This window comes from Heteronotia binoei, chromosome 2 (assembly GCF_032191835.1).
Source record: "Heteronotia binoei isolate CCM8104 ecotype False Entrance Well chromosome 2, APGP_CSIRO_Hbin_v1, whole genome shotgun sequence".
NCBI lineage: Eukaryota > Metazoa > Chordata > Lepidosauria > Squamata > Gekkonidae > Heteronotia > Heteronotia binoei.
Window position 1 is genome coordinate 147,634,398 of NC_083224.1, and position 144,179 is coordinate 147,778,576.

At 42.5% G+C, this 144,179-nt stretch overlaps 1 protein-coding gene across 1 annotated transcript; it reads right to left on the reverse strand.

Annotated features, from left to right (window-relative positions):
- Nucleotides 1-22,415: 22,415 nt before the first annotated feature.
- SNX7 (sorting nexin 7) lies at nucleotides 22,416-80,098 on the reverse strand. Its single transcript, XM_060232209.1, has 9 exons — nucleotides 79,876-80,098; nucleotides 62,023-62,205; nucleotides 60,411-60,521; nucleotides 59,550-59,714; nucleotides 58,581-58,785; nucleotides 55,289-55,488; nucleotides 48,337-48,423; nucleotides 38,758-38,910; nucleotides 22,416-22,816 (listed from the first exon to the last, which is right to left on the reverse strand). Exons 1-9 carry the CDS (start codon nucleotides 80,089-80,091, stop codon nucleotides 22,736-22,738), a joined length of 1,401 nt encoding a protein of 466 aa, XP_060088192.1. The 5' UTR covers nucleotides 80,092-80,098; the 3' UTR covers nucleotides 22,416-22,735.
- Between the last annotated feature and the right edge of the window lie 64,081 nt (nucleotides 80,099-144,179).

Below are 144,179 nucleotides of genomic sequence, written 5' to 3' on the forward strand. Positions count from 1 at the left end.
CTGTTGCCTGCCAACCAAGCTGATTCTGTCTGGAAATGGCAACCAACCTTGGTTCTGGCAGTTTCTGGCTCTCCCTACTCTCCCATTGGCTAAGCCGCCTGTCACACTGCTTAGTAGAGGACAGAAATAAAGTCTTCCCTCAATTGGCTGAGGGAGGAGGAGGGAAAAAGCCAGAGAGATAGCTCCTTTCTATCCTCCTCTGGAAAGGAAACAACCAGAGACAGAGAAAAAATGCCACCATGTATCAGCAGACGGAATAAAGAGAGAAAGATAAGGAGGGAAAGTGAGAGACAGAGTGAGACTGAAGTCCTGTGCTTAATGCTAACAACCTTATCAGAGTGTTGGTCTGAAAGCTATCACTAAAGGCCTCTGAGGGAGAACTCATTGCAATTAGTCCTGACTAGGTCTGCCAGTTTCAGGTTAGTGGGAAATTCCTGGAGATTTTGTTGTGGACTTTGAGGAGTGCATATGAGTTAGGGCTTCAGAATGGGGTCAGACCCAGGTTCTTGCTGTGAAAGCTGACTGGGTTATTTCGGACCAGCCAGCCTGCCTTATAAAGTTGTTGTTCAGATCAAAGGTCGGGGGGGGGGAGAGAAGAATGACATAAAATACTTTGGTCCCCCCCACTGTGGAGAAAGACTTTCCTTTTCCTATGTAGATGCTGCAGGGAGGGGGGAGGTGATGGAAAGCTGAAGTTAGAGGGACAGATAAAGGGAAGGAGATGGGATTGCCAACACCAGGTTAGAAAATTCCTGGAGATTTAAAGGGTGGAGCCTGGAGAGGGTGGGGTTTGAGGAGAGGTGGGACCTTGGACAAGTACAATGACATACACTGAACCCTCCAAACCAGCCATTTCCTCCTGGGGAACCATTGTTGCCAATCTCTAAGTGAGGGCTAGAAATCATGCAGAATTACATCTGCTCTCCAGATGGCCTAAATCAGCTCCCCTTGAGGTGAGGGGGGAGTGAATGCCTTCACTTGGGTGGGTGGGAAGACAGCAAGTTTGGGGGGCACTCGCCCAGAGCCTATTTCTAGAGCCCATTGTATTTTTCTCCACAACAAGCCTTATTCCTAGAATATAATAACTCCTGTATGGTGGTGGCCAAATGGAGTGCTCCCACTGGCTGATGGGTGCACTCAACAAACCATTGGCCCATCATGCATCAGTCACCACCTCTGGGTTCCCATTGGCTGACTCCCCTGTCTCCTGCCTACTGCAGGCTTCCACTTACTGCAGGCCCCAAAACACTGATCAAACTGCCAAAACTACCTCTGAAACAAACACATCTCCAATGATTCTCTGTGTCCTCTCCATCAACCAGTGTCAGAAAGGGCTGCCACTCTACTACCGCTCACGAAGTGTTTCCTCAGAGGTCATGGCCCACTGGGAAAGCTGCTACTCAGAGGCTGTTGCTAGGCAACAAAACAGTTATTTTCTTCAGGGGGACAGAGATCTATTGTCTGGAGTTCATTTGTGAACCCAGGAGATCTTCAGGCTCCACTTGGAGTTTGGCTACCCTAGGCCTGGCAGCACTCTCTGGGTAACTTGATGCCACCTGACTGGCATGACTTAACTAGCTCTGGCTGCTTCCTCCTGTTTAGCAGAAGCCCCCCTATGACAGCCAGAGTGACTTAGCAGTTGCCAACTCCAGGTTGGGAAATCCCTGGAGATTTGAGGGGTGGAGCCTGGAGAGGATGGGTTTGAGGAAGGGTGGGACTTCAGACAAGTACAATGCCATAGACTCCACCCTCCAAATCAGCCATTTCCTCCTGGGCAACCATTGTTGCCAATCTCTAGATAAAGACTGGAGATCACTCAGAATTACAATTGCCCTCCAGATAGCAGAGATCAACTTCCCTGGAGGGGGGGGGGAGTGAATGCCTTGACTTGGGTGGGTGGGAAGACAACAAGGGTGGGGGGCGCTCATCCAGAGCCTTTTTCTAGAGCCAGTTATATTTTTCTTCACAACAGGCCTTATTTCTAGTAATTAATAATTTCCCCCCATCAAGTTGCAACCGACTTATGGCAATCCCAGGAACAAGTCATAATGTATACATATCTGGAGCATGAAACTTAAATAACATTTGTGGAATATGACAACTAGTTTCCTGCATTTGAAGCATGCATAGAGCTCCTGCATAAGGCTTGTTGCAGTATGCTTAGAACTATACATGGTCAGCCAAGAGCTAGCAAGGGACATGGAGTTAAATGACTTTATTGAGTTCTATGTTACTACCTTCCAAGCAGGAGTAGATATGGGCTTAATAAATATATATGATGGCAGCCATTGCCCCCCCAGGCGGAATAACGAGGCAGACACAAGGTTGGGTTAAAGGGCCACTTTATTAACTCAACGGCAAGGGCAAAATATGGGGACAGGTCAAGCCAGGGGTCAACCGGACCACCTCCATGACCTGAAACTGGGCGAGCCCCCAAAGCCCCGGGTGTGAGCCAACTCAACGGCTCAGACCCGGCCGGCCCGGCACCTTGATCACCGCTCACCTGAGCTCCGCCATCCCCACAGACAGCAGCCTGGGATGCGGACGCTCACACGTGCCGGGATCATCGGACTCCCTGGAGCCAACCTTGGGCCGTACAGCTTGCGGTTCCCCAGGACAGTCAGCGCCAAATGGCGCGATGCTACGGGAGCTCACCAATCCCCAAAACATAATGCCAACCACAAACTGCCAGTGACCAACCTAAATAACGGCACCGCCTAACCAATTGCCAACACCACATATCAGCAGTGCAGGGTAGGCAAAAACACCCCCGGAAATGGCCAATCCTCCGAGGGCGAAAAATTCCTACCCGGCCCCAAAATTAGGCGACCAGCCTCTGCCTGTACTGCATAAAGGGCGGGCGGGCGGGCCGAGAGCTATTTTCCACTGCGTTTGAGGGGGCGGGAGCAGCCTTTTAAGGCTGCTCCTCACCCCCTCCCATCCAGAATATCCCATTGCCTCTCATCCGCGCGGGGAAGCAATGGGCGGCCCCCAGCCTCAGCAGTCTATGGACTGCCCGGCTGGGAAGGGGCCGAATTGCCCCCCCAGGCGGAATAACGAGGCAGACACAAGGTTGGGTTAAAGGGCCACTTTATTAACTCAACGGCAAGGGCAAAACATGGGGACAGGTCAAGCCAGGGGTCAACCGGACCACCTCCATGACCTGAAACTGGGCGAGCCCCCAAAGCCCCGGGTGTGAGCCAACTCAACGGCTCAGACCCGGCCGGCCCGGCACCTTGATCACCGCTCACCTGAGCTCCGCCATCCCCACAGACAGCAGCCTGGGATGCGGACGCTCACACGTGCCGGGATCATCGGACTCCCTGGAGCCAACCTTGGGCCGTACAGCTTGCGGTTCCCCAGGACAGTCAGCGCCAAATGGCGCGATGCTACGGGAGCTCACCAATCCCCAAAACATAATGCCAACCACAAACTGCCAAGGACAGCGCCAAGCCTCTGCTTAGGCCGCTGAACCCCACACTATAAAACGCGCAGCAGCCCTTGCCGTAAGTCAGACAAGAACAACTCATTGCCCTTTTCTGACAAGTGTACCCCGTCACTCCGATATAGTTCTGGCAGACTGGATAGAATCAAAGGATGGGGGACATACTCCCCAAGCCCGCCGAGCAGGGCCTTGCGCACCGCCCGGTTGGCTTTTATTCTGGCGCGCTCCAAACCTTCCGGGTCCCACGCCGTCCGCCAAACGCGGCGCGGCAACATGGCAGACCACAAGAGCAGAACGCCCGGCCACCGCCTCCTTATCAATGCCAAATCCGCCTGGGCCTGAATGGAAAGGGCCTTGCCCTTAATCAGACCCAAGTCGTTCTCCCCCAGATGGATTACAATAATTTGCGGAGGAGGGCCAACCCGCTCCTTGAATAGCAGAGGCAGGAGCCCAGGCCACCTCATTCCCCGGCGGCCAAGCCAGGTGATTACCGCTCTGTCACTAAGGCCCAGCTGTGAGCCGATCGACGTCCGACGGGCCTGGTGTGCCGCCCAAAAGACAATGCTGTGGCCGCATATAAGGATCCTCCTCCTCTCATCGCCAGCCACAGCCCCTAGAAGAGAAAAACTATTAGAACTGAAAACCAAACAACCCTTAACATTTCTTAGCCCAAGTTAAACAATATTGAGGGGGAAGCCAAAGAAAACCGGCCCTATGGCCTCAAAGGCCTGACATAAGTTCGATAGGCTCCTGACTTCCACCGCCCGACCCGACGGATATCGTCCCCCCCGTATCCCAGCGCTGCGGCTGTAGAAGCCGCACCGATTCTAAAAGAATGGGTACCAAATTTTTGGCCACCAAGGCCCAGACGTTGCAATGCACGGCTGGTGACGGCCCAAAATTGGTACTTGGTCAAGGGAGCCCCGTCGGCATGGCGAAAAAGAGGGCCATCCGATCTGCCGCGCAACTCAAGGTAAAGCTTCATTGCCGCGACCGGGCATAACTCCCCTTCCGAACAAGACCCAATCTTAACCGTGCAGCCATGCTGCTTCTGGTCAGTCTTGGAACGGCGGACTCTAAACTCCACCCGGTCACTGGATAACGAAACATCCCTGAACTGCAGGGCCCTTGCAGAACCATCGTTACGTGAAAGGGTGACCAACTCGGATACCCTGAAGGCCCCGAAAAAGGCAGTCAATGAGGCGCCATGAAAGAGTGCCTCCTCGTAAGCAGACCCGCAAACCAGAGCCCAGGAAGCACGAAGCCCCCGCAGGATGGATGGCGAAATGGGCTGCCTCCCATCAGCCCTAGGGCCGGCTTCCCGGGACCAACCTTCAAACACCTTCTGGATGCGAAAGTCCTTGGTGACATCGCGGTGCCCCCTGGCCTTACTGATAAAAGCAAGGGCTGCCATCTGGCCTCGAATGGACCTAACTGACAAACCTCGTTGTTTCTGATGCACACAGAATTGCAACAGCTGGTCGACAGGAATCGGCCACACTTCCTGTAATCCTGCCCCCCTTCTAAACGACAAAAACTGGCTAGCCGCCCGGTCATACGACCTTTTAGTGCTGGGCGCTATGGCCAGCTGTATCGCCCGGCTCACTTCTTTCCTCCAATCTGCCATAACTCTGCCGGGATGCGCTCGGGCAAAAGGTCGGCCTCCGGGGCTAATTGACGGAAACGGTCCATCTGTTGGCGAGACAGAGCGTCCGCCACCCCGTTACAAATGCCAGGAACGTGCTTAGCCAAAAACAGTATATTTAACTTTAAACAACGCAAGGTAAATACTCTAACAAGGCGCATCACCGCCGGAGACTTAGAGGTTAATCTATTGACAACATGGACAACGGCCATGTTGTCACACCAGAAGTGAACCGTGCAATTGGCCAGGGTGTCGCCCCAAAGAAACACGGCAACAACAATAGGAAAAAACTCCAGGAAGGTAAGGTTCCGACACAACTCGGTGCCCAACCAGTCCTGTGGCCAATGCTCGGCACACCAGTGCCCCCTAAAATAAACTCCAAAGCCAATGGAACCGGCAGCGTCAGAAACTATCTGCAACTCAGCTTCGAGCTGCATGTCCCTGCGCCAAAAGGAAATGCCATTAAAATCCTGCAAGAATGTCTCCCATACTACCAGGTCCTCACGCATCTCTCTAGTGACTCGGGTAAAATGATGGGGCAAGCGCAGCTCAACCATACCGTCACAAAAGTGCCGTAAGAAGGCCCTGCCTGGAGCCACCACTTTACAGGCAAAATTCAAGTGGCCAACAAGCTGCTGTAACTCCAATAAGGTGACCTTGCACTTGACCAAGACGGCTCGAATCCGGACTAAGAGACTAAGGCGCTTATCCTCGGGCAGCCTGGAGAACTGGCGCACCGTGTCAAGCTCGATGCCCAGGAAAGTCAAAACCGTGGCCGGACCCTCAGTCTTCTCAGGAGCCAACGGTACCCCTAGCTCCTTGGCCAAATCCTCAAAAGCCGCTAACAAGAACAAACATTGGCCCGCCCCCGCGGGGCCCACAAAAAGAAAATCGTCCAAATAATGAACGGTATCCCGGATTCCAGTCCTAAACTGTAAGGCCCATTCCAAAAAGGAACTAAAACACTCAAACGCCGAACAAGAAACTGAACACCCCATGGGAAGGGCCCTATCAACATAATAACTTCCTTCAAAGGCAAAGCCCAGTAAATCAAAGTCGCCAGGGTGAACTGGGAGGAGGCGAAAGGCCGATTTTATATCACACTTAGCCAGTTCCGCACCGGGCCCACACCGCCGTACTATCTGAACCGCCCGGTCAAATGAAGTATATTTAACAGAGCACAATTCCGGTGGGATGGCATCATTCACAGATCGCCCCCTGGGGTAAGAAAGATGGTGAATCAACTGGTATTCACCTGCTGCTTTCTTGGGTACAACTCCCAGGGGGGACACGCGCAAATTCGGCAAGGGAGGGGACTTAAACGGGCCTAACACGCGGCCCTCTGCACATTCCTTACTAATCTTTTTCCGGACAATACTCTCCAAACCCTTAACTGAACGCAAATTGGAGGAAAAAACTGGAGTACGAGGGCCCTCGTATGGGATTCTAAATCCCACCGAGAACCCCTCAGCAAGGTAACGTGCGTCCTCCCTACGAGGGTAACATTCCAACAACTGCCTAAGAGCCCTCAGACGAATGGGGCTGGGGCCCTTTTGGAGGGTGTTGCCCGGCCCCGCCGCCTGTCCGCTTGATGGGCCAGCGCTGCTTAGATCTGGTGCAAGCCGTGAAGGCGTGAGGGCCCGCACAAACCGGGCACTCATGTTTGTATTTACAGGCCTTTCTGGAGCACGAACCTTGGGAGGTGAACTCCCAGCAAAGCAGCCGTGGTTGAACCGACTGCCCCGCGGTTGCGCGGGCACCAGAAAAGGATGTTACTGACGACTTCTGCACCAAATGACCACTGTCGGATCGCTCACCCACGTTTGGTTTAGCAGGCGCCATGAGTTGCAGCCAAAGCTGCTGATTAATTTGATTCCATTGAAGGAAAGGATTAACAGCCGCGCGCATGCGGAACTGCTCATCATACTGGAGCCACGCCCCGCCAGCAAAGTCGTTATAAGCACGATATATAATATCGCAATACTGAAACAAAGGGGCTGCTCTCCAAGGCTGGGCCCTAGCAATGACGCCCGCATAAATAAGAAAACCGGGCAACCAATTTGCCCACGTTCTGTCAACCTTACGACGCTTGAGCTTCTCTTTATCCTTCTCGTCAAGCTCATCCTTCGATTTTTTCTCAAGTTCTCTGTACAACAGGCTGAATACATCTACGTATTCGCCTTTCAAGATTTTTTCCCTGGTCGCAGCGGTGAGGTGGTCACCCAAAGGCATAGCCGGGTCACCAAAAGGCACAGCATGAAAATCCAGCGAACCGTAAGGGATAGGAGGGTGAGGAGGAAACCCCCAAATGGCGCCCTGTTGCCCGGGCCACGGTAAAGACGTGGACTGGGCTTGTTGCCATCCCCAAGGTGGCACACATGCTGCCGGCCCATGGCCGCCTAAGCCAAGACTGCCTCCAAAACCTTCACTTCCTGGCGCCGCCCCCCATATAAGGCCTGAACTAACAGGCGTGGGCACTGCTGAAGCAGCACCCACCTGAGGCAGTGAGCTGGGAACCAATTGACCCCCAACAGGTGGCACAGCCCCCAAATAAGTAGCCGCTGCACCTTGGGCTCCTCCCAATGGCCTGGAAACTGAAGCTACATTGGTACCCAACGGGCCCCACGGCCATGCCGTTCCCTGCTGTGGCATGGGAAACTTACCTTCCCCAACAGGAGGCATCACCACCACAGCGTCAGGCTCCTCGCTCTGCTCCTCTTCGTGCAGGACTCCCTCCTTGGACACGCCACTGGTTCCTTCGGCTTCCTGCAACACAGAAAGGCGAGCCAGCACCTCCTTCTGAAAGGAGATGGTGGCCGCTCTACCGGATCCTAATAATCCTGAGACCCTACGAGAAGGGCCCGCCACGCCCCTTGCTTCCTCCAAGGCTGCTAGCTGGGACATGATGGCTTGCCTTGTTTGCGCCTCCTCACCCTCTTCCAGCGGGGGCGCCTCGGGGGTGGGCCTCTTGGCCGGTCGCTTGGCGGGCTGTTTGCCCTTTTTATTGCCCTGTCCCTTCCTAGGGGCCATAGTTATGAAACTCTTCTACTTAAGTTATAGCTTTCCCACACAGAAGCCCACTGGCCAAGCCCGTCCAATGGCACCAGGCCTCCAGAAAATTATGGTCAGTAGGGAAGGAACCTGGACCAAACGCACTGGCAGAGCTGCCAGCAAGAGACCAACTAAGGCCTCAGACACAAACCACCCACCACAAAGACCACTGGCCCACAAGCCCCTTCTGTGGCAAACAGAATGAGAGAGGAGAGGAGGGGGGGGGGCGCAAACGCCCCAAACAAACCAGGGTGGAGGGAGATTAACTAGGCCACCCGCGGCTCCGCCCGCGCACCCCCAAATCCTCAAAGGGCTGGGCAAAAAGGAACGCTGTCGCCGCTAACGCCCTTCGCCCCAACCAAGTAGAACCCGACGCGGCCGCCGCCAAAGCCCACGGCCCGGCGGACGGCACCCGGCCTCACAAGGCCTAACAGCGGCGCGGGAGGGGAGGGAGGGGTGAAACCCCCGAACGAACGCGCCGCTCGCAGCCTCACGCCGCCGAAAGCACCCGAACACGGCCGCAACGACGCCTCGACGAACGGCTGCGTCACGCAGACGCTCCAGCCGCACCGACTCGGCCTCCACTCCGGCCGCAACGCTCTCACAAGGCCCGCGACGAAAACAGCCACGTAAGTGCCTGCCCGGGCCGAGAGCTATTTTCCACTGCGTTTGAGGGGGCGGGAGCAGCCTTTTAAGGCTGCTCCTCACCCCCTCCCATCCAGAATATCCCATTGCCTCTCATCCGCGCGGGGAAGCAATGGGCGGCCCCCAGCCTCAGCAGTCTATGGACTGCCCGGCTGGGAAGGGGCCGAATTGTAAGAGAGGTAAGACAAGCACTTTAAATATTTAATAATTTTGGTACAAAAAGATTAAACACTATTAACTTGAAATTATTTTGTTGCTGTACTTGGAAAGTGAATATTTCATTCTGGACCTACTAAGACCTTTGCTTATAACGTTGTAAATTATATAGTTTGAGACAGATTTTTGCAACATCTCAAAGGGATACTAAGAGTTTAATAATGCACTGATTTGTTTTAAGCCAGTCAGCCTGTTACATGGCAGGTAGTTAAAGATACACAAGGGGTCACCCAACTAGAGATGCCATGATCTATACATAGGAGTTTGTGGGATAATGTGTATCAGATATCTACTTTTTGAAATTTTAGTGTGAATAAATGAAATACGGGGGAAGTTGAATTCATGAACCCTGGGGCTGTGACTGAAGAACCATTTCAGCAAACATGTATAATGCAGTTACAACAATGTCACTAAATTGTTTAGTGCATGATGCTGATGCAAAATAACCAACATCATTTAATTACCTTTTTTGTTTCATCTGAATAATATACCATAGTACAAAACTGATTTGTTGTGTAGCCACTTCAGATATGATGGGTCTTCTAGGCAGAAAATGCATACTGTAAACAAACTTCCTAAATACACAGAATGAAATTTCAGTTCCTTTGAAGTACAAATCCATTACAAATCTTGGCAATTCCCAAGAGGGTTCTTTTAGTGACCTTTCTGAATACGACTCTAACACAAAGCAACTTCTGAGCAAGCAAATTGGAGGGTGACAGGATGCAGTAAGTGGGTCTACTCATATAAGGAAGAGATAACAGGTGGAACAGAATGGCTCTGTAACATACCAGTGCTCAAAGTGACTACTCCACTCTTCTGGGAGATTATGGTGCAGCTGAATTACCCTTTAAATGAAAAGCAAATGTTTAAAAGCCAGTATAGCAGTATGCAAACAGCTCCAAGGGACATGGTCTACTGGCATTTTTTTTTTTTGGCAACCCCCCCCCCCCCCCCACTGGCATTTAAAATCATTTAGACAGATGGGACAGAAGTGTCTAATAAAATGTGACATTTCATTTTATTATCTGTATTTGTTAAATGAATTCTTATGATCCATCATATTGCCATCAGTACTGTGAAACATTCCAATGCTGACAGGCAGCTGTTAATATCAGGCCAAGATAATTTCCACAGGTCAAAATAAGGAACAGAGTGCAGATAATTATTAATTACAAACCGTGTAACTAGGTTCTCTGTGTGCAGGCAGAGAACATGCCTTGAAAATGTGCCAAAAAGTCCCAGCATTTAGGATGACTCCATTCTTGTAAATAGCAAACTCCTTATTTAACCAGACTACTATTTAAAACTAATCCATAATACTGCTGATACATATATAAATATAGCAATTGAAGTTACAATGCCATCCAATTACTAAACATTGAAATGGTTGTTTGAAAAGTTTTAACTCCATAAAGCACAAGGTTATTAGCGTTTTCATAGCCAAAAGAAAAAAGAGAAACAACACTAGACTTCTTGTAGCCTGCTAAAAAAGGCAAAGCTAAGCCTATGAAAGAGCTGAAAAGATTTCACAGCTCCTATAAAAATAATCACATTATCACTGATTCTTCTTGCATGACTCTCCACAATACAAAATGAGAGAGCCAGTGTGATGCAGGTCACATTTGACTTGAACCAGGAAGATTGTGGTTCAAAATCTTTCTTAGCTGTGGGTTCATTGGATATTCTTGATCAAGTCTCTCAGGATAACAGAATTGTCGGGAGGGGAAAAATGCCATCTTAGCCATTTTCCAACTCCTTGAAAGAAGAGTGGAATATACAAATATGAGAAGTTTGAAAAAGGAATGTGGGAAAAAGAAAATAAGAGTAAAAAGAAAGGCTGGGGTACTAAGGAGTGCAAGTAGTGTTGTGCTGAAGGAAGGCAGCTTCCTTACCTCCCCCTCTCCCTGTACACTTTTATGACCCCCCCCCCCCCCCAAACTGTGCTCCTCTCAGTTGGTGGACTCCCAGGAACAGTGGGAGTCAATAGTGGGAAGGGAAAATTGGCAGAAATCATCCTCTCCTTCTCTGTAAATGAAAATGCCAGTGTCTTAGAGAAACTGTGCTGTTTCATTGATGGAATGTCACCTCCAAGCTTTTGTAGGGTCTCATAACTTTGTGGATTTGTATGACAAGCATAATCACCCTGGAGATCTGGACTAAGGAGATTTCTGGGCCTAAGCAGATTTATGGAGGGAAATTGCTTGCTGGATTGAAAATCAAAAGCATGTTCAGATGTGCACCCAACTATACCTCTGAGTGAGAGTCCACAAGTCCTATGACAAAAGATATGTTTAGCCTGGATAAAGCTGGGTATGTCTAGCTTGGAGGTGACCATCTTCAAGTAATTGAAGGGCTGTCATACAGAGGATGGTATGAAGCTGTTTTCTGTTGTCCCAGAAGGTTGGACCAGAACCAATAAGTTGAAATTAAATCTAAAGAGTTTTCAGCTAAACATTAGGAAGGACTTCCTGACAGGGACATTCCTCAGTGGAACTCTAAAAACTTCAGTTCCCCAAATAATCCTATGAAAAATAAGGTCCAATGGAATCTGCTATTGTGCAGACCAATAGGTTGCCAAATCCCTCTGCCACTTTTGTGGGGGACTGTTTTCTTGTGCATGCAAAGTGTGCACAGTGCAATGATGTCAGTGACATCATTGCACCAGGGACATTGCACCAGATGTAAGCCGAATTGCTCTCAAGAGAGGTTTGGGGAATTAGTTTGGTGGGCAATTAAGGTTTCAGTGAGATCCAGGACCTGTGTATACAGGAGATGTCTCCCAGGAAAATCACCCAGTAATGAGGAGATGTTGACTAAAGCTTATGATATTTATTGTAAAATAAAGGCAAGCATACAAGGAAATGAAATCATTCAGCATACATACAAACCTAAGAAAATAGCATGAAATAGACAGAGGTAACACATGGTTAGACAAACAGGGCGATACAATTACCTATCATAGTCTTCAAGGAAGGCTTCAATGGTGACTAAAAAGGAATGGGGGAAGGAGAATTGGCCAGCGAATCTCCTGATGAGGACCTTAAACTGATCAGGTTTTGGGGGTGTATCTAAACAGCAAGGTAGGGGTACTGTCAGATGCACACCTGAGGACCATTGGGTTAGACCTCTCCCAAGATTTTTCTAGTTGGTGACAAGGGTCCTTCCCTTTCACTTGTGTGAGCTTATTCTTCGTAACTTTTAACTCTGCTGAGACTAAAATGCAATTGAATTTTGAGAAAGCTATTCTACTGTAGGCTCCATGGCTTTCTAGGGGGGAATTAATACTCCAATGTTGTGACTTGCACATCAGGGTGACCTACTACAGATGGGCATATGGGCACCCCATTCCTGAATTACTCAGAGTTTCCCAAGGCATTGTTCCAAGTCAGCACACTGTCTTAACAGGAAAGACTTAAATACAATCATAAGAGCAGGCTTGATATGGATTTTGGAAGGCTTCTGAGAAATCAATCCATTGTCTTACTCTAAGAGTACTTGTCCCCCCCATCCCCATCCCACATAAGAGGACATGCTTGCCTGCAACCTTTCTCTCTGTGAAGTGTGAAATTCCAGTGGACTATAAAACTCTTTTATGCTTTTTTTCTAAAGTAGTGCTTCCTTGGAAGATGTAGCTTACTGCCATCTATGGCCATTCTCTTGATCTATCACCTTGGTTGCCAAGGGAACATTGGTCTGTGATATCAGGCACCAATTTGGTCAAAACCCCCAGGATGGGCCCTAGTGTAACACCAATCACATTTTTGTAAGGTCTGAGAAACCTCACAATTCCTATGATCAGCCCATAGACCCTTCCAACAAAGGGTATAAAAATGGATCTTCTCCCATTGGGTGGCTCCAAATAACCCACTGTCACTGAGTCAGGCATGCAGGCTGTTCTGATTCAACCTGAGGAATTTTCTACTTCTGAACAGTAATTACGACTCTATAAAATACTTTAAAAGGAGCCCCGTGGCACAGAGTGATAAAGCTGCAGTACTGCAGTCTGAACTCTCTGCTCACAACCTGAGTTCGATCCTGGCAGAAGCTGGGTTCAGGTAGCTGTCTCAAGGTTCACTTAGCCTTCCATTCTTCCGCGGTTGGCAAAATGAGTACCCAGCTTGCTGCGGGGGGGGTGGGGGGGAGTGTAGATGACTGGGAAAGGCAATGTAAAAAAGTCTGCCGTGAAAACGTCATGATGCAACATCACCCCAGAGTTGGAAATGACTGGTGCTTGCACAGGGGACTACCTTTACCTTTTAAAATACTTTAAATGTTTCTGAATTCACCTCTTTTCTGTAGCCTTGATTGACTGTGATATTTTATTACTGTGGTGTGTGTATTTTCTTATCATTCAAATAAAACAAATATTTTTACTTTAGTTGGCCTCAGTTATTGAGAGTTCTTCTCTTGAAATTTACCTTGTTATACAGTTTTCCAGGATCCCTCTTTACCCTTTTGCCAGCCTGGTTTCTTATTAATTCCCCATCCCAATAAGACAGGTAGGGCAATGAAAAAAAAATGGGGATCTTTTACCATATAAGGAACAAAAGTTTGTCACAGACTAAGAACATAAGAGAAGCCATGTTGGATCAGGCCAATGGCCCATCCATTCCAACACTCTGTGTCACACAGAGGCCAAAACCCCCCAAAAACCAAGGTGCTATCAGGAGGTCTATCAGTGGGGCCAGGACACTAGAAGCCCACTAGAAGACTACAGTTTAATCACCTATTATCTCATTATGGCAAAATCTGATTTTAAAAAAAATAATGTCACAACTCTAACCCAAGAAAGTAAAAACTTGATCAGGATGTTCTGAACACTTAATTGCAAGCTGTGGTCAGGCTATACTTTCCTACATAAAGCTAGCTGTTAAGTGCTTCATCCTTGAATCAGTCATGGTTGGATTAGGTAGCAATCATACCATTTACCAGTTATTTAAGAGCTAAATTTAGAACAAGGAGCAGCATATTATTAGACTTTTAATAAGAAACTAAATTGAAATCAGCCTATCCAGTGGCTGAATATAGGCAAAGATGCTTTCTGATGGAAGGATGGATGAGTGAAACTGAGGAGAACCATAAGGTACTACTTAATTTGCACCCAAATATAATAAGTTGATACATCATCTTTGGTGACACCAGTTTTACCAGTTCCAAACATGTTCTTTTTTTGCTTAAAAAGGGAAACAGGCCAAGATATGCAGAAAACAGGAAATTAGAGATGAAATGAATTTAATATCCAAAACATTCCCCTTGACTATTTTGATGTCAACTATTTCCCAGACCGTCTTCTGCAAAAGTAAGCCCTTTTCTGACTTTACATCCACAAGTACTGGGAGTTTCCCAGCTACACATAGATCCAGGCAGTATACATGGTCACCATGTTGTCTGAACAGTGGTAACATTCATATTTTCAAGCATGTTTGGTGTATATGAATTGACCATAGGAGTTTTCAGGATTCTGTACTGCACATACTGGAACTGTATTTGTATGCAAAACGCACGTACTCCCCAGTTCATGCAACATGACATCATGGGTAGCATAAATCAGGACATATAATCTGAAATGTGCTTTTGGTTTCAAATCTTTTCTAAATATGAGGCAACGGTGTTATCGTAAGAGCTCCTGTGCCGGTGAACTTCTAGATGGCCCAGCAAACAGTCAGTCCTGGAACCTAACACCAGCATTGCCACTTTGCCACTGCATATTACCGTGTTCAACTGAGCAGTATGTAGCAAGAGCCAGTGAATGAGGCCTAGCTTCATTCCTTTGCAGCTCTGTCCTCACTATGCTCCATCAAGCTAACAGCAGAATAACATGTCAAATGAATTCCTGAGACAGCTGTGCTGTCTGCAGAAGCCAGAACAGTCACTCATCAGCAATCAGAAGGAAAATTCCATGGAGCGAACCTCAGCACCATCTGAGTTAGGGCTGGCTATGAGCAGGGCAAGTCAATAATTCGCACAGAAATGTCATTTTCATTCCTCATCGCCAGCATTTTAGATGTCACAGTTTAATCACCCTGCTTTTCTTTCTGACATGCTTCAAAATTGTTCACATTTTCTTTTTCCAGCAGGAGGTTGGAATTGAAACTACTTGTTCCCCTTCCCCTTCTTGGTTTGACTTAGAAGGGGGAAAGCGAGACAGTCTTCCTAATTATAGGAATTTTGCTTTCTTTGTAAACTGGGATTACAAGATCACAATTCAAAATGTCACCCCCCCAAAAAACAAAAAACAACCCCAAACCCTACAACAATACTGTGAACTGATTATATCTTTCTGGGGGAACATCTTGCCATGATGGAACCTTCGTTTGTAACTGCTGAACTGCCCTATAATTAAGACTGTTGCTTCCTTTTCTTCACATGTTACTATGAGATGCAGAACAACTGAGATACTCATTTTTATGATTTTTTTTAAAAAACTCTTTTGCACAGGCATCACCAAGCTAGAAAATGAAACTGACATTATTGTCCAGCAATTTAAAACAAAACAAAGTTTGATGCAGCACTCTGGGCCTCAGGTTGCCAACTCTGTCTTGGGAAATTCCTGCAGATTTGGGGGCAGAGCCTGGGAAGGGCAGAGTTTGAGGAGGAAGCTTGGTCCATCAGAGGTAAAAGCAGTTATGTGCCTCAGTTGGCAGGTTATGGAGATGCAGGCATCAGCTTAACCTGCTGCTTCAGTCAGATCTTGGTATCAGTAGTAATTCTGAATGTTGGGGTTGTGGTGAGATATCTGCACCCCTATCCCTTTGAGCATCCCTCCCTCCCAATGTGACAATGATTTCCATATGCAAAACAGAAGGACTGGCTTTCAGAGCTCCAGAAACAGGAAAATAATTGTTCAGCTCTAGAAAATTTAGCTTGGAGGAATTCTTTGGTATCCTTGTCCTGAAGGAGCTCATTATGATACTACAGACAAGAACTAATTGCCTGCACTGTTCAGATGCATGCTGCTACAGACATGCCCCCAAACCAAATGCTCGTGCTCTTAAAATGTATATGTATGCAAGCAAATCTACTACTGATGAATACTAGATCAATATTGGAAATGACATATTTGAAGAGCTGGAGTTATAAAAATAAGAGATTGTGTGTTTCTCGTAGTTTCAGCACACATGAGAAGGTCATAGTACTAGTCTGGATGTACAAACCAATCATTTTCATTGTCCATGCCGACTACAAACAATGGTTCTCAGAAGAATGAACTGGAGAATTCCCATAGCAACCCTTGCACCAAAAGACAAAAATGCAACCTGATACCCAGTTTCCATTCATGAAACAATTTCTACAAAATGGGGGTTGTGATTCTTGCGATTAAGGGGCAACAACCCTGAAAACATACATTCAACCTGAAGGTAAATATTGCTTCAAATGTTATTTTTCTTTCTTTCTTTCTTGAACTACTGCATTGTAATGTAATTTCTTCCAAAACAGTGAAGCCAATTTTGTATATTGAGAAACTCTTGTGGGTTTTTTTAGTGTTAAGATTTCTGGCTCTGCCTGAATATTTAGGCAAACGGAGCCAAATGCAGTAGGTGGTTTGGATTCTTAAAGACCTGTTAGCCCTTTGGCCCAACATATGCAATCATACCCTCAAACAGGCCTCGGATTCAGTGGGAGCTCACAAGAGCACAGCTCCTGAACCTTTCTGAGAGTTCCACCTCCTTGTCCATTGAATAGTATGTGCAGCTGCATAACAATCTCTGGATGAGCTCCATGACCTATTTTTCTACAAAATGACCCCTGCCCTCAAACTACAAAAAATGAGTATCAGCATGGAAATGAGGAGTCCACCCCAAATCCCTTTTCATAGTATTTCTCAAGTGTAACTAACAAGCAGAGCTTTTTTTGAGCAGGAACGCACAGGAATGCAGTTCCGGCTGACTTGGTGTTAGGGAATGTGGCCTAATATGCAAATGAGTTCCTGCTGGGCTTTTTCTACAAAAAAAGGCCTGTTAACAAGCATGAACAAATGGTTTGACTGAAGGAACCAATTTGGCACCAAGCCCAGAGAGGGATAAATCACTGGAAAAGGAAGGCCATAGGCTCATGAAGGTCTGTAATGTAGGTGTTGGAATCAGCAAGGCCAATGAACTACTACGCATTTTTATAGTTTTCCATGGAGAAGCTGTCCAAGACATATTTCACCATTGGTGGAGGGGGACTCCCTTATTGTTAAATAGCAGTAGAGAAGAGTAGAAGTCCAGTAGCACCTTAAACTAACAGAATTTGTGGAAGTGTATGAGCTTTCATGAGTCACTGCTCACTTCTTCAGATACAACTAGAATGAGGCGGTTCATTGTACACATTATTATTTAAAGGAGTATCTGGTCTGGCAGCTTCCTATGCTATTGGTTATGCATATAAATGGAAAACTAAAGGTGCAGGGGATAGTCATAGCAGGTACTCTTTAACCTTGCTTCTATATTAAACAATATATACTGTCGTTCAGGGGTGGCCAACGGTAGCTCTCCAGATGTTTTTTGCCTACAACTCCCATCAGCCTCAGCCAGCATGGCCAATGGCTGGGGCTGATGGGAGTTGTAGGCAAAAAACATCTGGAAAGCTACTGTTGGCCACCCCTGCTATTGTTGAACACAGTGAGTTGGATCCAGCAGCTTGTGAGCTGAGCTCTGATTACAGAATAAAGCTCTCCTCTTCTCACTTTAACCCACTGTGTGCCCCAAAAGCAGAGCCTGAATTTCAAGGAAATCACAGGAACAGCACTGGTTGTGAAATACTAGATCTTGGGAGCATCCAATGAAGTTGATGGGCAATAAGGTTTAGGATGGACAAAAGCGCTTGTTCGCTCAACAATCAATTAAATTATGGAATTCACCATCAGTAGACATTCTGATGGCCATTAACATAAATGTCTTTAAAACCCTGGTTGAGTTTCCCACCACAGTTGCACTTTCGGTGCCAAACTGTCACCTAAGTTACCACTTACAGTTAGCTTTCTGTAAACAAGCAAACAAAAGCACAAAACAAATCCAGAAATCTATGCATTTTGCCACTGAGATACTTTTTACCCCAGTTCCACTAAACATTTAAAAATACCCCATGAGTTCATTAGGAATTAAAATACTTGGATTGGTCCTTGCCAAGTGATAACAGCACACATTGGTAATGAGACAGGAAAACTAGGTTTCAGTTCAGTCCTGGCGGATGCATTGTCTTGAGATTCATTATCAACTGCAATTCAGTAGTCTAATCTCCCTTTGAAATTCTTTTGTAAGAACACTGTGACTCTGAGGTCAGCAACTGAATGTTGTGGTTTCTAATGTCAGACTTATGTCCATTTATTCTTTGCATCCTCCTGAACTGAATTGTGGATAGAACTGCATCCTCCTGGACTGAATCCGAGATGGAATTGAGACCTAGGTGTCCAGTCTCATTACCAACGCTGGTATTCCATACTTACTACCCCTCTGCATATCACACCTAATCCAATCAAGCCCACTATTCACCAGCTATTGTCATTCAGCAACTAAAATCATCTTTATAACGTTTGTATCTCCAGTGTCTCATGTTACATTTTATGGCATGCATAAAATGACATTTATGTCAGATCCAGCCCTTGTAACAAATGAGTGTTATAGAAATGGAAAGCTGATGACCATTATATAGTAAACTGTATACAGCTGTTCACTTCATATATACATTTACTTTTTTGATTAATTTTTGGAATTGCCACAGTAAAATCCACTTGATTTTTTTTTTTGTAATTTTGTAACCAAAAATGTAAATCTTAAAAAGTATGTGGAAGTGGAACCCCCATAGCAAAACATTCATGCGTCTCAGCTTGTTTTATACTGAAGTGCTGCTGGCCATTACAGAGGCTTGAGCATAATAAGAAGGTAAAAATGTCTTCTTTTCATACCCTTCTAGCTAACAGGAGCTGCTTGATATCTATTAATTCCAGCTTTCAATGTGCACTTGAAATATCAACATGAGCAAGTGTGTCTCATCCATCTCTGAACTGATATATTCACCTTTATGGCAAATACTACTGCTGAAAACAGATGAAATGATGGGGAAAGCATCATCATCATCATGGAAGGCCGTGATAACTGTGAAATATCTATTTGCAGAAAACAGTAGCTCTAGGAGGCGGAAATGCATATAGGAAAAGCACTTCCTTTCTGCAACACAACAGCCTCAGTCTGACTCACTTCTCCCTGCAGTTACTATTATATTACTACTATTACCTAGTACTACTACTATTATTATTTGGACTTGTTTAATTGCCCATCCCAGCCAAGGCCAGACTCTGGGCGATCTACAATAGAATAAAACAATAAAAAAATCAATAAAACTCCAATTAAGGCATTTCAAAAAGTTAAGCCAATAAACCTCTAAAAGCCCATGATGGCATTCCACTCGTTAAATTCTCCTTCTGAACTGTCAGAGCTTTGGGACAGAGTAAAATTTCTGAAGGGGATGGACAAAAAAGAAGGGAGTCTGTCCTTAATCAAAGGCCTCTTGGCTTAAAACAAACAAAGTCCTTGGCAACATCTATGCATGCAGTAAGTTGTGAAGCACCTAAATCCCCTATGCATGCATGAAAAAGCTTAGTGCATCTGGAAAGATGGAGGAGTACACACTATAGCTTGAGGTCTCCTGGATTACTCAGTGGGGATGGCCCAATCTGTATTGTGAGGACTGGGGAAAAATCAAGAAGATTCTTCCAAACAAAAAAGTGTGGCATATTAGAGAGCCTCCTTCCCTCCTACAATGGTAAGTAAATCCACTGGGTTTAATCTGTTCAGGTACTGGAAAATCTACAGAACCAGATGGATTCAGAAGTAGAATTACTCAGTGAAGTATTTGCCAGCAGCCTCACATTTGTAGAGCACTACAAGGTCAATGAAGCCAGAAACTCACAAACCTGCTGATCAGCAGGATCTGGATACCATTCAGTTAAGAGTCAGATAATCCCTTAGCCACAATCAAGCAACAAACGGCCACCCAGTTAGAGAAGGAGACAAGGACCCCTTTATAAGGCCAAACCTAGGGCAGGTGCAAGCAGATAGATGCAGGAACTGATGGTGGCAATCAGGGATTTTTTAAAAGCAGGAACACTGTTCCGGCTGGCTTGGTGTCAGGGGGTATGGCATAATATGCAAATGAGTTCCTGCTGGGCTTTTTCTAAAAAAAAGCCTTGCTTTTACTGCTTTGGGAGTAAATACAGTTGTTCACTGTTATAGAAGAAAACAAAACATGACAGATGCAGAGAATGTCATGATGAAGGCTTTGGTAGGGTGCAGTGCCTTTTCTTTTGTGAGATATGCTTGGAGAGCGGACTTTGTGTAGTAGGACTTTTCTGCTTCTTCCTCCCAACACAGTGATCCCCCCCACAACACTGTTCTTGGGAAGGTCAGCAGATTATCATGAACAGCACAGAAGGCGAAGTTGGGATCTTCAGTGGGAGAGAGGAGGGAATTGGCAGAAATCATTGCTCCCACTTCTGAAGACTGGAAGAGCCCTTCTGTCATTGTAATACAAAGGCTGGATGCAAGCCAAGACATCTCTGTACCTTTCTTGTATGGTTCAAGGCTTGCCATCTTTTCTCTTTGAGCTCTACATACAAATGCACACAGCACTTCATCCCCAGTCTCAGGGGCTTCAGTATTCAGGCTTGACTCATACAGACACTGTGCTTGTTTTTAAAATAAGAATGATAAAAGGAGAAGCTATATTGTTCAAGCACATACATGCTACAATATTATAACAAACTGTGGGAGATTGTGCAGTACAAGTGGCAAGCAGATACACAATAACCACCTGGAATAATCTCACATCTGTCTTAGAATCACTGTTTCTCTCTTCCTTTCATACATGAACACTTTAAAATGCTGGCCTACAGTTATCTAAACAAACAGGTAGACCTTAATGACATGCCTATAATGGCTACACTGTTAAGAAGGCACTTGAAATGTGTGAGTTGAGGCCAAAGGAAAAGCAAATATTGACACCTAAAACAGTTTAAATGTATATCTAGGCAAAGTAGGTAACAAATTGTCACAAAGACAATTCATAAAGTACATACATCACATCATATAGAGAAAGGTTAGTGGCAGTTTGATGACAAAAAACCTTCACTCCACCTTACAATAACACTATAAATCAATCAGGAAAACAAGAATGAGCTGTATAATTTATGCATGAATATTAGGAGGAGGAAATTACAGAACAAGTAATAAAGGGATGCGAAAGAGCTTCACGTTTGTGGTTACTAATGAGATGCTGCCTCCCATAATTTACAGCTTTGTTAAATAATGAAAGCAGAGATGTGAATTTAAAAAGATATAAAACAAGGCACACAAGTTTCAAATAAAGATTTGGTCTGAGCCAGTGTCTTTCTTGAAGTAATGAATATAAAGGATACTTACCTTCTGATACAAGTACCCACTGACAACAATATGCTGCACAGGAGGTTGGGAATGGCACTTTGGTTACCTTGCAATAGAGCTGGAATGGCAATGTACTCAATCTACATGATAGATCCAAATGGGCAGCTGTGTTAGTCTGAAGTAGTAGAACAAAATAGGAGCCAAGCTGCAGCTTTAAGACCAACTTTGTTTTATTCAAAACGTAAGCCTTCTTACGTTTATCTGATGAAGTGTGCTTAGAGCACACAAAAGTTTACGTTCTGAATACAACTAAGTTGGTCTTAAAAGTGTGACTTGACTCCTATTTTGTTCAATCTACATGAATTCAATTAATATCAAGTAGCCTCCAGCCTATGCCAGAGGGCTGCATCCTGTGTTTTTAGGACAGCTGTAAACAGATCCAACCATTTTAATAGATTAATGAAGACACAGTTGACCAACTGATATCAAATTATTGAAGTTCTACATAAACTCTGTTTTGAAATGCTGAATGATGCTTAAGGTAATTTAGAATTCAATCTGCAAAAGGAGCTACTGGGAATTTTTCATATTTTCTTTTTGATCCTTCAGTTGCTTAACACACCAGGACCAAAACAGCTGGCCAAAATTAAACCACTGTTCTCTTAAGCTCACAGTACACCAATTAAAATTTTTCATCATTATTAATCAAAGTGCTGATTAATCTAATGAAATAAATTAAAGCTTCCAGCACCAGTCTTTTACGATTAATACAGAATAGGATCCTTCAGAAAGCAAGCACTTATCAAAAGGACAGCTCTGCATGTATGGTGTGTATACACATAGCTATGTCTTCTTGAATAAAGACTGAGAGTGAACTTGTGTACTGGTTTCAGACTAGTTCATGTGGAATCAGCAGTTACCAACATCCAGATTCTATCTGGCTTCACTGTTATGCATCCACTTGTACAGAAATTTTCACTTGAATTTTGGCAGAAAGTTTTATAAATCCTCAAGGACTGCTAAATGCATCAATCAAAATAAGGTACACAAATTCCTATTTAACATTTTAATATTAAAACTGAGCTATTTTCACATATTTAAAATATTTTTATATCCAAATTACATAGTATTTCAGAACACAAATATAAGCAGAATACTGTTGAAAATCAAACCAGATCTCGATCTCTCTGTTTACCGTGATTCAAAATATGGTCTGGAACAGTGGAATACCTGAGATTTAAATATCTTTGTTTCCATATATTGCTAAAACTTAGTACTTATATGGAATAAATGCATTTGACTTCCTGTTCAGGAAATTTCTTTGGTTGGCAAAAACAACATTTCAGAAGATGTCATTCTTCTTTGAGTAAGTCAAGGCTGTTCTTCAGGGTTTCCTTCCAAACAAATGTCTGTTGTTTGAGATGTCAAAAAGGATTCCCAGGTAGCAAGGCACTTAAAAGAAAAGGGATACATAGGTTAAAGGTTTATAAACTTAAAGGCTATTTTAAGACAGCCATTTTGAAGCTTTTTGGTCTCTTCTTAGCTGTGAGTTAAGACATTTCACATACGTTCCATTCTGAAGTTCTTTCTGAGGACTTTACCAATTGTTTTTGAAAACTTCCTTGTTCCAAAGTTTTTCCCTGAGGTGACATAACACACACACTGCCTACCATTTAAAAATTTGTCACTCTTAAACTCCTGCCCTCTTTCTGCATTCCCTATGCAGAGCTCCTCTCCAGCAATAAATTAACTACAGAGGCTGCTGGGAGTTCTGGAGTGCATTTCTTTTAAGAGCAGACTCTCCCTTTCCCGCTTTCAAGTTTTAAACATGCTAGAAATGTTTATTCTCACCTTGTTTCAGCAATGAGGCAGCAATAAAGAAAAGACAAAGAGGGTTATGTTAGCAGTGTGAAAGTGCCCACAGAGAAGCTTCAATGTGCAAGTAATAATTTATGTAGGATAGTGAGATTTCACTAACACTTATAAAAGCAGAACTTTATGTCTGTTAACTCACAGGGGTGACTAGGAGCCACCAGATTTCTTTACAAAAGCAAATGCATCCTGTTGCCTAGTTTATAATCTAATAAAGCTGAAAAGGTAGGATAGTGGTTACCACAGTGGTTACACTCCAGGTTAACACAGTTTTTGGCAAGTGTGCCAGAAAACCAAGCATGAAGTAGTGTCACTCCAGTATGTACTTCAAGACATAGGATCAACCTCCACTTGGGATAATTTTGTTCCTTCAACTGTAATTAACTCACAAATATGTCAATGAAATTCTCAACACAAGCATTTTAGGTCCCTTTTATACCGGCTCTTCAAACTCACTTTGGCTTCTGAAGGCCATTTTTTTAAAGTTTCACATACCTAAGAACAAAGTACAGCAACAACAAGGAACAGATCAAAACAGATTTCGGAAAACCCAGATTAAAGTTTCATGAACTGTGGGTGGACAGAATTTCTCATTAAGGTGCATGAAACCATGCAAAAAATCTATTAACCTTCAGAAGCCAAAGTAGGATAAAAACCCTGTATGAAAGGGTACCCTGAAACACAACCTGCATGCTATTTTTCCGAAGAGAACATGGGTCCAATTCAAATTAACTAGTTGCTATGTCCTCTCCCCCCCTTATTGTGTATTCAAAATCTAACTATATATGCCGACTGCTTATTGAAGTTACCTCTAGAAATACTGTATTTATTTATTTATAGGCTGTTTCTCACTGAGACTTTACACTGAAAAACCCATGTTAACTAGTACCATGATGACCAGTGTCAATAAAGTACAATGAAAGGTGCATACTCTTAGAAAGGAATTCTGAAATCCAGGACACCTTTCCCTGGAAAAGGCATTGAATGCTTGCCCCTTCATTACCCCACCTGATTTATCCAAAGGTGAAATCTCGGGGGAATAGAATATTTGGCACTTCACCAACAATCCTGCACCACCTCTCCCCACCCTAAATTCTACTGCTTTGAAATTTAAGAAACACAGTTCCTGGCCATTTACACCCTGATTTGTTCAAGTAAACTGCCTACTTTGCTTCATATAATGTTGGTCTCATGACAGCTCACAAGCCAGTAAAGCAAACCCCAACATCAGTACAAGAAAATTCACTGAAACAGCAGCAAAGATGAGGCTCACAGCACTGCACAGATTAAAGAGACTGAGGTTCTTACAGTGCAAAAGAGTAGGCAACAAACACATGTATGCAGAGAAGACATTCCACAGAAGAGGTGTCCATATCAAGGTCCACAGAAGAGGTGTCCATATCAAGCACACACTGCTTCTGCTGGATAGAGGCCCTGCCTCCATTGTGGGAAAAGAGAGTTTTAGATCCTTAGTTATGCAGAACGGCATAAATCTTTTCAGCTCTTACATGCCAGATGCCTGGAATTTATCCAGACCTGCCTAGAATAACTTATTTGGCCTCTTTCAAAAACAATTCACACAGTACAATTGTAGGTGTACACCCAAGTTTTAAGAACACACGTGAAAAAATAAAGTGTGAATGCAAGAAATGTCATCCAAGTCTTGTTCAGTTCCCTGAATGGGATCTCTGACTGGCTGTGCCTCCCTTTGGAGAGTACATTTGGTGGCAAGCCCAGATCTGCTGCAATGTAATAACTACAGGCCCTCATTCTTCTATGCCAAGGTAAGCAATCTTGTGCCTTCTGGCAAAGAAACCGTGAGTACTAAATTGATGCAGAGTAAAGGGAGCAAAGCCATTTCACAACGGTCATATTAAGTTTACTTTATTTCCTCTCCTGGTTGCCTGTTCCAGAGAAAGGTTACTTTAGAAGAGAGAAAATAGGAAGTGCTAAATAAAGAGGAGCTCCAGAAGGAGCATAAAATGAGTCGTGAGCTACAGTTGCTGCCAACTGATCTCAGGGCAACATAAAGTGAGAATGGAATGACTGCAATCAGTGTTGCATGCCCTGAGTCATTAGAAACCTCCCCTGCCCCCTGAGGCAATGAACTAGAGCCTGAGATTGTGGGAAGAGATAAACGCAGCTGCACAAGGTGATGTTTCAAGCCACCAGTGTGAATCCTGGGGCTTCTTTTTTGCAAAAGAAAGTGAACTAACCCAGAAGTTCCAGTTTGGCAACAACATGGCCCACTGAAGTTTAGCTTTGTTGCCCTGCCCCCTGCATGACAAGGCTCGCGTCCCCCCTCCCGCTGCCACCTTCCCTCTCTCCCCGGTGCTGCAATGTAGCATGGTACTACCATCATCATCGTTGTCATCATCCTCACTCCCTCAGATCGTGCAGAAACTGGACCTTACCAGCTTTGATGCGGACGCGCCATCCAACACTTTGAAATTCACGCGAGAGAAGTGAGGGGGGGGAAGTCTTCTCTAGCTTGAACTTCAAAGTGTTAGATGGTGCGGCTGCAGCGAAGCTGGTAAGGCCCAGTTTTTGTGCTGATTGGCGCGATCTGAGGGATGGAGGACGACATGACAGAGTGCTCCATTGCAGCGCCATGGAGAGAGGGAAGGCGGCAGCAGTGGGGTGACAGAGCTAAACTCCATTGCAGTGGCGGGGGGGGGGTGCTGCAGAGGGCCACCAGGCTTCGCGGCCCGGTTGTGGACAGGCCATGGCCCAATAGTGGTCCGTGGGGTTGGGTTCCCTGGTCTAGAATAACAGAAATTACAAAGGTATGGATGGCATTGCAGACGTAGTGCATGTAAATTGGCTTGTATTCTACCATTCCACTCTGTCAAGTTTGAAGCTTTCCTTTGGTCAAAGGAGCCTCCCCCTAGTAAAGGAGACTTTACCTCTGGCAGAATGGACTGTTTCATTAAAGGAGAGCTCCTTGGGCCAGAGAAAGGCTTCAGACAGGTACACAAGCCCCTGTCACCATCCAGCTATGGCTTGAACTGGAAGCTCCTTTGCTCTTTGTGCATTGAGGAACATGGAAAACACTGGAAAATGTACCTTATCCATCCATCCATCCATCCATCCAGCAGTTATGCCTGCTTGCTTCTGATGCTATTGGTCATCTCTAGATGATGGTGCAACATTTTAATGGGACCAAATCCAACATGCATAGCTTGAGTTTGCTTTGTCAATCTCACATATAAAATATGGGAATATGCAATTTATGAACAGTAGCAATGAGGCAGTATAGGCATTACAGGTGGCAAGGTACATTCTCGTCTCTTCACTATTCCCCATCTTACATAGGGCTGAATTTCATCCAGTCTAGTTCTCTGGTAATAAGGGTTGCAATTCTGTCTTGTACCTGCATGGTTTATTGGCCTCACCTCAACAGAAGGGGCACAAAATTCACCACAGTGGTTTAAAAACTTCATGATCTTAAATGTTTCATGGGGTTTGCTAGTGATTCTAACTTGATTATGGTGCCATTATCATATTTGCTAATTAACTGTACATGCAGCTGTTTTCCAGGGTCTATCTTTCTCCTTCTCATGAAACTGATGTTGTATTTGAGATGTGTAATTCACAGCAATATTTCAAAGTAATGTGTAGTTTCAGGTCAGCTCTTGCGATTTCATTTGTGAGCAGATATCTTTTCCCTGTGACCCATAACAGTTTTATGAGTAATTAGATTACAAATTACAAATTCAATCCTATATATGTAAATTAAATCTCCTTTGAACATATTTGTCTTTCTCTGGATAGCTTGTACTAATGATCCTTTATTTGGAATCAATCCCTTTTTTGTTTCCTTGCTAAGAGACCAGAATGAAATAATTTCAGAGCAGCTCAAATGCTTGCCTCAAAAGTAATGTCGCTTCTGCAGCTGATGTTTTGCAGAAGAAAGACCCAGAGCCTGAGGCACAGAGACCTACTTTTGTATTGGTGTAGTTAATTATATATCTTGCCAGCTGAAGCAGTGCTCTGATCTCTGACAACAAAATAAGCCACAGAAACATCTGAATTTTGGAACACACATTTGGTTACATAAAATAAGAATAAGCTTTAAAAACTGAATAACTTGTGTAAATAAATGAGGGTTTAAGCCTTCACTTTGAAAGGCTTCTGTGCACTGTTGCTTCAGAGATGAGACACTCACTGTGGTTTTAATTTGAAAATCTCCCTCATGTCAATGATAAACAAGAGCATTTTAATGTTGTCATTTCAACCAGGGCTGTATCATATTTTGCTCACATATCTGCAGTGCTCATACTAGGAGTTGCTTGCTCTCACAAAGCATATTTGATCATTACATTCTGTCCTGGGGCCCCCAAGCCACAGTGGTTATCCTCCTGCCCACCTGGGAGTCTGGATCTAAATGTGCTACCTTGATTAACTTATTTACTCAGCATTACTGACTTCCAGTGTTAGTGCTGGCAGTAGTACAGTGGTGAAAGTAGACAAAATGGGACAGGTATTGAGTACCAGAAAACAAGAAGGAGCTGCAGCAGAATGTTCAACTCACATTTATCTCCAAGTACTGGAATAACATTATGGGAATGGTATGATGGGGTTCTAGTTTCATAATGTGTCTGAAAAGTTATAAATAGGGCTTTTTTTGTAGAAAAAGCCCAGCAGGAACTCATTTGTATATTAGGCCACACACCCTGATGTCACCATTGTTCCACACAAGGCTTTTTGATAGAAAAGGCCCAGCAGGAACTCATTTGCATTTTAAACCACACTATTTTAGATGATCTCTCCTGTAAGTCAGGTTGCATACCTAAACATGCTGGGCACATTGTGTGGTCAGGCCATGTCTGAAAGGTTCATTATTCAAACTGTGAAACATGAAAGAGCTAATGATTTGTATGGCATCTGTCTTTTACAGATCAACTAACCAAACACATTTATCTTAAGGCGAAGTCCTCACACCTAATTATCCATAACACAGGATGCCTAAGAGGGTTCCTATTCTGACCTGCTTCTCTTCATAGCTGTAGATCTAAGACTACCTTTTAAACAAACAGCAGGCATTCCCTATTGCTGCTTGTGATGCCCACAGTAAATCAAGATACTTTTCTTTTGCATATCTATGGGGATTAGGTTTCACCTGCAGTGATTATTTAGTTTGTATTTGGCATAACCTAGGGATTCAGTAACTCCTGAAATCTTGGAGCCTTTCTACAGGATCACTTTTGCATGTTTGCAGTAAATTTCTATCATGCCCAGACCCTCCACACCTTCCTACTTCAGGCTGCATTTAGGCTATAGGGTATCACATTGCCCAGAGTTTCAAAGCACTACATTTTGTTCCTAGGAAGCATGATTATTACTTTTGCTGCTATTCTAAGGTGGGTATTTTCTGTACTGTAACGCTGTCAGTATCTTTGAACATTGTGGTGCAGTGTTTAGAATGTTGGACCTGGACCAAGAAGACCTCTCACTTCAAGCCCTTACTTAGACATAACGATCTGTAGGGGAACTTGAAATCATTGCCTCTCAGCTGAACACTTCTCACACAGGTTGCTATGAAACAAAGTGGATAATCCCATGCAGAACAACTTGAAGCTCTTGGTAAAGGACAGGACAAAATTAACAAATTATTTATTTTAAGGGTTTTTCCTGGTGGTTGGTAAAGCAATCTTTATGCTGGGAGACTCATCTCCCTGCCAAATCAGCAATGTAAACAGATAAGTGCTTTTAAGTACTGGAGATTTCAGCTGGATTTCAATTGCTTTATTTGTGCACTTTTTCAAGCAGGACATGATTACTAATGAAGCTATCCACTGAAATGATGAATTAAACATTATAGAAATGAAGCACTATGGAAAACAGAATAAAACTCATCTGTTCTTCTTGTAAGAGAGGCCCTGCTGATACATGATAGTACTGACACAATTGTGCCAGTTACCTGCTGGTTGTGAACAGCATGCTTGGGGTTTTTTGGCTGTCAAACAGAATGTATTTGTGTGTCCATGTTTTTATAATTCCGACAATGATTTCTGACCAAAAGAGGAACCTGCTTTAAAGTTTCTGTGGGATGGTTCACAATGCAGGCCTGTCAATTTCTGGTCATCTCATTATTCAAGAACTGGCAGCTGTGTATTAAATCTGATTCTGTAGGAAAAGACTGTGTTTTGGAGTAGGGTGAAACTTCTGTGGGTGGGATTTCAGCTGGGATGAGTCATTTGCACAGACAGGCTGCCGCTTGTGAGCTCCTCAGGGCAGGAACTGGCCTCCTTTGCTCATGTTATCCTGTCATGTGCCAGGCATGCTGATGGCAGAAAGTAAATCATACTCAGTGCTGCAGTCAACAAGTAGTCAATATGCATTTGTGCATTGGCCCAACATTCAAACATAACTCTTAATGGCAACGATGACCTCCATACTCTTGGTTTTCCCATTTTAAAAGCAGTATATTCCTTTTAGGTGCTTGGAATCCTCTGTAATGTTTCTACACATCTGACCATCAAACTACCACTGCAAGATTTTTTAACTATTTGACAGTATGTTAAATCCAATAGCCTTTTTTTTTGAGGCTTCAAAACCCTAGTGGAGAGCCAGTTTGGTGTAGTGGTTAAGTGTGAGGACTCTTATCTGGGAGAACCGGGTTTGATTCCCCACTCCTCCACTTGCACCTGCTAGCATGGCCTTGGGTCAGCCATAGCTCTGGCAGAGATTGTCCTTGAAAGGGCAGCTGCTGTGAGAGCCCTCTCCAGCCCCACCCACCTCAGAGGGTGTTTGTTGTGGGGGAGGAAGGTAAAGGAGATTGTGAGCTGCTCTGAGACTCTACGGAGTGGAGGGCGGGATATAAATCCAATATCTTCTTCTTTTTCCTATTATTCCTTCTGTGCATACAGCCTCTGGATTGGGGTATTTTATGCTTGGGACTATATCAGGAATGCCCAGTTTAAGTCTTAGAGTATCTTAAGTGACATACTGTTCTTGATTTAGTGAGAACTATGAATTTCCCCTGCAAATTCACAGGCAGTCTCTCACTGGCAACGTGCAGCAGTTAAGAACTTTATAATTATGGACTAGCTATACTGAAAAACTGAGGCGTTACAAGCACATTGCAAGAACAATAAAACACTGTGTTTAATATTTTGGAAATCAGTGTTTGTTTTGTTCTGAGCAAACCTGAGGGAAACTTTTTACCACTATTAGTTGTATTTATTATATTCACATCTTGCTTTTAGATGGGGTCTCCAGAAATTTCCACCTAAAGGAACAATCAGGACCAAAGCACCAATTTCACAGTACCAGAGAGTTCTAGAAAAGTGGTCCCCAACCTTCTTGGTACCGGGGACCGGCACCAGGACTGACCCATCCACCATGGCCCCAGGGTCAGCAGGGTGGGCGCTCCGAATTCAGATCCCCCACTCCTGTGGTGCTGCGCAGCCTCACGGCCCCCCATGCCATGCAGCCTCGCTGCCCGCCTCCTCCGCAGCAGCAGGTGACCCACTGAAGAAGCAGCCCACTGGAGTTCAGCTCCACCCTCCTGTGCGAGAAGGCTCAGGTCCCACCTCCCGCCGTCACCTTCCCTCTCTCCCTGGCGCTGCAATGCAGCATGGTGCTCCATCATCATCATCGTCACCCTCCCTCCCTCAGATCGCACAGAAACTGGGCCGTACCAGCTTTGCTGCGGCCAAACCTCCAACACTTTGAAATTCACGCGAGAGAAGACTTCTCCCCCCCTCCTTCCTGGAACCAGAAGTGAGGGGGAGAAGTCTTTTTTCGCTTGAACTTCAAAGTGTTAGATGGTGCATCTGCAGTGAAGCTAGTAAGGCCCAGTTTCTGCACTGCTCGGCATGATCTGAGGGACGGAGGGAAGGAGAACGGTGACGACGGAGCACTGCGCTGCATTGCAGCATCAGGGAGAGAGGGAAGGTGGCAGCAGTGGGGCAACAGAGCTAAACTCCGTTGCAGTGGCCGGGAGCTGTGGGAGGGGGGCCACCAGGCTTCACGGCCCAGTTGTGGACAGGCCACAGCTCAGTAGTGGTCCGCAGCCCGGGGGTTAGGGACTCCTGTTCTAGAGCATTCAAGGATCTCAAAAGAATTGGTAGGGCCAATAAGGGACACCTAAAATTTAATTACCCTGGTCTGGATAGCCCAGGCTAGCCTGATCTTGTCAGAGCACAGAAGCTAAGCAGGGTTGACCCTGGTCAGTATTTGGATGGGAGACCACCAAAGACTACTAGGGTCACTATGCAGAGACAGGTAATGGCAAACCACTCCTGAATGCCTCTTGCTTTGAATCCCCATTGGGGTTGCCATAAACCGGATGCGACTTGATGGGGAGGGAGAGGAACTTGCATTGGGTAGATCTGAGCTGCAGACCACCAGTTGTCTACTGTGGGACAATATACTGGTGGAACATGAATCAGACCTACCCAATTATTTTTTTAATGGTGACAGGGAAGCCATAGTTATCTTTGTCCTTTATATTGTTGATTCACATATGTCAAGGGTGGCCAACGGTAGCTCTCCAGATGTTTTTGCCTACAACTCCCATCAGCCCCAGCCACATGGCCAATGGCTGGGGCTGATGGGAGTTGTAGGCAAAAAAAATCTAGAGAGCTACCATTGGCCACCCCTGACATATGTGATTGAGGCTAATCTGCAATTCAATTAATGATATACCTCTCTTTAGAAATGCACATAAAATATAAATAATTTCAACCTTTTTTGTTTTGAGAGATGACTACGTCCTTAAGAATGCAATTTTAGAATTGTGCAGAAAAATAATGGACTTAGCTGGAATTGCTCAGTGAGATGCAAACAGGATCACTTTGACATATGAGAAGGGCTTGACTGAGTGTGATATATTAAAACAAGGGCTCAGTCATGCAGAAGGGGGGGAGTCTATTCTTCAAACAATGCCAAATATAATGAAATATCACTTGTCACCCTGCATTATGGGGAAAAGTCCTATTTTACTTAATGCAGCCCTCAGCAAATATAATGCAAGCCCCATTGGCTTAGCTGTGCCTTAGGCTTGGGCTCTTTCATGATGACTTGTATGTGGCGGAGGGTGGAGTACTTGGAGTCATTTTTTTATCCTTTAAGAAAATCCATGAAAAGCAAGATAAGGAAACTGATTTATGATCCAACCATTTATTTTGCTTTTGCAAAATGCAGCAAGGATGGTAACAAGCACATTCAAAAGATGCAAATCCACAGAGCACTTTTATGGTAGGCTTGCCATTGTGAACACACTGCCCAGTGAGGAGCTTCCATGCATTATTATTATCATACACTTGTGCACTATTTTTATTTATGTATTTTATTTAATTTTTGGCCTGCTCTTCCCATGGAACATATAGGGCTTTAAAGGTAAGCACCTTTAACCGGATCTGGTACTCAATAAGTAGGCAGTGCAATTCATGCAGCACAGGATGGATCCGTCTCCATACAGGTGATGATGTCAACATCCATGCAGCAGTGTTCTACACGAGCTGGAGTTTCCGGAGCAGGGTCAAGGGCAGCCCCACATAGAGAGAGTTACAATAATCTATCTTGGAAGTGACCATCACATGGGTCACTGTGGCCAGGTTGTGGGGGACAAGATACGGGACCAAATATCTGACCCATCTCAGATGGAAAAAAGCCAATCTGGCAGTGATGGTAACCTGTGCCTCCATAGTCAGAGAGGCATCCAGGAGTACCCCCAAGCTCTTTACCCCTGATGTGGGCACCAATGGAGCCTCATCAAAGGATGGGAGCCTGATCTCTGATCCCAGACCCCTGTAACCTAGGCACAGGACCTCTGTTTTTGATGGATTCAATTTCAGCCGGCTCTGTTGCAACCACCCACCCACAGTTTGCAATGCCCTACCCAGTTCCTCCGGGGCCGAATCCGGGTGGCCTTCCATAGAAGATAGAGCTGGGTGTCATCTGCATATTGATGACCTCCAGCCCATATCTCTAGATAATCTGGGTGAGGGGGTGTATATGGATGTTAAATAACATTGGGGAAAGTTTTGCTTCCTGTGGCACACCACATTGTAATGCATGCCACTGAGATAAGTTTATCCCCGAGTGCCACCCTCTGTCCCTGACCTTGGAGAAAGGAGACAAGCCATTGTAAGGCCAGCCCCTGTATCCCTCTGTCAGCGAGGCGGTGGGCCAACATATCATGGTTGACCGTATTGAATGCTGCTGACGGATCAAGAAGGATCAGCAGTGCCAAACTGCTTTGATCCAGATGCCTCCAGAGATCATCCACCAAGGTGCCCAACACTGTCTCTGTCCCATGAGCAGGGCAGAAGCCGGACTGGATCCAGGATGTCAGCATCTTCCAAGAAAGCCTGGAGCTGCATCACCACTGCCCTCTCCACTACCTGCTATGTTTTAATATTTTTAACTGTGTAAAATGCTTAATTTTATATTTTAATGTTAGATCTTATGTGCTGTGAGCCGCCCTGAGCCACCTTGGTGGGAAGGGTGGGATATAAATCATAAATAAACTAAACTAAAACTAAACTACCTTGCCCAGGAATGGCAAGTTCGAGCCTGGGCGGTAGTTTGCTAGGACTGTAGGGTCCAAAGATGGTTTCTTCAAGAGAAGATGGACCACTGCCTCCTTCAAGGCCCCCAGGAATGCCCCTGTTAAGAGGGACAAGTTGATGATATCCCTCAGGGGAGTCCATGTGCCATCACCGCAGGCTTTAACCAGCCATGACGGACAAGGATCGAGGGGGCGAATGGTGGGTTTCACAGCAGCTAGGGTCTTATCAACCATCCTGGGATAGCAGGCTGAAATGATCCAAAACTGGACCTGAAGATGAGCAAGGGGCTTCCAGTTCCATTATTGTATCAATTGTGGCCTGAATGGAGGGAGAAATTGGGCATGCTATCAATGCAAATGTAGAACATTCATATGCTTCTGATGCACTGTTCTGATCCCATCACAGCACAGTGCTGGCAAATGAGCCACATGTTATCCATTTTACAAATTTCCACTTCTTTCACTCCCAAGTTATGTCATTTCAAAGTTGTTGCATGGAGGATTTGCACAGCCATTTCCAGACCTTGTGGCTGGACATACCAGTGTCCCACCAGCTGTATGGACAGTAGTCCTTGAAAAGACATGTGTTCTGCGTTAGAGACCCCTTGTGCAGAGTTGTATGAGATGCTACTGACATTCTGCTACAATATGTGTACAACCCATACACTGAAATCCCAAGTGCATCTAGCTGCCTTGAGTGAAGATGCATAGCCAGTCCCCAACAGAACAAACACCCCCCCCCCCAAAACACACACACACACACATACACACACGTTGATTTAACAAAAGAATTAAGGCATTTCAACATTCAGTTTACTAAAAACGGCATGGAAATTGAAAGGCACATCTCACATATAAGTAACTATTCTGAATGTCTATTATGCTCACTTAGGACCAGTCTGCTATAATGGTTAGTGTCAGACCAGGAACTGGAAGATACAGGCTTGAATTCCTACTCTACCATGGAAGCTTGCTGGGTAATCTTGAACCAGTCACACGTTCTCAGTCTAACATACCTCAGAGAGTTACTGTGAGAATAAAATGATGTGAGCTTATTTAGATCCCCACTGGGGATGAAGGCATGATATAAATGAAGTAAGTAAGTAAATAAATAAGCAAGCAAGCAAACTTTGCATTGGTCATTCAGCTCTGGATGTATCTAGATAGAATTTCTACAGATGCAATTTTTTTTTGCTGCATATACTTTAATACATTTTTGTCTGATGAATCACAATGTCACCCTCCTCTACAACAACCACCTTCCTCTAGAGCACATACATAAAACTGCTCAGGCAACTGGTAGCCTATCCCATGACTTGGCCACAGTGATTCATGCAGTGGTTACCTCCATGTTGGTCTACCGCAACTCGCCCTGACCTGGAATTGCACTGGCTCCCAACTGAGTACTAGATCAGGTTCAAGGTAATGGCACTAACCTTTAAAGCCCTATGTGATCAGGGACCAACATATCTGCAGAACTGCCTCTCTCAATATGTCCCCTGGAGAGCTCATCACAACATTTCCTGGCAATCCCTGCCCCCCAAGACATCTGCTTACTCTCAACCAGGTTCAGAGCCTTTTCGGCTCTGGCCTGGTGGAACATGCTCTCTTTTGAGATCAGGACTCTGCAAAACTTATTACAGTTCCTCAGAACCTGTAAAACTGAGCTGTTCTTCCAGGCCTTTGGGTGAGGTGACAGGTGCCTATGATGCAGTGATAGCATAAATGGTATCATGTGCAGTCATAGGCAGGTGGGAGCAGGGGAGGCCAAAAGAAATTAGGCACCCATCGCCTCAACCAAAGGCCTGGAAGAACAGCTTCCAGATCACTCAAGGCCTTGAAGGTTAGAACCAAAACCTTGAAAAACTGGCCAGGTCTAATCTGAGTGGTAGTTTCATCAGGAAAACCTGTACACTTTTTTCAATATCTCAAAAAGGCATTGGTAGTGGGTAAAATGTAAAAATACTTATTTTTAATAGATGAAAAACACAAATTCCTTATTTGGTTGATACCTCCAATTGTCACACATTTAATACGGATTTTTTCCCCTCATCAAGTTCAGTGGTATGTGGATGGCGCTGTCTTTTGTCTTCCCTCACACAAATTTCAGGGCATTACTCATCTCAAGCAGCACTTGAAGCTTTTGCTACCAGTCCTAGCTACACACAGCAACACAGAATACTGAAAGGCTCATTTAAAACCATTCTACACTTAGCTAAGATCAATTCACAGGTAAACTCTGAAGACATAATTCATATAGTGACAACATTAATCTGGTTTAAGGAGAATAAGACACGTTCTTATATACCAGCTAAATGGGGCTTGACAGACTGACAGCAAAAATCCTCCAGCAAAAGTACCTTAGAAAGAATATTGACTCCTCTAAGATCACATCTTTACCCTGATTTTAACAATGGAGCAAATTACGTTTTAGAAATCCTTGTATGTCTTGATACAGAGATTGTTCTAGTCTATCATCTTGGATTACAAATGAAGCAGTATACCTAGAAATGTACCAGTACACCTGGAAATGTACCAAAACAAAAAATCCAAATTCCATTTCCACACCCAGAATATATTATGTGATTTTGGTTATCTAAATGTAGTTGTTAAAAGAATGTACTGAGCGAGGAAATGGAAAGTTTGTTTACATATTGTGAATTCCCCTTCTCAGTGGTTCTAGGGTGAAGAAATATCCACTAATATGACAAAGCTACCCTTTTTTTTTTTGATGACTTGGTGCTTTTCCTCAATCTCAGGTACAGAAACATTTGCCCCCCCCCCCCTTTACCTTTACCTTCTACCAACAGCCATTAAAACACAGAAATGGAACTTGGAAAAGACAAGAACAAATAAAGAGAGACTTACAAATGTTCCGGTACCAGAGGGGGTCTAGCTGGCCCCTCAGAGGTCATTTCAAGGTTCTCCCTCCAGAACTCCCAAGAACAGCAAGTAAGATTGCCCCACCCTGGGACCACTGAAAAGGGGAATTCACAGTAAGTGAATAAACTTCCCATTTTCCAGTAGACTAGGGTGTGCCAGTCTGCACTAACAGTGCATTTTAAAAAGCAGTTAATCCCTGGGTAGGCAAACTGCCTTTTCATCCTGTCAGAACCTGCTGAAGGACTCTTCTACCAAATATGTGCCAGCCAATGCCATTCTAACAGCACAATGATGTTCCACTGATCAAACTGCTACCTACTGAATGAATCTGCCATGACATTGGTTGTCCCTGCCACACATGCTTCCTGATGGATACCAGATGGATCTCTGTCCAGGAGACAAACAGGACCACATCAGCAAGAAGATACTTTGATTTCATCTCCCCTGATAGTTGATATAGGATTTCATGGTCATGTTATCTGTGTGTATTAAAACATCTTTTCCTTGCAAGAGATCTTGAAAGGTAAGGAGACAAAGGCAGATTGCCCTGAGTTCCAGACAGCTGTTCATGGGAATGTGCTCCCCAGTCTCTGCAAACTGGCATCCATTGTAACTAGTCTCCTGGTGGTTCCTTCCTATCTGAAGTCTGCCTCTGGATAGCAATCCCACTGATGGCAACTATAGAGGGGAGTAAGGAGATACTGGCAGCTTGTTTTTCTTGTCCTGATATGGGAGAAGGGCACCTTCAAGGAGCCTTCTGTGGAATCTTGCACAAATAATCGCATATTGGAAGGACACCAACATATCCAGGAGCCTTACCAGAAACTCCTGCAGGGTCTATGAAAAAGTCACAAGAACCTTTGGTTAAAGTTGTCATTTGGCATCTGAAATCCACTTTCCAATATAGAGGACAGATGGACTTACATTCTAGGTATATCTGAAAAAGTGAGCACTGACTTACAACAGCTCACACCCTGCCACAAATTTTGTCAGTCTTAAAGGTGCTACCAGACTCTTGCTCATTTATAATACTTAATAAGGGAAGTGGGTGGCACATGGAGGTTTTCAGTGGATCAGGCTCTTGATGATTTTAGATTTTACAGCAAGCAAAAATCAGCTTGATTAAAATAATATTTTGTGTAAAAGTCATTTCTGAACTGTCCTTTCCATTTTTTCTACCTTAATGTACTTGTCCAAAATTAATCAATTAAATTTCAATGTTTAAATGCAGTAGCCTTTCCAGGATACTAATGAAAGGGTGGGATAATTCACAGTTTAATAAACAACAGCTACCATTCGTCATTAGATAAAAAGATTAATACTTTTGTTTTTACTCCTTATTACAATAATGCACGGAAATGACAATTGCCTTTTAAAAAAAGTGTGCCCTTCAATTAAAGTTGTCAGTCTGTCTGTCTTTCTTTCATGGTCCTTCCCCTACACTTTTAACAGCAACCAGACACAAAATTAGCAGATGACATGCAGATTAATAATGATTTGCTTAATTGTTATATGTCACACAACAGCAGAGCCACTATGAAAAAAACAGGCAACCGTACTATTAATCTTCACTTTACTTTCAATCTCGGGCTCCACAATCAAAATCTGCCTCTATCAATGAAAATTCTCCCTACTGATCAGTTAAAGCCTTAGGCAATGAATCTGCTGATCATCCCCAACACTCCTTTCCCACAGAGCCATAGAAAATAAAGATTCCCTTTCTTCAAAGGCCTGCAACTCCCTTAAAACAGGGGTGGCCAACAGTAGCTCTTCAGACGTTTTTTGCCTACAAGTCCCATCAGCCCCAGCCATTGGCCATGCTGGCTGGGGCTGATGGCAGTTGTAGACAAAAACATCTGGAGAGCTACTGTTGGCCACCCCTGCCTTAGAACATCTCTTTCCCATCTCCAATGTCCATATCCTTGTGTTTTGTAAAACAAGGCTGCCCTCTACTGACAGTAAACTCATAAGCAGCTGAACTGTGTGCTAGATAATGCAAAAGACCTGTTTGGGAAAATAAGGTAGCATTTGCACTTTTCTACACATTCAAAATAGTAATAGGGATTATCAATTTAAAAGTAAAACCAGAAATGATTTATTTTAATCTGTGCCTCACCTGTTCATAATACCGGATATTATTTTCAGCCACATCGCTGAATGCCATCTTCACATCAAGACACATGCTTTCTTTCCATCTATCCCAGTCAGCCTGCAGTGCATTATTAGCACACTCCACTTTGTCTTCAAGTTTCCCAATCTCTTCCGAGAGCTAAACAAAAACCAGACTTGTGTGAGAAATCAGGGGTGGAGAAACCACTGTTGATGACTCAGCTGTTGATCTTTGCTAGCATTAAAACAATGGCATTTTCTAAAATGGGGGGGGGGGGATATTTTCTGAATCAGTTCTCCGCCTATCTTCCATGAAAGTCTTATGTCACTTGGAAGTCTTATGTCACTGAGATCTCAAGGAGACCTCTGAGAAGTTCACCAGTTGTGAAGAAGCTTCCCTGAAAGATAGTTTATCTGTTCTTACCCACCAGACTTGCCACTGGTTCCTGATTTATTACAGAACTGCTCATGAAAAAAAAGAAACACCATAAATACAAAAAGGAGCTTTGCATTTAAATGTAGCCTTGCCAACTAGACTGAAGAAAAATGTCCTGTACCTTTAACAGAGGCTAAATGGGATGTTGTTTACCAGGATTGTTATTCACATGGCACAAAAACCTTTACCTGTTCATCTCCACACATTAAGCCTCTATTAAAGAGACAGGACATTTTTCTCCAGGCTAGCTGACACCCTGATTACAGCACTACTGTATACTAACAAAGTAATGGTAACGTTCCAACACACACAAGCTACCATTTTCTTATGGTCTCATATTTTGCTGGCCCTCCCATACAAAGTGCAGCTGCACACTAGTGGTGTCTTCTAGATACTCTGAGGGTACTCTGATGTCATGAAAAGGTGAGACTCTACCTTTTTTTCTGGCAGGGCCCTGAGTCTACATGACAGCCTGAACTGCAGTAAGTGAGGCTTCTCCTGCCATGACAATGAAGCAATAGGAAAAGTGAAACAACAGTAAGAGCCTCATTTGATCCATTTCTGCCTTTTGCATAGCCTTAAAAAGTTCAAGCACCTTGACACATGCACACACATAACACACAAAATATGATAACCAGTTGCCATAGTAATTTCCCTTTGATTCCTTACTTCCTTGGGGGAAAAGAAGGGGGTTTCTGTTTGGATTCTTGTTTACAGCCATGTAAATCAATCAGATATAACAAAGTACAAGGTCCTTGTCCATTTGATAGAAGGAATTCTGGCAGGTGAAGCTTACCATGCCATAGAACTACACAGATTAGACCAATGGCACATGCCAATGTCCTACTTTCACACAGCTGCCAAAAATACAGAAATTGTACCTGGCTATCCTATCAAAATGTCAGATACACGTCTATCTCTTGATATGCCAAATGTGTGAACAAAAATTAGACCAGGTCTGCACAGTTCTGTGACCTGTCTTCTGGTTTGGCAACCAAAAAGAGGTTTATCAAGTCTTTGATGTGGCCATTGTGCGTAGTTTTGGGATGTGCTTGGCTTGGTGGGTCAGTTATTTTTCTTATTTCAGGTCTTATGCTGACTGAAAACATACTCTCATTCTTTCTCTTCTCATACTGCATTAAGAGTCACAGCTGAACTCTATGCAGGAACCAACTGAGGTTCCATTGAAGGACCACATACTGTAGCCTTTAATTAGTACTAATGACATGTTTGCCAATCCATCTTTCTGGAAAGAATGGTTTTCATAATGAATTCAAGTTTCTGTCACTCACTGACAGCATAATTTTTGCTTATCAGCTCTTAAAACGAAGTTCAACTGGGCAGTTCACATGCAGCTCATTAAGACTCATGAAACGGCTGCTCAAGGGGAAAAATGCAGGACAAAGCCAGGTTCTGTTCTGCACCACAACAATGAGAGCTGTGTCTTGAGCTTCATATCTGTTCTACAAAATCTGTATCTCAAAAAAGCCATTCCTCTTTATGGCAAGAGATCAGGAAATCCTAGGCTTCAATCTTGCTTTTGTTACAAACACATTAGGTAGCCTTAGGTAAGCAACATGGTGGGGTGGTGGACACAACATTAGGGCCAATTTGCACATTACAGAAGTCCTAGGGTTTGTTGAGCATGAGGAATTTGAATCAGATGTTCATGGGGAGTTTTGTGTGTCCTGGAGTCCACACATGCCCTTTTCTCTTCAGAATAAGGGTGTATAGGCAGATGCAGCGGCTGTCTTCCTCTCTGTGCCACTTCTCCTCCACAGCATCCTATGGATCTGCTATTGACACCACTTGCAAAATCATGGGGCTGCATGTTTCAAGAGGAGAAGACAGTGTGGAGAGGAAGGCTGTATCTGCCAGGTCTGGTTTCAAGTTTGTGGGGGATTCTCAGGCAATGAGTGTCTGCTCTCCTACCACTAGGCATTCCAGTTGACTCCCTCCCTCAATTCCTGGCAGCCCATGTACCCATCCATCAACATCCACCTGTGCCACTTCCCATTATCTTCCTTGCAAACCCTCACAAGGTCCACATACCTTTCCCTTACTGGCACTAGGCAATGCATGAAACCAAGAGCATATTTGCCACAGCTGCTGAGACTGTCACCATGCATCACCTGCACATCTTTCCTCAGAGGTGCGAGGCAGTTTGTGTAGATGGGAACAGAGATGGTAGGAAGCGTCACAGGCGAGCAGATAATGGGAGGGTGAGCAATAGAGCAGGTCAATGGAAGTAGCCAGGGCTTTTTTTTTGTATAAAAAGCCCAGCAATAACTCATTTGCATATTAGGCCACATCTCTGATGCTAAGCCAGCTGGAACTGTGTTCCTGTGTATACCTGCTTTGTATACCCTGGAAGTGGCTGTAGAAGCTCAAGAGTTCAGCACTCTGCTCACTTTCAGGTGGGCTGATGCAGGTCCACAGCTACTATTCATGAGCAGAAAAAAGCTTGCAAGAGTATAAGACATACAGAAATCCACTGATTTAAGGTCCTCATGATGTCACCCAACACACACAAGAACTTTGTAATGGTGTAAACTGGCTCTCAGTGTCCTATTTTACAGGGCTGTTTTAGATATTACAAAACAGCCCTGTAAAATGATAATGACACTCTCTAAAGTGTTATTTAAATATTAAATATGTATTATCATACAGAATCTAGAGCGACATTCATTTTTTTAGAATTAGACAAAGGTCCTGACATTTTTAAAGAGTTGTGTGACAGGGCATCTGTCAACATGTGACACTTGTATTGGCACAAGAATTAAATGAAGGGCAAAACCTTGAGTGTCATTCAGTATCTCATCACTCAACAATCCCATGCAGAGTATATGAAACTGCCTGGAAAATACTGGAAAGTATTATGGTTGAGGTGACAAGACAATTTCATCTGTCAGTCTATCTATCGAGTACATTTTTATCCCACCCTTCCACTAAAGAGCTCAGAGCAGCTTACTTGATTCTCCCTTCCCTGTTTTATCCTCACAAACAACACTGTAAGGCAAATTAGGCTGAGAGAGTATGGCTGGCACAAGGTTATCCAATGAGCTTCATGGAAAAATGAGGATCAGAAACCTTCCAGATTCTAGAGCAACATTCCCAGATCCTAGACCACTACCCCACCTGGACTCAGATCACAATTATATCACTGTAGCATCTGCAGCATTGCAGCTGCAGTATGAGTGTCATCTGAAGAAGTCCACCTTGTGAGAAAATGTCAGAATGTTGCATCAATATATTTATTAGAATATACTGGATTTGTGATGTACTGAGTTAAAGCTGTCTTTTACAGTTACAAAGCCTCTACTTTTGTCCATGAATATTTCTGAAATGAATAACTATAAAGAACGGTTCCTTGAAAAAGCCTAAAGTGCATTCTTGCCAGGCAATTCACAGAAGTCACTTCCCAATCCCGGCTCCGTTTATGGTCATCCACCTTGATCTGAAGGGCAGCATCATGTAGCTTTATACATCCAGCTGAGTTCAGTACAATCAGAAAGACAGATGTATTAAGACTCTGTGCTTCTTTCAATCAATCAGATATTGTTTTTGCTGATAACTTCAAAATCAAAACTGAACAGTTCTAAAATCAGGGAGACTAGAACTAAACAGAAAACCTAATATTTGTTGTGACGTTAGCCCCAAAGGAAAGTTTGCCAAACATTACAAAAAAAAAGTTTAGTTAGAACCTCACCAATTAAAAATTGACCTCCATAGTTTTAAAATTAACAAGTTGCACATGACTCACAAACTGAAAGCAGAACTTCTAAATGTGTGATTAGAAAAGTTCACTTTTTACATTGGCTTGCTTTTCCAAATCAAAACAGATTTTAACGATGCTCTTAGCCCTCACACACTCCTCGTCGCACTTTGGAATTAGTTTCTTTAAAAAACATTTTGAAAGCCTACACTGCCTGTGCAGTAATACAAATAGGGGAAAAAAAATGTTTCTGTTTTGTTAGGGGGGGGGAGTATGCACAAAAACTTCATCCATAGGACGATGAAAACAAACAAACTCCAAAAGAGATATATATGCTTTGGCAGAATTTCTAATAATGATTTTAAATTTATTTTTATTGTCTATTCTTTATCTGCATCTACCAAGTACATGAATGATCTTGTACAACTTGTAAGTAACTTTTAAAAACAAAACTGACTTGGAATATTCTTAATATAAGGCACAAGACAATAATCAGAGACAAGGAAACCCATATTGAGATGAAACAAATCACTGAGAGTCAGGTAAATTCATGTCTTATACCTTCTTACAAAATCCTTAATGGTGTTAGAACCACAAACCTGCAAGACTGCCTCTCCTGCTATGTTCTGCTTACCAGAGCAGAGGTAAAATCACAGCTGCCTGTTCATGCACATTCATTGTGGTGAATTCCACACATTTGGAGCAGTCTGCCTCAAACTATTAGGAAGGCACCATGCTTCTATCATTTTGCAAAATTTGCAAAGCTCAACTGTTCAGGAGGGCAATCTTGTAAAGTAAGTATAGCTATGATGTAACGGATCAACTCACAAAATTACCTCTATTAGGGACAATAGCGATGGAAGTATGACAAACCCATAGGAATTTTAAGACAAGAGGTGGTTTGCCATTGCCTTTTTCTGCACACCAACCCCTGACTTTGTTGATGATCTCTCATTCAAGTCATAGTCAGTGCAGCTTAGCTTCTGAGATTTCACAGGCAAACCTGGACTATCCAGGTTAGGGACAGTGTTTTCTTTCCTCTTCCAGTTCTACCCCTGTCCCATTGCATTATGTTGTGCTACTAGAAATCTTTGCTTTAGACTCAAATGGTATATTTTATAATCAGCTGACTGACTGGACAATTCTACCATAATTATTCATAATTTGTCTTCAGTCCCATGAGAAAGGTGGACTGTGAATGAAAACAAAACAGATATGTTTTCAACCTAACTCTATCACTATTACATTTGAAGGTCTTTTGGCTAGGACATATTTCTTCTAACAGTGAGTGACAGTGTGTGTCTGTCTATTCACTTGTAAGTTTTTACACTTTCTTCAATACCCCCCACCCCATAGGGCATCCATATGTATGTGTCCATAATGTACAGTAAAAAAGAAAAAAGATTAATAAATGGATGTATCACTTAAAAGCAGATGATTCATCAGCCAAAGGACACTGAGCTGGTGCAGAGCCTAAAGGCAAGCATATCCCTGCAATCTAACCAATGACTCATAAATGTATGAGGCTGTCACACAAGAAAATTTATTTCTGAACAGAAGCCTTTTGTAAGAGAAATGAAAAATAGTGAAGTCATAACCAAACACCAGTTTTGAGCAAGGGTTTCTTTAGTTTACAATTACAACAGGTCTTCCTTGCTGTGGAGCTGTTGAGCATAAATGCTGCAAAACATGAAAATAAAAGGTCACCCATTTTACATCAGCAGCTACACTGATGCACTCAAATTCTAAACAAATTAAGATCTCCAGGCTTGCAGAAACAGCAGTAGACCAATTTACATAACCATTAAAATATCCTTTTGAAGTCTTCTCTCTTAATTTGCATTCAATCATAGTTCTTAAAATACAACTGAAGTTGCAATTCAAGTTTGGATTGGAATGTTTTGATTTTGTCCATTACAAGCAAATAAAATGGCAAAGTGGGCATTACGTGCTAAATACCAATGGGTTCGGTTTTGGTTTTTGGTTCAGTTCAGGGTGTACCTGAACCAAACCCCATATTGAAAAATGGAGGGGGAAATGCCCGAACCAAACCAGCCTGCTCAGGCCTATTAGGGTCGCCATTCTCCCTGCTGCAGCAAGTTGCAACCAGGAGAAAGCAGGGGGCGATCGCCTGGGAAGGGTTTAATGGCTTGGAGTCATTTAAACCTAGCAGCTGATTGGTGAACATGCCCAGCTATTAAGTTTAAATAACTGTGAGTCATTAAACCCATCTGTTTTGCTCCCCCCGCCACCCTGGGAAGCAGGGGAAGAGTGAAAGGGATTGCTGATATGGCTTTCATCCAGTTCATGAAATTCCAACAACCACTATGAGTAGACAAAATAACTTATATTAATGTCACTATAATAAATCAAATATAATCCATTCTATAAGTTTCGTGTTGTTATTTCACAAACATTAGAAAGAACTTCCTGACAGTTAGTATGGTTCCTCAGAGGAACAGGCTTCCTCAGGAGGTGGTGGGCTCTCCTTCCTTGGAGGTTTTAAAGCAGAGGCTAGACAGCCATCTGACAGCAATGCTGATTCTGTGAATTAGGCAGATCATAAGAAGGAGGATAGAAAGGGTTGAATCTGTGGTTAGTTCTTACATGACCAGGGAAATGCTGATAGACACTTTGAGGACAGTCAGCAATTTCTCCAGGTCAGTTTGGCAAGGAATCCTGGAGGTTTTTCTGGGCATGGAACAGGGGTCACTGGGGATGTATGTGTGTGGAGGAGGTATTTGTGAATTTCCTGCATTGTGCAGGAGGTTGGACTAGATAACCCTGGAGGTCCCTTCCAATGCTATGATTCTATGAATTCTATACAATGCATACATTCATACAAAACTATGAAATCATTAAAGTCCTGTATTGCTTGCTAAAAAAGCTTAGCACTTTTCACAGGTTCACAGTCCAACTGAATAGAAGGCTCTTCTGAGGATGATATTGGTGTCTGAAAAAGGACGTCACTTTGGGAGCCATTAAGTCTGACTCTTGGGAAGAGGACAGTTCTCTTGAGGTTGATTAGAACCCCTATGTGTGAGAGGGCCATAGCTGGTGTTCAGTCTGAGGAAGCCTAAGGGAAACTAGCCTGTTCCTAAGGAAAGGCTCTGCGAGATAACTGGCTGAATAAACATCATTCAGAGGTACTTTATTGCTGAAAGTTATCTGTGATTCTAATAAGTTTACATACACTTCAAACCTTACGGAAACTGTAATTAGAGCATAAGCAAATAAATGCCTCAGCCAGGCTGTTCCTTGTTGGTGTTTGAAAGCCAATGGCTGAGCAAACAACTCTCATACGTTAAATAAACCATTTTTGTTATTTTCTTTTACTCTTGCCTCAGAGGTCGTGAGTCCTGCTATAACTCAAATAAAATTACCTCACAACAGCAAATCTTGCATTATAAAGCCACCCCAATTTAGGCTTTTAAACATCCTACCACATTTCAATTTGGGGAAAGTTCCTTGCAATGAGCCTAATTTGCCCTCCCCGTTATAGTGGGCTCTCCCAAACATCTGTCAGACTTTCCTCTGGAAAATTTGGTAGGAGTGTGCATTTTGCATAAACCAAGCCAGAAAAATAAACCAGAAAAAATACCAGTAAGGTATTTTGGGGGTATTATTTCAGCTGAATACAAATCAGAGAATCTGATTGGCTACCAGTATAGCTGAGCCCAATTAAAAACAGATTTTTTTCTGCCTTTTATTTGGGTATATTCAGCCATACTGAATAGCAGGTAGGCTCTCAGCTCCTGCCACCCCAGCTGATTCTCTGTTGCAGCTCTGTGCTGCAGGAAAAGCCAAGCCAGCCCCAGGGTTGGGTTGGCTTTTTTTTTTAATTGCTATTTTTCTTCTTGATTCTACTGGACCCAAAAGAATTTTGGATTTCTGAAAAAATCTGAATACTATACTGATATGGTACCTAAATTTTGACCTGAATAAAAAAATACCGGGGGGGGGGGGTTGCATACCCCTAAAATTTGCTCTAATTTCAGAGTTTCTTCTGCCTGTTGAAGAGCCACTTAAACTGGAGGAAGGCTTCCAGCTCTGCTAAGCAGAGACCAGTATGATACATACCATAATGTTTTGCAAGTGAGGTGCTGAATCAATTAATGCTTAGACATCATTCATATTCAACAACACTGGGGTATACCACAGTGATGCAGAACACAAATTATGCCACAGTGCTAATTGATTCAGTGCATGATTTGCATCCTCTTAAAGGCAAATCATAGGTTACAGTAGAGTCCCAGGTTACAATGCCTTGACTGCCCCACATCCCCTGCAGGTAAAAGCCCCTCACATGGGATGCTGCCCTTTGTCCTTGCAATGCAGCCAGCAGAAGGCAATCAGCACTGGAAGACAGAATGCTTAGCCCATCCCCTTTCTTTCCTCCTTTTCCTGCCTTGTTTCAAGGGCAGTGTGCAAGGGAGAAGGGGGTCCTGGGATCTCATTATGCATAACAACATTGTCATATGTAGTCTTCTGACTTAGGAATGCCATTTGTATTTTAAACTCCCTCATTCCTACCCATCTGATTTCCTACTGAGCACAACAAAAAGCTGCCCACTATTTCATAATACCATAGTATTTCATAATTAAGCAAAAGTCACCCTGGTTGCAACTATCCATTTCAAAAAGGACTTTTAAAAATTGATGTTTGTGGCCACGAAACATAGGAAGATGTCTGCATGCTTGAATAATTACCTTCAACAAAAATTCCTGTTGAAAGCAAATGTTAAGTGCACAAGTTCTAGTTCCTAACCTGCCTGTTTTCTAAGTGCGAGGAATTCTGTAGATGGAGAATGTTCAAACATGAAACCGTCCCTCCTATCTTCTAAAGTAGTACAATGTCAGGAAGGCCATGCCACCTTTTTCCTGAATGTGACGATCAGTCAAGTCTGCATTAACACTTGTCAAAGCAACAAAGAAAAAAACAATGGTGTGTTGGGAATTTTTAAAATTCAGCATCACTCAAAGATCCCTATGTGTTTCACATGTTGCTTCACCAAGGGAGCTGTAAGGCAACAAACTTACATCATCATCATCATCATCATCATCATCATCATCTTTAAAATTTCCCACTGCACCATCTTTTTTTCTTTTCTACTTTGACTCTGCATTGGTGAAGAGTCAAAGCAGCACTTCTGCATTAATTCTTGGATGTCTTTTGCAGATGTCAGACAACTTCCAGGAATGTTTTCCTCCTTAATGTTTTACATATGGATGGAATAATTAATCTTCCTTGTTTGTATATACTAAAAAATATGCAACTCTTGGATAGAAAACCACCAAGTTAGACTAGGGTTGCTATGCAGAAGAAAGTAATGGCAACCTACCTCTGCTCATCTCTTACCTTGAAAACCCCACAAGGGGTTGCCATAAGTTGGTTGCAGCTTGACATCACTTCATTATTAATATTACACACTTACCAGATCACTTTCGGCCTTTTTATTATATAAAGCTTCAACTTTGGAGTCGAGCTCTGCTTGGATGAGATCTCTTCTTTTCAAGACACCCTGGAATTGTAAAGCAATACACAGATTTAGAGCGGACAGCTCTATGCAGAAAGTTATTTGAAAAAAAACTATCAGATGCAAAAGTGTACAAGTGCTTCCAAATGTATGCCAAAGTAGAAATTTTTATTTCTCTCATTCCCTCTTATCACTAGAACACATTACTGAAATGGACAGTCAGGAACACAAAGTACTTTGGATGGATTCCATTATTAAGACGAACTCTGTTGCCATGTGATAACAGTCAATGGTTAAGGTGGCTTTTTAAAAAAGGGACATTGGACAGATTCAAACCTACTCAGGTAGGCCTATCAACAACAATAAGCCACAATAGCTACACAGAATCTCCAGGCTCAGAGGCAGCATGATGAAGATAGAGGCAAAGTTCAGGGGAGAGATGCTGTCATCAAGCCTTGTTTGTGGGCTTCCTAGAAGGATGATGTCAGCCTCAGTTTGAAACAGGATGCTGGACTAGATGGCCATTAGATCCAATCCAGCAAAGCTAAGATTGGTTGGCTACAAGCAACTGATTTCCATTCCCCCTCCTTTTCCTGTAACTGAGACTTTATTTTTATATTCCAATGTTTTTTCTTGCTTGACATGAAAAACTAAGATCCCCTGTGGTGTGCTGGTGAGTCTGTGAGTTAAACAGCTGAGGCCCATATTATATGAATGCAGCCCCCCCCCCCCCTCCCAAGAGTACACAGCCAGATGGGAGTCACGACAGTTGAGGGACCAGAATGGAAAGAATATCTCAGATGTTGCATTAAAGCAAGGACCAACTACTATCCTCCAGATATTACATGTAGCCTAGTGATAAGATACAGTTAGGGAGAAGGAACAGGTCACTTCCCTCTATTAAAAACTATGGGCAACATGCACTCTTTTTTTCTGCTTTGGTCAATACATCATGAGGGGATTTTTCTCTTCAGTTTTTTGATGGTGACCCCTGTGGGGAAAAATATCATCTACTACTTCAAGCCCAATACTTCAATTTCTTCAGACCTACTACTTTCTCAAGCTACTCGCCTACAACTTGCCACTCTCCTACGACTTCATTCTATATAGCTCAAATAATAATGAAACTACATGGGAGGGATGGGATCATGAGGAAAATGTCTGCCTCCTATGGGCTTTGACATGCCCATATTATCCAGTCAACATTAGATCGAGCTATGGAGAAGCAATAAAGCACATCATTTCAGCAAACAGACATGAAACATCATGTCTTTACATCTTTCAAACACAGAAAATACCAGTTATCACCACATGAGGGAGTCTTTACAAGCATTCACATGTTATTGCTGTAGTAAAATTATCTTGGTGACAGCTTTACTGTTTCCCTCAATCCCCCCCCCCCAAAAAAAAGCAGGCTCCAATTATTTCAATATTGCAAGAACTGAGCACCTAATACTGAAAGAAGTCTTTGTTTGAAACGCAGATGCTCTCAAATGTTATATAAGTGAGAAAGACAGGCTCACAAGGCCCTCACATTCATAAATTCATGCAGTCATGTCAAATCAGCAACCAGACAAGACAATGGTTTGTAGGAATGATTATGTGGGCTAATGATTGGGTATATTGAGGCAATGCACGTGGACTTACGGATGTTTAGGCTCTATCTGAGTATGACTTTAACATACAAATATCAGGCAGGACAGGGAAGCAGTATCCCAATTCCCCCCCCCCCCAAAAAAAATATGTCAGCAACAAATGCCTTCTTTCTTTTTTAAAAAAGAAGTATACATATTGGCAAAATGAAAGCAGAAAAAGTTGATTTTGAATATCTCTTTATGCCCTCGTGAACTCTTTCTTTTCTATTCTTTCCATCACATTCTTTGTACATAAACTTTTTGTGACAATATTTGGAGGAACAACTAAATTTTAAACGGTTTCCAAACACTGCCACTAAAAGAAATTCTATACAAAATGTAAAAGTGTGTGGGGGGCATTTACAATATAGAACCTCACATTAGGGCCAAGTAACAACCTTTCCCCCCTTCCAAAGGCGATTCATGAGTCTCTAATAGTGCAAATAGCTGGAACTAGGGATGGGCATGAACAGGGAAAATGGAGGAAAACCAGTTCATGATTCATCCTGTTTGGGAGTTCGGCCCATCCCCACTGTGCTCTGAAGGCATTTAAAGGCCCTTATATGGGCAGTCTAAGAAGGATTACAGTATTTGAAAAGTCAACTATACAAAAGTCAACATATATACTGTAATAAAACACTAAATAAAATACAGTGTACTTAAAGCAAATAGTGAATAATTATTAATGAATAAACTGTGTTTTTCAAGTACAATACAATATATTACCGAGATGTTCAGTCCAATATAACATCAAAGAATCCAACAAACACACACAAAACAGAGTAACTAAATTACAAAAGTTCATCACTTCTTCAGGAAACAAGTACCGGTAAGTGAAAAATTTTTCAAGAAGAATCACTATTTCTTAAAAGACACGACGGGTGATTACAGACCAGAATGTTGGGCCAGCTCAGAGACACCTTAGAAATCAACCACAAAAATCCTTCCACACACAAACATCTGCCTCCTGTCCTCCGACTTCCACAGTGTGGCTCAAAAAGCTACCACTTTTAACGCGGTAGCAAATTTTTGAGCAGAACACCAGTTGCCTCCTCGCCGTCTGGAAACGGAAGGGCGCAAGTGAGGAACATTGGCAGTGTGAAACCGCCAAGCTGCCCCAAGCTGCATCCGGCTTTAAAAAAAAAACTGTTCAGAGTGCATGAGTGTGCATGCATGAGCATTAGCGCATGCATGTGCATAACCACTAAAATGTATGAGGAAAAAACCCAAACCTAGTGATGGAGATGGTGTGTAACAGCCATCTGATTGCACCTGTGTTGCCCCATGGACAGGATGGGGACAGCTTCCAGGGGAGTGTGTGGAGGCCTTGGGGTGGCACTTTTTGGGCTGACCTGATTTGGGATGCTTCTCATCTGGCCCCAAATGCCCGACTGTTATCAGCCAAAGAATCAGAAGAATCCCAGGTAATGACTGTCTTGTTTCGCTCACTTTCTTCAGTGAACTAACTGGAATAATTGTATACAGAAAGACAAGGTATTCTCAGTGCAAGGCAATATGCAGCAGAGCCAAATTCCAAGGATCCAAGCGGAAATTTCTTATTCATGGGCACCATTCAACTTTATAAAACACAAATCACTAAAAAAATTTTTCAGTAGGTGGTATAGCCTCAAGGCATTTATGCCTTCCGAACCCACACAAACCCTCCCTGAACCTCATGAGGTTCAAGGAGGGTTTGTGGGAGGCATGTTCTCCTAAACTCCTGATTCAGGAACCATGAACCAGCCTGGTTCTTGGTCAAACCGAGGTTCATGGTTCAGTTCATGCTCCCTTTGTTACAACAGCAGCACTGCACAGTTTTAAAACAAATTCTTTTTTACAGGTCCACATTAGCTAGCTTGTATACAGATGTAGTATTTCCAGAGCAATGTCCCCTCTACACCCATGATGGCTCTACTTCCAGTTTTGCTTTGGTAGCTGCAAAACCAGTTTGACCTTAGTCAAATTATCTCTCCCAAATAGACACACCTTATTACAGGCAGCAATGGTGCTATTAAATTACTACCTGTGCTCTGGACACATTATACCAGTACGCAGCTATAAACTGGAAACACTAAACTGTGATGAAAACATATGAAGAGAAAGTAAAAGTCCACAAAGTTCTTTTGACACTAACAGAATTTCAGATGTATCATGATTTACATGAATGGCACCCACTGACTCTGTCAGACACACTTCTTCCAGAATTGTTTGCTTTTGTGCTTCACAAAAAAAACCCTTCAGCAGTTATGCTAACATTAATATTTAAAACTTTGAGATAAAGAATAATTGAATGATGGGTGAAATGAATATCACCTACACATGGAAACAGAAGACTACTTCACAGAACAGGTTAATGTACACACCACTGAATGTGATGCAGATGCACAAGTGTTTTCATGAAGTGCCCTAGTGGTAGGGAGATGTGAGTGATTCTGGACCATACAGGCTATGACCAGTATGCCCCATGGTGAAAGAAGCACATACCATTCCTTCAGATGTGATGGTGTACACTGAAACTTGTAATATATGAAGTGACTTAGACTGACAGGTTTTCCTTTGGGTGGTGCCAAATTCCTGCAGCAAAGCCTTAGCGTTACTAAATTTACAAAGCACAGACTGTAGACAATATAAATTCGGCAAGTTACTGAGAGAGATGAACCATACACAGGGCATTTCTGTACAGAATTTTTTCTGCAGTTTGGCTATCCCCGCCCCCCAGCCTTATACATAGTGTTGTTGCCCTGCAGATCATTTCACAGCTTCTCCCCATGTCTCCAATGTGTGATAATCTCTCATTAGCCAAAGTCGTATTAGTCCACTACACTCTTGATCATAAACTACATGCATCAACATTCCAGAATTGCTCCTCACAATTTCCTGGAGCCCCTTGAATCAAATAGTCCCCTGCAATAAGCACCCAAAATATGATTTCCACAATCCTTTAGGGCAGAGGTGTTGAACTCATTTGTTACAAGAGATGGATCTGACATGAATGTCACTTTGTTGGGCCAGGCCATGTGTACCATAAAATATAATGCCAGCCACTGGAAATATGAACTTTATAAAGGACAGCAGCTAATAAGCTCCAAGTTGGTGTATCTTCACTGCTAGGCCCTGCCCGGAGGGGGGGCAAACCCTTCCTTAGCCCACTCCTGCCACCAGTGCAGTGAGCCCAGAACCCAGGGTTAAAAGCAGCTGGATGCTGCAAACCGCTGGATGTTGCAAGCTCCCTCCTGCCCCTGAGTTATCATGGAAGGCGACTGGGTAAACAAGCTGAGCTAACCCCCCTGTCTGCGGCAGCCCAGGTCAAAGGTCATGTGCATGATGGGATCCAGGCCAAGTAAAGCCCAATATGCTGAAGGTGTCTGTGTGGCAGCAGCTGCCTCTGGCCAAGGCCACTAGATAATCCATGGCAGGGTGATGCTGGGGGTTCGAGCCAGAGATTGTCAGCAAGTTGTGCCATTCCCATGAAGCCACAGCCACCCCAGGTCAAAGGCTGCCAGATCATCTGATGAGGGAGAAGGCACCACATGCTCAAGACCATATGTGTAGAAGAGGGCCCAGGCAAGCCAATATAATGGGAGATCAGGGGCAACACTCCCCTATGAGGTGGCTGCCACCTACCGCTGAAGGCTGCCAGATAGCCTGTGGGGGAGGAAGGCCCGGCCACCGAGTTGTGTGCTTGGTGGCAGGACTAGGCCCCCAATGTGTGGAAGAAACTGCCAAAGAATCCCATGAGCCAAAGCACAATCACCACATGGTTTTTTTGTTTTTGTTTTTTGCAAATATGATGGCATCAATGGCCACCAGCAGGCCCCAGCAAGGAATCATCTGTGCCTCCCCATGTGATCCCTGCAATCATCTGGACAGCATACCTGGGACTGCAGGCTGAGCGGAGAGCAGTATGATCTGATCTTGGAACCCTGAGCCAGCATGAATGTGGCTGCAGAGGCTCCCAATTCAGGGCTGTCCCTGAAGTGAAGGAGTCTGCTTGACTGCTGCAGACAAGGTTGTTCTGCCCTGCTGAAGCCACAATTGGAACAGCTGTGCCCACTAACCCACCCCCCACCAGAAGAGACTCCTGTTCCCTCCCTCTCTCTAGTTGCACACGGGATGGATAAGAGCCCTGGACAGGCCAATCTATTCCCTGGGCCTTATGTATGACACCCCTGCTTTAGGGCCTTTCCACCATTTTTTGCCTAACAGAAGCTAATATGATCCAGATGGGCAGCCTGAACAATGTGTTGGTCTGAAGAAGTAGAACAAAGAACAAAGTAGTCCAGCGGCACCTTTAAGACCAGCAAAGTGTTATTCAAGGTATAAGCGTTTGTGTGCAAGCACACTTCAGATACAATGGAATAAAAAACAGAAATAACAGCAAGAAACTAGTATGGCTGAGCGAGATGAGTTATCCTCTGCAAGCAAGATGGGATGTTGGCTCTAAGGCTGATGGGAGTTCTATTTACAGACCATCACATATTTTTCAGAGACATTCTGTTATGGTTGTGCTGGAAGGAGGGAAAAGTTAGGGTTCAATTCAAGTTGCTGGGTATTACCTACGAAGCCAATCATCTCCTGGGACCTCACACATCTGCAGAACCACCTCTCCAATATACTCCAGTGCAGCAACTTGGCTCCTTGGAGCAAAGCCTTCTGCAGGTGCCCCTCCCTGGCAAATGGGTAAGACTGACAGCTGCCAGGTCTGCGTGGGTACCACTGGGTGGAATGGCCAGCCTGATGAGGTCAGGAGGGCTCCCACGCTACTATCATGTTACAGAATGTAAAGTGGAACTGTTCAGAAAGGCTTTCTTATAAAGGAAATAGGGATATAGTAAAACTGAATTGATCAGGAGGGCACTTTTTAATAAAGGGAACTGGATTGTAGCTTAACTGCCTGTGAAGACAATTTTATGCCATTCCCCCCCTCTTTCTTGCTCCCCCTTCTATTGCATTGTTAATTGGATGTATCACACTGCTTTCATTTAATTCTTTCTGTAACTGTGTGATCCCGTTTTACTGCATTGCTTAATTTATGTATTGTGTTGGTCTTTATCACACTGTTTGATAACTCTGTAATTTGACCTTGAGCCTCAACAAGAACGGTGGACAACAACTGAAGGAAAACAATCAAACCATCCCCTAAGCACCACACCACCCACACAACTGAGACAGGATGCTGACTGCAGTCCTTCAAAGGATGTGGCCATGAAACCTGTGCCTTTAAAATGGGGTGCTGTAATAACTGCATCTGTGCCATGACATTTATGCCAACTCACCATTAATATTTCACTGTATAGCACGTATTCATGCAGAGTAGGAAACAAGGATTCAGAAAGTGCCACCATTCGCCTCTCCATAGCCTTGGAGCACTTGTCAATGCAGCTGGCAACGCCTTTCAGGGTGTCTCCTAGGTCCTCTTCGGAAGCAGACCAAAGTGTATGGATTGGGCCAAATTCCTTCATCTCATAAAAATAGTCTTAAAATTAAAAAAAAAAACCCTTTATTAATGATTTGCATTCTAAACAACAAATCCATGCAGGACAAGAAATTAAACTGGATTTTTAGAACACAGCCAAAGGAGGAATGTGTTCTGCTCCTTTTCCCACCCCTCCGTGAATGAAAACTTTAAGAATGTAATCTATCAATATACAGTGCTTCATGTCAGCTGGATATGGAAAGCACATTAAATATACAGATTACATAAATTAAATATATACACACTAAGTACAGACCTGCAAAGAAGGGTATTATCTTCACATCCAGCTGATGCATTTACTCTTATATTCTGCTCAATCTTTCCTCCCTGTATTTTTGCTCACTTATAACAAGTGGAGATGGGGTTGCTCGACTGGCATCTCCAGCTGCAGTACAGCCATAAGGGGAATATTTATCAACTGAAACTCCTGTACATGGCTTAAGAACCTGGAATAAAACTTCCCGCTCATTCCACCTCTCACATTTTAAACCAGAAGCAGTTCATGTTCCACCAACCCCAAGCAGCCACAACCAACCCCAACTAGTGGGGGAAACTGGTCACAATCACCTGACACATTTAATGAGAAATACACTGTGGCAACTTGAAAATACAACAACAAAACCACATCTGAGTTACTACAGAACAGGAATTCTTATTTGACCCTGAGGTAAGAAGAGTTGGTCAAAGACCTTGTCATAGATGAACAATGAACACTTCCATTTCACTGGTGAGGAACAGAGGCTCACACATGTGATTAGCCCAAGACCAGTAATGAATCCACAGGAGATTAATAAAACAACTTGTTTTGAAGAACAGCAATTTATGTCAGTGCTCTTAAATACAAAGCAATGTTTTATAGCTAGGGAACTGACTGTCTCAGACACATGCAAGGATTAGGCTGAAATGTTATACTTGGGCTTCACAAGGCAGTTGCTAAAAGCAACTTTACATCAGAGATTATTCTGAGGAATAAGTACACATTACTGGAAACAGAAGAGCATCATTTGGGGGCCAGGCAACATTCACAGCAAGTTTCAAAGACCTGTTCTTGAACATGGTCATTTAAATTGTAAAAAAGCAATACATTTAAAGAGTATTTGTTGTTACTTTTTATACTTTCTAATTATTAATTAAAAATACAGATGCTTCCAAGTATAACACATGTGGCCTTTTAACATACAGAATCTGAAACAAACAGTAATGATGATGATGATAATTAAAAATAACCCATCACCAGTACACACATCCCCATACACCCTAATTCTATATGCCCACCAGTCATGCAAATATCTCCCCCTGTACAGAAATCAACTCCCAGACTTACTTGTCATATCACCAGTTCACACATTGCAATTACATGATACGCACATGGCCCTCATAAGGACACTGGATCAGATGTCAGCCTGGAGTACCAGGCTGGAAACTCAGTTTCCGGGTGTACAAATGTCTGATTTGGATTGGGATCCTGGCACACAAGAAGAGCTTTAAGCCCCACCTTGCACCATTTTCTGAACTGAAATGGCACTAGGAACCTGCTATTTGCCCCTTTGGCAAAACTTATGTCTATCAGTATATGCAAGCTTCCCCAGTTGGGTAAATGGTAGTCCTCAGGGTCATTTCATGTAGGGATAATTGCATTTGACTGAAGCCCCTTCTCCCCATATATCACAGTCATAATCCAGATTGGGCCACACATGCCTGGGACTTACTGCCCAGCTGGGAATTCCAAAAACACAACTCTATGAAGTCCTCAGTAACATATGACTTTGTCAGTACTTGTTAAGACTTCTGTTTGAACAGCAGGCAAATTCTCACAGTACAGTCTCAATGGCAGCAGGGCTGCATAGCCCCCAAAGTCCAGCAGTGACCATTCTCCAGTCCAACAACAGGTACATTTTATGCTGGTGAGAACTGGCAGAACTGGTGTTAGAGAACAAACTGCAGCTCAGAAGACTGTCAATTCAAATCTCATCTCAGTCACAGACTCACCTTAGGCAAGCCACTCTCTCTCAGTCTCAGACCTGCAATATGGGGATAAGAATTCTCACCTACCTTACTGGGCTGTTGAAGGATTGTTACAATAATGTATGAAAAGCACTATATAAACGCCAAGTTCTTCGTTGACACTTCCACCAGCTGCTCTATGGGATGCTGCCATCAGCTACCTCCTCCACAAGGCTGGCCAAATAGCGGGGAGTCAGGCAAGCCAGCAGCAGCTGGCTGGAAGTGTGCCGTTCCACCACAGTGCCAGCCACCTTTCCCTTCCAACAGTGCAGCTCCTCTTCCCTCAGCACAGCAGGCTTTATTTTACACAGTGCCTTTTTTTGAGGATGGAGGGGGCTTGTGTGTCCTAGTGCTAAACTGATCACAGCCCATCATTCTGCTTTGAGTTCTGCATTTCTTGCTGCCACCAGTAAATAGCCCAGGACTCACAGCAGAAGGACAACTGCTAGGAAAGAAGACCCAATGCCTCCTTCTCTCCTTTAAGCCTTTTACAGTGCAATCCAAAGCATGCTTTCCTGGTAGTAAGCCTCAACCAGCAGACTTCGGAATGGTTCTGAGCAGACCTACTTAGTATCACATTGTAAAGGCTGTCCTAGAATAAGTTAGAACTCGGCCATTGTCTGCACAGGGAAAGTTCGCTGCTGCTGCTACGAACAGACACATTAAAAAAAGCAAAAAGGCCAGTGGCTCAGTGGTAGAGCATCTGCTTGGCATTCCAGAGGTCCCAAGTTCAAACACGGGCTCTTCAGTCAAAAGGATCAGGTAGGAGGTAATGTGAAAGACCTCAGCCTGAAACCCTAGAGAGTCACTGTCAGTCTGAATAGGCAATAATGGCCTTGATGAACACCAATGGTCTGATATGGTATAGAAGGCAATTTCATGAGACTTGATATGATATTCTCTAGTAGTAGCAATGTCTACTCTTTTCCCTCTGCAAGAGTTTTGGATAATAGGGAAGCAGTGAATAGAGACCTGCTGGTTTCCACCTTCTTTTCACACAGCTATTTGGAATCTCAAAGAAGGTGGAAAGCAACTGAGAGTTAGCCAGTGATCAACCCGTGGACGTGCTTGGCTTTCATCCTACCAACCTCTTTCTTCCTTATAAACTCTATGAGAGATTTTGTTCAAGAGGCCAATTTTCTGGTTAAAGACATCCACATAGTTGTTCATTTCAGTGAACGCATCAGGACGGTTTTTCAGAGTTCCTCCTCGCATCGAGGATGCAACCGCTTTGACTGTTTGTCCCATTCTGCTCAACAGGCCAGGCCCCTGTTTCTTGTGAGAGGAAAGTTCCTGAAAATTAAGGGAGGGAAGCAAATGTTTATATAGGCAAATGTTTCTTTGTCCATGCCAAATTTGTCCAAATTAAAATAAAATCAATTAAACCGGTCCCCACATCACAGTTTTCCTCTTGCTTTTATGCAGTGATGTACAAAATGTGGGGGCCCCTGGTGGCCATCATAGCTGCCACATTGTGGCCACCTGTGCATCATCACCCCATCCTTTGGACTCTTTGAGGACTTCCATATATTGCCCATCATGGCTTCATCCATAATCCCAGTAAGAATCTCCCAGCAAGAGAATGGGCTTCCTTGGGGATTCACAACATACAGTCAATGGGGTTTTTGAAGTGTAAATGATTTTTCTAGAAGCTTTCTCAAAAAATTCTGTAGCTTTTGGTTCTGTAGAAAACAAGATATTTGCCTTAACACAGTAGTCAAACACAGTAGTCATCACTCCACTAGACTGTATCAAGAAGAGTCCAGACCTTGTGAATGAGCAAACTGGGAGATCCTACATTTATAACAAACACAAGACTTCCTTGCACATGCTGCTTTATTTCAGTTATTCCTCAGTGAAGTATAAAGAGATGAGAAGGAAGCACACAAGCTTAATGCCAAGTTCCTCCCCAAATAAAAGTCTGAGCAGAAGGGGAATATCTTGAATAGGGCCATACTTACAAAAGTCATTCTAAACTTGTTCAGTACCTATTCTGGACACTTGTGGCAAATCATGCATTCTAATTACAACAATAATAGTAATAAAGGTTTATTTACCCAGGCTTGTGCAGTAAGAAAAATTTTTAGATCGTCATTAAAAGTTAAAGTGGGATGATCAGCCACCCGGTTTAAAAATTTATGCAGTGCTTTCCTTCGAGTCTCAATGAAATCATCATTAAATCGTTCCATAACTCCTTTCATTATGAATTTTTCAGGCAACGGCTAAGGAAAAAAAGGGAGGGGGACATGAGCTGCATAATTGTATGCATATCTAGAAATATAACTTTAACAGAGGTAATGAAATATACACTCTGTACGCAAAACAGTGCCTTAAATTCAAATGGCTGGTGTCAGTATTGTTATTGGAAGAAATACAAGTATGAGACCAATAAAAGATAACAAGGGAGAAGGAAATCCCATTCTTCTGCCCCTTAACTTCTTGGTCCCTCCCTTGCTGCTTGTTGTCATATTCTTCCTCTCCTTCTGGTCACATTCTCTCCCACACCCTAGTCCAGTTCCTCACCCCACCATCACCCCCTCACAGCTTCTGGGTCAACCCGAAAACACCACCTAACCTGCAGCAATTTAGGGGTGGGGATTACATCTTGAGGGAGGGTATCCCAAAATGGGGGCAGGGTGACAATAATGAACTTTCCCACAAACTTGAGAGATCTTTTGATTTTGCAGAACCCACATTGGTAACTACGGCTAGCACCGTTGTATGGTTTCTGCCATTTGTTTGGGGACTAGTACTACAAATTAAATACAGTAGCAAAGGAGATTTGAGCACAGACTAAAGAACTGCAGCTGCAAAACCAATGCTGTTCTTAGTTTTCCCCACATGTGCTTTATTTCCGCAGTGGATCACAGTCTTTTACTCAAGTAGACAAGCTAGTATAAATAAGAGTCTAGACCTACAGGAATTATCAGTGTCGGATGTGCTTCTTCAAGTTTTCCCTTTAACCAAAGGAAATCCTGATACCTTCGTCTAACTTCATACTCGCTGGAGTCAAATTCACCACGGGTTGTCTGCAAATCATTTTTAAAAAGCACAAATTATTAACATACTTAAACATGCTTCAGAAATGCATGGGGTACAGTTGCTACTTAGAGACGTGTATGGGAAACAAACTGTGAGATAAGTCAGACTGAGAGATAAATTAGGCTGAGATTGTGTGGTTGGCTCATGGGCACTCAGGAAACTTCTATGGCAGTGCGATAATTTGAACCTGGGTGTCTTAGATCCTAGTCTGACGCTCTGACTGCTGCACCAAGCTTATTCCACTAAGACTCAAAGCAGTTTACACAACCACCCAGGCACACAAAAACCAGACTCTCTAGAGTAAAAGGAAATAAAAAAGGAAATGGAAATCCGGTGTTCTGACTATTTCTATTGTTTCTTTTAATCCAACACAAGAAATAGGTTAAATGAGACCCAGGGATAATAATAACTAGCCAGACTGAGACCAACCTTTTAAATCAACATCCTGAATTCTAACCTTGAATATACTTCCAAATAGGCATGGATCAGATCATCTTTGTAATTTTATCCTGCATTTACAAACAAGGAATCTAATTTGAGCAGCTACTCATATAAAATCAGCAGTTAGCAAGGATATTTTATTGTTGGCCAGTTATATGTAGCCTTTTTATTAAACAAACTGTCAAAAATATATATTCTCTAGGATTAAAAATACTTTTTGGGCCATCAAGTCAAGTTGACTTCTGGTAACCTGTAGTGGGACTTGAAGACAAGGGATGTTCAGAGGTGGCTTGCCATCGCCTGTCTCTGTGTCACGACCTTCGTATTCCCTGGAGGTAGCTTCTGAGATCTGGCAAGAACAGGCTTGCTGGGTTATCCAGGTTGGGGTTAAAAATACCTTTTTAAACTGTCTTATGATTGCCATTTAAGTGTGTGTACACAGGGGAAAAGAGTTCCTTGCAGGGCTAACTGGCACCTTTACAATAACATTACTGTAACCCACCCTTAGGATAATGGCAAAGTATCTTGCAACTATCGCATTCTGACAAACAGCATTAACAACCACCTGTCATTTAGGAGGTGCAGTTACCAGAAGTAAGAGCCCTTTTGAAAGGCTCATCTACCTGGTACATTCTGAATTAAGCCTTGCTGCAAAAAAGAGAACCCTTCCAATCCACTTCCATGTCATTGAGCCATGCTGTTAATGCTCAGGACCAAGATTCAAAGATCTACTTGAGCACTGACTCAGAGCTGGAGCATGTCCAGTGAGATGTCTGTTTTTTAGTTAAATGGCAAGCCATATGACAGAACATGCTGTCAGTAGAGAAACACAAGCCCCTGTGGGTCAGAAGAACTAGCTGAATCCATGCTTATGTCACCAGACCACACTGTACCACTAACGTTCTTGCACTTCTATAAAGGACTCACAATTATTTAGCAATTTTTAAAACTTTCCTTTACAACATCAGTTCCCACCTGCAAATGCACATGTAGCACAGGCTTCCAGCTGCACTTGAAAGTCACACAGTATATTAGCAGAAAGCTCACCTTTGTAACAACTCTGTAGGTGATGAATGTCTCAATGGCAGTGATGTGGCTTTCTGGATCATCAACTGTAATGAAAATATCCTTTAACTCTGGTTCATCTTCAAATTTGTACTGGTTTATCATAGAAGAAGGAGATGTTGGTATCAAAGGACTGAATGAGTTTACCTCCAACAATGACGTATTCTGTGAATAAACAAGACATTTGAAAGATGTTTCACTCCCACCCTGAAGATACACCTCACTGCCATTTGGACAGTAGTAATTGTTAGAAAAGGGGTGGCTAAACTTGCTTAATGTAAGAGCCACATTAAGCATCAGATGTTTGAGGGAGGGAAGGAAGGAAGGAAGGAAGGAAAATAGATGGAGGAGGGAGGGAGAAGTGAAAAGAAAACAATTTTAAATGCATTCTCCAAGCTGCCGGCTGGCTTGGCAAAGTGATTTAAAGAGAGAAATGCCTTATCCAAGCCAGCAGATGGGGCGATGAGGGCTTCAAGAACCACACAATATGTGTGAAAGAGCCACATGTGGCTCCCAAGTCACAGTTTGGCCACCCCTGTGTTAGAGTATCTGATTGCATATAATTTGTGCATTCAACACACTGAAGTGTTACATGTGGCCTTCATATTGTGAGCCACAAACACACACATTATATTTAAGAAACTATGAAACATCCATGTTTCTAGCCCTCAAGGTTGTGGGGACAGACAAGTCATTTTAACATTTCTAAAATGCTGGATACGCAGTATAGTGGGCTGAAGAAAAATTACTGCATTAAATAACAGCTTAGTTTTCACTTGGAGACAAAGCACACTATCAGAAGCCCCAATTATGTATCATTTTTGTACTGCTGATAATATAGTTTGGCAGCTTAGCTCTTTACAGGATCCTATAACACATGAAAGAAAAATCAAGTTATTGACTCATTGCTCTCCAATTAACTGTTGGTTCTATAAAAAGAAAAATTTTATTCTCAAACCCTTTCAAGATGCTTTCCCCAGCAGTTCCGCCCCCCTGCTGACATCTCAACCAGCTGCTCCTTTATTGTCAGGCAACAGCCAGCTTTACAATGGCCATCTCCCGAAAAACTGGCCACTCGGTTATCAATGAAGCAGCAAGGGGAAAAGGGAGTATCAATCAACCCACATGCCACAAAAGCCCTTTAAAAATAGCCTTGGAGACTAGAACTGTGGCGTCACTTTCCCTGACCCACAAAGGTCACACACAGCCTGACTCTTCCCTTCTTTTCAGGCAACCAGAGATACTTTGGAAATAAGCAGGCAGACCCTGTACTGGAAAATGCATTTTTACAGAGCTTTAAAGGACAAATCCAATGTACGTTTTCTGATAGATCACTACATGAAGAGGTCAAGTGAGCCAAAAGGAAACTCCCTGAGCAGCTGCAGTGTTGTGAGAAGAAATGTAAAAACAAGCATTCTACAACCTCTATAATTACAGCAAGCTTAGTGGCTAAGACAGCAAGGTGGAAAGTCCCCCCCCTTTGAAACAAATTTATTAGGTTTACTTTAGGAAAACTGAGCCATCTCTCATCTCATCTGAAATATGGCAATAACATAACTTATGTAACAGAGTTATTACCAGGATTTGTATACCTTTTATTAGCCATATAAATGCTAAGCATTACTATTTGTTTATGTGCCTATATATTTTTATTGAATGATTTTATATGTTACTTTCAGTGCTGCTTTAATGTTTGCCACTTGGGGACCCTATCTGGGTAGAAATGCAGTTTTAAAATGTTTTTAATAATAATAAACAAGTAATTTAAAGATTATTTTAGAAGAAGTAGGGACCCTCAAAAAATCTGTGGCAGCAGCTATCCCACTTCCTCCCTTTCCTTATTTTCCTCTCTCACCACCCCTTCTCTCAGTCTCTCTCACTTTTTCTGTCCTCCAACTACTTCTCTTTTTTTATACCTCTGTTACATATGTTTCTCTCTCTTCTCTCTCCATCATGCCTACTAACTCTCTCTTTTTCTTTCTTCCTCCCCCACCCCTATAACTTTCTCTCTCCCTCACCCATTGTTCTGGTTTTCTTTCCCCCCCCCCCCCCATCACTTGGATCCTGCCTACTGGCAACCCAACTGCTCTCCTCCTCATCTTTTCCCTCCAGATGCCCCCCCCCACCAGCTGAGCCAGGAGGCTGGCTGAAGTCTCACCAGGACTCCTGCCTCTCTCCACCCTCTATCTAGCCTCCTTGAGTGATCATTGAAGGGTTTATGTATCTGGGGAAGTTCTCATGTCTTTGGGGAAGTTCTGAGGGCACACCCTCTCCAGCACTGTTGTTGGGTCCTCCTGTTGTAGGACCCCAGACAACAGGTAATAATAATAATAATAATAATAATAATAATAATAATAATAATAATAATAATATTTTATTTATACCCCGCCCTCCCCGCCAAGGCAGGCTCAGGTAAGGACCCTGCATGGCTTTCTCCCCACTTGCTCTCAGTCTTTGCCACATCCCATCTCTCCCATGCACTCCCAGCCTCCCTGGCTTCCTCTATCACAGGAGTGGCAAGACCTGGCACAACTCCTCACAACACAGCCGAGCCCAGTGTACCCCAGCACAGCTGGGCCTGGCATGGTTTCTTTCAGTGTGACTTCCCCTAGCCTTGGCTGGCTCCCTGGGCACCTGCCTCAGTGCCTCCCCACCTGCCCCTAGCCTCAGCAATGCTAGTGATGGGGGAAGCTGCTTCGAACTTGACTATGCTGAGGGAAGCCGTGCCAGACCCAGCCGTGTTGGGGGAAGCTGCTCTGGGCCTGGCAGTGCCACAACTGGGGGTAGCGACATGCAAGCAGACACTGGCAGTGGAGATGTATTGTGTGTGCAAGCACAGACAATAGCTCCTTGTTTTGGGCTTCCCCCTCCCCCATTTTTTGAAGGTTTTGGATTTTTCTGCAAACCTGGAACATCCTGCAAGTTTGGAGAAAAACTTCTCGTCTCCACCTGTTCCCCATCTGCGAACCTAAGTATTCAAATACAATGGCTACTTGTATATAGATGTTCATGGCAGAGGCAAGACTTGAACTGGGACCCTCCCCAGTCTTAAGAGAATCCTTTACTTACAGATTTTATTTTAAATCACCCTGAATGCAGCATTGTGTGGAAGTTGAGAGGAAGAATGGTGTAGCAGTTAGAGAGTTGAGCTGGGGCTGGGAAGATCTGTGTCATGAAGCTTACTGGGCCAGTTGCTTTCTCTCAGTTTAATCTACCTCACAGGATTGTTCTGAGGATAACACATAGGAGGAGAGAACCATACATCACTCTGAACTTTCTGGAGGAAAGACAGGGATAAAATTGTGATAGATATAACAGCCGATGGCTCATAACCTTAGCCACTGCACAACACAAGCTCTGTCTTCACAAAAGATAATTTGAGGCAAACTGTGATAGGTGCCAGTCAGATTTTGATGCTTGACAGAAGCAAACTGCAAAAGCAAAAGCAGTCTTCTCAGGAACAACTCTGTAACCTTTTAAAACAGGATTGCCTCAGCTCCAGATACAGAATATAAAAGGTCCTGTACATCTAATGCCAACTGGGCACAACAATCAAGGGGGCAGGCATACTTTATTTTCTTCTAAGATAACACTCAGGGTTCCTGTGCTCCAGGGGCACCATTAGGCTACATGGCCAGGTATTTTATAAAATGTATGTACTTCATGTTTATGTTTTGAGTAATAATGTGGATTATTAAATTTGACAGCTTTAAGATTCTCATTTTTCACTGCTTAGAGAGCCATTTTATTTCCATTGTTCAAGCTGCAAGAAATGATATATGAAGTCAATTTACTCCTAGGCACTCATGCACTAGGAAAAAAATAATGTTTTGGTTAGGCAGCAAACTTTGCAAGTGAATACATAGAAGGAGCAGAAACAGGGAAATTCCCATCTTGTTAATAATACGTTTGGAGGAATGCTTCTATTAACATTTGCACAAACTAGTTTTACAATCTGGAGATGAAAGCTGGTTGCTCTCCTCTGAAATGAGGTATGTAAATATCTCAAGTAGCATTTTTACAAAATAACTTGACTACATGTGTAAAATCTTGGAGCTATCAAAAGCAGAATGCAAATCTCCAATGAGTTCATTCACAGAAACTAGGAATGGTAAAGCTGATTGATCTGAAAATTACATATACACATAGATATTAGATTTTACTGATCCAGCGACAAACTTGAAGGTACTCAAAAAGACATAATGGAAGTTCCTGGAATATGTTGGTGAGGGCCAAACCTATGACTCCTTTTATCATTTCTGCAATTCCAGCTGTATATTGGGTCACATATTTGATAGATACCCTAACTTTTAGTTGGTCACTCTTATTGGCAGTTCAAAATGGTTGTAAGAAATGTGGCTGACAAACAAGGCCTTTCCCCATTCTGCCACAGAAACACAGCTTCTCATGAGTCAGGTTCTTTTACATGCAAGCTAGCATGCATAAGCTGATTGCCCTTGCCAACAGTGTCACTTTTGGTGCAGAGCAGAGAAGTTGTGGGAGTTTACGTGGGTCAGTCTCCTCCCCTCAAGCTGGTTTGGGTCCTTCAGTGTTACAGATGTCTATTTTACCCATCCACATGCACAATCTGAAACCCTGCAGAAGGAAATGTATTGGTACAGGAGGGGGTGGGCAGTGGAGATTTGAATACTCTTTTTAACTCACACCACACCCTCTTGCTGTTCTTCTCTATGGAGAAGAAAAAGGCTGTTGGAGTTTGCTTGCATATCTTGACATCTTCTTATAGGTACTGCTGTATTATATGTGCATTGATCACAGAGCAAGTAGAAGATATTAAAATATTGCATGACGTTTGGTCTATAGCGATCAGGTCTAAAACTGTGGCTGTGAGCCTGCCTAAAATGTAAAAAAAATTAATCCTTCTACCTCTGAGGGTGCTTCTGACAGAGGGAGATTTCTTTGTTTAAAACAATTTTATTCCAGTAACATATGGTAACAATCAATTCTTGCATTATTAATTACTTCTTTTTATCTATCCCATATATTACTTTTCTAACCCCTCCTCCCCCCGTTACTTGACCCCCGCCGGTGTTGTATACTTAAAATATCAATATTTAAAGGTACCCTTAACTAATAAAACAAAAATTTCTATTTTTCTTTCATCACCATATTTCTCATATTTCATCCACGTATTCAACAAATTATTTCTTATAGAATGGTGAGAGAAAAAAACCCATCTTTTTTCCCATAGTACATATAAGCGTGCCAGCCGAATTTATTTCCATGACCTTGCAACGCCAAAAATTTTCTGTTTAGTAGCATCACCCATTCTTTTATCCACACTAAGCAGACTGCTTCATGATATAGTTTTAAATCTGGTAATTGGAATCCTCCTCTCTCTTTTGCATCTGTTAAAATTTTCATTTTGATCCTTGATTTCTTCCCAGCCCAAATAAATTCTGAGATCCTCCTCTGCCATTGGTTAAACTGTTTGCTGTCTTTCACAATCAGAATAGTTTGAAATAAATACATTATTCTTGGTAAAATGTTCATTTTAATTGCAGCTATTCTTCCTAGTAATGACAAATTAAGTTTATTCCATTTTAGCATGTCTTCATCCATTTTACACCATAGCTTCTCATAATTATTTTTCTTCATTGTTATCTCCACACCCAAATATTTTACCTTCGAGGTAACTTCACAACCCGTTAGCTTTTGTAACTCCTTTTGTTTACTTACTTGCATATTCTTACATAAAATTTTTGATTTTTCTTTATTTATATAAAATCCCGCCAATTCTCCATATTCTTGTATTTTAGCTAACAGCAAGGGTGTTACTTGAGTTGGATTTTCATTTATAAACATTATATCATCTGCAAATGCTCTATATAAGTAAATCCTTTTATTTTTAATCCTTCTATTTCTTTGTCTTCTTGAATTTGCATCAGCAAAATTTCAAGTGTCATTATAAACAACTGCGGAGAGAGCGGACACCCTTGTCTTGTACCTTTATTAATTATCAAATCTTCTGTAAGGTCTGCATTTATACATAGCCTTGCACGTTGTTCAGTATATATTGCTTTTATCATCCTTATAAAGTCTTCTCCCAACTCTATTTTCTCCATAACTGCAAACATAAAGTCCCAGTTTAGATTATCAAATGCTTTCTCTGCATCCGCAAAGAATAATGCTACTTCCTTTTCTAGTTTGTGCAAATGTTAATAATGAAATCGGTCTATAATTTTTTACATTCGTGACATCTCTATCTTTTTTTTGAATTAACGAAATTACTGCTTCCTTCCATGTATTTGGTATTTTACCTTTTAATCTTATCATGTTCATCAATTTTTGGAGTTTCGGTATTAATTCCTCTTTAAATGTTTTAAAAAACTTAACTGTATATCCATCTGGCCCAGGAGCCTTTCCAATTTTCATTGCTTTGATCGCTGCTTCAATCTCTGTTCTTTCAATTGGCACATTCAAAACTTTTTTCATATTTTCTGTTAAGGGTGCTATTTTAATATTTTGTAAATATAGTTCCATCTTTTCTTTCTTTATTTTAACACCCTAATTTAGCATAATATTTTAAAAATTCTCTTTTTATTCCTTCTCGATCCACCATCTCTCTTCCATCAACCACAATCTTACTAATAATTTTACTTTCTCTCTTCTTTTTCAATTGCCAGGCCAGGTACTTTCAAGGTTTATTTGCTCCTTCAAAAGACTTTTGCTGTAATTTTTTCATATTCCATTCCAATTCTTTATTTAACAAATGTCTCATTTGTGTTTGTAATAGTGTAATCTCCCTCATAATTTTCTTTTTCCCTAGCCTTTTCCTTAATTCACCTTCTTTTTTCTTTATTTCATTTTGAATGTCCGACATCTGTTTATCTTTTGCCCTCTTATCTTTGTTGTTTAATGTTATCAATATTCCTATCATTACTGCCTAATAGGCATCCCATACCATCTGGAATTCAATATCTTCTCTGTTGTTTATTTGGAAGAAAGCTTTGGTCTCGTTTTCTAGCGATGTCACTATTTCTTTATTCTGTAGTAAATTTTCATTTAATCTCCATCTTCTTGATTTTTTCAATGAATTTGTAATCCACATTATTGGGTTATGATCAGCTCCTATTTTAGGCAAAATCTCAATTTTCTTTGTTATAAGGCCCAAATCTTTAGTGCCCCACAACATGTCAATTCTAGAAAAAGAATTATGTCTTGCTGAAAAAAAGGTATAGTCCCGTACATCAGGATTAAATTTCCTCCATATATCTTCCAGATTTTCTTGTTTAACCAGTTCAAAAAAAGATTTTGGCAAATTTCCTTTATTATTTTTTTTGTCCAGATCTATCCAATGCATTCTGAATTGTTCCATTAAAGTCCCCCATTATCAAAACTTGATCATATGTCAATTCATCAAGTTGTTGTGTAATATCCTTTTTAAAAAATACATCTTTCGCTCCATTTGGCGTGTACAATCCCAATAACAACATTTTCTTCCCATTCAAATTTATTTCTACTGCTACAAATCTTCCATTTTTATCTTTAAGTACTAATTTTGGATCCAATTCCTGTTTAACATAAAAAATCACTCCCCTTTTCTTCTGCTCAGCCAGGGAATAAAATTCTAATCCCAGTTGTTTATTCCATAAAATTTTATAATCCTTCTGTTTTATATGTACTTCTTGTAGACAAACTATATTGCAATTTTGCTTTTTAATCCAATGAAATGTTGCCCTTTTTTGTGGTGAATTTTGTCCATTTACATTCCAAGATAATAATTTGTAATCCATCATGGTGCAAATTCTTTATGTTCTTCATAAAATCTACACAGTTCCTGTTCATTTGTAATTGTGGTTCTTTTTCCTGGAAGTTCAAAGCTCAAACCTTCAGGTATTATCCATCTATACCTCATTTCATTGTCCCGTAATTTCTCTGTCAGTTTTTTGTATGTTCTTCTGTCATTTATCACTCGCCTTGGTAATTCCTTCATGATTCTTACTCTGCTACCTGCCACTATCAATTTCTTTTTAAAATTTTTGTTCATAATCTTTCCCACCATTTCTTTTGTCATATATCTTATGACCACATCTCTTGGTAGATTTTTTTTTGCATAGAATGAGTTCACTCTATACATATAGTCATACATATTTTTAGTCTCTTCAGGATCTTCCTCCAAAAATTCTGCAATTATTTTTATTATATATTCTTTTAAGTCACTCTCTTCCTTTTCAGGTACTCCTCTCAGACTTATCTGAGTCTCCATCAATTTGCAGTTATGGATTGCCACTTTTTCCTGTATTTTCAACAAGGTGGAATCATGTATTTTCATTCTCCCTTCTACCTCCTGCACTTTCTTAGATGTTTCCTCAGTCTCATTTCTGAGATCCTCAATATCTTTTTAAATCTCTTCTATAATTTCTTTCTTAGAGGCAGTTATCATGTCCTTAATACCTTTCATCATTCTAGCCTCCATTGCCTCTAATTGTTCCTGCATTTTCTCCAGAGAGGTCGCCCTTGTATGGGTTTGCTTATGCTCTGACATTTAAAAACATCAAAAATTTTATTCTCATCAATTTAAAATTTAACTATCAAATTCAAAAGATTAGAGCTTGCTTTTTCCAACAAGCCTAATTTCACCGTCCTCAGAGCCTCCTAGGCTGAGATATTAATTTTTAAAATTTTTATTTCTTTCAAATGGCGGTTGCAACTTTCTACTTTCCTTTAAAAATATTTTCCCTTTAAAAGCTTCTAAAATCCAATATTGACAATAATGTCCAATAGTATTTATTTTTTCATCACCATCTCAATTATTTCCAAAAATTATTAATGTCCCGAACACCTTAAAATTATTATTTTAATGTTGACCTCCTTGCAATGGCCGCCGATGTTTTTCTGTGGCATTATAGTCCTCGAGTAGGCTTTTCATCTAATGCTTCCTGCTTTACTTGCCACCAAATCCCGTTTTTGCTGGTAGAGAGATCTCACGATACTTGATGTACTTCCTGTGTTGACTGTGTATGCTGCAGGTCTGTGACGATGGTGTTCTTTTTTCAAAACCGCAAGTAGACCAAACAATAAATTCCTTCTCACTTTTTAGCATTGTCCTTTAAATTTCAAAAGTCCAAATTTTACCTCTTTGTCCCTTCTTCTTCCAAGCTTTCTAGATTTCCATTTCCCACCTTTTGAATTTATTCTGTTTAACTTTAAATAGTCCCGGAATGAAAGAAAGTAATCTGTACCTTTTCTGCAAATTATCCAGATCCACACTGGTCTTGTGTAGCTTTAGATATTTAGTAATGTCCAAGAAGGTTAGGATTCTGTTGAGCTTATGTCAAATAAATGACTCTGGAAACTTCTGCAGATGATGAAAATGCAACTCTTCTCCGGAGACCCCGCAAAGCCCCTCTTCTCCAGAGACCCCCCGGGACTCCCTTTTAGCCAAGGTAAATCTCCTCAAAGTTTTCTGTGCATATCTTGGACTAATCTCTAACTGAGAAAAGTAGGCAGTAGGCATTAATTTGCCTTCCACTACCCCGAACAGCAGTTCCAGCTTGCTCCCTTTATGAGAAGCAGCTCAGCTCGGCATTTTCCTTCCCCGGAAGTCCCCTGACAGGGGGAGATTTCTGATCAGTGCCTACCTCATGCCCCTAGAGTTCAAGGAGTAGAAGAAATGACACTTCTTTCCAACTTCCTTCTACCACTAATTGCCACCCACATTGGCATATACCCCTTATTGTAGATACAATGAGGACAGGGCAGCATCCTTCCTCCTTATTCCTTGCTGCTATTTCTTCCAGAAACAGAGGATAGAGTGACTGCTTGCAAGGGCAGTTCACAGACTGACCACATTACGGAGAAGGCTGAAGAAGTGATCCGAAGATGAGGAAGAGGCATGGAGGGAAAGGATTTAAACAAAGTTGACAGCCGAGAAGGAGGGATGTGCTGTTAACAAAAATGAATATCAGGCCGGCGATGAGTGGATGGGGGTAGAAGTGGCTAGAACAGGAACTGAAGGAGAACCAAGGGAAATCAGGCAAGGGCTGGTGAGGTTTCCATCCCATAGCACCTTTCCCCAATACATATTTCATACCACCACCCTCTTCCCGAAATCCCACTTAACTAAAATTGCTGTTATTTTCAAGAACCCAGGAGATAGTCCTGACCTGGATAGCCCAGGCAAGCTCAATCTTGTCAGATCTTGGAAGCTAAGCAGGGTTGGATGGGAGACCACTTTGAAATACGATAGATAGATAGATAGATAGATAGATAGATAGATAGATAGATAGATAGATAGATAGATGATAGAAAGAAAGAAAGAAAGAAAGAAAGAAAGAAAGAAAGAAAGAAAGAAAGAAAGAAAGAAAGAAAGAAAGAAAGAAAGAAAGAAAGAAAGAAAGAAAGAAAGAAAGAAGCAGGCTTTATTCAGTCACCTCCCTGAATATCCTCGAGGCCCTCAATAAGGGTTGGTCACCATGACTTTCAGGTGCACACACACTCACACATCCACACACACACATATAAATACAAAAATACAATTTTTTTGGTATATTTAAGAATTAAAATGTTGACTTACAATGTGTGTGTGTTTTTAAAGAAATTCTTGTACACAGAGCAGAAATATTATTTTTGCATTAGCTGGTTTATTTTTAAACATTATGAAGGGTACAATTCATAAATGATTCATTAATGCCTCTTAGGCTTATATTCAGTAACATATCTGAACCGTCAAATTGAAGATGCTGACATTTAGATTTTTCACTCCATAAATTTCTGTCATAAACAGATCTGTGAACATGTATTTTCAAGAATGAAAAATGTGTGTTGCCTCTTACAGCTGTTCTGTGAATGTTCTTTTGCTTAATTTTTTAGAAAGACAGCAGCTTTAAATGTTTGCCATGTTGAACAGCTGATTATCAGCCAATAGGCTCAACAGTGTAGCTTTGCATTTCAGATTGGAATTATGGAGTTAGAGCTGGTAGCCAGCCACCTCAGAAAATTGTGAAACTCAGTGCTTTTTTGGTAGAAAAAGTCCAACAGGAACTCATTTGATATTAGGTCACACCCCCTGATTTCACCATTGTTTCACACAGAGCTTTTTTGTAGAAAAAGTCCAGCAGAAACTCATTTGCATATTAGGCCACATACCCCTGATGCCAAGTCAGCCGGAACAGCGTTCATGTGCATTCCTGCTCAAAAAAAAGCCCTGGTAAAATTGACTCAGCCTCATGATTCTTCCCAAAGACCCAGATGACTTTCATGCCAGTCTTCTGATTGTTTATACATACATTCCCTGCCTCAGAATACCCCTGTTATGGACTTCCTGTTTGCAAGGCTTTCTGTATATTCCAATCTCAGTTGGTCAGCCTGACTGGATTATGCTTTCAGGGATTTTACCAATAATCTCACCATCGCTCATCCCACTGACCTGACTGCAAACTATTTTGATAATTATTTTTGGCTGACCTACCTCACCATAGTTCGTTTTCAAATCCAAATGACTTAACACCAAAGCTTTGGGTTTGGATGTTATCCCTGTGCAGACAGCACCCTGCTCTACTGTTCATGACCTAAGCCTCCAGGAACATCTGTCATGACTGAACCAGTGTTAACTAGCTAAGGAAGAGCAAGCTGAAGCTGCATCCAGATAAGACAGAGGTAATGCTGGTTGGGAAGGCTGATGTTTCAGAAGCACTGGGTCCACTTGTGGTGGATGAAGTGGAGTTGGCATCTGCAGAGCAGCCTAGGAACTCAGGGGTACACATGAACAAAGCCCTGTTGTTTGAAAAGCAGATCTGTGGGGTGGCCAAATTTGTCTTCTACCAGTTGCATTTGGTTTGCCAATCTTCCCCATTCCTACTCTCAGCTGACCTGAGCATTCTGAGCCAACCTCGTGGCTAGCCTACTGTAACATGTCTATGAGGAGCTGCCTTTAAAGACAACCAGGAAATTTTAATATGTTCAGAATGTGAAGGCTCAATTGGTGTTAGGAGCTGGCTGTCAGGAATATATTTTGCCTTCTTAAAAGCAGCTTCATTGGCTGCCAATTTATTTCTGAGTTCAGTTCAAAGTGTTGGTTATGATCTTTAAAATACTTCCCAGACTAAAATCCTCCCCTGTACATCTTTGTGTGCCAGCTATAATCTTCATCTTGCTACATTCTGAGTGTTCCCTCGCTAAAGGTGCCCTCCCTGGCATCAACAAAGTCCTGTAGTTTCTCGATGGTTGTTCCCACTCTATAGAACAGGTTCCCATAGGAGGTGCAGTGGCACCACTCTTGGAAAAGGAGGTCTGTGAGGTTATTTTATTGACAGAGCTTTTAATGTTGCAGTCATTTCATTGGGTTGTGTGTGTGTATGGGGGGAGTATTGATATTTTAAATTCAGGATTATAAACTGCCTTGAGCCATGGGGAAAGACAGGACATAAATGTTTTAATAAAGCAACAAGAACAAAGAAGCAAACAAGGACACAAACTAGTCCAGATTATAGCTCTGGGCTTGAATGCATTCCTGTCTTGCATCTTGATATGATGATTAAAGAAGCAAATTCAAGTACAGACCCCCCCACTAATTAAGAAATTTGAGCAATACAAAAATAAGTATTAGTCACTAATTTCTTCCAAAGTGAAAGCTGCCATGCTCAATTTACCAAGATGTATTTCTGCAAGCACCTGTAATACTCCTCACATTCCATTCAAATCAAACTCGGTGTCAAAATTCCAAAATGTTGTGTTCTCAGAATGAATAAATCACATCTAATGTGTTATACTCTTCAAAACATTTCACATGCATTATTTTGTAATCTTTACAGAAGCCATGCACCGCAGGTCAGTATATTGCAGATTTTATATAATCATTTAGGACAATTTAGAAGCAGGGGTCAAGGTGAAGGAATGTCTAGAAGTCCACACCATGAATGTGGTTCCATGTTACTAATTTTCTCCTATAGCACCCACACACACACACAATAAAGAGCTGGCATGGGAATCTTGGGTAAGAAAAAGGGTGGAGGGATTTGGTTTTTTACACTTTCACTAGCAGTGGTCTATCTGTGTAAGATAACCACAAATTGTCTTTAGATTTTTAAATATATTGCCTCTAAAGACAATCACAACTACAGACTTTTATAGGGAACATGCCGGAGCTACAAGCTGACACTACAAGCTGTGGCTGGGTGGCTCAGGCAGAGTCGACTGAAATTGAATCCAACAAAGACGGAAGTCCTGTACCTAAGTCGTGGCGGTCCATGATTCGAGGTCCTATTACCAACCTTTGATGGGGCACTACTTACACTGGTGCCCAAGATTAAAAGCTTAGGGGTGCTCCTGGATTTCTCTTTAACTATGGAGGCCCAGGTGACAGCCACTGCCATATCAGCCTTTTATCATCTTCGGCTAGTAAGGCAGTTGGTCCCCTACTTCAAACGCAGTGACTTAGCAACAGTGATCCACGCCACAGTCACCTTGAGGTTGGATTACTGCAATGCCCTCTACATGGGGCTGCCCTTGTCTCAAACCCGGAAGCTCCAACTAGTGCAGAATGCTGCAGCCAGGCTGTTAACGGGTCTCCCCCTACGAGAGCACATTCAACCTGTGCTGAAAGCACTGCACTGGTTGCCCATTGCGTACTGGATTCGTTTCAAGGTGCTGTTCTTACCTTCAAAGCCCTATATGGCCAGGGACCTGCACACCTTAGGGACCGCCTTTCCCCACGTTTCCCGGTGAGCACTTTGGTGTGGGTCAAAAAACCTGCTTTCAATCTCCAACTCTAAAGAGGCCAGGCTCATGACAACTAGAGTTAGGGCCTTTTCTGTAGCAGCCCCCACACTGGTGGAATGAGCTCCCAGAGGAGGTCAGGGCCCTGCGAGAGTTTGTACAGTTCCACAGGACTCTTCCATCAGGCATTTGTAAGTTATACCATTGGCTACTACAGTCTCTGAAAAATATCTGGACCACCTAGAACATTTGGACCACTAAGATATGCTTCACGGAGAACACCTAGCTGGAATAGCAAGACAACACACTTAAGATCATAGCACCTGAAGTGTCTATTTCTATGTTTTAAATTGTTTTTACTGTTTTATTGTATGTTTATATTCATGCATATGCATGACCATGTGAGCTACCCTGAGTCTGCTTTGGCGAAGAGGGCAGAATATAAATTGAATTAAATAAATAAATACCAGGATACAAATTTTATTTTCTTTGGCTATAACCATGAATCTACCTTTTCTCATTGAACTCATTGAACACAGCATTATTCTAACACAACAACCCTGCAAAATAGATTACATCTTCAACCCATGCATCAGGACCCATGACTGGGCTTTGAGCTCATATAGAATAGCCATTTCTTGCTGCCTTTTGGAAGAACAGACTGCACAGAAAACAAGAGAGTTATGCTCCTTCCTCTATTTGCATGTATACTGATAAGAGCAGTAAGACAATAAGGTGAGGTCACTTTATGGTAGAGAAGATTCCTTTAGGGTTGTGGACCTTGACTTGTTTCTCACTACAGTAGACTTCCTGGTGCCTGCTTATGTTTCCTGTCCCCAGTGCCTTTAGTCTGCTGTCCATGGTTCTGGCCCCGACTTCAGTGAGGTGGTAACTCTGGCTCCTCATCTTCCTGCCACATGATTGTACCTAACTCCTTGTTATGTGATTGCAGCTCAGGGGATCAGGAAATGTTCTAGAAGTCTGGCTTAAGGTCTTGACTGGTTCAAGACTGCCTAATGAGTTTCATGGCTGAGCATTAATTTGAATCCAAACCCAAGCCAAAGATGATTGGCACATAAAACAAAGGTAGATCTTTTTCACACAAAAAACCCCCTATTAGAATAGAATTCTGCCTCATATAAAGGGGCATTATGCCATGTATCTATCTCTGTTTTATTAACAGTTCCTGAATTCAGAAGAAGATGCGAACAATGAATTACTACAATCAAATTTTTAAGTGTTGTGTTCTTCCTTTATTCTATTCAATTTCAAGCCTTACTATGCTCCCCAAAAGTAAACCACATGACAATATTGTAGGCTGATGTTTGCTTGGTATTTCAAACATAAAAAGGGGCTTTCATATGCCAGGAAATTTTGTCATAATTTAGCTATCAACAACTTGCAGGAAGAACATTACGGCAGAGGTCTGGATCTGTAAGGCTATGCCTTTTTGGTGGCCATATCCTGTCTTTGGAATGCCCCCCTCACCACTGCACATTTGGCACCTAGCCTTTTTACCATCTGCCTCCAGGTTAAGACAGAGTGTTCATCCAAGATTTCAACTAGTTTATATGCTTTGCCCACTGCACCCATTTTTGATGCTATTAAAGCTTTTAAAATATCTTAGTGCTGAAATTGTGACATGCTATTTTAAGTACTGCTTATAAGGCTTTAATGTGTCATTTTTTAATTCTTTTTTATTGGGAGGCACTGGTACCATAGCAGAGAGGAAGAACAGAAATCTTTTCAAAATACAGGGGTGGGGGTGGTGCTAGCTGATTTCTGTGGGGCTTACTCCCAAGGAAAAACACAGTTGCTGGCTGGCAGCCTGCTCAAAAGCATTCATTAACATTTCTTGCCAATAATTCTGTTTCTTTTCCAAAGTGATTCCTCCCAGAGACCAGCAACTATAGCATCACAGGGGAAAGCTCAGACCACTTTGCTGCCCAAGCATATGTATGTGTGTGCGGTGGGGGGGGGGGGGGTAGAAAGGGGAGGACAATAAACACCTTTTCCAAAAAGGGTACCTGATTAATAAAGGAGCAGCTCTGAAACTGTTTGGAAGATCTTTGATATTAGTAGCAAATTAACTTTCAAAGTGTTCCTGCAATGTTTCTGTTAAAATTGTGATTCAGAGTTTCTGTGGTTTCCCCATAGCTGAAAACATGTCATGCCAAGGGCCCAGCAATTCTTTAGGAGCATTTTGCTCTGTCAATAAAACTCATTTTGGACAACATGAGAGTTAAAAATCCTTTAAAATAAATTTTGATTTTTTTTTTTTAAATTACCCTCTCTGCAAGTTTTAAAAGGCTGTTGTTTTTAAGATCTGGCTTTATATTCACATAGTTCTATTTATATATACTGCTCTCCTGTAACACTATCCGGATTGTGTTGCCTCTCTTACATTTTGTGCTGCGAGACTATGATGACTTATTATTTTTAGACTACTGTCAACTTTGTAACATGGATTTTATCATGTTTATAAAGTACTTAGAGAACTGCTACAGAGTAGGGTATATTAATAAATAATAAATATTTATTCTTTTTCAGATGTGACAACTCTGCCATGACCACTTACGCCACATGTTGCCTGTCTGGAGTTCAGGTGCACTCACATTCTCCCAAAGTCATGGAGGATGCAATGTAGCCACTCCCAGAAATGGTCTGTCCCTGCAAGCAGTGGCCTGCCTGAAGCTTGGGTCGCCTCTCCTTGTAAATAGAAGGTGCCATTTGTAGAGGCAACATGGTTTCCCTTGCTGGGGTTAAAGTGAACCTAATGAATAAACTGCCTTATATATAAAATTCATTGCAAAAGCAATAGGGACAATCTTAATGTCATTTTGCCCGGGCTTTGGCTGGGGCCAGAAGCAGCAGCAAAAATTTACAGCAGAACATGCATGCTCCAGAGCTCAGCAAACACCAGGACTTCCTGCCCAAGGCAGAAGATGGTGAATGAACTTTCTCATTATGTTATTCTGAGATTTGGAATAGGCCTAGTCCAAATAAGTCAACCAAAGTTTCTCTGATGACTTCTGCCTGACCCTGCAGCTCAGAAGCCCCACTGTGTAGAAAGATCGGAGAAGAGAAACAGCCAGCACAGTAATCAAAAGTTATGCCTGGATAGTACACCAAAGCAAAATCTGTGGACACCTGCTTTTTTTACTATAACATCTGGAACAGCAGACAGAATATGGGATTTGAACTAAGGAGATGGTCACATCTTTAATCCGCTATGACGATCACGGGGAACCAACATCTTTCTGCCTAACCTACCTCATCAGGTTGCTGCAACAGTCAAGGGGAACAATACCCATTTATGCCACCCTAAGCTACTAGGGGGAAATAGTAATGTGATAAATACAATAAAAATGGAAGTATCGCCACATAAAATAGGACCATCACATGTTTTACAGACTTTTCCAGCGCAGCAAGGAAAATGGAATATAGCCTGGCTGGTGGCTGAAAATGCTGGTCCTGATCTATGTGATGATCCTTCCCAAATGCTGTAAGGGAAGGAAACAGGGAGGCTGTGGTTGACACCATTCGGGGTTGCGCTTGTGACCAGCCACCTGAGGGTCTTTGCCCCTTCCCTGTCCCACCGCTGAACAGTCCTTTAGCCAGCCGTTAACAGGGGAAACCCCACAAAAGGAATGCCTTCTCAGGCCTAATCCATTCAGAAAGGTCTGCACTGACGTGCTGGTTCCCTCATTCTTTCGACCCTGCCTTCCCCTTAGTCTCCAGGCGAGGCGGCTCAACCGAGTACACGGCCGGTGGCTGAATGCCAACATTTCCTGCTGATGCAAGGCGGATCTCTACAGCGCTTCGCAAAGTTGCCTAACCCCGAGGGCTCCACAGGCGGCAGGGCAGAGAGGAAGCTCCTCGCCGGCCGCAGTCAGGCCCCGGGGAGCTCCTTTCGATCCCTGCCAGGCATCCTGGAAAGCGAAAACAAACTTCTCCCAGGGTAGAGCAAAGGGCAGCAGCAGAGTAAGGGGCGGAGCGCCCCAGACTGCCGGAGTCGTCTCTGCCTAACCGCAGCGGCAAGCAAGACGCTGCAGCAGCCCCGGGCCGAGCCCAAGCAGCACCCCAACGGGAAAGAAAGCCACGGGCTGCCAGGCTCTCCGGGCGCGGCAGGGAGAGGGGCTCCTTGCCCCGTACCTTGCTGAATACTTCCAGGTCCTCGTCATCGTCAAAGTCCAGCAGCTCCGAGGAAGAGGGGAGGATCGCCGGGCCGGCGGAGTCCTGGGCCCCCGCGGGTGTGTCCAAGACGGCAGGGGCTGCAGCCTCCTCGCCGCCCGGGGGAAGGGGGGAGGAGGAGGAGGAGGAGGGCGGCAGCGGCGGTGCCGGCTGCGCTCCACAGCGCTCGGCCTCCATCCCTCCCTTCCTTGTGAGCGCTCCGGGCCGAGGAGGCGGGCGAGGCAGACGCGGGCCCCTCCTCTTGACGCCGCCATTGGCCGCTGCAGCTCTGGGCCTGGCTTCCCCTGCCCGCCCACCGCGCCGGGGTGGAGAGGAGGGCGTCTGGAAGAGCCGAGGACTGGCCAAGAAGCGGGTTTGGCTGGAGAGGCGTGGGGAGCGCCGGTTGCCGTTTTGGAAAGCCAGCAGTTAGCGCCAGAACCTATTTTTACGGGCGCACACCCAGAATATAGTGAGGAAGACTTGAGCAGAAAATAGCATGGGATGGAGGCCACAATGTTCCCTCTAAACTGTGGAGTCTTGTGAGCAAAAATTCTACTTTGTGAGCTACTGGCATTAAAGCTGTGAGCTACTGATATTAAAGTTGTGAGCTGCTGTATAAATTAGTTTGCTCTTGAGCTATTTTTCCTGAGCTGAGACAAAAATGTGTGAGCTGGAGGCTAAAAGATTGTGAGCTAGCTCACACGAACTCAGCTTAGAGGGAACACTGGCTAGAGCTCGCCACCAAGATATTTTCCTAAACGCCCCTTCTGTATGTGCAGCCACCCCCACAACTGCCTCCTTTTTCACCCACGAGGTTCACATTTCTTTATATGCAGGGCTTCAATAAGTGGTCTTTCTAGCATGATGCTGCAGTGACACTGTGGCCTGGTGGTTTGGACTAGACCCAAACAGATCCGGGTTCAACCCTCCACTCAGCCATGAAGCTTATTTGTTGACCCTCTCAGTTAGCTTATCTCACAGGGTGTTAGCTCCAGGAAATTTTAAGAAATTGATCGCTTTATGGATTTACCTGCCATTTTTAGAATCTTTTACGGGAAAAAACAACAACAGGTCAGTCTATTGGCTAGGTACTCTTGGAAGACTACATGATCTTTAGTTGGAACAAGAAATCACCAGAAATTCTGGCAGTCAACTCCTTTTATGGGCATATTTATTTCCCACTTCTCCCCATGATGGGTCCCAAAGCAGCTTCCAAGATTCTCCTCCATTTTATCTTCACAAGAGCCTTGAGGGTGTGAGTGGCCCAAAGTCACCAAGCAAGCTTTCATGGATTTGGACCTGGATGTCCTGGATCTTAGTCCAGTACTCTAAACGTAATTTGCTGCTATGCACTGTAAAGAAGTGCAGAGCTGTAAGGATATTTCTAATATAAGGAACAAAATAGTTAGCATCAACACTTATGGATAATTAAATCAAGCAAAGATTGTTGGATTATATGTTCAGAACTAGTAAGCAGGGTAATGAAAGGAGAGTACCCAGAGAAGTGACTGTATTATGATGCTACTGCCTCAAACTCCTTGCTATGGAATTTATTTAAGTTTTCATGACTCTTTAGTTGGAAGATCAGCCTTCCAGACAACTGTCTAGTAACAGAGAAATATATGGCCCACCCACACATGAAATGCTTGCGAGCGCAGCCATGTTTCCAAGTGATTGGCTGTGAACTGAACTGCACAGCTTTGCATTTTTGGGGAGTGCCAGCAGCAGCGTTCTTAAATCCTCACTGCTTAGCTCAGGCCCCTGGTTTATGCTGTGTGCAGCATCTCTGAATAAAAAACACATCCAGCTGTAGAAAGGCTGAGATTTCAGATCCCACAGGAAGATGCCAACTTGAGAACATTCACATCTCTTTTGGAACAATGTGTGCTCATCTTGAATATATGCTGCAAACTACACCAGCCTGTCTTTCACACACCATAGATTTGATGTTGCACTTGGTCTTAAGTAGGAGGGTGTCATCACAAGAAATCAGTTATGTTACAGTGCTGATTTCCTACTGAGTGTTTTAATTGCACATGCAAGGGATCGAACCTGAGGAATCTTTCCTCTGTTCTGAGGCTATAGAGGTTTGACCGGTTCTCCCTGCATAGTTGAACAAAGACTTGGGATTTCTTACTCAGTGTATTTACTTATTTACTTGGGTTGCCACCTATCTAGCCTCATTAAGGGGGGGCATCTGAAGCAGGGCCTTCAAAGATGACCATAGTGGTTGAGTGGGTTCATACAGGAGTAGGGAGTCCTTAATATATGATGGTCCCAAACTGTACAGGGCTTTAAAAGTCAACAGTGGAGTGAGTGTAATGCTGTGGTTAGAGTGGCAATTAGGATTTGAGAGACCAGGTTCAAATACTCAGTCTGTTATGGAAGTGTGCTGGGTGTTCTTGGGGTAGTCATACACTCTCAGCCTAACCTACCTAACAGAGTTGTGGTGAGCATAAAAATGGAGGAGAAGCAAATGATGTAAGCTGCTTTGGGTTCTCATTGGGGAGAGGTAGGGCATAAATGAAATAAATAAATACCAGGACCTTAAATTGGGCCACAAACAAGTTGGAATGATATGGTCCTATTACCCATTCCTGTCACTATCCTAGGTGTAGCATTCTATACCACTTGAAGCTTCCAAAGATTTTTCAATGGCAGCCCCATGAAGAGTGCTTTGCAGTAATCTAATCAAGATGTTATGAGGGCATGTACCACAGTAGCCAAATCTTCCTCAAAAAAGTCACCTGCTTATCCAGCAGCAGAGCCAAGTTCAGCAGAACCCCCAAACTATAGGATTGGGGCCTGGATGTCCAAAGGGGGCCAGGCTGAGTTACACCAGGGCCTTCTCGGTGGCAGAACCAGTTTTATGGAATACCCTCCCGAAGGCTATCAGGGCCCTGTGGGACCTCTCTCAATTCCATAGGTCCTGCAAAACTGAACTGTTTTGGCTTGCACATAACATCTAAGATGGAAGAGGGCTGCTGCTCCACTTGGACTGATTGCTGTTACAGTAGTAACATCCCTGAGGACCACTGACAGTTATAATGAAATGCTGAAAGAACTTTTAAAAACCCGCCTTTTTTATACTGAAGTATAGCACCATAGAGTTTTTATGTTCAATGTTTTTGTAATGTGTCTATAAAGTTGTACTTGTTTTTAGATGCCATTTGGCTCGTTAGCCACCTTCAGTCTGTTTGCAGAGAGGGCGGGACATAAATATGATGTAATAAATAAATAATAAATTTATACCCCGCCCTGACCCTGCCTTGGCGGGGAGGGCGGGGTATAAATAATTTTTATTATTATTATTATTATTATAAATATAGATTTGCTCCTTCAAGAGGAGTGCAAGGGCCAAGGGGATAATTGTGTGGGATTTCTTATTCATTACAAGCAGTAGCTAGCAAACCTAGGAAATGGTATCTGTATCTTCTTGGTCAGATTTCACATAATGAAATTAATCCTGCTGTTTGTTTATTTTTTGTGCCTCTTACATGAAAGGTCTGCCTCATTGCCCCTGAAGAAGTGAACTCTAGTCAACAAACACTTCTGCTGGTATAAAAACATAGTAGTCTTTAAAATGCCATTTTGTTTTGCCAGACTCACAGCTACCCCTCTGGAATCATTAGCATGGCTTAAGAACTCCTGTATCAAAACCATTTTAGGTCAGCACTATATTTTATCCATAACAATAAATTACTGAAATTACTGAGTACCATTTAACATGAGAAAATACATCTGTATTCTCATTAATTTAGATTAGTATCTGCAGGGATGATTTTGCTACCGTTGCATAAACCGCAACTGAAAGCCAAAGCAAGCAGTAAAAACTGAGGAACTTCAGACTAAACCCGACATTCCTTACTAAAGCAAAAGAAGAACACTTTCTCCAACAATTTCACATTCACTTGTTTCTGGCAATTTATACTAAGTAGAAAATATTGGTGGACATTTAACCTGTCAGTTCTCATTTCAGTCACTTTTAACCCACTAACCCAGCTTCACGCTTTGAAGGTGTCAGCTGTTTTCTAGCAGTATTTTTTCCTCCCAGCAAATGGAGTATATTCAGCCAGCCATTCTTTCCAGAATACTGGGGGCAGGGGAGGGGGCGGGGGGAGAGGTGGAATTCTGTGACTCATGCAGAACTAAACTGTGGGCCTTTCCATATTGTGCATTTATTCTTCCTGCAGTTTTTGTTGCCAGAGGTATTTGGGTGCAACGTTTTTTTTTTTTTATGTGCAGGAATCCCAAGATTATGGCCAAATGTATAAACTGTTAATTCCCCATTACAATACCAATACTTACAAATTCTTGAAAAAATGCAAAGTAGGAGAACAATGAAGGCCAATTCACATTACAGCCTGTGAATAAATAGCCAAGAACAGAAGCCTCCAGGTGACCAGAGTAGTTACTAGTCCTGACAGCTGCTACAGCCACCAGCTGAGAACTTTGGTCTACTCCTCCTTCAGCACTGCTGTCCACTCACTTATCTTCTCACCCTCTGTCAGCACCTGGCCTCATCAGGAAGGAAGAAGAAAGTTACAGAAACATTTGCCTCTCTGCTGCTGTAAAAGAAGCCAGGTGCTGCCAGAGGGTGAGGAAATAGGAAACTGTTCTGAGAAAGTGTTAGAAGAAGGCTTCCTTCTGGTGCCTGTAGCAGCTGTCAGAACAAGTAGCTACTGAAGTCACACAGAAAATGTTGGGCAGTAAGCTGAAGTGAGGTTTATTTTGTTTCGGTTAGTCTCTTCTGTTTGCATTGGAGAATTTATTTCAGGAGTATGTGGAAGTAATGGTTAAGGGCAGGGGTAGGAAAAGGAATGCCAAGTTTTAGTTAGCTTGATATCTGTGTGCGAGAACGTGTACCTCTCAGTATGTGCATAATGTCTTTTATTCAGCAGTGAGAAACTACTGAATAACTACTTTTATTTAGCAGTGAATAACTACTGAGCTCCTGTCCACACCTCCCCTAAAATCTGGGATTAGGGCTAAGGAAGGTCCTAACATGTTAGGTCACTTCCTGTGTAACTGGAAGTGATACCAGCATGTCACTAGTGATGCTCTAGCATTCAGTCATAACTCTGTAGTTATACCATAGAGTTTCAGCCAAATGCTAGAGTCTCACCAGCCAGACCCTCTCAGTGGAGGTGGAAGTACCCCATGGCCAGGCCCCCTCCACCTCACTGCTGATCAGGTGGCCAGCAGGGGGGTGGGACTTAACCAGAAAAAGAACAAGGCCCAGTTGATGATGCAGCAATGTGTCTGCATCATTTTCAACATGATCCAGAAGTGACATCATCACACTGGCATCACTGCAAAGTTGGCTAGACCTCACTCCCAGTAAGTCCTCCCATCCCCCACCAGTTGCCAGAAGGTACCTTTGCAACACTAGCTCTCACACCTGAGATAAGGTGGCTGGGAGCAACTGTGCCAACTGCCTGGGTCATTTCCTCATTCTATGGTGTTATGCCTCGCAGAGGTCTCTCCCCTCCGTAAGCCTTCTACTTCCCAGGCTCCATCTCCAAATATCCAGGTATTTCCCCACCCTGAAATAACAAGCCTAGTCCTGAATCTTTTGCCAATCAACTTAATGGAGTGTCTGTGACTTCCAGTATTCATGGGAGAGGAAAAATCTACTTTCGCCAAGCATGTATAATTTTGTAAACCTCTGTCATGTAACACCATAGTAATCTGTTCTCTAAATGCAAAACTCCCAAACTCCTTGCCCTTTGCTTGTACTGAAGGTGCTGCAACCCCTTGATCATTTTGAGTACCCCTTTCTACCCCCTCTCCAGCACTAAAATAATATTCTTCTTGAGATATGGCAACCAGAACTGTACACAATATTCCAAAGGCAATTATAGATCTACACAAGGGTATTCCAGTGCTGTTTTAATTCACTTTTCTAATAACCCTTGCACAGAATTTCTGAAATAAAAATGATGGAATAACTATTTTAATGAGGTTACCAAAAATGTACTAAATAAATGGCTGAAGGGATGGATGGGAGAAAAAACATAACATGAAATAATGGGCCAGGTAATTCATAGTTACATTAGAAGTCCTTGAGCTATTGTGCAAAATGGTGAGATTACATAACAGCATTAAATTTGTCTAGCAAAGGCTGAGAACAGCACTTTGCAAGTGGGGAAGAAAGAACTGCATCTGTGCAGATGACAATAGAAGCCATCACAAAAACTGCCCCTGACCCTGCAGAACATTTCAATGGAATCTCACAACAATGCAAAGGTGGGGGTGGCTCTCTGCCATAGCGAAATATATGTTCTATGCATTTTTTTTTACATTAAGAAGAATCGTACAACTTCTTTCCCATTCATCAGCCACAGTGACAGCACCCATCATGGTACACACTGAAGTGTCTTCATCTGATAACATTTTAACACCTTCATGGCTTGGTTTTGTATTGTGTTGGTTCCAATAAAGTCCCTTCTAAGAGTTCGTTTTCTCCCAGTTCCAGGTCGCCAGCTATTCAGTACAGAGAAAGCAGATGGTTCTTACCCCCTAATGGGATTGCTAAGAGTATGGACTCTGGCCTCAGTCCCAAAGGGAGTTAAGCATATTTAAAGCCCACTGAAATACAATCTTAATCACACTGAACTTTGTATTGGAGTCTTAGTTTTCCCACTGGTTACTTAAAGAGTCTCTGATCTCACTGCAGTTTGAAACATGCTTTTTAAAGGTTCTGATCCACCCTCCAGCTAACTTACGAACAATAATTTTTGTGTATGAAGAATGTTTATTTGAAGATCAAAGGGCTGTAAATTTTATCTAATGGGTTTAGTCAAAATCAAGTGACTAGTCGACCTACGGACCTCTTGAAAAACAGTACTGCTTTTTTATTTATTTTGTGTTATTACTGAAATATTGATATCCTGCCTCTCCCTTAGCTCAAGGCTGCTTCCAATAATGAAAACTGCAGAGCCCACAAAGGAATTCTAAAATAATTAAAATGCAGCACAAAGGATGTTAAAAAAACCTATCCAACAAGCAACCCAGAGCCCTATCAAACCCAGCCAGACCTTACAGTCCAAATGCTATAAAAATAAGCAAATAATCAAGCCTTGAATTACTCCCCTCTTCATAAACTAGAAAGGGTGTCCTTTAACATGTTCCTTAATGAATGATTGTACTATCTATCCAAGAACTATCAAAGAATTCTTCCCTTTTATTTTTACTGTTTGGTGCTTCAGTTTAAACTGTAAATGCTAAGAGCCCCTCCCCCCACCTTTTAATCAAGTGCCATTAAAAAGTTAGCCTAAGTAAGCTGCTGATGAAATGTTTTTCTACTAAAACTTCAAGTTAAGATGCAGTCTGTTAAAAAGGACAAGTTGGGGCAGGCCATGACTTTTACTGAGATTTAGATCAGAATGAAGATGTTGTATTCTATGATGAGGGTGTAATTTGTTTTGGAAATTGCACTCATCTCCAAAAACCAGTCCCAGGAGTTTTTCTGCCAAAAATAAATGCAGTACTACAAAGATCAAAAAGGGATTTTCATTTCATAAAGCTGCAACTTCGTTCAGACTTGTGAGGAATACAGGCAGCAATCTTAACCAAGTTTAACTGGAAACTGTCACAAGTTATTCAGTGGGCTTTAATCCTGGGAAAGTGTGTTTAGGATGCAGGCTACACTCTTCTAAAGCCTGGATTTAGAAAGACATAACTCCGTCTAAGGATACATGGACAGGACTGGACAGCAGTTTTGTTCATTTAGTGACTCTGGAGGTTATTTTTGCTTTGTAGTGTATTATTAAATTCTACATTGTCATGCTTTGCACTAATAATACCATCACATAGGTCTTATATGACACTTCCAGTGTGCAGTGTCCATCTCATACATTGTCTTATTGTTATTCACATAAAAACAATGCCAATTAAACCCACACACACAAACAATCAATAATGAAAAATGTGATGCTTGTAACTGAATAGTCCTCTGATATATTTCCAGGTGGAAGAAATGCAATCTGTCTATATCATAAACTTTCTGTACTTTCTCCATGGTTGGACCTATGAGAGATGCTCTGTCTTCAAGATCCTGATCTTGGAGGGCGATGCTCTTTATGCACACCAGCAAACACACCACATAATTCGTATTTTCCTACACCTCCCCCATCTTCAATCAGCTTTTGAATCTGGAGGAAGGAGGCAGGAGCACTTTGGAGATTCAGCATGGCAACCAGCTCAAGAAAAAACTGCCAAATAAACCAAGATGTAATATGATATGAGACAACCAGGGCCCTGAATAGCATCAAATATCTGCATTAATGTGACAGTCCCCCATCAGAAAAAGTTTGAGAACTACAGACTTTAGTGCATTCCGTTTTTTAACTTCACAGTTCTGCCATTCTTATCTATGAAGGAAGACTGCATGTTTTACCGCTCTACTGATCTCCTGTAGCCTAACAGACTAATGTATTTCTTGTATAGCATATCACTTAAGACAGCAAATGGATATCTCCCATATCCCATTTTTCTGTCCTGCAGGTTTCTTGGCTACAGCATTTGATTTTTTGCTCTGCAGGAAGTCCTTTTTAAGGGGATTTAACAATATATGGCTGGTGAGAGGGTCACATTTGGGAAGTATTTTTTGCCCCCTAAATTGGAGAAAACTGCATCAAATTCTGCACCAGTGGCCTGTCTTGTTTTTATGTAATATTCATGGAGGTATTCCTTAAATGTAAAAACTAAGCAGAGATATGTTATCATGGTAGCGAAGTGGGCAGAACTTGAATATCTGCATGCAATGTCTTTGAAACTGATTTTTCCTAATATAATTTGATTCACTTTTCCTATCAGTGTGGGGTGATCAGAATATATGGAACAGACAAGAGGAAGCTCCTCAACCTATTTCTTTTGATGACTATTTGCACCTTCTAGCCTTTCATTAACAGTCTCTGGTCATTTTATTGATTGTAATGTAAACACACATTTGTAAAGTTGTAATTATCTATTCCAACTTTATTGCAGCACTTATTTAAGTTTGTATCTGCACCCTTTCAAATCTTTCAATAAATTGATTAATCAAAAAGGAGTAGATTTCTAAAAAAAACATTTCTTTTGCTGTAGATCAATAAAATATTTTAAGATTTTCTTTTTAAGAGTTTTGCTTTCATTCTATTTAGAATTGCCATTAAAACATCAGCTTGGCCAACTCCAGAACTTTTATTTTTGTTTATTTATTTCATGCATTTATGGATCACTCTACAATTAAAAAATGCTCTCAAGATAACATGCTATACTTAAAAACAGTATTTAAACTTACTAATGTATTGTGGTTCCATGGCTTAGGGTCTGTGCTTTAGAGGCAGGAGCCTTGATTTCAAGACCAATTGCAGAAAAGTTGACCCAAATTGAAGAAGAATTGATTTTATGGCCTGCTCTTTACTACCTGAAGGAGTCTCAGAGTGCCTTACAATCTCCTTCCCTTCCTCTCCCCACAGCAGACACCCTGTGAGGTAGATGGGGCTATGAGAGTTCTGAATAATACAGCTCTGAGAGAACTGTGACTGACCCAAGGTCACCCAGCTGACTGCATGTGGAGGAATGGGGAATCAACCCAGTTCTCCAGAGTCCACCACTCTTAACCACTATATCAAACTGGGATTGCTTTAGGGGTTATTCTATTTATCTAAAACACATTAGCTGCCTTTCTCCCTTGCAGACATAAAAATGGATTACAATGTAAATAACACATTATGAAGAACACAATAAAAACAACTATTATAAAGCCCATATAATTCTGGATTGGGAAATTCCTGGAGATTTGGGGTTGGAGCCTGGGAAGTACAGAATTTGAGTGGGGGAGGGAGTTCAGCAGGGATTTTATGCTATAGAGTCCACCCTCTGAAGCTGCCATAGCGGAATTAATCTTTGTTGATCAGTTGTAATTCTGGGGAAACTCCAGGCCTCACCTGGAGGTTGGCAAGCATATCCAAATATCTGGCCACCAATGGAGCTTTGAAGGAACTTTCAGGATTGCTGACAAGATGGATTTAGGAGAACAAATTTTGGAGGTGAAGCCTGAGGAAGGTAGGGTTTGAAGAGGGGTGAGGTATAATGCCATAGAATCCACCTTCCAAAGTGACTATTTTCTTCTGGTGAACTGATCACTGCTGCCTGGAGATCAGTTGTAATAATAGAAGAAGAAGAAGATATTGGATTTATATCCCGCCCTCCACTCCAAAGAGTCTCAGAGCGGCTCACAATCTCCTTTACCTTCCTCCCCCACAACAGACACCCTGTGAGGTGGGTGGGGCTGGAGAGGGCTCTCACAGCAGCTGCCCTTTCAAGGACAACCTCTGCCAGAGCTATGGCTGACCCAAGGCCATTCCAGCAGGTGCAAGTGGAGGAGTGGGGAATCAAACCCGGTTCTCCCAGATAAGAGTCCACACACTTAACCACTACACCAAACTGGGAGATCTCCAGCCATCATCTGCAGGTTGGCAACCCTACATATTTTCCTTTTGTAAATTCAGCCCTGCTATTATTATTATTTTCTATACCACCCTTATCTGAAGCTCTCTGAATGATTTACAATGAGTATAAAAGCAATAAAATAGCGAGAGCTATGGCTGACCCAAGGCCATTCCATAAGAACATAAGAGTAGCCATGTTGGATCAGGCCAATGGCCCATCCAGTCCAATACTCTGTGTCACACAGTGGCCAATACACACACACAATACACACACACAATACACACACACATACACACACACATATATACTGTGGCTAATAGCCACTGATGGACCTCTGCTCCATATTTTTATCCAATCCCCTCTTGAAGTTGGCTATGCTGCAAGTGGAGGAATGGGGAATCAAACCCAGTTCTCTCCCAGATAAGAGTCTGCACACTTAACCACTACCCCAAACTGGCTCTTTCTAATGTGTGTGTGTGCATTACACACCACCCTGTGTGTAGAAAGGTTTGGAGGACAGTAAGGTTTGGAAAACTACATTGCCTGCCTGTGAGCCTCTGCAGAATGAAATTCTGAAATTTTGCAGAATCTCCCTTCCTGTCCCTCCTCTGTTTGAATTTAACTTTTCATAAAAAAGCAATTGCTTTTGAAACAGACTCCAGATTCCTAAGAAGAAGAAAATAAATTGATTGTTTGATTTCAAGGAGAAACTGGGTTAGTTTTAGGGATAAACTAAAGAACAGGAAAAACATGTATGCCAACCAGAGACCCTCAGGGTGGGATATAAATGCAATAGATGGATAGATTCCAGCACTGCAGGAAACAGCTACCCATGCTGAACTGGTGGGAAGAGACACATCCATACTTAATTGGACCATGTAGAAAATTAGCATGCCTTTACCCCGAAAGCCTTAGGCCACCTTACAGTTTGAATATCAAAGTTCTATTTTATTAATTTTTTTAAAAAATATCTAACCCTTGTTTTATGTTTCTCATTTCTTCCTTAAAAAAAAAAAAGGCCCAGTCTTCTACCCATTATTTTAAAATCGCAACTAGATTTTTTAAAAGGGTTATGTTGGATTCTTTTTCCTGTTCTTTGTATGTAATATCTGATGCATTTCAAGGGCACTTTAGCAATCTCTATGCAGAGAATTTCTGGATATTGTATTAATCTACCACAACAGAGCTTGCTGTGGAATTTATCTTGGTAGCTTTGCTTCAAACAGCTGTGCAGCCCAAGTTTCAAATCATCGGCCTTAAATCAACATTGTTTCCTAGTCTCTTCTCATCAATTTGTCATCTAGATAAGCCCCACTACCTCCGACCGCAATGTCCCATTATCTGCAGTTCTGGCTGTTTCCTTCTTCAGACTTTCATCAACTCCCACTGAGGTTCTTTACCCCAAGACATATTCTGTCGCTCTCCTTGCCACTTTTTCACTTGGCAGCTTGGAGAGACATTCTCCGATAACTCATAATTCTAAAAAAGGAGCAGATCAGGTGACTTGCTTTGTCCATGATGCTGTTTTGGAGATGTAGGCATGTGCAGATATGTGAAGACCTGGGGAGGGGAGGAAGGAGAATTTACATTTTCCAGAACTTTTTTCCAAAGGAAAAACTGGAAATTTTAGGGAGCACTGAAAAAGCTCTAATAAAATATTTTATTTTTATTTAAATGAGTGAAATGATTTTATAAATACAAAGTTTTACTCAAAATGTGTATTATGATTTTTATGTAAGATAATCTGCAATATTAGATGATAATTCCTTTGTTTGCTGTAGACTTATGTGACCAATTTTGTCCATAATGTGTGTGTGACGATGATATGTGGGATTGAATTCCATCTAATTTTCCATCTATAGAAAACAGATCTTCCCTGCCTCTACTCTCCCCTTCAACTGCACCCCACTCATCTCTATGAAACACTGCTCCTAAGTGAGAGAAAACCCTGAGAAATGGCATTGCAGGGGGAGGGGGGCGGGAATCTGCAGCAGCAATGGGAAATCAGCAGGATCCAGCCCATACTATTGAACTGCTCAATATTTTCCATGATAAATATTCTGAGTGACTCTATATATAATCTAAGAAGCAAATGCCTTTTTCCTGAGAGAAGGAAAAAAAGATGACAAGGGACGAGAAAGAGAAAGAGAGGTCAAAGAGCCCTATACTCAGGGACAGTGAGAGCAGGAAGGGCACCAGTGGAGGCTGTGTAACTTGGAACAAAAAAGTTGGAGTCCTGTTGCCAAACTGAAGTTCCAGGTAGACATTAATTAAAACTGACCATGTCAGGACACCCCTGGAATGAAGAAGGGCCTGGAATGCTATTAACTAATAACTATTAAAAGCCTTTGAAACCTGAAGCATTATTTATTTCATTACATCAGTGTGGTTGTGGTTGTGACAGAATTTGCCCAACCTGAATTAAGGTTGCCAGGCCTGGCTTAGAAACTAGTAGGAGATGGGGGATGGGGAGTTATGGGGGATTCTTTCTGATGGCATGATGTCACTTCCAAGGTTGTGCTGTCCACTTCCAGTGATTTATTTATTTATTTATTCGATTTATATCCCACCCTCTTCACTGAGGCAGGCTAAGGGTGGCTCACAAATTTGAGGTCACACAGTTACATTGTGTGACCAAATAAAACAACAATAAAAACATAAAAACAATTTCTAAGAACATCTACTTATACTAGTATCAAGGTTTCAGACAGAGATCTGAATGGTGGTTAGCTATTCTAAGAGCTCCTAGGATCGTGATAACATAAAGAGGTAGACCATCGATGATGTTTCTATGGGCCAATCCCGCTGCTGCAGATGTTATCATTATAAAAATGCATGGCGGAAGTGTGTCGTTTTGCAGACCCGGCGGAACTGTGAAAGCTCTTGCAGGGCCCTGATCTCTTCTGGCAGCTCATTCCACCAGCTAGGGGCAGCAATGGAAAAGGCCCTGGCTCTTGTTGATTTGAGCCTCGCTTCTCTGATGCTGGGGGCTGTCAATAGCTTTTGAGACCCGGACTGAAGTGCTCGCTGGGGCATATGCAGGGAAAGGTGGTCCCTAAGGTATGCAGGACCCTGGCCATATAAGGCTTTAAAGGTAATAACCAGCACCTTGAAATGAATCCGGTACATTATCGGTGATGTCACTCCCAGGGCTTTTTTGCAGAAAAAGCCCAACAGGAACTAATTTGCATATTAGACCACACCCCCTGGTATCACCATTGTTTCACACTGGGCTTTTTTTGTAGAAACAGCTCAGCCAGAACTCATTTGCATATTAGACCATACCCCCTGATGCCAAGCCAGCTGGAACTATGTTCCTGCTAAAAACAAAAATGCCCCGGTCACTGCTATCTCAACATTGCCCAAAACTGTGGTGATTTCTAGAGAGGACTGATGTTACTTCCAGGTTTCCCCTGTCAAACCACAGGCCAGATGGCTCAGAGTGGTGACGGGAAAAGGGAACTGGGGGCAGGGAATCCCTGCCCTCACTAGGGGGCTGCCAAACCTATTTTAAATGCCATCAGCCCCCAGGGCTTTTTTTAAGTGGTAATGCACAGGAATGCAGTTCTGGCTGGCTTGGTGTTAGGGGTGTGTGGCCAATAACAGGCAAGGTGCATGGTTTATCACAACAGCGGTGATTAGGGGATTGTGAATCCATGGTAATCTGTACCTCCCTTCCTTTTATTGAAGCAGCCCCATATAGATGATCCATCCACACATTCACTCAACATATATAAAGAAGTCGCAGGGCAGGCATAAGTTCACTTACCTAGTCATCTGTTTCCAGGTGAGTGCCAACTTGTGAGCTACTGCCTATGTGTGGAGGAACTCTATTCATGTTCAGTGTTCCTGAACATAGGGGTGACAAATACAAGCATGACCTTCACAGAGAGATGCTGCACTCACAAACTGACAATGGGATGGAGGCAGGAAGCACGGTCAACATGCTAGGTTTACCAACCTCCAGGTAGTGGTTGGAGATCTCCCAGAATTACAACTGGTCTTCAGACAATAGAGATCAGTTCCTCAGAAGAAAATAGCCACTTTGGAAGATGGACTATATGTCTAAGCCCTCCCCCCCGCCCACACTCAGGCTCTACCCTGCAAATCTCCAGATACTAGACCTGGCAACCCTATGCTTATGTCTCCCCCACCCCCCATTCTGTGGACAAATCATCTCTAGAGGGCTAATATGATTATGCAGACTGGATAGGAGCTCTCAGCTCAATTGGTCTTAGTAAGGACAGAGATTGGCCCTAGACCCCTATCTAGCAAACACTATTAAACCCCCATTAAAACACACAAAAGAAAGAAAAGGCTACTTAATCCTCTGGCCCTGAACAACAGGCATCAATACCGAGGTCTAGTTTTCCTGTCAAAGATCATCTATAAGTCAAATGTGCAGTTTTCTCCCTCAGCTTAAAAGAACCCACTTGACTTATCAAAATTTAAGTTAAAGCAGAAAATATATAATCTTCTTCTTCATCCCCTAAATGATTTGTAGTATCAGTCAGAAATATATGAGAGCAGAATGAGGTACTGCTATAACTCCCTTAATTTTTTAAAAATAAAAAGCCCCAAATTGTTAGCATTTTCTTATAGGAAGGAAGGTGAAGATATTGAATTTATATCCCACCCTCCACTCCGAATCTCAGAGTCTCAGAGCAGTCACAATCTCCCCCTCACAACAGACACCCTGTGAGGTAAGTGGGGCTAAGAGAGCTCTTACAGCAGCTGCCCTTTCAAGGCAGCTCCTCCGAGGGCTATGGCTGACCCAAGGCCATTCCAGCAGCTGCAAGTGGAGGAGTGAGGAATCAAATCCGGTTCTCCCAGATAAGGGTCTGTGCACTTAACCACTACACCAAACTAGCTCTAGGACAAGATCAAATGGGCATGCAGAGAGAGAGAGTTACTAGGCTATCCTTTTTTGATGCGGGGGTGGCCAGAACAGTACTCAAATGTGGCTGTGCCATAGATTTATAGACAATCTGAACAAAGAAAATCAAATTTCCAGTGTCTTTTCAGAAGTTGTCTTTGTTTTGGTGCTGTTTTTCATCTTCTCTTTTATTTTTAAACTGAAGACACTCTTGAAACATTATTGAAAATTGTATCAGCATTCTTTGTTTCTACTAACCAATGTGGAAAACCCTTCAGCAATTAAAAATAAACAAGAGAGAGCAAGCCAGATGCAGTGAAACAAACCCAAGGGTGTTTATAGCTGTGTTGAAATGCTTGCAAATCCATTTTTCTCCCTTTTTTTAAAGATTCCCCCCCATAATTTTTCCCTCTTCAGAAAAACAGAAGATGCCGATTCCCTCAGCTTCCCCACTGCTGCTGCCCAAGGCTTTTTTGCTATGTTGCAGCTGTGATCTGATAAAATAAATGACACTTCTTGGGGCCCATGTCCTTAGTAACAGTTATAATAGAGATTATAATGTGCAATAATATTCAAATGAATATTAAAACACCACAAAGCAATAATAAAATCACAGCTGCGCCACTTTAGAACGCCATGGATTCTAGAGAAATAGAATTCAACCCTGTGCAGTTATGCCTGGATACCTGCATGGGATTGTAGCCAAGGTATTTGAGGGCTGCGTGGAATGGGAATTCTGCTTGAAGAAAGCAAACAAAACAAAACAAAATAAAAAGGGCTATAGGAGCCAGGAGTGAGGAAACAAAGGACCACTGCTCAAGTTGTTGCTTATTATCCATCTCTTTTTAATCTGAAATCCTACTTGGGGCCAAAGTAGCCATTAAATTAAATGTCCAAATGGCACTTGCCTATTTGGCCAACCCTCTCTTCCTATGGCCTCTGGTAGAACTCAGTCCTGTCTTGATAACAGGGCATTCCACATTTCCCTTTGTCAGCCAGCCATTGATTTACATCATTTATTCCTTATCTTTCTTCCCAATGGAGACCTAAACTGGCTTGCATTATTCTCATCGCCTCCATTTTATCCTCACAACTACCCCATGAGGTAGTTTAGGCTGAGTGTGTGACTGGACCATGGTCACCCAGCAAACTTCCAATTCGGATTTGAACCAGGGTCTCCCAGATCCACTACCTCACCCACACTGATTCTCAGTGACGAAGAAGCCACAGCAGGGAAATACAGAGCATCATGATGTCAGGATACATGGATATTCAGGTAGAGCAGGGTGAGATACCCTTAGCATGCAGTGGAATAGTGCTCCAGGCAGTTTTCCTCAGCACAAAGGCCTGTTCTCTGCCCAAGTACCCAGATAAGTCCCTGAGGTACATGCAGTGCCTCTGGGATCAGTACCACTGGGATGAACGAAATGGCTGGCTGATGCCAGTTGTTGCCTCCCAGACCCACAAAGCTATCTCACAGTCTGAAGTGAGTAGCTTCTGATCATTGTGGCTCAGCTTGATACTGCTAGCATGTCAGACCAAGTACAGCTTTTGTCTTTCCATCTACTTTGCTTTGCTGCTGGCACACCAACCTCTTCACAGGTTTGGACTTGCAGTGTGTATGTGTGTAGATGATCTGCCCCCCCCCCCCCCAGTTTCTTACTCTTGAAGTAGAGATAATGGTGGAAGAGGAAAGCACTTAAATATACAGATTTTTGTTTAGAGAACTCTTGTTTAACTCCAGGAGATAAACTTCTCTGAAGACACCTTACAGGGTTGTTGTTGTAAGGATTACTACAAGATAACATATGTAAAGCATTTGGAACTGAAAGTGCCAAATAAATGCAATGTATTATCATTGTTGTTAGTTTTAAGCCAAGGAGATTTGGAGTCAGAACATAAATCAACCATACCTGGGTGATACTACTTCAAAATATAGGGTTGCCTATTGGTGGTCCCTGAACCAAGAGATATCTGGTTGTCCTTGACCATAGGCAGGGCATTCTCCACCCTGGCTCCAACCTGGTGGAACTCTCTGCCAACTAACATTCAAAAAAACTTTCTGCATGCAGGAAAGCAGCACGCTTAGGTGAAGGCAGGCTGTTTCTTTCTCTTGGGTGATATCAGATGGCTGGTTTGGGACAGCTTGAGGCCGCCTCAAATAAAGCTGGCCTGAAATAGAGCGCCCTGGAGCTTCCAGATGGCACTTGAAAAAGGGGCAGGCTGTGGGCGCCCGGGGAGTGTCTGGAACGCTCACAAGTCCTGTTTGCAGCTTCCCCGGGTGCTCTTCAGGCTCTTCCCAGCCTTCCAGATGGCCAGGAGCTGCCTCAGAGGCACCCTAGTGAAAAGTCACCACTTTTGACACAGTGCCTTTTTGAGGTGGGTGGATCGGCCCAGAGGACGGCATGAGTATGGGATCGGGATGGCCGCCAGATGTTGCTGTGTGGATGGTTTTTTTCGAGTGCCTTCTGAGGCATCTCTGAGTCGACCCAAAGTGCCAGTCTGTTAGTGGCCCTTGAGAACATATATGAACATATGAAGCTGCCTTATACTGAATCAGACCCTCGGTCCATCAAAGTCAGTATTATCAACTCAGATTGGCAACAGCTCTCCGGGATCCCAAGCTGAGGTTTTTCATGCCTATTTGCCTAGACCCTTTTAGTTGGAGATGCCAGGGATTGAACCTGGGACCTTCTGCTTACCAAACAGATGCTCTACCACTGAGCCACCATCTCTCCCCAGTTCTCACCATAGAGAAAGTTTTGTTTTTTGCCCTGGTGGTAAAAAATAGCCACTCATTTTTTGAAGAGGAAACTTTTGGGACAAGTTTTACAATCTATCCTGCTAATTGTCTAAACTGTGACCCTTTCTTCCAGGTACAGTTGGTCCTATCAATGCAGATCAGGAGATTACTTGGCAGGTGTAGTAGCACCAAATGCTACAAAGAAATGCATATTTCAGCCATGGGGATTTTATTAGTAGACCATTCATGTAGGAATTAGATAACGACTCCTTACCATCTCACAGGATGGTATGCTCAGCTGGTATGATCAGGCAGCAGCTTGATCCTGATCTTTTCTGGGCCTGGCTCCAGTACTGAGGAATGAACTGGCAGAGGAGGACAGGGGATTTAGAGAACTCAGCCTGATTTGCAGAATACATTGTAAAACAGCATTGTTTCAAAGAGATTTTTCCAGAGAGCAGTGCTTCAGAAGACCTAGGAGGAAGCTGTCAATCAGTGTCCACAAACTGGACTCAATGGAACAATGTTCTGACTTAGTATAACATTCCTTCCTATGGCTGATTCTCATAGTGGCAGAGAAATACAAGCTGCACATGGAAAAGGACTTATAGCATATGCATTATCTTTGGCATAGAGTCGTCATTCCTCTGTACTCATAGTGTCTTCCCCAGAACAATGCATGAGTGCATGCTAAGTGCTCCATACTAACTGCATTATGGAAGTTGCTGTAAATCTGGTATCCTCCTCACCTCACCTGGGAACTAAGCTACAGGCCGCCCTGTCTGTCCACTTCACAGGCAGTAAGTTTCTGAATGAGGGGTAGCTGGTATCTGCCTTCTTGGGACCTTATAGGGTATTTTCTTGGGAGCCATCAATGCTTCAAGTAAGCAGGCACTACCACACAGCAAATGCAAAATGGGTGTATTGATGTATGGAATTTCTTGCCATTTGGAAACCTTTTCTTTCCCCTGTACATGAAAAAGTAGGGCATCATTTGACTATACTTGGATTAAAATTTGGTAAGGCCACTAGGGGTCAGATAAAGTTGCCTTAAGCATATGGCTTGCAGGCTACTAGTTAACTGTTTCTGTTCTAAATCATAGTTACAGCCACCCATTATTGTAGTGGAATCAAATTTTCAGCCAGTTTCTGGTGTGGGGTGGGGGGAACAATTCTGTATGAATTCTCTGTATCAGCTTGTATAGTTGAAAACCTGTGTGTCAGATTATATCTTTTATAATTTAAAGGTGTAGTTAGGAGTGCTTTTCAGAGTCAGCACTGCACTCATTTGGAAAACAAGTACTAATGTCACTATCTCCACAAGACTGAACTTTCCTTGCAAATCTAAAGAGTTTCCATGGCAATTCCAATTGTTGCAATTTTTTTGCCTTTGTGCTTCACTCTGATATTCTATTGCAAAATGATGATTATGAAGAAGCACACAAACCAGAGACAAAAGTTTTTGTCATATTTTGGGGGAAAATCCTTTCTAGAAATTCTGTTCCATTCTTCTCTATTCTTTGTTCTTCCAATAGTTTTGGTTGTTGTCACTATCAAGTCCCATCTGATTTATTGCAACCTCACAGGTTTGCCGCTGTCTGCCTCCACATCATGGCCTTGGTATTCCTTAGTGGTCTCCTATCCAGGGCTTTTTTGGTAGAGAAAGCCCAGCAGGAACTCATTTGCATATTAGGCCACACCCCTTGACATCACCATTGTTTCGCACAGGGCTTTTTTTGTAGAAGAAGCCCAGCAGGACCTCATTTGTACATCAGACCACACCCCCGTGATGCCAAGCCAGCCAAAACTGTGTTTCTGTGCATTCCTGCTAAAAAACCCCCTCTGCTCCTATCCAAATACTGATCAAGGCTGACCTTGCTTAGCTTCTAAAATCTAATCAGATCAGACTAGCTTGGGCTATCCAGTCTGGCATCTCAACATATTGGGCCAGACTTTTCCCCAATCCCAATTTTCATAAATAAGATATAGGAAAGATCAATGTAAATTGATATGTAGAAAACAGAATGTTGGATTGCAAATGCATACTTAATACTTGCCATCTCATTTATGATTACTTTACACCAGTTAAAAATTTACAGTGTTTACAGTGATAGTCCCTGTGGTTTTTGTTGTGATGGTTCATTCAGGGAACCAAGGCACCAGTTGGTGCAGCTCATGTGTGAACAAGTGTAAAGCCTCAATGGTTACTATGAGCCACAGTATGGTACATGACCAATAATGGCCCACAATGATGTTTGCTTTAAAAGGGTTGAGACTGGAAGCCTATGATTCTTTATTGTATGGAAGAAATCAGCAATTCCATATATCTGTGGTATACCAAACAGCCAGCAGACAGCAGAAACCAGGGAATTCAATATGGAAGTTATTGGCAAGCAGGCAAAGGGGGTTTATTTACAAGGAGAAAATTGCAGTTTTGCAGACATGTTTTAAAGATGAAAGATCCTGCTGCCAGGGTAACATAATGTGAGTGGTGTTAATCAAACTTGAGGTGGTGAGGAATCTATGGCTGATTACAGACCGGCACTTTGAGTCGACTCAGAGATGCCTCTGAGATCGACCCAAAAAATCTGTGCACACGGCAACATCTGGTGGCTGCCCCTGTCCCGAACTTACCCCATCCTCAAATACGATCCACCCAGCTCAAAAAGGCACCACTGCAAAAGTGGCCCCTTTTTGCTGGGGCAGCTCCGAGGTGGCACCCAGCCATCTGGAAGGGCGGAGAGCACCAGAAGAGCACCCGGGAAGCCGCAAGCGGGACGTTCGAGCGTTCCAGACACTCCCTGCCCATCCACAGCTCGCCCCTTTCTTCGAGCGCCGTCTGGAAGCTCTGGGGCGCTCTGTTTCTGGCTGTCTGTGTTGAGGCGGCTGCCAGCCTCCCCAAACCGGCCATCTGGTTTCAGCCTATATGTTGTGAAATCAAATGACTACTATACAATAAGGTGGAGGTGTATGTTGCCAGGCCTTTTCTTCAAGAGCGTTGGCACTCACTTATCTCACTGGTAGCACATTATAATTTCTCTCTCTGAAACAGACAGACAGTGAAGTCTGTAGTTTAGTTCCCAGGTGAGGTAGTGGTGGTGATGGTGGTATGTGTGTGTGGAGGGGGAAAACACTAGGTTTAAAGCAACTTCCAAAATTCATTCATTATGTCAAGAGTCATTAGAGCTAGAGAATACTTCTGAGCAATTGCTTTCAGAGATCTGATGCTGTTCAGGTTCTACAACATCTGGATAGAAAATGGGGAAGTTCCATATGCTGCTTGCCTCAGGTTCTGATGCAGTCCCTAACATTTCCACGGAGCTGGGCCTCAGAAGACTTAGGAGAAAGCTGTCAATCAGTGTCAACAATGGGCTTGTTCTGACTCAGTATAAAGTGTGTTCCTCTGGCTAATTCTTATAGTGGCAGGGGGGGAAACACGAGCTGTGCGTGGACAAGGACTTACAGCATATGTGTTAGCTTTGGCATAAAGAAAGATAGATAGCCAAATAAGTCTGTCTGTAGCAGTAGAAAAGAGCAAGAGTCCAATAACAACTTAAAGACAAACAAAATTTGTGACAGGGTATAATCTTTTGGCTTTCATGAGTCACTGTGACTCATGAAAGTTCATACCTTGCCACAAATGTTGTCAGTCTTTAAGGTCCTACTGGATTCTTGCTCTTTTCCATTTTGGCACAGAGTCATCATTCCCCTGTACCCATGAGCTTTTCCCCCAGTTTGATGCATGAGGGTGTGCTAAATGCTCTGAGATTTATGCTGAATATAATCATTTTGGGAGATGTGAGTTTTTTAAAAGGCTGAGAGCAAGAGAATTTCTTCTGTAGGACGTGTTTGAATGGTACAAAGAAGCAGGGCTGCATTCTCTAGAAGCCTAACTTCCTTTGCCAACCTCTCCTAATAATCATACATTTAGCATTAGTGACTCAGCCAACAGCTTTCTAGCCCAAACTAACAGCAGGGGTTCAGAAAATGGATGCCATTGTCACTTTCCAAATAATGCCATTTCCACAAGAAAAATCACAGCGGAGGGGGGAAAATGATTGAAGTTCAGCCTGCATCTATTTGGAATCAAGGGCTTACAAACTGTTTGGCACAGAGCCCAGCTTTACCTCCCAAAGTCCACTCACTGCTAAACATCTCATTGGTTTCAGAAGGAACAGATTTCAAAGGCCTGTTAAAAGGTGTAATGATGCACAGCTTTAGAAATGATTGTTTTAAATCACTTTGTTTTATGGAATGGGTTCCCCCCATATTTATAGTGTATGGTTTAATTCCAAATCCTTGTTCTACCTTCCAGTAAAGCAAATTGTCCTAGCAGTATCCACTAGATGGAGGTGTTGTATAAGGACCACAAGCCTAACTCACTGGTTTTTAACATCAACCAATTTGCCTCCCAAACATATATGTGTATAATTAGACATTGTCAGTGTCTTTCTTTTAAAATAAGTTTAACATACCTAATTGGCTGTATCTGATAAGCTGAGAATCACTTTAATTGGGTAAAGTTATGTTACCAGTTTAGAATATTGGGGGGAAGGGGCGTAGTTATATATATTCTCAAGGGGTTTATTCAGCTCTTTCCCTCTTTTTTTAAAAATAGTGGATTCGATTACAAGTTTAAAACTGGCACTTTTTCCAAAAGGAAAGGCACAAACAATTGTGGTATTACTGCATAGTATATGGGCTTAAACTGACATGAAAAATTCCTGCACCCACCCCAAAGAAATAAATGGGATTTGCACAAGAGCATCTTGTATTTTTCACAGCTCCCATTTGTTTGTATAGGAGATTTTCCCTGTGGACTATACCATTTGTCAATAATATTCCATCTCTGTCTTGTATTGTCCTAGTTATTCTGCAATTAGATCCTCATAAACACTCCTCAATGGAAGCAATCCATTTAGGAGGCAAATGCCATGCCATAGCCCTACTCCGACACCTTCCAAGTAGTGCTTAATGCCAATTTCTATTTAAAATGATCTGCAATAGAAAATCTAGTTGGGTCTATGATTACACACAGATATACACTTCCAGAGGTCTTGGTGAAAGATCTGAACTTCCTCCCCATTGATTTTCTTTATATTGAAATAGAACATTTAAAAAGTCTTGTCTACTAAAAGAACATCTTTATAATTAAAAGTTCAAGGAGAACAGTTTGATGCCTGTATCTGTCTGTCAGTCTCTATCTAACTTGCAATCATGCTATTGCATTTACCAAAAATATTGCACAAGAGGTCTATCAATAATCCTTCTGTTATGCAGACATGCTATGTGATGTTTGTGCCAAATACAATTACAAGCAAGAAATGTTGAAAGGTTTCTGTTAGATGGCTCTTTTGGTTCATGGCAAGATTATTGTCTACCGTGAGGCAAGGAAACAAAAGGGATGATTTAACCTGTAGGACAGCAATGAAGGGGGAGAAAAGAAAAGAACACACCCCTGCAAGCTGAAATCTGAAAGGTATGGAAGATAGCAGTAAAACAGAATGGAACGGAAGAATTTAATCAGCATATTTGGGACTACCCTCTTAGACACAATGGGCACGATCCAGCTGAAGTACGGTAAGCATTTACTGGCCTAATGAGCAAACATCAGAATCCTTGCTTGCTAGCAATAAAGAAGGGACTACTCAGGCTGTAGCAGCACAATTATTTTGATATACAGGCAATAAAATTCAAGTGGGATACATGAGATTGTGTAAGACTATATATGGACACTTTTGAAATTTCTCTCAACCAAATTTTTTCCTGGATTCTGGGCTGTCGACCTTTCCAAAGTGCTATGGATGCTTCAGGAATTCTTGAATGTTTTGTTTTGTTCTTTACGTTCCAAACTCTGTGCAAAGCGCTATCATGTTTGGCTTGCTGCAGTGGTCATTTCCTTCCATGTATTGCTGCCTTTCTCCTTCTTTACCTTACTGATGTGCATGTATGCACTGACATACACTAGGAGGGAAAGCAATTTGCATGCAATTGTATATAAAATTGTACTAATTTTTGTATGTGCATCTGGTCACCATTCAATGAAACCAATGGGACTGAAAAGGCTTTCACTGCGGTTGGTAGAAATAATGATTTGCTATGTGTCAATGTACCATGATGGAAAAGTAACTGCTTGGTAAACTAGCTAAATCCACGTCATGCTGCCAAATGGTAAGGAGAATTTTGCTGCACTTCAAGTAGTGCTTCTGATGTCATAGTGAGCAAATATGTAAGCAATGGAAACTGTGTTGCTTGGTTACCTAACTGGAGTGGTTTCTAACTGGAATGTTGCAAGTAGCCATGGGGTTGAAGTCTTTATACATTCTGGTATTGTCATGGGAACCATGATTAGGAGGAAGTGACCACACTTAAAGGATCTTAAATCCCCTTATAAATCCCCTGATAAGGAGCAGTTTAATGTAGATGAGTCTTGGACAAGAAAAAACTTCTGCATCAGATGTTTCCACATGACAGTTTGGTTCCAGTTTGGTATCCAAACTGAAGTAAGTTCCCCCCCTCCCCGCAACTGAGCATCCTCTGCTAATGGCATCATCTAATTGCTCACTTCATGTGTTTTCTCCTGCTTTGCTCTAATCTTTTCCAAACCTGGTTTGATATTTGAAATATCTTTTTGGTTTGCATACTGAAGGCAGGGAAAACTGCCATGTGGACATTTCATTAACTGCTGTGAATGCAGAAGCATTTGCAGGGGCAACAAGAGGTACACAAAATGGCTGCCATGTGGATGCAGCCTTCCTTTTACTTTTTAATTCCATCAAACCACATTTTTCTACTTTTGGTCAAAGAAACAGGCCTATCTCAAACTTTTCTGCAGCACTATTGAGAATACTGCAGATGTTACCCCATCCAATTACACTTTCAATTGACAAAAGGGGTCAATGAACATTTTCCGTCCCCACCTAATTAATTGCTATAGCCGGCTGCACAACATCATCTCTGGTGCTGCTTCCACATAGCAGAGCGTGTAATTGTCTAACTTTAGAACTAACAAACATGCACTTTTCATTCTCCTCACACATTTCAGAACAGTGTACTTTTGTGTTAACGCAATGGAGCTGCTCCAGGTTCATGCTGGTATATAAAACTCCATGGTCAAAGATTTGGACGTGTGTCAATCTCGTTTAACTACAGTTGATGGGCACTTCTCACACAAAACACTGTAAAAGAGGAATCTCTTCATTAGATGCAGAAAACATCCAGTGAGAAAGAAAAGCATTACTGCAAGATGTGTGTGTATGTGTGTGTTTGTGTGTGTTTCAGGGTTTCAAAGAAGCTTTTCATACAATGGACCATAATTACGGAAAGTCATGTTTTGCCTGTGACAATGGTAAGCTTTCATTCATTTTTCATAGGGATAACCTGAATATATTTTGTCTGGGAAAGCCAGGCTTCTTTATGATTAATCAAAGTCCTGGGTTTTTTTTCAAAGGGTATGATTTATTTTATGTGCTTAAAGTATTTTTATACCACCTCTCAAGACCTAGGTGGTGGACACAGCAGTAAATAATCTAAAAACGATTCAAGGGATGTATTAACAATGCAGATAGGAAACAGTGGCAAATGAAATTATTTAAAAACAATTCTATTAGCTGCAGATGACTGGAATTAAATAAAATACATAGCAGTGCATATTCTTTACAATATTATGTACTGTAACTGGTATTTCAAAACAAACTGTGGTGGGGTACCTTGGGGGTAATTGGTACAGAAAGGTGGGATAGAAATCGTTGAACAGGTAAGCAAGTCAATGAATAAAAGCAATAGTAAACAAAGGTGTCCTTTAAAATGAGACTGTATTTTAGTATGACTCTGTGATGGCTAAAAAAAGGGTAAAGGTAGTCTCCTGTGCATGCACCAAGTCATTACTGGCCCATTGGGTGACATCACATTGTGACGTTTTCATGGCAAACTTTTTATGGGGCGGTTTACCATTGCCTTCCCCAGTCATTTACACTTTACCCCCATCAAGCTGGGCACTCATTTTACAGACCTCGGGAGGATGGAAGGCTGTGTCAACCTTGAGCCAACTACCTGAACCCAGTTTCTGCTGGGATCAAACTCGGGTTGTGAGCAGAGCTTGGACTGCAATACTGCAGCTTACCACTCTGCATCATGGGGCTATCTCTGTAATGGCTATTAATCACCAAATATTGAGCACAGGAGCATTTTCAGCACCTGCCACTTCACAGATTCAGTGCCATGCTGTAAAATTGTGTTCCTCCTGTCCACTCAACCCATCGGCATGAACAGGAGCACACCTAGCAGAGCCTTGGATGAAGACTTGTTATGCTTGAGCAGAGTCATAGGGGGAAAGTTGGTCCTTGCAGCACCCTGGCCCTGGCCTTTAAACTAGGGGTATTGCCAAGTTTTGCAAGCACATGGTTTCGATTTGAACATCTCAAGTTTTTGACATGGGTTCTTCCCACTCAGAATAAAATTGTGGCTGTCTTGTTTCTTTGAAGCTCACTAAGGAAATTAGATCAAATTAGAACCATTTAGATTGATGGGGCCTTGTCTCAGTGGTAGAGCATCTGCTTTACGTGCAGAGAATCCCAGGTTCAGTCTTTGGAATCCCCAGTTAAAAGGCTCAGGTAGTAGGTAATATGAAAGACCTCAGCCTGAGTCCCTGCAGAGCTGCTGCCATAGCACACAATACTGACCTTGACTGACTAAAGGTCTCATTCAGTATGAGACAACTTTAGGTGTTCATACATACGTGATACCTGTTTTGCATCAAATGCATAAAATAGCATAAAATAATAGGTTTTAACATACAAAGCAAGTGAGGGTGGTGTACTGGCCAGTGTCAGAGGAGGAATGGGGATAACTGAGATTGAATTCCCACTCAGCCATGGAAACTTGCTTGGTGACCTTGGGCCAGTCACAATCTCTCAGCTCAGCTTGCTTCATAACAGGATTAAATGGAGACAGGAACAATGTTGTTATAAGCTGCTTGGCTTTCCTTTGGGATGAAAAAAGATATAAACATAAAAATAAACTAACTGGTACACTGCTTTGAGCTCCTTGGAAGGCAAGATAACAATGTGAAAGATACCTAGCATAAAAATGATGTAAGCAAAACAAGAACAGGAGTGACAGAAGTGGATGAAATGAAAAAAGGCTCATGCTAGCAAAAGCAGATGAGAAAGGCCACATTTATATCTACTTTAAAGATAAGCACTAGCACTTTGAATTGTGCTAGGAGCAATGGGCAGCCAGGTGAAGCATACTCCCAGGCAGGCTGAGCAGTTGGCCACCTTGCAGCTGCATTCTGTGTTTCAGCACTCATCTGTTTCACGCCAGTGCAACACAATAATATGTTCTAAGTGCAGACAAAGCACCCCTTGCTAAGCAATTGTGATTAATTTTGACATCAAAGAAAGAATATTTCTTTGTGTGGTTGGAGGGTCCTGTGTCATAACTGGTACCAGTTTAAGGCAAAAGGACCCACATTGCCTTGAGAAAAATGATTTGGTAGACATAATTCACATACACCTTGTCTGGAAATAGAAAATCAAACTGGCACAAGGACATCGAATGCTAAGGGTCTAATCTCTTATGTAAAATCTATGCAATATGATAATGCAGTTGTATTGAATATTCAGTTTTGATAGGTAACCTTTGAAATAAATTGGAATATTCTTTTCTCCTCCTCTGCCACACACCAAGAAAGCATAAACAATAATCTGATAAAGGTCACTTGTTCAGTAAGAACTTACAGCAATGATAGTGTAGGGCTATTAAAAGACCTTTCTCTTGGGACGTTGAGAGGTTAAACCTTGTTTTTCTTTCTCTATTGCCTTTCAGTTATATTGACTTCACATGAATCCTCTTTAGACTTCCTGTTTATGGGCTCGACTGTACATCCGTTATTTATCTGAGCCTAAAATGTCTTCCTTTTTGCTTTAATAACAGTGGCTTAGTTCAGTGCTTTTCGTTACATAAGAAGAGTGCTGTTGGATCAGCCCAGTGGTCCATTTAATCCAGCATCCTGTTTCACAATCACACAGAGGCTGGCCAGTTGCAATGAGAGCCAACAAATAGGCTAGAGTTGCCAGCTCTGGGTTGGGAAATACCTAGAGATTTTGGGGGTAGATCCAGGACTGGCCCAGCCACTAGGCAAACTAAGCAATCGCCTAGGGCTCCGGCCTTCTAGGGACACCGAATTGGGTGCCCCCCATGTATCTTGGTAATGTTATCAGTGTTGGGGGTGGGGGGGGGAGAAGTTAGCCTTGCCTAGGATGCCAGAGAGCCTAGGAATGGCCCTGGGTAGATCCTGAGGAGTGTGGGGTTTGGGGAGTGAAGGGACCTCATCAGGGTATAATGCCATAGAATCCACCCTCCAAAGCACCCCTTTTCTTCAGGAAAACTGATATTGATTGTTTGGAGATCAACTGTAATAGTGGGAGTTCTCCAGGTGCCATTTGGAGGTTGGCAACCTTAAACAAGCATAGAGTCCCCAATGGTACCACCTAGCACTGATATTCAGAGGTAGATTTGCCAGGTCTGCTACTATAAACTAGAAGATCACCTAGCAACCTGTTCTTCTGTCCATTGGTGCTTTAAGCAGTGGCAGGATATAAGGGGTGGGTGTGATTGGGGTGCTTACTGACATGGTGATGTCATTTCTGGTAAAAATCTAGGATTTATAAAAACTCTATGGCAAAGTCTGGTAAAGCCTGAGTGCTCTTGGGGGCTGCCAGGTGCAGTCTGGCAACCCTACTCAGTAGTTTCTAAGGTGTGGCCTGGGAAACCCTGGGGTTCTTTGGAAGCTTATGAGGCCTTTCTCAATGAGACAGTCAGTATCAGCAGAAAACTCTCCCTGTTAAACTCCTTACTTCATCACTGCAGTCCTTTCCTTGTAATATAAAGACAAAAGGATATGCTGGATGCATTCCAACAAGGCACATTCTCAGGTTTGGTCAGTGGGGTTGGTCTAGATATGCAGGTGAATCAAATGGTAATAGGGTTGAGGCTGGCAATCAGCAGGAGAGTTTTGGGGACATGAACCTACCTGTCCAGTGTCTCCTGGCATCACGATGTCACTTCTTGATGTAAACTAGAAGTGACATCAGTAAGTTGGGGCAACGCTCTAGCATTCATCTGAAACTCTGTGGTAAAACCACTTTACAGTAAATCTGGTAAAGCCAGATGTCAATTCTACCCCATGTATGCCCTTGGACTCCCTAGGAAGTGGGAGCAGCAGGCTGAGGACCTGTATACCTAGATGATAAGGAAGAAGAGCTTTGAGGTGGTAACATGGAAAGTACCATTTCAGATTGCAGGAGAGGAATTTCATTTTCCAAATTTCCTCTATTATAATATTTTTTTCCAAGTGGAAAATTATCAGAGCCTGAAAAGAGATAGAAAAGAACCACTCTGATATTCTAATTTTATTTTTATGTGCAGAAACTTTTCAAATGTAGCTCTCCCCATTTGCAGTCTGAAGTAGTACAGCCCACTCCATCACCTCACAATTGAGACACTTCATTCTACAGCTCGTGCAGAGCAGGCATTCACACAGAACAATAGTGAGGCCTGGCCAGCTCACTGTATAAAATGGTGTTCATGCCAATCCCTAGTTACCAGAATACATTGCAATATACACAGGTTCTATAGCAGAAGTACAGAGGTTCCTCAGCAGACAAGGATGGTTCCCTCAAGACAGGAACTTTGAAATTAACTGGCTTTCTTTGTAACAGTCTCATTGCCATCAGTAAGCATGGTTTGTTCAACTTAATTATCAAGAATCTCTGCCTGAGGGCTTTTTTCTTTATGTGTATTCACTTAACAGTTGTAAAATTATTGGCTTTGCACTAAATAAACTTCCAGCTTCCACAATACTTATGTGGAGATACATTCTTGTGCTGTACTGGCCCCATGCCTGTCAGATGCAACAGGATTGGAACTATGGTACCCAGGAGAGATATCCAGAGAGCTAGCAGGTCAGGCAAGGAAATGGTAAATGCCACATCATAAACAGTCAAGGTCAGACAAGGAATAAGAAGTCCTCCTGCTGGTTCAGCCATAGTTCACCCTTCTGCTGTCAGCGAATGCCTCTAGTCTATGGCCATCACTTCACATGCCACAACAATGAATATGAGCCCACTTGAACATGCTGTTTCTGATGTGATTTCAGAATGCACACGGTGGAAATCCTTGTTTGAAAGAATCCCCCACAGAATTCCTGCACGTGGAAAGCATACACAATGAAGTCAAGGCTTCCAGCAGAGTCTTTCCCCCTACAGTGTTGGCTTTCCATATGCAGGGAATTTTCACACAGGCATGGCTTCAAATAAGCCCCCCCCCTTCTGAGATGGTAAATCCAATGGGAAAGCCAAAAGAGACAGAACATAGGCCTTATTTTTATTATCACCTCCCCAACATAAGTACATGAGGGAAAATTATGACATTTTGAGAGTCCATCAGGTATTCGACTTGTATAGCTGTATCTTCAACACAAGCTCCCTCCCGCCCCCAACTACTCTTGTATTCTACCTGCTGGGTCTTTTTGCTTTCCAGTTATAGGCAAGAAAGCCTCGATCAATACTCTTTCTATTTTCAGACTTCTATTACTTTAAGGAAATCCACAGCTGCCTTGCTGACAGCCAGCACTGGGGAAAATTCATTCCCTCTTGTAATGACATCAGAGGACAACCCTGAGCAGGCTAAGTGAGGTCTACCTAATCCCATTAATACTTGCTGTTCACATGCATGTAGATGGCATTCAGAGAGAGCTCCCAGAACTGTTCTCCCAGTGCCAGAGGGGGAAAAGAATTACTTCATTTGTGTGGATTCAGGCAACTGGTATAAAGCATAACCACATCTTTACTGAAAAGCCCATCTTTCCTATTAAAACAGGTTTAAACATTACTGCATTTACAATTTGATTATTTTAACAGTGACTATTAAGTTTTGATTATATTAACTGAGGATCTCAGGTAGGATATAAACAAGGACAAATAATGGAATCAAATTAAATTCTAGCTGATTGGTTAGCAAAGCCAGGTGTACTCTGTCTTGCTGAGAGTGCTCACCAAGTTCTGATGCATATCCATTACAGAAAATGAAAAAAAGATACTAAAGATGACCTTTCCTTCTACCAATGATTGGTGACTTTCAGTTGAGTAAACAAGAGCCACCCTACACTTCGTTTGGGGTCATGGATTGATTCCAGGCCCCAGACATCATGTACCAGGACCCAATTTGCCTGAAGTGCCTTCCCTTAACCTCAGACTGGGTCCATGTACAATCCTATTCCCTCCTCTCTCTTATTGCTTTGCTGCCTTCTGAGCTGGGACCCAGAGTTGATCTGTCCTCACTGTCCTCTTCCCTCAAACCTTTTGAAGGCCCTAGCCAGGCCTGGTGGCCTCCCTCTACCCAGAAACTCTATGGGAGTGTTGCCCATCCTAAGGTGGACTAATAGTGCTTCCTGAGCAGTTTCTGTCATGTTAATTGCCTCCTTTCCCAGAATGGAGTTTCCCAAAAGCCAATCACCAGTCAGCTGACTGTCAAAGAAGCAGCCACTGTTGATCATCTGATTGGAATAAGAATCTTTACAAGGTACATCTGTGACCCAATTGGGCTTGGTGGATGCTGGGCTTGACCATGGGCGGGGGGAGCTGAGAATGAGGACAGCCTAGTGTTGTCTCCACCACCCATAGGCAGTTATAAAGAAACTCAAATTGTTTGTTTCAACTTTATTTAAATTGGATTGAGTGATTGATTACAGTGGAGATGATTAATAAACTAAGCATGTATCTTTACTGAACATCTACATGGATCCTATGTGTATACAACTGTAGCCTTGAAAATTTCTCCATGAGGCTGGGAAGCCTGGAAAAGTAGATTTTTCAGTCAAAGGGAAAGAGACCTACTCCCATATTAAAGCCTTAGGGGTGCTCATAGATCCAGCCTAGATCCTTTTCGCACATACTACTGCTAAGACAGGTATCTCCCATCCTATTGGATTTTTGGTCCTATATGGATGCATTGGTTTTTTCCCATCCTATTGGATTTTTGGTCCTATATGGATGCATTGGTTTTTTCCTACTTAAATACAGAACTTTACATTTCCCTGTTAAAATTCGTTTTATTGATTTTAGCCCAGTTTTCCAGCCTGTCAAGGTCATCCTGTATCCTGTTTCTGTCTTCTACTGTATTTGCAACCCCTCCCAATTTAGTAACATCGGCAAATTTAATAAGCATTCCCTCTATTCCTTCATCCAAATCATTTATAAAGATGTTGAACAAAACAGGTACCAGAACAGATCCTTGATGTACTCCACTTGTCACTCCTCTCCAATAGGATGAGGAACCATTCACAAGCACTCTTTGGGTGTGATCTGTCAACCAGTTACAGATCCACCTAATGGTAACAGGATCCAAACCACATTTTACCAACTTGTCAACAAGGATAGTATGTGGAACTTTATCAAAAGCCTTACTGAAATCAAGATAAACGATGTCTACAGCATTCCCCTGATCTAGCAAGGTAGTCACTTTCTCAAAAAAAGAGATCAGGTTAGTCTGACATGACTTGTTCTTGAGAAACCCATGCTGGCTCTTAGTAATCACATCCATTCTTTCTAAATGTTCCAGGACCAACCGTTTGATGCTTTGTTCTAAAACTTTTCCAGGTATAGACGTCAAGCTGATGGGTCGGTAGTTACCCGAATCGTCTTCTTTCCCCTTCTTGAAGATGAAGACAACATTCGCCCGCCTCCAGTCTTCTGGCACCTCTCCTGTTCTCCAAGAATTGTAAAAAATAATAGCCAGAGGCTCAGAAATTACATCCGCAAGATCTTTTAAAACCTTTGGATGCAATTCATCTGGCCCTGATTATTTAGTTTCATTTAAAGAAACTAGGTGTTTATGTACTACCCCTATGCTGATCCTAGGCTGGAACTTCATACCCTCCTTATATGTTCTGTTTTTGCCATGCTGAGCACCATTTCCCTCAGAAAAGAAAACTGAGGAAAAGCAGGAATTAAGCAGTTGTGTCCTCTATTCATTACCTGTTATACTTTCACTTTCTTGCCCTTGCAATGGGCCTACCATGTTCTTGCTCTTTTTCTTACTCCGAACATAAGAAAATAACCCTTTTTTGTTGTGTTAAGCATCTTTGGCCAGCCTAAGCTCACACTGAGCTTTAGCTTTCCTAACTTTTTCTCTACAAGCACTGGTGATTTGTTTATATTCATCCTTGGTTATAAGGCCCTCCTTCCAATTCCTAAAGGAGTCTTTTATTTCTCAAGTCTTTAGAGAACTGTTTATGGAGCCAACTCGGCTTCTTTAGGCTTTTTCTGTTTTTTCTTCTCATAAGAATCGTCTGTGATTGCGCTTTCAGTATTTTGCTTTTAAGAAACTCCCACCCCTCCTGAACCCCCTTCTTCCTATTTCTGACCATGGGATTTTGCCCAGCATAGTTCTAAGTTTATCGAAGTGTGCCTTTCTGAAGTCCAACCTATAAGTCTGACTACATATAGTTTTTCCTTCCTTAAGACTGTAAATTCTAAAATCACATGGTCACTACTGCCCAGGGAGCCCACAATTTCCACTTCTTCAATCAATTCTTCCTTGTTGATGAGAATCAAATCCAAGATAGCAGATCCCCTTGTTTCCTTCTTCACTTTCTGGAAAAGGAAGTTGTCAGCAAGACAAGTCAGGAATCTATTTGACTTTTCATTTTTAGCAGAGTTGGGCTTCCACAGATGTCTGGGTAATTGAAATCTCCCATGATCACTGTATCCCTTCTCTTGGAGAACTTTGCAGTCTGTTGTAGGAGTATCTCATCCAAGTCCTCTGCCTGGCTTGGTGGTCTATAGCAGACCCCCACAATAATATCACTGTTATTTCTTACTCCTTTTATTTTTACCTAGAGACTCTCAACTGACCTGCCATGCTCAGATCCTCACAAGTATATACCTCCTTCACATATACTGCTATGCCTCTGCCCTTTCTCATTTGTCTGTTCCTTTTAAATAAGTTGTACCCTTGAATCCTAATATTTCAGTTGTGAGTGTCTTCCCACCAAGTTTCAGTAGGGCCTATTATGTCATGGTCTCCTTTCTGTATTAGGACTTCCAGTTCCTCCTGTTTGTTTCCCATACTCTGTGCATTAGTGTAGAGACATTGGAATCCACGTTTTATGCATCCCAAGGGTTTAGTTTCCATACAAACCTGTTAACATTACCTAGCATGTGCCACTCTCTGCAAATCTTTAATGTTCTTATCCTCAGTTTCTGGCATCATACAAAGCTTTGAATTATTGTCTTGCTCCCCCATACAATTTAAAGCCCTCCTTATTGGGTTAGCAAGGCTGTTACCAAACTCCCCTTTCCCTACTGCCATAAGGTGCAAATCATCTCCCAACAGAAGACCACCATCTTGAAAGCGTAAGCCATGGTCCAGAAATCCGAATCTTTCCCGACGACACCATCAATGTAGCCAGTTGTTTATTTGAAGTATTCTTCTTTCTCGTCCTAAACCACGGCCTTCAACAGGAAGCACTGACGAGAACACAACCTGTGCGCCCAGCTCCTTCACCTTCTGATCCAGAGCCACATAGTCTTTTCTAATACATCCAGGGCAATGATGGGCAGTATCATTCGTTCCCATGTGGATCAGCAAAAAAGGATTGTAAACCGTGGGCTTGATAAGTTTTCCAATCCTTTCTGTCACATAGTGGATGCATACACCCGGCAGACAGCAGACCTCTTGGGATGACAAATCTGGTCAGCACACTTTGGGCTCCACCCCTCTGAGCAAGGGGTCTCCAGTCACCACCACCTTCCTCTTCCTATATTGTGGAGCAGAAGCTCCAGGCTTCTTATCCACAGGATCCTGAGAAACTTTGTTCAAGCTTTGTGGAGGCTAGGAAAGTAGCCCTTGTTCCAGTGGTTCAGAATCAGTTACTGTGGGGAGATCCTGGAACCTATTGTTGAGCAGCAGAGGCTCAGAACATCTCCTGATTTTCTTTCTCCTTTGGGTTACATTTTTCCAGGAACCCTTCCTGTGTTGGGTTCTTTTCTAATTGCTGAGATACCATTTCCTCTCCCTCCTCTTGTCCTTTCAAGAGCGCCTCATGCATTTTGTCAAGATAATTCTCACCTTCCTTTATACACTGTAGTGTGGACAATCGTGCCTCCAGTCCCTGTATCTTCTCCTCCAATAGGGCCACTAACTTACACTGGTTGCAAGTGTAATTTGTGCTACTCTTAGGTAGAAATACAAACATCCCACAGTCTTTACATGTCACTGCCTCTGCTTCCTCACCAGCCCTACTGCTGCAATCCATTTAAAATTTTTCTTTATCTTCACTTCTCTTTAAATCCCACTACCAACTGCCACTTGAAATTACTTGTGAGTAACTATCCACCTTTCTACAGAACCCCCAGGCTAAGAGCCACAGGCCAAGAGCTCTTTGGCTTGCATCAAAGGCTCGTGCCTCTGGCAGGATGAGCCTTGCAAATTAAAGGCTCAAGCCCCCACCCACCTCTGACTCAACAGCCAGAGCAACAGCAGAGGGTGGATCCAGCAACTACTCCCAGGAAAACAAGCTCTCCTCACTCAGCAACAGCTACACAAAAGCAATCAGAAACTCCTCTCCAGCAGGCACCAAACACTCACACAGTTCCCTCCCACAGCAACCCTAGATAATGCTCCCCAGCAGTTTTAGAAAAGCAAATCAACTCTCAACTCACCTTATCAGTAGCTCTGTTCTAGCTCCAAACACCTTCCTCTTCTGCAGCTGAGCCACTTTTGCAGTTGAGCCACATACACATATTATTCACTCTTGCAGTCACTCAGTCTGGCTATACTTACTTTACTTAACTTTATTTGATTTATATCCCACCCTCCCCACCGAAGCAGGCTCAGGGTGGCTCACAACATAAAACCACAACAGACAATTAAAATCCACAACAATGCTATAAAATTTAACATTCAATAATTAAAACAATCAAAATAATGTGGTGCTGAACTGGACAATGTGTTGCTGAACTATGTGGTCTGAACTGGACATATTTTCTTAATAAATCATTAACTAAACAAATACTCTGCTTTTAAATCAATCAGAACAGACTACTGAAAAAGTGTAAGTGAACTCAGCATACATCAGACAGAGAAGAGAATTCAGCAATGTATAAAAGTGTGTGTCCATATTTTCCCTTGCAAAATGTCAGAGAGGGTGTTTGTAGAGGGAAATTATGGTGAATGTATTTGAGATGTGGGAGGCAAAAATAAAATTAAGTTGCCTATTCCTTTTTTATCGTGTTTCAGCAGGAGTTGCCAGGTGAACATGATGAAGGAGCTCACTGTCTTTCTTGTGCAGAGACATAAACTTGGACCACAGAGCTGCAGATTCAGCCAGCTTGTCATTCAGCACGGATGTTCAAGAAGCTGCACTTCAGTGCTAGTCTCCAGTGGTTGGGGAGAGATGAGGGACAAATGTGAATCTTTCTACTTATGATGCAAAATCAGGCTCTTGGCACCTCAGAATGCTTAGAGACTTACGCCACACAAAAATAGTAGCTGCACTGACACTTTGATCTAGATAGCACCTGCGTAGATAGCCATCTGTTGGTATCCTGGACTACTGTCTAGAGGGACAGCATTTGAAAAGAATGGATAGGGAAACAACGTCAAGGGTTTGAATGTGGGTAATGAGTGCCTTCATGCTTTTCAGGAGTGCCTCTTTACCTCTATATGTGTTGTGCTTGTGAACAGAAGCCTGGCCCTTCAGGGCATTTGGGTTGCTCATGTTGTGCTCTGAAAGAACTTTACAATGTGAACCAGCATTTTGATTTCACTAAATGAAGGGCGAATCACTCAGAGGTCACCAAACTGGACAAAACAAGAGAAGGACTCGTACTGGGAACACTATACTTAAAGGGACTGTCTAAAAAGTTGCCAACATTTGTACCCTAGATTTGGTTAGTGCAAGTGTTGTAATGAGTAAAGATATGGGAGCAGGGAGGGGTCTGGGAATGTGTCTCACTAACTGATGAAAAGTAAGATAAGACCACAATAAAGAAATACATTGCTGATGTATTTTAATGGGTCTGCTTCCTCAATAGGAGTTACAAGATGGTCAGCTGCTAGTTTTTGAATGAGATTGGAAGAGGTGCTACCACTCCTGCTGTGGGGAGCAGCCAGTATATGTGAGTGTGTGAAGAATTAGCGCTGTGAAAGAGACAGAGAGAGGCATACTGAGAGCGTTATATGTTGGCTGAAGGCCAAGCACCTTGGGATGCAATATCTCTCTCTCCCCTCCCCGCCTCTCCTTCCCTCCCTGAACTGGGGTAGTGAGTGCCTTCATGCTTTTCAGGAGTGCCTGTTTGCCTGTATGTGTGTTGTGCTTGTATATATCTGTCAATAAAGCAAATATTATAACTCCCCAGTTTTCTGTCTTCCTATGGAAGCCAAAACCCAGATAGCATTGCCTTTGGAACCTCTCACTGCTTGGGCAAGTGTTTGAGCATGCAGCAGTTTTTTAAATAAATCTGTCTATATTTTAAGATAAAAATACCAAAATTCTATATACAATCATGAACGTTGCTGCCAAAAGTCTCCAATTTAATATGAAATCCAAGATGGATCATGCTGTAATAAGTACTGCCTGCCATTTGATTGGGAAGGGCGGCGGGAATGATTGTACAAGAAATTTCTGACTCTTATTGCAAGTACAGAAACTTACTGTCAATGGCCTTTCTATTTTCTCCTTAATCTGTCAAAGTCAATTAGGCGTTTAAGTTGTGGCCATGTATTTCCAGGAAGCTTTGTTGCTTTCTATTATCCTCATGACAAAAAAATAAACAATTCCTTTAGAAATCATCAAGAAAAAAAATGCATCCTCCTGTGCTAACACTGTGCGTGCTATACGCTGAAGCATACATATAATGAAAGATGAGACATTATGGATCAAATAATGCTGTAGAAGCTACTTTCACCAACAATAGAGAACATTTTGGATGCCTTCCAGATATCATTACTATTGTTTAATTTCAACACCAGTCCTGCTTCTGTCCAGCCTAGTGTCAAAGATAATAAGCTCAGTAGACAGATACAAAATACACAACTGAAATTACACCGCTCAATTATTATGTTTACTAGCATTGTTATACCTCTGTTTTCCATCAGAGTGATTCAAGTGAAAGGGAAATTTACTCCTTCAACCTTCTTTGAAGGTTTAGCAGTTTTACTATTTGGCTTTAATATTAAATTTGATTTTTTTTGGGGGGGGGGCACACAGTTTTAAGAACTGTATCAAATGAATGCATTTCCTTACACACAAAAGGGTCTTTGGAAGGCAATGAAGATATCTACTTTCTCCCCCTAAAATTAGTTCCAGTCACAATAGAGTTAGGTTGGATCCATATTATTTATTTTAAAAATTTATTGGCCACCTTTCATTCAAATGGAGTTCAAGGCAACTTGCAATATAGATAAAATTAATAAAATGCATTAAATACATTTACAACCATAAAAACCGTATGGCAGAATGAGGCAAACATAGATGCTGCAAATTCAATGGCAAATGCATTTGACTGTGATGATCAGATGCAAGCCAATCACCAGGGGTGGTTTTGTTGTTGTTGTTCAGTGCCAAACAAATGACTGCTGAACAAGTTTGCATCAAGTCACTGATTGCAAATCTTCGTATGTGCAAATAGGCCAACATCCATTAACATTACTAAAACTACTTAGGTAAACACTAAACTGTAGACACATTTTTTAAATTTTCTGCCTAATTTATATAATTTGTGATTTAACTGTAAAAAGCTCCCACTGAGTGGAGCAACAGTGTAGATAGGATGGGGGGGGGGGAAGTCCAACTTCACTGGGCTGAGTGAGAACATACACATGTGAAAAGCTGATTGTGTTGTACCATTCTGTTAGGAAGGAATATGTTGAAGCAACCTGCCAAATAGCAACAAATGTGTCAGTGAACAATACATTGAAAAAAATGGCTGTCTGTTCACCATAGGCAAACATGACTTGAACTGATCCAATGGGTGTTTGTGCATCTGTAGGTGGGAACAAGGGGTCAGACTCTTGGGGCTGAATGGATGCACCTTTCAAAGTACAGATATGGATTACATTTTGATGGCTTCCAAAGCGGAACAAAAAATAAGTCTAAAGTTATCTTTATCAGTTTGGTGTAGTGGTTAAGTGTGTGGACTCTAATCTGGGGTTTGATTCCCCACTCCTCTACTTGCCCCTGCTGGAATGGCCTTGGGTCAGCCATAGCTCTGACAGAGGTTGTCCTTGAAAGGCCAGCTGCTGTGAGAGCCCTATCAGCCCCACCTACCTCACAGGGTGTCTATTGTAGGGGAGGAAGATAAAAGAGATTGTGAGCCGCTCTGAGACTCTTTGGACTGGAGGGCGGGATATAAATTCAATATCATCATCATCATCATCATCATCATCATCTTGTTGAGGAAAAAAGGGTTTCCTTGCTGTACTAGTTTTCTCCCTGAGACACTGAATGCTACTGTCTGCTCTATCATCTCATTCTGTCGTGCATGTAGATGTCACCTTCACAGGCAAATAGGAAGGAATGACGGATGGTTTTTAAAATGTGATGACTCAGTCCATATCTTAACATCTATTAGTAAGGCATTACTTTTTTTAAAGAGTGAAGATGGTAGGAATAAGTCACCCATGCATGCAGGCATCATCATGGAATGCCCATTTCATACCTGAGGTTATCTGTAAGGTGAAGGGGAAGTGGCATGTATGTGTCTCCATTATACAAAAGTGAATAGCCATGTTATAATTTAGGATTCAGGCAACTAACCAAAATGGTTATGCTTTGGAATTTGCATGTTCCATGGACAGGTTCTCAAGAAAGTGTCAGTGAGTTGTAACTAATTATGCAAGTAGTTATTTTCAGTTTCACTTACAGGGAGTGGTTCCCTCCCCCCTTTTGGAAAAATCTTTGTCTTTGTTTCTTGCCCTGCAGACTAGTCAGACTTGTTAAGGTCAGACCATACAACTGCTTCATGCCTCACAATAACTTTCCACATTATCTCTCCATAGTCTGTGAAGTAGGTTAGGATGACAGAGAGCTGAATTAACAGGTGCAGGCTTGTTCAGCCTGAGGACCCCAGTGCATACAATCAGGATGGGAGAGGCAAAGGCTCTCTGCTATGAAAAGCACTGCAGGAGATTTTTCAGCTCCTCCTCTAGTGAGCCCACTTCTAAACTAGGATTGCCAAGTCCAATTCAAAAGATATCTGGGGACTTTGGAGGTGGAGCCAGGAGACACTGGGGGATGGTGCCAGGAGCCAGGGTGTGACAAGCATAATTGAATTCCAAAGAGAGTTCTGCCCATCACATTTAAAGGGACTGCACACCTTTTAAATGCCTTCCTTCCACAGGAAATAATGATGAATAGGGGCACCTTCTTCTGTGGCTCATAGAATTGGACCCCCTGGTCTAATCTTTTTTAAACTTGGGGGATATTTTGGGGAGAGGCACTGGATGCTATGCTGAAAATGTGGTGCCTCTACCTCAAAAAATAGCCCCCTCAGAGCCCCAGATACCTGTGGATCAATTCTCCATTATTTTCTATGGGAATAAGTCTCCATAGAGTTCCCAGTAGACATTTTCCTCCCCTCCCCCGCTTTCTGATGACCCTGAAGTGGGGGGAGGGCCTCTAAACTGGGGGATCCCCTGTCCCAACTTGGGAACTGGCAACCCTATTCTAAACATCCTTGATTACTGACTCGATCCCTATACATTCATCAGGCTTCTGAAGCCCCATGATCCAAACCCCACAGTGGTCTCCAGGGATTGAAGACAGTTTTTTTGTAAAGTCATAGAATTTCAACTTGGGGCTTTCAAGATGCATCCAAAGTCATGCAAACCCCTAGGCCGTCATAGGGTTTAGGCTTCTCTCACCATTACTGAGACCCAGAAATGTGGCTGACTTGTAGGCTCAGAGCACTCTTGACTCTAGTGAGTGCAGATCCACAATTATTTTTCAGGTGGGATGATTGAGTCATAACATCAGAGGCACCTACCTTTGGGTTACATCACTACTGGACATGTCATAAGCCTCTGAGTATGGAATTCTTAATTCTCACTAGTTTTCAACTGCATTTTCCTCTTTCTTTTTTTCTTGTTCTTCAGAGACTATATGCTTATCTTGCTCTGCATTCAAGTACACACTTCCTAGAAACAGTTTGAAAAGGTCATCTCAGTATGCATCAAGGCGACCCACAAAGCATTTTTGGGGGATGTATTTTGCTATTTTATTGAATCTGTTGATCTGTTTTGCCATCTTATCAAATCTGTTGAGGATTGTTTGACTGAAAGATGACATATACATCTTTAAAATAGGTACATGATTAAACAAATGACAGAGATACAAATAAATAAATGTACCGGTCTCAGTCAAGGGAACTTTGTTTGGAAAGTCTCAGTTTTCTTAACAAAAGTTTTACCCTTGCATCTTCTCTGAAGTCCCAATAGAATATAGTGGCTGCAGATAAGTTAATGTGATGCAAAGAACAAAGTACCTCCATAAAAGTGTGCTTTGCCACATGTTGGCATACAGCTTCCTGAATGCTCAGAATGTTAGGTCGTTTTCGCACTGACCTTATTCCAGAGCGACGTCCCTCTTCACTGCGCAGCGTCTGTGAGGATTTCGCACTACTTGCTCCGCAGAACCCGGAAGTCCCATGGCTTTTGCGTCGCAAATGTAAACTGGTTTTTGGCGGTTTACATTTGTGATGCAAAAGCCGCGGGACTTCTGGGTTCTGCGGAGCAAGTAGTGCGAAATCCACGCAGACGCTGCGTGGTGAAGAGGGACGCCGCTCCGGAATAAGGTAAGTGCGAAAACGACCTTAGTGTCTTCCTTATTGCCTATGTGCTCTCGGTCAGTATAAAGAGCTATTTGCCCTTTGATTCTCAGCACTATGAAGCAGGGAGTCACATTAGGATCAAAGAAAGATTTGAAGTATCACATAGCTGCAGCCCAGCAATGATACATACCCCTGCATAGTCTGTGCCCTCTTGCCATTCCCTCTATATGCTCTGCACAAGTCTATGCATACTATATGTAGTGAACTGGATGTACTCAAGATCCATGTATGGATGCCAGTATTTTGTGCTGTGTATACTTCTATCAACATTAAATAAAAATTCCCTGGGAGATTATGAACACATTTTTATAAATTAAGATTGTATTTCAGCCCTTGCCTAATGAGCACAAGACAGTATCTATCAATCTATCCATCAGTTTCTATCCCATCTGTCCGCTAATGATCCCAGGGTGATATACAGAGTTCTCCTACTTTTATCCTCAAAAAACCCCTGTGAGGTAGGTAGGTTAGTCTGAGATAGAGTGACTGGCCCAAAGTCACCAAGCAAAGTTATGGTGAGTGGGGATTTCCCTATTGTGTATGGGGTTCACCCCATTATATTCTCACACTTCTGTGAGGTAGAGAAGGATGAGAGAGAGAATGGCTGGCACAAATTTCTCACAGAGAGCTTCATGGTGAACTTTGTTTGGAACTTTAGCCAGGATTTGTACCCAGGCCTCTTTGGTTCAAATCCAGCCCACTATCTGCTGTACTATATTGATATCATCATAAGATTCACATTAGAGAAAACACAAACAAGATGGTTGAAGAACTGCTTTTTAAAACTGGGCATGAATTTCAGCATTCCACCCCAGAAAACAATTGTAAGGTACTGGTCTCAGTTTCTCTTTCAACAGCAGAGCCCCAAATCCACAGTGAAGCAGGATCTGGCTCTCCATCACTGACAGTTAATAATTAAATCAAATATTATATTCAACCATAGAACATAGGCATCAGCTTCTTTCAAATTGCATTTCCTTCCTGTTAGGGCCATTAGTGTAAACCAGACTGCCTTTAGAAAACCCCTTATTGCTGCTGTCTTTCAGCAGAGTTCCTGAAATGGATAATGTGGTGCATATTATGGGCAATTACACAAAACTCCCTAGCGACAGGGTTTTCGACTTTCAGAATAAAACAGCTGGAACTACAGGACTGTAAACTAATCAGAAACCCAAAGAGAGAAAATCAGAAGACGTTTTCATTTCCCATTGTTAGAATGTGGATAAAAGACTAGCATGAAATACTGCAAACCCTTTAAGGAACATCAGCCTCAGCTACATTTTAGGAATATCAATGGCTTTTGAAACTCTTACAGAAACACTTGAAAGCTGATACTAAGGCTGGTCCAATTTCATTTCCAGGTCATCACAAAGTCCATTAATATTATTATTATCATCTACCTGTCCATCCAATAGGTCAGGCCAATAACAAACCATAAAGGATGCCTCTAAAACTCATTTCACCCTACCCCCCCCCCCAAACCAAAGTAATTTCTGTAGCTCGGTACAACAGTTGCATCTGCATTGGACATAATTTTCCATCCAATTTTCTGGACTGGGGTTAATTCTCAAAGCAAAAACTGGTCGTTTTTGCAATCTGAGATAGATTCCAGCTAAGGCTCCCTTCATAGGTGCAATGTGTCATGTGTCAGCCAGCTGATGCTTTCATTTCAGAGGAGTCGAGCCCCACACTGGTACAGTGGAATGCCCACCTGAACAGCTGGGTTGAGAAATAGACCCAGTAGGGGAAGCATCAGGAAGCAAGAACACTTCCGAGCCACAGCCAGGCTGCTCATTCTGGCAGGAGATGACAGAAAGGACACAGAGCCCAGAGCCTCAGTCTCCACCAGGTTTTCCTGAACCAGTGGAGTGTAGAAAAGGGCACAGTTCCCCTTAGGCTCTCGGCCCACCCCCCACCCTGTGGTAATACAGGTTTTGGCCTTATTAGGGGCCAGGCAGGAATTTTTTCACTCTCACCTGATTGACCAGTGGTGGAGTGTTTTTCGCCTACCTTGTACTGCAGTAAAGAGGTGGAAGCTAGGGATGTTGACATAGGGAAGTTAGTTGGTCACTTGGCAGAAGGAGGAAAGAGTTACTGAAGTTACTGGTGAGTTGAGTGCAGGCGATCTGAAGGAGCGGCAGATGGGCTGCACGGCTCAATGCTGTATAATGCAGATCTTAGCTTAGCCTCCGCCTAAGTCCAGCTCTTTCTGGTGATCGAGGCTGGAACTGGGGGAGGTGTATTTGGCCTGGCCAGCCTAGCATGAGCCACATCATCATGGCTCATGCAGGGGGCAGGGTGGCTCACCCATCTCTGGACAAGGAAGGGTCGAGGGATGACCCCGGGGCTTGTTCAGTTGTAGGTAGCCCTTGCTGTACCAGTTACGTTATAGTTATGTTAATAAAGTGGCCTGTTTTACCCAACATATGTGTCAGTCTCTTTATTCCAACTGGGGGGGGGGCAACAGACACCCTGTGAGGTGGGTGGGGCTGAGAGGGCTCTCAAAGCAGCTGCCCTTTCAAGGACAACCTCTGCCAGAGCTATGGCTGACCCAAGGCCATTCCAGCAGGTGCAAGTGGAGGAGTGGGGAATCAAACCCAGATATCCCAGATAAGAGTCCACACACTTAACCACTACACCAAACTGGCTCACCTAATTGCACAGAAGTGTTGAAGTTGGTTCCTGGAGTGGAGTCTTCACAGAATCAGGATAGTCACACCAGTAGAAAGCAGCAAGGACCTACACCTGGAAGATGAGGAATCAACTAGGAAGAAGTGACACCTGGGCTTTGGGGAATGAGTCAGCAAAAGGAGGCAGTGAGCCGCTCTGAGACTCTTTGGAGTGGAGGGCGGGATATAAATTCAATATCATCATCATCATCATCATCATCATCATCATCTTGTTGAGGAAAAAGGGTTTCCTTGCTGTACTAGTTTTCTCCCTGAAACACTGAATGCTACTGTCTGCTCTATCATCTTTTTCTGTCGTGCATGTAGATGTCACCTTCACAGGCAAATAGGAAGGAATGACGGATGGAGGAGGCAGTTAAAAGGCTCAGTGTGGAAACAATTTTGCTCGCTGTCTTCTCTGTGAACTGACCTGCTCAGTGAACAGAGTGCTACCATGCTTTGCATCCAGTACTGTTTAACCTGCTTGCTTTTTTAACTAGAGACCCAGACAGTGTATCCTGCCCTGGCTTCCCAGCCTTGGACCCTAAACTCCAGACCCTCCTTTTCCCTTGACCTTTGGACTGACTCTGGACTGGCTAGTAGATTGTGCTCTTGCATTCTGTCTTATTTGTTACCATTGTATTTGTGCATCTTGGAAACCCTGGGTAGAGTAAAAGCACCAGACTTAGCTCTGAATGCGATACAATGAGTCACATGGAAATTACTGATTTTTTATTTGTAAAAGTAGGCTTTTTAATTATTCATAAACATATAAAGCTTGATCATATCAATGCCATACTTGTCTGAAATGTTGTCTGAAATGTACCCACATGTGGCAGCTCTGCTGTTTTGACTAGGGCCTTGTTCCCTTTGACTCCTGTGGGTATGTTAAATGAACCTCTGCCAAATTTGTGGGTTTCTTCCCTGATTGTTCCCTCTTTGTGGAACACTCCTTCTTTACATGTTTGGAAGACATCTTGGCTCACCTTTTCTAGGAAGATTTTGCTAGTGGACAGTTAATACTGTTGGGGGGCAATCACTGTTGTTGTTGATGGAAGATTAGTGCGTTATTCTGCATTACTGTTAAAACTCTCATTGTAAACCATCATGAGTCTATCATAGAAGAAAGGCAGGTTAAAAATATAACAGACATAAATATGGCAGAATGAGGTTTGGAACACAGGTCTGACAATACATTATGCTCGCTTCTAGTATGTGGCGACTCAGTTATTGGCAGCAGAAGGTGATAGCTGAACATTGGGCCTATGGTTCCCCTTCCTAGGCACAGAGAAGAAGGACCTCCATGAAACTTTACAGGGCCTAGTTTTCCTGCCTCAACATGCCCACACAGGAATGCATAAAGATGCTGTGTCAAGCCATTATGGAGAAAGGGAGGTGCACCTTTTGCATTTTCTCTAGATTTGTGCCCCCTTCCATTGCTTGGGTAAGGAATAGTAACTTACATAAGTTGAATGAGCAGAAAGGGAGGAGATATAATAACCAATGTGGCGTTGTGGTGAGAACATCAGTCTAGGAATGGAGAGGCCTGCGTTAATATCCCCACTTAGCCAATAAACTTTTGGCCAGTCACTCTCTCATCATAGCCTATTAAAGAACTATGTACACCATGTGGAGCTCTTTGATTGAAGGATGGGATAAAAATGTGAGAGGCAGATAGACAGATATGAGAGGTGGATAGACCATAATTCCCATAATAAGCTGGTACAGTTCCTGTGAATGGGAAGAAACAGGGGTCTATTTTTTATTTATTCACATTATATATAGTCCGACTTTCTCACAGGGACTCAAGGTGGATTATGCAGAGTAAATCGGTACAATCAACAAAATGGGACATTCTTTATTCTTTTTATAGTAAAACACATTTTTTGTACTACAGGATGGTTTATTTGAGAGTTCTCAGGGAACATCCCCATAAACATTGGTGAAAATCCCCTAGTTACCCCCTCTTGCTAGTCTCCAAGTATGCCAAACCACCAATTAATCTGGAGGTCTCCAATTTGAGTAACAGGGATGGTGTTCACAATGGGACATTCAATAAACAACACATTAGGATTGTAGAAGTCTGCAAGGTACCAGAACAAACTAAAGAATAGGGTAAGTATTGACATGACATACTAGGCAGTACAAAAATTGCATAACAGGATCCTACAGTAAGCTATTTGCCCCCCCCAAGTCGGAATAACGAGACGGACACAATTAGATTGGTGAAATTATGGGCCACTTTATTAAATAACATAGCAACGGCAAGGGCAACCAAACTGCGGCCAGGTCAGGGCCAGGGGTCTCCTCAGACCGCTCCCCTGCCTTTTTAAGCGGGTGAGAGACCTGGCCCCCAAGCCGGAGCTGTGTGCCACAGCTCCCGCCCAGCAGGCCCAGCAGGGAGGCTCGCTCTGGAGGGCCCAGACACCAGACGCGAGTCTCAGCGAAAGGCACCCATCCAACCAAGTCTCCAGGACAGTCTGCATTCACACACCCCGGGCCACACCCAAAGGTTGATCCTGCCAGACCCCCAACTCCCCAAAAGGGGGAGGCTAACCGGTCCTCCCCAGGCCGCATGGTGCCATAAACCCCGTAAAACCTGCCCTAAAAGTGACCAATCTATACAAAGGCACCAACCCGAGGCCAATTCCTCAATCCACTGATATGCTATGCAGGGTAGGCAAAAAACACTCCCCAGTCACCAGCCAAACAGCCGGGGAGTAAAAAATTCCTACCCGGCCCCTCCAAAAATGAGGCAACCAGCAAGATGCCTACATAACAAACAGGGCGGGCGGGTGGGCCAAGCAAGCCGAGAGGACTGACGAGTTGGGGAACGGAGGCTTCAATAAGAGCGCTGAAGCCCCACCCCCTTCAGACGCGCCGAGAAGTCCACTCTCCCTCTGGTGGGGGCAAAATCTCCCCTGCAGCCACGCCGTGATGCGACGGGCTGCAGGAGGCTCCGATGCAGCAGTATAGACCATGGTCCTTAATAATTTATCCATGTAAGTTTGGAAACCATTTTGTACAATGGAATCCTATTACCTATGCCCAAAGGCTCTCTTCAATATTTCAGTTTTACATAGTTGCAGAAAACCAGGAGAGTGGGAGCTTTCCTGACCGCTTCGTGCAGGCCATTTCTTAAGATGGAAGCCACAACAGAGAAGGCAAGTGTATGGGCAGTTGTTGATTTTGCCCATTTGCAGGTTGGCACCTGTGGAAGCCTCTGCTCACATAAGCAAAGCTGTCATGGCAGAGCATAGGGGAAGAGGTGGTCCTGCAGACAAGAAGCCACAAAGGGCTTTGGATGTAATGAACTGGGTTTGTAAAGATTTCTCTGCATCAACCATCGATGTGTGAAGCAAGCCAGAGAACCTAAACTGTAGCAAGTAATCATGTTTTCAGTGTCTTTTATGAGTAGCACTTTAATATGGATTATAACATATGAAAGTGAAAAAGTAAAGATTCCCCTCAATAAACTTCAGCTGTACATATGCAATTAAGATTAGATTTGAGTGCATGTTTAATAAATAAAGGTCTTTTAAATGTTTCCCCATTGTTCTGATTAACATAAGCAGTGTGCCAGTACCATTTCCCTGTGCTCTCCATCATTAGCATGTCCCACTGAAGTCCAGCTATAGCTAAGATAGTGGTTAACCAGCTCTGTCTTGAAAATATGGACATCTAATTGTGTTTGTACTTCCTGTAGTCTGTGCAAACTTCCAAGGAGATCAGAAGCCTTTTCACCTCTCTGGAAAAGGAAAAGCTTGCTATCTGATATTAAAATACACACAACCTACATTATTGTTCTCAAAATGCGCAAAGCAAGTATATATACACCTGCAAAGAGATCATGTAGTAAATTCCACCTTGTGAAAGAACTGATTTCATTCTGGCTAAATTTAGGACCTCTTCAAATTGACTGACAGGAGAGCTGGAAGGTTTTCAGTGCTGCCTTCTTTGGGGGTACAGCATGTGCCTCATTACTAATGAGCTCAAGCTAGCAGCCATCTGAGAGAAACATTACATTGTTTTGAGAAGTGTGAGTGTCAGCCTTTGGGGGATGTCTGTACATATGCCACAATATTCTGTCACTGTGACATGTGAATAGTGAAGGCGAAAGATTCAGGATGGTCCAAGGAACTTCTGGATCTCAGACTTTTAAAATTCAACACTTTTGGAATAAGGAGAAGCAGTAAATATTCCCATCTCACCAATAATTTGCCCTGGTTATTCCAGGACAAAGATCAACAGGGGATTCTAAGGAGAAAGAAAGTTGCTTCCCCTGCACATCCTAACCCCTTCCTAGATCCTCCTCCAACTTTGATTAACCAAATTCATTTTTTTCCCTGTAACCATGAGTTTTTGCAATTGCAACTCTTATTTTTTATTGCTGAGATCCCCAGGAATACAAAGGATATTGTGCTTGGTTTTCCAGCCATTATCTAAAATTATTACTGGGGCCCATGCTGTCCAACACAATAACAATCAAAACAAAACAACAAACCTGATGGCAGATTAGTACCAATACTGGCTTTTAAATTCTTTATCAAAATCTTATCAAGCTAGCTAGTGTAACAGTAGAGAAAGAAACGGAAAGTTCTTGGATTCGTCTTGTAATGGCATCTAGAGATGTGTTCCAAGCAAGATCCATCTTATGAAGGAAGCCAAAGTATTTCTTTCAGATGTTGTCTAACTGGGACCTTCAGGCACGAACTACAACACCCCCAGCAGCCATCTTCCCAAACCTCCTGGTTCTTCCTCCCATACCTGAGGCAGATGGTCTCTCCTCCAAGCATTAACTCTTCATGAATTGCACAATACTTGTTGTGCATTCTTTACCACCTTTTCCCCTATTGGCACTATTGATGTTGGAGGGGGGAAGATGAATATTTGGGGCCAATTCTTCCCCTACAAGAAAGAAATACAAAAAGGTAGAAAAAGACCTTTGGTTTCTGTGAGCTTTGCTGTTAAAGACTGAAGAAATTAATATCATGCTTCAGATCTCCCACTGATAACATAATTGTAATTCCACCATTCCTCCAGTGGGATCTGGGTGGCATCCATGGTTCTCCTTCCCCATTTTATCCTCACACCGACTGCATGAGGTAACTTAGTCTGAGAGAGAGAGAATGTGACTGGCTTATCCAGTAGACTTAAGGGTATTGTGCAATTTGGAGACCAACTCTTCTGGATAACTACTATGGAACAAAGTTTGAGTCCAGTAGCACCTTTAAGACCAACAGAGTTTTATTCAAGGTATGAGTTTTCATGTGCACTTCTGAGAAAGTTCATACTTTGAATAAAGCTTTGTTGATCTTAAAAGTACCACTGCACTTTAATTTTGTTCTGCTGCTTCAGACCAACATGGCTGCCCACCTGAAGATAAATACTATGACATTCTAACAGTTACAGCACACTAGTTCCCACAGGAGTTTAAATAATAATAGTGATAGCATTAAGGGCCTTAAATTCTTCTTTCCCCTGTTGATTTCACTGAAACAGAAAAAAAGAAAGGCATACTAAAGAGACAAATACTTTAGCTCAACAGCTTACAGGAGCCCCAGAGATTCTTCCTTCCTATTGATAGAAAGTGCTGTCAAGGGGCAGCTGACTTAGGGCTACCCCATTGGGTTTTCATGCTAGGAGACTTTTATAGGTGGTTTCCCACAGTTTCTTCTGCATAGCAACCTTAGACTCTCTTGGTGGTCTCCCATCCAAGTACTAATCAAGGCCATCTGATGAGGTTGGGCTAGCTAGCCTGGACTATCCAGGCCAGGTGTTGCACGTTAGTCAAATTAATTTCTTGCTGTGTTTTTATCAGAATATATCATACCATAGGATTCCTATTTTTGAAAAAATGTTTGACCACAATGAAACTATATATATTTTTGAATTTTGAAAGCTTGCTGGTTTAATTCCAAGAGCACCATTTTGATATTGTTTTTACTTTGTATGTATTGAATCAGTGAGTCCTTATTTTTCTGTCATTTTCTGTCATTTTCCTATTTCCAATTTTTTTTACATAAAAGTACAGATTTTTCAACATGATTTGTATCAACCATTTATACACACACACACATATAAGACATTTTCTGCCTACCAACACTACCTTCTGGAATCAGCAGGCAACATAAGTACTGAATGACCAAAGCACGGTGTCCCCTACTCTCAATCCTACAGGCAGGGCTTTTTTGTAGCAGGAGCTCCTTTGCATATTAGGTTACACCCCCCAGAGCCGTCTAGCATGCTAGTCCTTACAATTACAGAGAAAAGTTTGAAGAGCACACAAGTTTTGTTTTGTTTTTAAAAAAACTCTGTTGTTTCTACTTGGAATAGGCTTGCTCTGAATATATTTCCATCTATTTCTATGGAAAACAATCTGGACATTTGTTAATTCAATTAGTCAACTGCTTTGCACCTTCCACCTAATTTAAAGTTAATGTTCCACATTTAGGCAGGTTAATTAATTGTTTTCAGTTTTAAGTGAGAATAAAAGTTTAAGGTGTGACCACACTTCTGAGAGAGACATACTGTTGATGCCTTAATAGACAAATGTGTTGGGGAATTTTTTTTTTCTACTAACATTTCACAAGTTCACAGCTGAGCTTCTCAAACTCAGCTCTGACCCTGTATTACTAGGCTGGAGTGTCCCTTCCTTTCAGTCCAGGAGAAAACATTTTGTGGGCAGCAGGATATGTGCACAGACTGACTTTTGCTGTTAATCTAGATGTGCACATAAGGAGGTTCTATGTGTACTCCAGGTTGCTTCTCTGAACTATCAGATCAAGATTTTTGATGGTGTTCACTTGCACAGTCTTTGCAACCCCATGGACCAACTCCCGCCAGGCCCTCCTGTCATCCACCATCCTCCAAAGTCCACTCAAATTCATGTTAATTACATCAGTAATGCTGTCCAGCCATCTCATCTTTTGCCATCCCCTTTTTTGCCTTCTGTCTTTTTCCAGCATCAGGGTCTTCTCCGGTGAGTGCTCTCTTCTCATTTGGTGGCCGAAGTATTTGCGCTTCAGCTTCAGCATCTGATGTTTCAGGGAACAGTCAGGATTGATTTCCCTTAGGACTGATTGATTTGATCTTCTTGCAGTCCAATGGACTCTCAAGACTCTTATCTAGCACCACAATTTGAAAGCATCTAGTCTTCTGCGCTTGGCCTTCCTTATGGTCCAACTCTCACAGCCATACATTACTAGGGGTGCCAAGTCCAATTCAAGAAATATCTGGGGACTTTGGGGGTGGAGCCAGGAGACATTGGGGGTGGAGCCATAAGCAAAGTTGTGACAAGCACAATTGAACTCCAAAGGGAGTTCTGGCCATCACCATTAAAGGAACCACACACCTTTTAAATGACTTCCCTATGTTAGAAATAATGAAGGATAGAGGCACCTTCTTTTGGGGCTCATAGAATTGGACCCCATGGTTCAATTTTTTTGAAGCTTGGAGAGCATTTTGAGGAGAGTCATCAGATGCTATGCTGGAAATTTAGCATCTGTACCTCAAAACACAGCCCCTTCAGAGCCACAGATACCCCCAGATCAATTCTCCATTATACCCTATGGGAATCAATCTCTATAGGGAATAATGAAGTGCCCAGCAGACATCCCCCCCCCCCCGTTTCTGATGATTCTGAAGTGGGGGAGGGCCTGCTCCCACCTGGGGATTGGCATCTCTCTACTCATGAGTTGCTGAACTTCCAACTTCTTCAAAGTATCACAGAACAACCAAAGACTCAAGTTTACCTTTCCTATGCAAACAATCTCTGAAAAGATTGTGCAACCAACGGAGGGTCTGGGCTGCTTTCACAGCCACTGGGAGCAGCGATGTTGTTCTGCCTCCTCCTCACTCACTCCCATTCAGCCTTAAAGACACAGACACACCGTCCCAAGAGGAAGCCTTTCCAAGTGGAGTCTGAAGCCTCTGGAGATGGAAAGGCACATGGTGGATATGGGGGCGGGGCTTGACCCTCATCAGCCAGCTGACTGGGAGTGGGAAGGAGCCTGGGAAAGCAGGAGACCTGGGGATTGGCAAGCCTATACATTACTACTGGGAATACCATCACTTTGACTATGTGGACTTTTGTGAGTGAGAGCCTCCTATTTTCGCTTATATATGGACATCGTGATCACCAGTTTGGTTGCCAGGAACTGTTCAGGCAAGTGGTTTCCAGCCTTGTCCATGAAAGCCATGTTGGTAGGCTAACATCATCAGTAACCATTTTCCTGCACTGCCAGACCCCATGACTGAGAAGCAAGAGGCTCAACAGCTGTTTCAAACATCTGCAAAAGGCAATCATGCTTATCTTAGACGTGGATCCTGTTGGACTGCCCAAGCTTTTGTCAAACAGAAATCTGAACAAAGTTTGGTGCCAGCCTGAAGAGCAAGAAGAGGAAGATCAGCTTCACCCAGAGTCAGAGTTATTGTATAGATCAAGTGTCACCTTAGGTATCAATTTGACCCTCTATTATCACTTTTAGATAAGCTTGTATGACCTAGCCCAAACTGCCACTTTGGGGCCTCTCCCTGTCCCATTGTTACCTGGAGATCCATTCAGGTGACCAGAGTCAGGTCTGCTCATTGGCTTGAGGTGGGCACCCAATCATGTACCTAGAATAGACTAAACACTGCCCACAAACAAACCAGCCCCTTTTTGGGAGGATCTCTTATTTTCCAAAATACTATAACAGGAGAGAAGGCTTCATCTCTCTCTCTCTCTCTGCCTGAGCAACATGGAACAAGATTGTTCTTTCCTCCCAACTCTAAGTAAGGAGCACCAGATGTGGCACGTGGCAGTGCACATCCATATCTTCTATTTGTAAGGACCCTAGGCCATCAGGACCAGGTAGTATACCCTGTCTATGTTGTAACCTTGTGTTACCCCTCTATCAATTTCATATGTGTTTTCTTAGGACTGTATGTGTATTGTGTGATCTTATATCCTTGTATGCTTGCCTTTATTCTATAATAAAAACCCCTGATTATTAGACAAATATCTCCTCATTATTGGGTGACTTCCCAATATTGGCTTAATTGTCCACCCGCTAATTCCCCAAACCTCTTTTGAGGGCAATTTGCCAAACACTTTTGTTGGCACTTTTTATTATACTGCCTAGATTTTCCGTAGCTGTCCTCCCAAGGAGCAAACATCTTTTAATTTCATTAGATCAAGATATCTGTATGCAATTTACATTATATATATATATGGGATAGAACAGCTTCTAAAAGCCACCACAGCCCTCCTAGACAAAAATGTCCTCCATGCCCTCGCCACAATCACACCAAACAGATGCAAACCAAATACATAAAAGCAAACCTTGTAACTTGCCTGATCCAATGGGCCTCCAAAATGACCAAATTCTCTAAAATTTTACCCGCCCAGGCATTTGTTTATTTATTTCATTAATACCCTGCCTTTCTCCCCAGTTGGGACCTAAAGCAGTTTACACTATTTTCCTCTCCTCCATTTTATCTTCCCATAAAACTATGAGGAAGGTTAGGCTGAGAGTGTGGGAGATGGACACCTATCAGGAAAACTCATGAGATCTGAGCAGAGTTTAAAGGGAATCACAGTCTTAGAGAGGGTCCTGAATATAAACCATGTACTATTGCCAACCCAACTTAGGTGGGTGGAGTCTTCCAGGGAGGGGGGCATGTCAGTCCTAACTTGTGAGGGCAAGAAAGTGAAATTGTAACAGGTAATGAAAAGAGGGTGGAACTGCACAATTCCTATTTTTCCTCAGTCTTCTCTTCTGAGGGAAACGGTGCTCAACATGGCAAAAACAGAACATATAAGGGGAGTATGAAGTTCCAACCTAGGATCAGCATAGGGGTAGTACATAAACACCTAGTTTCTTTAAATGAAACTACGTCCTCAGGGCTAGATGAATTGCATCCAAAGGTTCTAAAAGAGCTTGCAGATGTAATTTCTGAGCCTCTGACTATTATTTTTGAGAATTCTTGGAGAACAGGAGAGGTGCCGGAAGACTGGAGGCTGGCGAATGTTGTCCCCATCTTTAGGAAGGGGAAAAAGGAGGATCCAGGTAACTAGAGACCGAGTCCTATGAGGAAAGGTTGAAGGAGCTGGGGATGTTTAGCCTGGAGAGGAGGCAGCTGAGAGGTTATATGATCACTATCTTCAAGTACTTGAAGGGCTGTCATGTAGAGGATGGTGTGGAATTGTTTTCTGAAATGGGTTGAAATTAAATCAAAAGAGCTTCTGGCTCAACATTAGGAAGAACTTCCTGACAGAGTGATTCCTCAGTGGAACAGGCTTCCTCGGGAGGTGGTGGGCTCTCCTTTCTTGGAAGTTTTTAAACAGAGGCTAGATGGCCATCTGACAGCAATGAATATCCTGTGAATTTAGGGGGAGGTGTTTGTGAGTTTCCTGCATTGTGGACTAGATGACCCTGGAAATCCCTTCCAACTCCATGATTCTATGACACTGCAGGCCACATTCCCAAGACTAGAAGGAAACAGCTGTGTTGGTCAGCAAATGCAGTCCACTATCTCCTGGGTTCTTAACAGAAGCTTGGTTAAAGAATCCAGAAAATCCTGGTGCATATAACTGATCAGGCCTTTTCACAATCTCACAAATTGCTTTAAAAGATGCATGAGATTTTTTGTATGAAGCTATATCTCATCTTATTGGTCCCTAAGCAATCCTCCCTATAAATTAGCACATTTTGAACCCTTTTCCATCTCAGTCTCTGAAGACTTTGGTCCAAGCCAATGCAGAATGACAGTCGAAATATAAGCTTATGGAAAATGTATATAAGCATGACAAATAAAAATGGATTTGCTGTAAGCATGCAGGTGCAAAAGACTTGCCTGCTTTTTAAGCATACCAAAGATTTATGGATATTTTGTTCATTAAAGGGTGATTTTAAAAAAATGATAGGCACTCTCCATTCTCCTCTCTTTGCCTTCAATGCTGTTACAATTCTTTGACATTCCCTTCATTTTAAAAAGAGCAGTTATGAATGTGTATCTCCAATGCACTTTCATTTTTGTGTCAATTTACAGATTTTATTATGGACCTGCCAGTCCAAATTACAGTATTTTCAGTGCATCCAGAATCTACAGTGCTTAATTTTTAGACAATTGGGTTAAAGTTCATGAATGCTGATGTTTTGGGTGCTGAGATCCCATTGCCTTTTAAACATCTTGTGTAATCAGTAGTAAACAACAACTGTAAATGATATGCTTAAACATTCTCCTAGCAACCTGCAAGCCAATAACATTTTAGTACTAGATTTTGAATGACAGCAGCTTACTAATATTTAAAAAAGACTTCACTATGAACACTGCTTAAGAAGAATGGTCCCAGTGGAACATTCATTCATGTTAGTTTCATCAACAGAAACTAGAATAGGCAATAAGGTAGGTGGGATTCTTCTCTCATTCAAAACTCTTCTTTTGCACAGAATCCAGAGGTATCATGGGCTTCTCCAAATGGAGCCATGATACTGGGCACTGTGGATTTGCACCCCGGTAAAATTACCCTTAAAGAAATTTCTCTCCCTCTTCATTAATCTTAAGAGCACCCAGTGAAGCTGATGGATAGTCTGTTCAAGACAGATAAAAGCAAACTGTATTGTTGTTTTTAGTAATCTTTTTTGTGTGTGTGCTTGCAAGCCTGGAAGTTATGGTGACTTCTGGCTACCCTTAGTGGGGCTGGGCCATTCAGAGAGGTGGCTTGCTAATACCTGCCTCTGCATCCTGGCCCTAGAATACCTTGGAGGTCTCCCTTCCAAGTACTTGCCAGGGCTGATCCTGCTTAACTTCCGAAATCTGATGAGATCAGGCTTGCCTGGGCTATCCATGTCAGGGCAAAGCAAAGTGCATTGTTAATGTGTGGATCTCACTGCCACAGTACATACGAATGGTTCAGATGGGTTTAAAAGGGGTAGACAAATTCATGGTTAGCCATGATGATTTCACATTCAAAAGCAGTATCTGTCTGAATACCACTTGCTGAGAAGCAACAATGGATGGAGTCTTTGCTCTCTAAGTCCTGCAAGAAGGCCTAGGGGAAGGTGGTTGACCACTGCAGAAAACAGGATGCTCAGTATGGATCCTTGGTCTCATCATCCAGTAGGGCTCTTTTTATGCTACCGATTGAGATTGATAATGGGTTTGTACAATTTCAGGAACTGGCATGTACAAACAAGGAAGTCCAGGGATGGGATTACTCCATCCACCACATAGACCTATAGCAGGAGTCTCTAGTGTTTTTGAGCCTGTGGGTATCTTTGGAATTCTGACAACAGGTGATAGGTGCAACCACAAAATGGCTTCCACATGAGGTGGAGCCAACCACAAAATGGCTTCCATAGGAGGCAGAGTCACATGCACACATACAGAAGAACCAGGGAGAAAAAATATTTTAAAAAAATGCATTGGAAAGCAAAGTGAGAGGAAATAAGATCAGTACTATGGTGACAGCTGCCACAGAAACAACATTACTTTAATTTGCCTGGCCAATCAGAAGCCCTGCTGGGCAACATTCAATGAACAGTTGGTGAGCACTTGAAAACGTGTTAGAAAGCTGCCCATGGGCATTGTGTTGGGGACCCCTAATGTATAGATAGGTTGCTGACTTAGGAATTGCACATACTATGCCTTTCAGAGTATGAATATTGTCAGCTTTGGAAATTCTTGTTGCTTCTTTGAGGGTGGAGGAAAGACACTGTGTTTCACCTTCCCTCCAGAGGAGTAATCAGAGCTAACCCCAACTATTCTCTAATTGAAGAACTGTCAGGTGCTGAAGTCAGGGTCGACTCTGCCACTAGGCAAACTATGTGACACCTTCTAGAGGTGTCGAATTGAGCACCCCCTCATGTGACTCAGTGATGTTATCAGTTTGTGTGTGGGGGGAAAGTTAGCCTTGCCTAGGGTGCCGGACAGTCTAGGACCGGCCCTGGCTGAAGTGACCGTATAGCCATCTGTCAGCACTGATCTCTGAACAGAGCCCATGGGTTTCTTTTGTTCACAGTTAAGATCAGACCAATTCCATTGTTTGGAGTCAGCATGGAATCTTATCTGCTTGGTGTCAGATTAGACCACACTTTCAAGCTGGTGCATGCACATAGTGTGTCACCATGCATTTGCAGCATGTCTGTTTTCTCTGCAGGTAGTATGCTGCAGTGCATGAGAAGATTTGTGGTCTGAAGGGCAAATAACTGATTTTTGAGGCTACCCATGGACATACCTAAAGATTGTTACCAAAAGTGCCTCCTAACAAATGCAGCAGTTCAGCTGAGTTGCTGTACTAGTATAAACTGCAAAGGGCTCAGTGGATTAAAGGCTTAAATGAACTTTCTGCCACCTATTTGTACAGGAGAAAATTAAAGTGTGGCACTTAGATTGAATTCAATTGGTGGAAAAAGCTTCCCCTTTGTCCAGAGGACTGTAACCTCATGGACATAGGCAGAGGATGGGTCTGGCCCCAGACTCAGCAGCAATTTCAGCTCCTTTGGTTTCTTCCATGGAAGATGCCTGCCATTAAGTTCCAGGGGAGGAAATGAATTAGCTCATTTTACTAAACAGATGGCATAGCGAAAATTGAACTCACCACAAATACTGTTCGTTCCAGAACCAGTGCTTGGAGCAATTTTTGCCTTCATTCCTCACCTATTCAGAACCACTTCCTCTTTTTCTTTGACAGTCCCACCACCTCTGGAACCTTCTTAAAACCATTGTTTCTCAAGGAATGTGTTTCAGTTTGCTTACTACACAGCTACACCACTTCTACTTTTTGCCCTAAAGCAGTTTACAATATTAAACAGTATACAAACCAATCAGAACATGGCACACGAAGATAGCAGTGAACAGTTTTAATAGCATTATTCCCAGGCAGGGGCAGAGTCCCCATCTCCAGCCATAGGTACATAAAGGATAGGTAGCAAAAGTCATGATGGCCCTTTGTGAAAATGGATTCTTTGATACCAAAAAGATGAACATGAGAGAATACAGAGGAGCATCCCAAATTTGGTCAATGAAGGATGAAGACAATTTTAACTGCAGCCATATCCCCCCCAAACTTCCTGCCTTTTCTCCTCACCATCCTCTCAAACCCTTGATCAGCTCTTAGAGTTCAAGTCTTCATGCATTCAGCCCTTGCAGATTATTTCAAGTTATTTTAATGGCTACCAGATCTGGGCTCCTGCACTGTTGGGTTTATGTTATTTTTAGTCCAGCTTGAAATGTATATGAACCACCACAGCTTTCAAAGATCTCTGTGTGTCTCAGCAGCTTCTGAAGCATGTTAATTTCAAAAGAGGGCTCGCCTCCGAAGTTTGTGTTTATAAATAATCCCATGGAGGTCCTGACAAGGAAGCCAAAGGGAGATTTCAGGGCTTTGGTGGATCTGAAAGCACTATGGAAATTCATACCCAAACAGTTTGTGCCCTTGTCATCCTGGAACTAGAAAAGGAATGCACACACTGATTCACTCTACCCAGTCCTGCCTGTCATCAAATATACGATTCCTCGGTTCTAAGAAATCTACATTCATGTTGGTTTTTCCTTTGTAATTAGCAAGCAAAATTAGCACTTTGATTTCATTCATCTGCTTCCTGTTTCTCTAGTTTGTAACAAGACCATCCTCTTGTATGTCGAGTTATCAGTCTGAAATTTGTTCAAAAACCAGCTTGGCTCCTGTAGGGGAGCACAGTAGTCCTTTCACTCACCTGCATCAGTGGAGCTGTCATCCACCAGAGAAGGAGCAGATCCACTCCTGAATGGAGTGCAAGAGGACCCAATGGGCAAGCACCAACAACATGGCCACCAAAAGGAGGAAAATGTGGGCATAAGCAGACTATCTGCCATCATCTTGGTGGTACACTTGGTACACACATATGGTGCTGGGTGGTGAGGAAGTATGCTGGTATTGGCTGAGGAAACTTCACAGGCACTGAGGACAGAACTGTGTCTCTGTGTGCCTTAGAATCATAGAGTTGGAAGGTACTTCCGGGGTCATCTAGTCTATCATCCTGCACAATGCAGGAAATTGACAAATACCTCCTCCTAAATTCACAGGATCTTCATCGATGTCAGATAACCATCTAACCTCTGTTTAAAAACCTCCAAGGAAGGAGAGCCCACCACCTCCGAAGGAAGCCTGTTCCAATGAGGAACTCCTCTGTCAGGAAGTTCTTCCTAATGTTGAGCCGGAAACTTTTTTGATTTAATTTCAGCCCATTGTTTCTGGTCCTTACCTTCTGGGGCCACAGAAAACAATTCCACACCATCCTCTATATGACAGGCCTTCAAGTACCTGAAGATGGTGATCATATCATATCAGAGTGGGGGAGAATATGCCTGAGAGAGGTAGCGGGCTGCAGTGCAGGTCTCTTTCCAGGAAGGAGGAGGACCTGGGAAATATGAAACTCACTCTCTTCCTAGTCTGAGGCTTCCTAAGGCTGGTTCTAAGATGCCTAGGCTAGCCTAGAAGTCTCTTCCTTTTATTACTTGGCTTGTGGTTTTGAGAGGGTGACCAATTCCGACAATATTCATACCTATTTCTAAAGAGAGAAAAATGCAAAATATATTGTGATACAAGATTTGCCTTGAAAATTTGAGCTACAATTAGAGAAAGATGGCTGCATGTCCTGGACACCACTGTTGTTTCTAATTCAAACCCACACCCATTTTCAAGGATGTTAAGGAGTATGTAATATATACTACAGTCTGAAGTCTCCTTAGATTCTAATATCTCCACAGGAAATGGGGCTTTTATATTGACAGAGTAGGCAAATACTGGACTAGCTAACAATGCACAGACTCGGTGGCTTAACTGAAGTGAATTAAGCAGGTGATTTGAAACACAATGATAAAAAGAAAACTGAAAAGAAGACTATTAATGTTAATATAGCATGCAGTTGAACTGAACCTATTTTAGCCTCCCTTAGCAGCTTCCTGATCATCCTAATTTAAAGCTACATTTTCCTAAATTATTCTAAGTGTGTAGAACAGCTTCCATAATCACCCATCAGTCATTCTTACCTCTCAGAGGATCCAGGAACCCTCTGCTTGTCCATTACTCTTTATTTTTTTTTAAAAAAAAAATCCTCTGATCCTTCCAGCCCTCTTTGAACCATCTGAGAAGCTCTATCTTGGAAATCTGCCACCTGTAGTATTGATTGCTACCCTACTTCTTAAAGGTGGGACATTTTAAGGGCTTTATAAGTGGTACTTGCTAGCTTTTTAGCATAATGGCAATTGCTCTTTGTTTATTTTTAATTTTTAAAAGTTGAGAATGGGGAACAGGGTTAAATGTGGAAAATTTCCATATGGAAGCTTGCTATGAGGAAATTGCCAACATTAAGGACATTCACTGAACGAAATCCTTCTTAGTTCAATGTGACTGGGCCTAAACTAGGCCAAGCTTTGTGTACTTTAATTTTCTTTGGAATGAATTAACATCCCTGTCTGTCTATTTATCATCCACCTCACCTATGAAGCCAGGACCATGGAGAGCCCCTTTAATCCTCTGCAGCCCATGAAGTAGAAAACATTATCATTGTAAAACCCATTCTCAAAGACAGAAGGAAAAAAAATGAGGATATAAAATAGCTCTCCAGACAAAGCAATTTTATTTATATAGGTATATTTATGATGTATGCACAGATCTCAGACACACGTTCAATGAGACTATTGTGATGATGACCATCAGCTGATTCCTTATGATTAGGGTTGATTCTGATTTGCTGGGAGTCACTTTTTAAGGACTTGAGGAGAAATCTAGGATTTGATCCTCAGAGTCATGTAAATGATTCTTCTTGGCTGGTTGTCACAAACCACTGCAAATGAGAAGGGGCTTCCTAAAATCAAAGAGCCCCACATTTACCCCCAAAATTCTGAAGGACCCCCAAGATTTGTAGATTGCTCCCTAGGAGAAACAGTATAGCCTCTGTTAGGAAAGACTAGTTCAGACCATCATTTTGTATTTCAAGTTTAGTTTTCCCTAAAATTCAGGTCTTAAACAGTTTGAGACAAAGTATTTTGAGGCCTCAATAGGAATTTTGAGGGAAGTGAATGACATTTATGTTAGATTTACCAAGCTTGTCCCATTACAGACAGACAGGTAGGTAGGTAGGTAGATTTGACTTTATCTTTCAAACTATGGAAGAGGGCGGCATGTTCAACTTTTGTTATTAAGTTTTCCTTTTATTTAATTGGGTTTATATGGAAACGTATTCACCCTAGTGAATAGTCACCAAGAATTCCTTCCCACTTTCTCTATAATGTTTACAGTCTACACTACTGCTTTAAAATTGCATATTACTGCTTTTAGTGATAACTAATAAAAAAGGTACTGGAAATGCCTGGGACTTTAATATTGTAAGTTACCGTTTGTTTTTAGAAAGACGTTTGGTATGACAGCGAATAAAGCATAGTGGTTAGAGTGTCATACTAGGATCTGGGAAACCAAGTTCAAATCCCCTCTCAGACATGCAAGCTTGCTTGGTAATTGTGAACCATTTGCTGTCTCAGAGGTTTAATAGTCACTATGGTTGTCAACTTCTAAGCTGGTCCCTCTATCTGTTCTTCACTGAAGCAGAGAGCCCCACTTGCCAAACAGCACTTGGCTTCTTTGTTGTGTGCCTCCTGCTCAGTTAGGGCTGCCACTATAACCACAAACAAGGGGAACCACAGTGTGCAGCAATGAAACAATACAAACTAATGCTGTGTTACAATCAGACATAATCACAGTAAAAATAATACAATATGATCCACTACACAAGTGGTAATTCCTTCACAGTGTCCAAACAGTCCAATTCTTCAAAGAACAATATATACTTAATCCAATTCTTCAAAGAACAATATTTCAAATGTCCACAAAATCTAAAGTTCCATGATCACTCAGGGTTGTAGAGACTTCTTGGTGGAATTATGCAACTACATGCATCCCAGGAACAGTTTACATGTTTCAAATCAATCCTTCTTCATGGTTGCATAAACAATTATATTTCAGCTGGAACCAATGCTCAGTAAAGAAATTTACATGTGGATTAGCCATCAACAAATTCTTTTAGGTACTGTCAGTTAATTATACCTAAAATGAACATTAATCCAGATAAGATAGAAGTGCTGTGGATGATGAAATGATTTTTTACCTATTGAGGTTTTCTACTTATTTGTGATAGGTTTAGAACATGTTTGTAGTTTGGGCACTTTTATGTGAACTATTTGTCTACATTGGCAAATAGTTGTCTGAACTTGCCTACAGAGCCTAGAATACTGTCATAAGAACTTCTGAAGATGTACTGCTCATTGTAGCTAATGATGATTACCTCTGAAATTGGTTAAGAAAGGTTCCCTGTAGACCTCTGTTGTTTTTCCAAGGCTCCTTCTTGTGTATTTCTGGATTCTGGTGTTCATTTTTAAAATATGTTGCAGCAAGCTTCAGGATCTAAGCCTTTATCTTACTAAGAATTAACACAGTGCAATTCTAAGCAGAGTTACCCTCTTCTCAGCCAATTGATTTTAATGAATTTAGAAAGATGCAAGTTTCTTTTGGGTTGCACTGCTAGTCTTTTCTCTGTAAATCTGTTACTGTGTGTATTCTCATCCCTATTTTTCATATGATGTTATTTTCATGGTATGTTACCACAGTGTTTCATTTTTCATTCTTCATGATATAAAGTATAATGTGGATGCCAAGGAATTTGTTAATTTTGTGACTGCTTATGGTGGTTTGCTTAATAAATGTGGCACATTGGTACCAGAAATGGACTTATATTTTAAATAGTGCATAGTAAAATTTAAATCAATCAGCTGGAAGGCAGGTGGAAAGAACTAAGGTAAGATCTCTCTTAATAAATAACACAATGCTGTTTGAGTTAATGCAGATATCATTATAAAAATCACGCTCTAGCTTAAGTCATTAATTTTTCTGTATGCTTCTGTATTTTGCTGTACTCTGAGCAGGTCTGAAGCAGTCAGTATTAATTATGTTTAAGCAGGATTTCTGAGACCAGATCGTCATTAAGTCTGTGCCCCCAGATTTGGAGCGGCAGTAAACCATTTCTCCATTTAGTCTGGTGCTTTCCTGCCATATTTCATTTACTAGTTGTCTCTTAATTAAATCCATGATGGCCTACCAACACAGACTATTAAAATAACTATACTTTGCTCTTGACATATTTATGAGACAGATTCATAAGTGTATAGACTGATACTTGAACTTCTCCCTGAGAAATGCTAATAAGATTATGATGAAGATAAGATTAGAACATTTGTCTGTTCTCTTTTCTTTTCCTTTTAGAGATTTATTTTTGTAGCCACGCTTCACTTCTTCTGTTTTAGGCACTCGGATGTTGGTTTGCATACCCACTGCTTTCATCGTTGAATTGGAAATCAGAAAAAAAACCCTGTTAATTTTGTATCACATCAGGGAAAATAACAAAATCTGGGATGCATTCTTTGCACGGTGCTTCTCTGGAAATACAAATGTTTGCAGACATCTATAATATTCTCACATAGACTGACATTTGCAAAGTATTGGATACTGTATATTAAAAATAAACACCCCACTTCAGGGAATTGAGTCTGAGAGACAATATTAACAACTGCAATGGGACAGCTTTTCCCTTTAAAGGGAAAACAATGTCTGGGTCTAGCAAAGGACAGACCAAAGAGTTCAGAGA

Bases quoted from the DNA above. Each gene is read 5' to 3' on its own strand.
- SNX7 (XM_060232209.1), bottom strand. From the start codon at position 80,091: ATGGAGGCCGAGCGCTGTGGAGCGCAGCCGGCACCGCCGCTGCCGCCC. The intron at 55,489-58,580 runs GTTGGTAGGATG...TTTAATTTTAAG, and splicing joins AGTTTATAAGGAAGAAAGAG to ACTATTTTTATGAGATGAAG. The intron at 38,911-48,336 runs GTAAGTGTGTAA...GTTTTTGTTTAG, and splicing joins AAAAGGCCGAAAGTGATCTG to CTCTCGGAAGAGATTGGGAA.